Genomic DNA, 144,179 nt, shown 5'->3' on the forward strand with positions numbered 1-144,179 from the left:
AAATTCTTCCTCAGTCATTTCCTATATAATCACAACCAACAAACAATCTTTCTCCTCAGCAACATCAGTTTAGTTAAATAAACATTGCCTTGACAAAACTTTTCCACCACGTGAAAATATGTCCTAAATGCAACTATATGAAGCTAAAATGCCATGTTAATGGCTTTTATTCAATCAACAACTTAAGTAAAAAGACCTAAAATATAGTCTTTTTATGGAGTTATCACACCCCCAAACTTAAGCTATTGCTTGTCCTCAAGTAATGGATAACGAGCAATAGAAAAATAAAGTGTCAAGGCAAAGTATAAATTAGGACAATCAAGTGGTTTAAATTTTAGCACTCAACAACAAGTTTGGCCTCAATATGCTAGACTGAATGAGAAGTCAAGTACCTTTCCCTAGGTCAAAATCCTTTGCCAGTGTGTGTGCGTGATTGTATCTAGTCTATGCTTAACAAATTTGGAAAACTCCTAAGTTAGTTCTTTTGTTTTGCCAAGGCATCAAATAATTCATTAAGCACAGTTTCACCCATGTTCATTCAATATGTAACTTCATTTTTTAACACTGCTTCAAGGGGAGTCTGTTCATCACACCTACAATCCCACACTTTAGGTGAAAGGGAGCATACCTTCCACCCCTGAGCTAGTTAGGTAGAGTCATCATGTGACTGCTTTCATTCACTCATGTGCCAAGGCTACCATTTATTTAAAGGGGTTTCTAGGTAATGTCATAGCATAGAGGAGTTTCCCTCTACATTTATGCCGAGACATTTATTTGCAATTCAACAAAATTCAAAATACTAAGGAGTTCAACTTAATATTTTCAATCATTTTATGCCACGACACACAAAACTTCTATTCTAAGAATTTCATAAGTTCCTTAAGCATAGAAAACATGCAATCACGTTAACAAGATCATAAAGAATCAACTCCTAAGGTTGGTTCTATCCTTCTAAACAATCATGTATAATAATTATGTCATAGGAAATAAAAATTTTCTTTCATCATCGGGCATCCTTAATTCATTCCAAGCAACTATCCTAACCATAACACATGCCATGACAAAATATTTCTACTAAACATTGTCAATGCAATTAACTAAGTGTGAAACACAACACCTCCCACAAATTTGAGGGATGCATTGTCCTCAATGGATGAAAACTAAGGCAGGTCAAATTACTCTAAAATGTTATGCAAATGAAAATCTAAAGAAGTACCTTATTGTGGTGGGTAATTCTACTAGACGCTTGGGTTTGGCATCGCTTGAGAAGAGAGGGGCTGACAGATCCAATTTTATCTGAGGGTTGTGGTGATTGATCCGAAATAATAACATGACGAACTGAGCGTTTGATGCGACACCTGGTCCTAGGAGGACTATCTTGTAGTGGCATGTCCTCAGTGGGTCAGGTCTTAACAGGTGCCTTCAAGGGTTGGCTGGCTTGGGTATCGACAATTGGTTCGGTGGGAAAATTTGGTGACTAATTAGGGTAGGTTGTACAGTAACTGGTTTAATAACAACTTTGGTCGGGGTAAATTCTTCTTTGAATAATTTAGGGGTATCACTTGAGTGTGCTCCGAGGAGAAAGAAGAAGCTAAGCTGAGGGAATTGTCCCTCTAGCCCTGTCCATTGTTAGGAACCAAAGAGAATTGTGTGGAAAAAGGGTGACATCGAATGGGGAATCTTGTGACACATTTGGTATTGAGGCAGAGAATGTGCTACCACCTGTTGGTGCTGACTTGCACAAAATTTCATCAGTGAAGTGCGGTAGATCTTCATTGGTGACTGGTAATAGTTCCTTGAAGAATGAATTCAGTCGGGAATCCCTCTCCTGGATATAATGAAAGAAGGTTTGCATGTTACATTCAAATATTTCAAGAAACTCTCTTGTCTCTCGTGTGGCAGTCATAACAACAACCATCCTCGTCGAGTCAACAAATTTTGCACCACTCTCCAATTCTTCAACTGGGACATTATCATCGAAACTCATCAGCTCAGGCACTTTTTTCTTTGTGTTCTCTCCTTGGACTTTATGAATTCTTTCAATGGCTCCACGAGGACTTTTTTTCCTACATAGAGTAGTGATTAGATTTGGAAAAAGTAAATTACCTTTGGTCTGCTTAGCATACTCATGAACTTGTTCGAAGATGATTTCGCCAGTATCAATGGATTGCCCATAAATGATTGAATGAAGTAATAGTAATCGCCGTAGCAACATAGTTGTGTTGTGGGATGTGGGCATCAACTTGCTCTTAAAGAAGTGGTTCTATAGGTTAGTAATCAGCTTGAGGGCATGACGGTTGACTCACTTGCAATTCATGGCATTACCTTTAAAACTTTCCCTACCAAAGCATAAATCTTTAAGGCATCATAAGTTTCGAAACCCGCCTTGGCAAGGAACTTCTTATGTTGGTTTACAACCTTGCCCAACTTGAAATAACGATTGATGGCGGAAGGAGTGAACCATATGAATTTTCCGCGAACAAACACCGAGTGTTGGGAAGGACATCCCAAATGTGTGTAGAATTCCCTAACCAGCGCAGACGCCATAGCCTTTGGGTAACTAGAAAATTCTCCCACTTTTGTTTTTGGACAGTATCCATCACTTCAGGCCCGAAAGACTCCTTATCAACTTCAGGGAACATAATTCCATCTTCACGATAGACTTTACATATTTGCAATACTTTAAACTTTGTCTCAGCATCAACATTTTGAGAATGCTGGAAGTTTGTAGCCACAGCGGAGGAGGTTGAAGCGCCTGGGTTTGATTTTGAATGAACCATATTATCTTCGTTGAAGATTTTGAATGAACCATATTGTCTTGGTTGAAGATTTTGAATGGAGAAAGCAAACGTTTTGAACTTTGAGACGACAACTATAGAGGTTTTGGGGGAAGAGGAAAAGAAAAAGAGGAAGAGGAAGAGGAAGAGGAAAGAAAGAGAAACGGTGAAATAAAAGAATAAAACGGGTGGTTTTTTAGAAAAAAAGTGGGTAAGTGGGAGTTTTTCTAGGGGTTAATAAAGGAAAAGTAAAAAGTGAGATAGGATAATAAATGAAAAAGATTTTTTGATTGGATAAAAAAGAATAAAATATTAAGGGAAAATATTTTTCCCTCTCAAAAGTTCCGCCCAAATCATTTACTAGGGTTTTACTTCCTCCCATGTTTGAGTCTTAACCCTAGACTGCCATCTATCACAAGATTAGTAAAGAGAAAATGTTTAAGAATATAATAAATACAAATAACATGTTCATAATAAAATGAAAAAATAACCTCAGTGACCAAAAATGCCTTATAATATACGATTTTAACAAACTTTTTTTGGATTTGCCAAAATGACCAACAAATTCGCAACACGAACTCCAATTTCGCAATCTAGTTTCCAATTTCGTAACGCGAATATATAAATCGCATTGCGATTTTCCAAATTCGCAACTCGAATTTGTAAATTGCAACACATAAGTCAAATTCGCAACGAGATAGTCAAATTCGCAACACAAAAGTCAAATTCGCAACACGATAGTCAAATTCGCAACGCGAATCTATAAATCGCAACGCAAATTTGTAAATCGCAACACAGATGTCAAATTCGCAACGCGATAGTCAAATTCGCAACACAAAAGTCAAATTCGCAACGCGAAATTTCAAATTCGCAACTGAATTTCAAATTCGTAACTGAATTTTTGAATTCACAACACGAATTTAATTTCGCAACAGGTTTTAGTTTCGCATCACAAATGTTTTGGGTATATAATAACGCAGCAGCAGCAACTCATAACCTAAATCCCTAAATCGCAACTGATTCCATCTCCATTTATCACTCTCTCCGGCGACATCCATTTCTATATCCAATGACATCCTTCCCCATCTCTAATTTTTTTTACATAATTTTATTTCTATATAATTTTTCAATGATTTCTCTCCCAAATTATCAACTATCAACTTAATAAAGGTATGTTTTTCTCTAAGTTAGTGATGATATGTAGTTTATAGCTCGTTTGTTTAGTAAATTAATTTACAATTTATAGAATGAAATCATCTAATGTTGATCATGTTTGGATCAATTTGCGTTTTGGAGGGTCGTGGGAGAATGTTCATGGTGTTTTACAATATGTGCCTTTACTCATGAATCTTCAACTAAAACTATCATTAAAAAAGTTAACTTATGAAACTCTAATGTTACCTGTTGCAAAGAAATTGAATTTAGGGCCTCTAAGTGGATTTAGGCTATCTTATCAGAGAAAAGGTAAAGTTTATTTGTTAACCGACAATTAATATGTTGAACGATTCATTGCTTACATTAGTGTTTTGCAAGAAGATTATGTTACATTGTATGTTGTTGAACCTAGAAGTAGTGAAGTTGGGTCAGTAGCGAGTAGTAATCAACTAAGTTCTTCAACCCCAGTTTATGGTGCTCACAATGTACAACATTGTTATCAACCTTAAAATTTAATGGTTCCACCACAATTTCATCTCCACGAAAAAATTTGTTTCACCACATTTCCAATACCAAACACAATATCGAACACAATCTCAAAACCCACAACCTTTTCCTAATCCAAATCCGAATAAACTTTCAGCACCAAATTCCGGTTTTCGTATTGACCAGTTAGACGATTATGAGCCAACAGATAAAATTGTAAGTACTAGTCAGTATTCGAAATTTGATCTTGGTCAATACCCGAACTTTGATCTTGGTCAATACTCGGATTTTGATGATGTGATGGAAGAAGAAACAGACCCTGCATGTAATGATATTGATATTGGTCAATACCCGAATTTTGATGATGAAACAGCCGCTGCCGAGGAAGATGTTGTTGATGATAATGAGGAGGAAGTTACGACTGTGAATGAACATGTTGAACATCCATTATGTAATTCATATAACCCTGAAGAAGAAGAAGTCCCCGAAGAAAAGAAAAAGAAGAAAATAACACGAGACTATAACTGGAATATGCCAGAATTACTTCAGATACCGAAAGAAGAGTTGGTAAAGATAACAGTTGATTGTTACATAAAAGTTATTCGTATCAAGAAAGATGATTGTTTTGATACAAAGGAAGACTTGAAGATAGTTTTGAATACAAAATGTGTGGAAGATGGCTATCAACTAAAAGTTAACAAATCAAGCAAAGATTGTTTCGAAACAAAGTGTATGATTGACAAAAACTGTGTGTGGCGTATGATTGCAAAGAGGATAAAAGGTTACGAAATGTTTCAAGTTAGGAATTTTATTGATAAACATACATGTTCAAGAACCCAAGTTTTTCCTCACCATAGACAGGCAAACAAAAAGGTGTTGGGTGGTTTTCTGGCTGAGTTAATGTTTTTGAATGGAAGGGATATTGGGGACATGAAATTATAACTGACATGAATGCTCGGTTCAAGATTAGTATCTCATATTCTCAAGCTTGGAGAGCCAAATGTTATGCCTTGGAATTGTTGAGGGGATCGCCAGAAACATCGTTTACCAACTGTCGGCTTATTGTCATAATTTAAAGCTGAAAAATCCTGGGTCGGTAACTCATATAAAAACATATAGAGATGGACACTTTGAGTTGCTGTTTATCGCCATTGGTGCTGCGGTTAGTAAATAATTATAATTTTATTTACACATTTTTGTTAGTTGCATGTATTTCACATTTAAATGATTATATTTCTTGTGTATATGATTTTGTAGATTCGTTCATTTATTACTTGCATGCACCCATTTATTATAGTTGACGGAGCACATTTGAAAGGTCGATACCTTGGAGTAAACTTATTAGCAGTAGCCATGGATGGTAATAATGGGATACTGCCAATAGCTTACGGGGTTGGCAAATCTAAAACCTCTGATTCATGGACATGGTTTATGGGGCATCTTAGGGATTGCATAGATCCTATTAGCAATCTGACAATCATATCAGATAGGGCAAACTCAATTGACAACGTTGTTAGAAGGTGTTTCCCAGATGTTTTTCATGGACTTTGTGGTGTTCATTTGTACAGAAATCTAAAATCAATGTATGTTGGTATAAAAAATTACAAATGGACATACTGGAAGGCTGTAAAAGCTTATCAGGAAATGGATTTTAATAAGCATATAAATTGTTTAAGACGTGTTTTGCCTCAATGTGCTCAAACACTAGAAGATGTCGGGTTTGAAAGATGGTAAAGAGTAACTTGGAGCAAGATATGGTTTCATGACGTCTAATAGTACATAATCAATCAACGCTCTAAGTCGTCATTCCCGAAAATTACCCATTACTATGTTAATGGAGTTATTTCAAGCCTCTATTCAACAGTGGTACTACAAGAAAAGAAATCATACAAGTATTATTTCTTTAAATTCGTAACTTATCATATATTTTACTAAGTATTATTTATTTAAATTTATATGAACATTGGAACGTCGTGTTACACCATGGACTGAAAAAAAAGATAACGAAACGTGTTGTGAAGTTAACGTCATGGAGAGTTGAACCATGTTCAAACACTTTGTTTGTAGTATTGGATAATAACTTAAATGGGCTTGTCGATCTAACTGCAAAGATGTGTAGTTGTAAGAAATGGCAAATATCTGGTTATCCATGTGGCCATGTTATAAAAGTTGCTCTTCATCTAAACCAAGATGATTCAAGCGCATACGCTATGGATTGCTACACTACAGAAGTATATCGATAGACTTATGCCGAGATTGTCTACCCATGTCTACATCATTCTGAGTGGGACATACCAGATGACTTACAAACAATTTTACCACCAGTCATGGACAGCAGACTACCTGGCCGACCAAAAATCACAATCGTATACCGTCTAAGGGTGAAGAGAAGAGGATATCGACATGTAGTCGGTGCAAGGAAAGTGGTCATACAAGGTTGACCTGTGGATCACCAGTGCCATCACAATCATCTTTTCCTCTACCAAAAAATGGATCCTCATCAAAACCCAAAGCTCATATGGTGCCAAGTAAAAGGAAATCAAAATCAAAATCGCAATCAAAATCAAAATCAAAATCAAAATCCCAATCACAACTGGCTTCACTTTTTGGGACTTATTAACTTAGGTAATTTTTAAATGCAAACATTGTATTTTGTGTATTTTATGTGTGAATGCATACATTTTCAGTTAGACATTCATTAGTAACTTGAGTTTGAACATTGCTATTATCTGTTCAGTTGTTATCATGTTAGGATTTTCTCTTATGTTTGATTGCTTGGATAGTTGTTCTCTTGCTTCTTCAAGTGTCCTTAGCTTGTATTTATAGCTTGGAATGTGTTTGATGTTGTATGTTACGATCAATGCGAAAGTAAAATTCGCAACGCGAAATCGCAAACAGAAAATTGCAATGCGAATTTGGCTTTCGCGTTGCGAATTTGACTATCACGTTGCGAATTTGACTATCGCAACGCTTATTTCGTATTGCGAATTTGACTTTCGCGTTGCGAATTTAACTTTCACATTGCGAAATTTACATAATTGCAACGCAAATTTTACTTTCGCGTTGCGAATTTGTACCTTCAACTGGTCTTTTTTACCTTCAACATAATGCAGATTGAATTTAAAAAACCAAAGCAACTTTTACAAATCAATTAAACAAGCAAAAAAATAATTCTTATTTACACATCAAATTAAACAAACAACTTTTACAAATCAATTAAACAAGCAAAAAATAATTCTTATTTCCTCATCAATTAAACAAATCAACCTTCAATGTAAAATTCAATTAAACAAGCAAAAAAAGTGTACCCCAGACTGTTTTTTATGCACAAATAAATCAATTTCACTCAAATCACGTCAGGAATAACCTGTAGAAACCAAACATTTGCTCAAACAACACTTTCTACACATCTGAAACCAACAAATAGCAAATTATTGAATTCTAGGTGCTTAACCAAACATTTTCAAACCAACAAAGAGTATATATGTTAACAACACTTGCTCAAACTTACCAATTGTTTATGCAAACTTTCAGCACGCGGATGCAGGTAGGCAACGTCTTGCATATATCGCTCGATCCATAAAATACCGAAATCATAAGCCTAATGCACCTCTATCTCTATATGTAGGAGGTAGAAGGTTTTACTTCCTGCCGTCAAACGCTCCAAACACATGCATACAAGAGGACCACAATCCCCTCTGGCTCCCTCCATTTATTATGGCGCGGTATCGTCTCTGATCATTATAACTTTGAAATTTTTTGGCTTCTTGTTTCCAGAATTAGTCCAATAATCAATCGCGTCCAAATATTTCTCCAAATGAGTTCTCCATCCCTTACAAATAATATCTCTCAAATCAGACAATGGTATATAATTCAACATGCTGTCATATACCATTGTCTTCAGGGATGGGAGCTGAAGCTCGATGAGAAGCCAATGACGACGTTCCAAAACAGGGATAAACACCTGCAATCATAAATAATTGCACACATCAAATAAAATTTATGAAAACCTTTAAAATATTAAAAAAATAAATACTAACCTTATCGACCTCCCACCATGCACATCAAATAAATAATTGCGATTTTGGTGTTGCGATTTTCATTTTCATGTTGTGAATTTAAGTTTCAAAAACTATTCTTCTGCAAATTGAAACTTGAATGAATTGCATTTCTTCAACAAAAAGACAAAACAAAGACAAATACTAACTTCATAGGGTTAAAGACTAAACAGTTTAGCAGTATTGGCTGCAACCGATGAATTTACTATGCAATCTGAGTGAAATTGTTAATCTTTATATATATTGAAATTACCAGTAAATTTATCATCAATATAAGAAAAATCTAATAATAAAACAAAAATTTCAAAATAAAAATAAGAGATTAAAAAACTAACCCTTGGTGGTTGATTTTCCATTTCTGACCGTGAATGGTTATGAGGGTTGCTCTGAGAGATGGAGATAGACATATTTCACCGGAGATGGGGACAAATTTCGTCAGAGATGGGGACGGATGTCACCGTTGAGAGTGAGAGATGGAGATGGGACTGAGTTGTGATTTAGGGTTTTAGGTTATGCTTTACGATAATACTGTTTACATTTGTGTTGCAAAATTAATATTGTGTTTAGCGTTGTGAATTTGACTTTCACGTTGCGAATTTGACTTTCGCGTTGTGAATTTGACTTTTGTGTTACGAATTTGAAATTCAGTATTGCGAATTTAACTTTTATGTTGCAAATTTTACTATCGCGTTGCGAATTTGACTATCGCGCTGCGAATTTGACTTATGTGTTGGAATTTACAAATTCGCGTTGCGAATTTTGAAAATCGCAATGCGATTTACATATTCGCGTTGCGAAATTGGAGTTCGCGTTGTGAATTTAAGATCGCGTTGCGAATTTAAGATCGGGTTGCGAATTTGTTGGTCATTTTGGTAAATCCAAAAAAAGTTGGTTAAAATCGTATATTATAAGGCATTTTCGGTCACTAAGGTTATTTTCTCTAATAAAATAAAGCAAAATTATTTATGTATAGAGTGCAAAATTTTTTACCTAGGTAATAAAATTTATTCAGGGAATAGAAACAAGTAGAATTGGTGCTCCATTGTATGCCTTCAGTCTTTGACCATTCACCTTAAAAGTTGTCCTATCATAAAGGTTTGTGATTTCTATTGCGTCGTGGCTATGAACTTGATGCACCATGAAAGGCCTTGACCATCTAGACTTTAGCTTGCTTGGAAACAACTTGAGCCTTGAGTTGTAGAGCAGTATTTGTTGGCCTAAAAAATTTACCGTGGAAATTTTTTTATGTCATGCCATATTTTTGTCTTTTCCTTATAGAGATGAGTACTTTCATACGCTTGAGCTCTAAATTATTCAATCTCGTTCAACTCCAACAACCTCTTTTTTCCAGCAAGCTGCACATCCATATTAAGTTTCTTAAGAGCCCAAAATGCTTCGTGTTCTAGTTCCACGGGAAAATGGCATGCTTTTCCATAAACCAACTTGAATGGAGACATCCCTATTGGCATTTTAAATGTTGTACGATAGGCCCACATTGCCTCATTGAGCTTTGGCGACTAGTCTTTTCTTTTTGGGTTGACCACCTTCTCAAGTATTTGCTTGACCTCACGGTTGGAGACCTCATCCTGCCTATTGGTCGGGGGGTGGTATATTGTGGCAATTTTATGGTGCACACCGTATCTTTACAGTGCCTTGGCAATTAATTGATTATCAAAGTAAGTGTCTTCATCGCTGATAATTGCTCGTGGTGCTCCAAAACACATAAATATATATTTTGTACAAGAACTTCAACACGATCTTGGAGTCATTTCGAGGTGTTGTTAGAGCCTTGACCCATTTGGATATGTAGTCCACAACCAAGAGTACGTACAGATCACCAAAGGACAATGGGATGGGTTCCATAAAATCGATTCCCCATACATCAAAGAGTTGAACTTCCGAAATATTCTGCTATGGCATCTTATTTTTATTTGATATATGCCCGATGCATTGGAAATGATCACATGACTTTTATAAGTCTTGTGCATCCTTAAATAAGGTGGGCCAGTAGAAGCTAGATTGGAGGATCTTTGCATATGTCCTCATCCCACCAAAGTGTCCTCCACACGGGGATGTATGGCAATGAAATATTATCTCATTGTGTTCTTCCTCAGGGTCACACCTACATATTATTTGATCTCTACATTGCTTGAATAAGAACGGTTCAACCCAATAATAATGTCATACATCATGTCTAAATATTTTTCCGGTCCTGGCAATATAAAATTGGAGGCATAATACCACTAACAAGAAATTAATTATGTCAGCATACCACGACAATGCTGCGACAAATAAAATTTTCTTAGCAGGGAATTCCTCCTGAATTTATTTCATGTCATGGCAAATATTATTTGTTCTCTAGCCTAGACAAATGATTTGTTACTTGGTTCTCGGTACCCTTCCTATCTTTCACCTCTAAATCAAATTTTTACAACAAGAGTATCCATCTAATAAGCCTAGGCTTGGCATCCTTTTTATTCACTAGGTACTTAATCGAAGAGTGATTAGTATGCACAATGATGTTAGTTCCTATAAGGTATTCTCTAAACTTATCAAAAGAGAATACAAATACCATCAATTCTTTTTCTGTGGTGGTATAATTAAGTTGTGCATCATTTAGGGTACGACTAGCATAACAAATGACATGAAATATTTTACCTTTTCTTTGCCCGAGCACTGCCCCTACTATGTAGTCACTTGCGTCCACATCAGCTCGAAAGGGGCATCCCAGTCAGGTGGAACAACAATTGGTACAGAGGCAAGTTTTTTCTTTAGATTTATGAACGCGCTGAGACATTCATCATTGAACATGAAAGATTGATTTTGCTACAACAAAAGACATGAAGGCTTTGAAATCATTGAAAAATCCTTGATGAAATGCCTGTAGAATCCTGCATGCCCTAGGAAACTTTTTCTTCCCTTCATAGTGGTAGGTGGAGGCAGATTCTCAATCACTTCCACCTTGGCTTTATCAACCTCGATGTCATGACAAGAAATTGTGTCCCAACAGAATTCCTTCTATCACCATGAAGTGACATTTCTCTTAATTTAGCACAAGTTTTGACTCCTCACATCACCTCAACACTTTAGATAAATTGTCGAGGCATTGGTAAAAGTCATCACCTGAGATGGAGAAATCATCCATAAATATTTCCAAGAAGTCATCCACCATGTCTGAAAATGGCTATCATACACCTTTTGAAAGTCATCGGGGCATTGCATAATCCGAATGACATCCTCCTAAAGGCATAGGTGCCAAATGGGCAGGTGAAGGTGGTCTTCTCCTAATCTTCAGGTACTATGGAAATCTGATTATACCTAAAATATCCATTGAGAATACAATAAAATGCCTTGCCTGCCAAACGATTAAGCATTTAATCAATTAAAGTGAGGGAAAATGATTCTTCTTTGTTGCTTTGTTTAGTTTTCGATAGGCATTACAAATCCTCTACCTCGTGACGGTTCTCGTTGTCAAAAACTTATCATTCTCGTTCCTTACCACAGTCACGCCACCCATTTTCGACACGCAATGAACCAGTTTGACCCAAGAGCTATATGATATGGGATAGATCACCCCAACATCTAGCCACATGATTATTTCCTTTATCACAAATTTTTCATTACCAGGTTAAGTCTCTTTTGGGGTTTCATAGAATTGCTATGGTAATAATCTAACTGGATCTTATGCATGCATATTGTAGGGTTGATTCTCTTTATGCTTGTTATAGTCCATCCGAGAGTTCTTTTATGCTGTGACAAAACATTCAACAAACTACCATTTTGCTCGGGGGTTAGACTAGCATAAATTATAATTAGTAAGGTATCATCACTACCTAGATAAGCATATTTCAAATGTGATGGAAAAGGTTAAGTTCTAAGGTAGGTCCATGATGGAGCGAATGTTTTGGAGGAATAAATTCATCGAGGTTAAGAGGTTCAAATCTCATACCTGGTATAGCTTAAAGTAAGTTGGATTGTTCCACCTCCAATGAATAATCCTCAAATTCTGCATTTTCTTTATCTTTAGTAAACTTTTCAATTGACTCAATCAAAAAAATTTGCCTGGGCCAAAATTATTGTTTCCCTATGGCCATTAAATATCAGCGTGGATTTTTTTTTACAATCCTCCCTATGAAAAATATGATCTTGGCACAGAGTATCATATTCGTCCGGATAAAAAAATTTGCCTTGGCCAATTTTTTTTTCCAGCTTCCTAAATTGAATCAACATCTTCAATGAAATGACATTCTTCAAAATCATTAACATATCTAAGAGTGTTGAAGACATTGATTGTGACATTTTGATCAACCACCCTCATCGTGAACTCTCTATTCTCACAATCTATCAGAATGTGCCATGCAGCTAAGAAGGAACGCCGAAGAATAATATGTGCCTTTTCATCAGTCTCACAGTATAACATGAGGAAGTCTACTAGAAAGACAAACTTGTCTACTCTAACAATCACATCTTAAATTCTGGCCTCGGGAGGAACATGTGATCGGTCTGCCAATTGCAAAATCACAGTGGTTGGTTAAGCATTACCCATTCAAAGTTTAAAAACTATGGACTTGGGCATTAGGTTTACGCTTGATCCCAAGTCACAAAGGGCTCTCCCAACATATTTATCACCAATGGAACATGGTATAACAAAGTTTCTAGGATCTTTTTGCTTCGACAGAAGTTTACTCAATGTTGAACAATATTCTGTCATAGTGGCAACATTTTCTATTCTTTCCACATTTCTCTTTTTTGTGACAATGTCCTTCAAGAATTTGGCATAGGAAGGCATCTGATCAATAGCTTCGATCAATGGAACATTGATATACAACTTATCAAGGACATCAACAAACTTTTTGAAAGGAATCTTATTGTTATGTTTTTTTAACCATTGTGGGAAGGGTGGTGGGGACCTAACTTCATCTGCTGTAGGTGGGGGTAAACCTTTTACCTTGGTAATAAAATTTCCTCCATCGGTATGAAGACTTGTTGAACCCTCATCTATTTCATTCTCCTCAAGTAAATCTTCTTGTTCAACATGTTCAGCTTGATCTTTTGGTTCTTCTTCTGTAGTGCATTGGCGAGAAATTTCTTACTTCTTCCCCCCAAACATATCATTAAGATTAATTTGGGTATCACTCCTAAGCGTAAGAACAATGCATGAGTCATTTCCATGGGACTTAGTGACCTCAGTGTCACTAGGGAGGCTTATGTACGGGCGAGACTGTAATGCCGTGGTAATTTGGCCTACATGGTTCTCCAACACTCTCAAAGATAAGCTATGGCTTTGTAATAAGGATGCTTGGCTTTGCAACAGATTTCCGTGTCTCTTGATTGTTGACGAGTGTTAATGCATCGTGGCCTTTGTTGAAGCCATGAAATCTTTTGTCCAGGCCATAAATTCTTGCAGTGAGGCTTTAAGGGAATTAGCATTTGAAGAAGATGCAGAACCCTTGCATCTATAGATACTGAAAACTTGAATGTTCAGAAATATTTTATTATGGCATATTAAAATTACCTGCATGGTTGTCGTTGTTCCTTTGACCACCCCAAGAAAAAATTGGATGTTATCGCCATCCAGGATTTTATGTATTATAGTAGGGGTTGTTATTGGTTCTATTAAAATTACCCACGAAATTGATGAACTCTTGGTTTTTGGATATTCACTCTCATGATGGTTGCCGCGACAAGAATGCATGCTGAGCTAGCTACCTTGACTTCTTTCACCTCGCTGGAAAGCTGCAAATTTTTTAACAGATTTGTTATAGAAGAAAGTTAGGGAGAAACTAAATCCTTACCATCAAGTTTATATGCCCCAAACACTTTCTTGTTGATTCCAAGCCTTGCATATGAGAATTGATAATCATTATTGGCTATTCAATTGAGGATATCAAAGGCTTCCTTAGGTGATTTGTCAAGCAGAGTTCCATTCGCTGAGGCAACCAACATCTTGCGAGTAGGTGTGTTGACTCCATTATATAACATGATGGCTTGAGTCCTATAGTGGAATCCTTGGTTAGTGCATTTATGAAGCAAACTTTTATATCGGTCCCAACACTCATACATAGATTCATCTTTGGTGAAAACTTGTGAATTGCGGAGCTGGGTGTTCATATTAGGTGGGTTATATCGAAGAATAAATGTTTTGCATAAGTTAGGCAAAATGTTATTGAACCAGATGGGACTCCACTAAGCCAAGCTCTCGCTCGGTTGCGCAAAGAGTAAGGGAGTAATTTTATCTTTAGTACATCCTCATGCATACCTTGTTGCGTAAATGAGTCACACACTTCAAGGAAAGGATGTACATGTTATCTAGCATCTTCATTAGGCAAGATTGCAAATTGACCGATAGAGTTGAGCATGTTTAACATCATTGGTTTGAGTTCAAAGTGGGCTGCCTGTATTTCTGGTGCCATGATTCTAGGGTTGGGATCATCAAGAATATGATTTAAGTGATCTCGTATCGTTCGTGGTCTTGCACTATTTTAGGGAATATTATTCGATGCAACATTGGGATCTGCCTGATCCTCCATAGTGTTATCAGCCTAAAACTGCAGTCGATTTATATTGCCTCTGGTACGCAGAGCACGTTGCCTGTGTCTGAACAATCTCTCGATCTCAGGTTTGAATGGTACTAATGGTCCATTGACAGATCTCCTGGTTATGCAACGACAAAAACCTACAAAAGAAAATAAGAAAAAACGAACACGTAAAACTAACTAACTAAAAGAAAAAAATTTGACAAGAAAACAAAATTGCTATGTCAAAAATTATCAAAATTCCTCCAGTTGTCAATCCCTGACAACATCACCAAAAATCTAAACACGTGTAAATGTGTGTGTTGTGGCACACAAATCTATGTAAGTATACACAATTGATGAAAGTAATATAGTAATAAGTGACTTATTATATCCATAGGGATTGGTGGGAATTTTTTTTGATTGTTACATATAGAACTAGGTGTCACTAACGAGTCCTAAGATTTTTGTCTAATGATATTAACAAAAGAAAAACAAGTAGTATCAATTGATATGAACATATGGAAAAGTATTGGTGAGGCAAGAAAAATTGTAAAGTGAAGTGAGCAGAAAAGTTTGGTCGAGGTAACAAAAATATGCAAAGGTAAACAAATAAAAGTTTTAAAGACAAATAAAAATGTTTGAGTTCAATATATTCTGAAAAACATCACACAATCAGACTTCTAACAAAACACTTGGGTTTTATTTGCTATGGTAAGAAATTATTCTTTGTCTAGGATAATTTAGTATGCTATGCCTACGCTTCCCGACAGGATTTACTAGAGTGTTCCTAGAATTGTTGCTACGGCAATACTACCTAGTGTGAACTGAAACACTTGGTTTGTCAAACTGTTGCTGTGGCAATACCCCTCAGCGTAAACTGTAGCTCTAGCCTATCTACTCAAGCATTTACCATTCTTAGTCAAACGAAACCCTCTCATTATCTTTAAGGAAGATTAGAACCTCACCATCTTGGATTAGTCCCATTTTTCTCGTGGATCTAACCTAACTCTTTTTAATATTAAGTATCAACTCCTAGAAAAATGTCAATCTCTCGAAATGATTTGATCCTAACTAGCCCCAATTTTCTTTTTGATTTTATCAAATCATTGAAGTTCACCAAGTCTGATTCAAAGGGAGTTCTACCTTACTTCATCATATACTTGCTCATTTATGCACTATATTTTATCATTCATTTGTATGATTATGGTTGTGCATGAATTTGCATGAGAATTTAAAAGTTTGCATAACAATCATTTCTTTTAATAAGTGTGTTTTTTATTAAAGCATTCATTGTATTTAAAGATGTAGTTCATTTAGCCATGCACTTCATTTAACTAAGTAGTTCATTGATCAAACTAGTTCATTCGAGATTACAAGTTCATTGAACAAACTTAGTTCATTAATTAAACTAGTTCATTCATCAAACTAGTTAATTTATTAAACAAACTCTTAATTGTTTCATGCATGTTTTCAATTAAAGATTGAATAAAGTTCACCTTTATGTCTAGGTGCATGAGAGAAGTTGAACAGTTTCATTATATGCAAGAATGTCAGTCAGAATGTCTTCCAATTCTGGATGAGATATAGACGTTTTTAGTTCTAGAAATCAATTGGGAATTATTCCTCTATCTCTTATCTTTCCAACTCCTTTTGAATCATTTCAATATGATACTGGGAGCTTGAGATATGATTAATTATTGAAGACAGTGCAGGCTGGAATTTTGTTACGGGAATTTTATGCATGGATGAGTTTGAGCCAAGGGAGAGTCTTTTCAACTTCAACCAAGTGACAATCCATTGAAGGACACTTAATTCACCCATTCAAGGCATTCAAAGCTGATTGTTATCATCTAAATTCAAGGGTTGTCCATATTCTTCAAGGGTTCTCCATATTCTTCAAGGGAGCATGTAATGAAGGGTGATTTAATTCACTTATCAAGAAAATTTTCAGCATGGAATAGCAAGAGTATTCCACCCCTTGGACGAAATTAAGGCCAAATTCAACTTCAAATTTTCTAGACTCATCCCCAAAATGATCTAGAATATTCAACCAACCTCGAAGATAAGCAGACAAAGCATTAAAGTGCATTTTATTGCTAAATTAATGAGAATGTTTTCATCTTTTGAGTCTTTTCATATGCTTCTTAGAAAGTCTATAAATAGACATATTTGAGTTCATTGTAAACACACATTTGAATATATAAAACATCTTTAAGAGGTTTCTTTCATTCTTGTTCTCTTGTAGAACTTTATCGGCTTCAAGTTAGTCTTATAGTCTTCACCAATTTCCTTTTGTTATAGGGTTCGTTCTTAGCTCATCTATTGCTAGTGAGTCACGTTCTATCTCCTATCACTTCTACCTTTCCACCTTATTATATTGTTGGTTCTTAACTTATATATATTTACAGGGTCACAATCCATTCTTTGAATTACTATCATTCTTCACGCTAACCATAAACATCTTTTAACATTTTCGTTACATCCATCCAACCATTATCACCACCACACTTCTGTCATTTACAATCCACTTAAACTTCATTATATAATCTTCATTACTTTCATATACATATTTATATATTCATGTTTCACTTTTTGTATTGTTGTTTGTGCATTTTCTGTAACACCCATATTTCGTATACATTTCCGTACACGAAAAACATATGTCACACTACTTTATAAAAATGTTTGTCATTTGAAAACCGTTAAAAAATTGTTTCAAATTGATCAACTACAAAATATGATATTTCTAAAAGCAACATACTAAAACTATCACTTAATTACATTACAAAATATTTACCATATTTTAATTACATGTCAACTAAGTTCTCAAAATGAATAAGATTGTCATAATATTACTGATGAGTCAACCTTAATTGATGATATATGTTGCTACTGCTGCACTCCTTATTTGATTTTTCTCTTCTTACACCAACGCGTGGAAGCAACACACGTTATGTATTTACTTATTGAGGCACAATATTTTAAGAAGTCTTTATGTATACATAAGTATGTCATATTTATTTGATTCATACTAAATCGTATATACTTTAAGGATCCTATAATCCTCCTTAGTTAAACCTTATTTCATTCACAATTGCCTTAATGATTTCTAGTACGCCTAGCATACATATCTTTCTTTGTATTTTTCTTTTTCCATTTATCTTTTTAGTCATTATTCTTTATTTCCATTGAAAGCATCCATTCATGCTTATAATGCAACATTATGTATTTTCACTTATGGAAACCGTTCATGCCTTTTTATATACTATTATACATTTTCATTTATGGCATCCTTTCATGCTTTTTATACACCATTATATGTTGTTATACATATAGTATTTTACTCAAAGGCATTTAACCTTTCATCTAACTAGCATGATTGACACCTTTCTGTCAAATGCACAGCAAGGCTTCAAAGGCACTTAGTCTTTCATCTAACTCGCATAATTGACACCTTTCTTTCAAATGAACGGTTAGGCATCGAAGGCACTTAGCCTTTCACCTAACTGGCATAATTGACACCTTTCTATCGAATGCACAATTAGGCCTCAAAGGCACTTAGCGTTTCATCTAATTGTCATAATTGACACCTTTCTGTCAAATGCACAATTAGGCCTTAAAGGAACTTATCCTTTAATCTAATTGGAATAATTGACACCTTTCTGTCAAATGCACAGTGAGGCCTAAAAGGCACTTAGCCTTTCATCTAATTGGCATAATTGACACTTTTCTATAAAATGCACAGTTAGGTCTCAAATATTTTATTTTGGAATAGTTTCAACTCTAATACTTACTTTCAATATCAATTAACTCTCTTTTAATTTATTATAACCCTTATACATTTGCACCCTTAGTGCTCACATCGTAATTTACTAACTTCTTATTCATGTTCATTTATTAAGATGCACACGTAGTGCTTATACCGTCATTTCTGAACCATTTCTATACTCTGTGTGGTTTGCATACCCATTACAAATATAAAGATCCATTTCCTTATTATTTAGTTCTTATGTTTATACTCATATTTCCCATATGGAAATTCATACATTTAGTATGAATCTCTTAACAATTTTCACACAAAGTGTCCAATCCATAAATTCATACACTTAGTATGAATTTCTTAACATTTTAGCACACAAAGTGCTCAATACGGAAATTCATACACTTAGTACGAATTTCTTAACATTTTAGCACACAAAATGCCTAATACAAAAATTCATACACTTAGTATGAATTTCTTAACATTTTAGCACACAAAGAGCCCCATACGAAAATTCATACACTTAGTATAAATTTCTTAACATTTTAGCATACAAAGCGCCCCATATGGAAATTCATACACTTAGTATGATTTTCTTAACATTTTAGCACACAAAGTGCCCCGTATAGAAATTTATACACTTAGTATGAATTTTATAACATTCTAGCACACAAAGTGCCCCATACGGAAATTTATACACCTAGTATGAATTTCTTAACATTTTAGCACACAAAGTGCCTCATACAAAAATTCATAAACTTAATATGAATTTCTTAACATTTTTCACACTTAGTGCAATTTGGTATTCACCATACATACATTAATAATTTCTACAACTATGACTACTGTAGCATGTACGTACATAATTAAATGCACTTACCTGAATTTCCTCGCTATGTATTCAAAACTCAAAGTTGATCACTCCGATACTTTGCCTTTATCTTTAGTTTTGTTTGACTCGGGAGCTTGGTTCCGATCTACCCAAACACCCATTAAAACATGTAACATACCTAATGTTACTATATTTCCTAACCATTATACTTAAACCATACTCAAAAGAACATATCATTAACTTTCTATACCAATATCAGCCTATTTTTAACATTTCTGGCTCTATAGTATCGATACTACTACCCTGGTATCGATACTTCTATACTATGGTACCGATACCCCCTTCTGGTATCGATATCAATTTTAGGTTCAATGTTACCTGGTATCATTACTCTTACTATGGTATCAATACTACCATACTATGGTATCGATACTACCATACGATGGTACCGATACCCCCTTTCGGTATCGATCCTATTTTAGCTTTGATGATGCTTGGTATCGATACCCTTACTATGGTATCGATACTACCTCATCGGTATCGATACTGATTGATCAGTATCGATACTACTTAGCTAATTCATCCCATTTTATCCTATAATATCGGTACTATTCTATCAGTACCAATACCCTTGCCCAGATTTTCTAGTTTTCAACCCAATAATTACATAATTGGGGTCAAATTTAGTTATATTTGCACCATACAATACTATCAAACTCTTTTTTAACTATCCATACTAACATTCCTTCATTTTTATACTTAAAACATCTAGTATCCCTTAAGATTATTGGATTCTAAGAATCACACCAACATTTCTAACTTGTTTTTAAACTCATCCAATGCTTCTAATCTCTTATTTACTACTTTAACAAGTCAATTTTACCAATAAACATTAATAAGCACTCATATATCAATATATCATTTAAAACCCCATTTTCTTAAATCTCTAATATTTCCTCCATTTCATAGTTTTAATCATATATAACCTTTCCTTAAGCTTATATATCACTTAAGGTTACAAGAACTACCCATGATCAAAAGGAAAAATTGATTGATTAAAAATTTACCTTTGGAACTATGGAGGAGAGCAACCCACGGGAGAGAAGAATAAGAGAAAAAAAGAGCTATTTTTACTTACTTCCCCATTTTCTTAAATCCCTAGAATTTAAATGGGTTTTAATTTCGTTTCACTTAAAAAGATCAAAATGCCCTTTCATTAATCTATCTCTTACACATTGGTCTTGCTTAAGTCATTTATTATACTTTTCCCTTTTTTCAATTTAGTCCTCTAATTTTTAATTTCCTTTCAAATTAGTCATTGACCTACTATTTGGGGTATTACAATTCTCCCCTTAAGAAAATTCGTCCTCGAATTTAAAGATTTTATGTGTTTACCACAATATTTCAACTAGAGAAATCATTTTGTTACGTGGTTTCTGGATTTCTATAGTCCAAATCTGCATTGGTTCTTTTTCATAATTCAATTTTAATCAAATCTCTATTTACCAACGAAAGGACATGCAATGGAATTGATTGGTTGTTACTAAGCAATGACACATGAAAACATTATATGTATTGTCAATTTCGAGTGAAAAGCTAATTGATAAAATCTATTAAGGTTCAATAATTCTCAAACTCAGTCCAAACCACAATACTTTCTTTCAAAGTGATACTTTCAGAAAAACTTTATCACTTTCTTGCTACTTAACTACTTTTCTCTTTAAATCAGCATGAGACTTTTGTAATTACCACAAATATAGGATCGCCTATTATACAATTAATGACATCAAATCTTTTAAGATACTCGACTACGACGGACTCTAAATCATGCGTAGATAATTCCTATTGTGAGTCTTGAAATTTATTGAGACATATGACACAACCTTATCTTTGTGTATAAGCACATTTCCTAAATAGTTGATAAATGCATTAGTAAAAACCACATAATATTTACTAACTCAAGTTGTATAAACACTGGTATCTCTGTTACAATCCTCTTAAGTATTTCAAAACTCTCTTAAACCTTTTTCGTTCTACCACAAAGACATATATTTCCTTAAAACTCGGTTAGTAGGAAAGCTAACATCGAAAAGTTTTTCACTAATCTTCGATAGTAAACAACAAGCCCTAAAGAAATCCAAACTTCAGGATCATTCTTTGAGATTTTTCAATTTGCTACAACATGAGTTTTTCTTTATATCTACTCTTATATCTTATGTTGAAACAACATGGTTAAAGAAAACCATCTCTGCTAATCAAAGTTTAACATTCAAATACTTTGGCAAACAAGTTCTTCTCTCAAAGAGTCTTATTTAACTGTAAACATCTATGTATAACCACATATATTTATCTTTCTTTTCGCTAATAATACACATACTTCCCAAGATGAAATACTCGAGTTGATAAAACTTTGATCAATCAACTCTTATAATTGAGTCTCTAATTCTCTTGACTCGCTTAAGTCATTTAATACTAAATCATAGAAACATGTTCAATATATTAATAACTATTAACCTTGAATTCCACTTTTCGATATAAAGGTAACTCAATAAATTTACCTGAAAAGACATCTATAAATTCCCAATTTTTTGTGAAATTATCAAACACTTATGCTTTAATTATTTGAGTATATATCACATTAACCATAAAAGTTATATATATAAATCTTGCTGACATCATTTTCTTCACAATCATTATCGATATCACCTTGAGCGATGATTTTACCTTCTCACTAAAAACTATAATTTCCATACTCTCTGCATCTTTCTGAAATAATCGTCTCTAGAGACAAACAATGTATATTCAATATAATTTTAACTCGTCAAAGGATAATTTCATCAAGTTCACTGGGAACATAGCCCATGGGATCTATATCAATTGTTTACTATTTGTCCAACTCATCTTGACACTATGACCCACTAGGGTTTACTGCTATCATCTCACTCGAGATTAATTTAAATAGAATAATTTTAATCTAAAATCTTTCATTTCCTTCTCAAGAAAACCTGTGTAACTTTCCATATCGATTTAAAATATTCTCGAGCAATTGAAACATTTTATCTATTGACTATAAAAGTCTAATTATCCACATTATTAAATAATAAGACTTGAAACATTGTAGCAATAACCTCATAACAATTAATGCAAAACAAAATTACAATAATAACCAAATTTAATCTTAAACAAACTCATAATTATTTGATCTACTAATAATTCATCTTTCTATAGGCTTTTAGTTGTCAATATATTTACAAATTACTCATTTCATCTTACTCAAATTAACAACACTTTTGAAAATTTAATGTTTCACTTAAATATTTCTCAATTAATTAAGCTTACCTGAAGAGATTTCTGAATCATCACTACATTCAGAATCTCCTCTGGATCTTTATCTGATTCAACTTCTCTTGTAAACCATTCAAACTTTTTAATAGATTCCCCAAATGCAGGATCATCATTAAACACTAGGGTATTTCTTCCATATAATGGAGGAAAATCCCTAGCATCTTCTACTCTTTTTCGGTATGATACTAAAATCATGTCGAATTTCATTGGGTCAATTTTTATCTTAACCTTCTTTTCAATATCATCTACTTTCTTACTTTTGTCCTTAGTTTCCGAGATCTATTAGGACATGCATAACAATAACAATAAAGTTAATAAGGAGTGATATCAATCAGCCTCTAATTGACACCATATCAGTAACTTTGACAATCTTAATGGCATGTAATCCTTTTTACATTAACAGGCATTCGATTTCAGCCCAAAATTGGCTAAAATTGTAGCTATGATACCAATAAATGTAACACCCCTATCCCGTATACCTTTTCGTACACGAAATACAAATGTCACATCACTTTATAAAAATGTTTGTCATTTGAAAACCCATTAAAAATTTGTTTCAAATTGATCAACTACAAAATATGATATTTCTAAAAGCAACATACTAACACTATCACTTAATTACCTTACAAAATATTTACAATAGTTTAATTACATGGCAACTAAGTTCTCAAAATGAATAATATTGTCATAATATTACTGATGAGTCAATCTTAATTGATGATATCCGTTGCTACTACTGCACTCCTTATTTGATTTGTCTCTTCTTATACCTACGTGTGGAAGCAACACACGTTAATTATCTACTTAGTGAGGCACAATATTTTAAGAAATATTTATGTATACATAAGTATGTCATATTTATTTGGTTCATACTAAATTATATATACTTTAAGGATCCTATAATCCTCCTTAGTTAAACAGTAATTCATTCACAATTTCCTTAATGATTTCTAGTATGCCTAACATACATATCTTTCTTTATATTTTTCTTTTTCCATTTATCTTTTGAGTCATTATTCTTTATTTTCATTAAAAAATCCATTCATGCTTATAATGCACCATTATGCATTTTCACTTATGGCAACAGTTCATGCCTTTTTATATACTATTATACATGTCATTTATGGCATCCTTTCATGCCTTTTGTACACCATTATATGTTGTTATACATATAGTATTTTACTCAAAGGCATTTAACCTTTCATCTAACTGGCATGATTGACACTTTTCTGTCAAATGCACAACAAGGCGTCAAAGGAACTTAGCCTTTCATCTAAGTCATATAATTGACACCTTTGTATAAAATGCACAGTTAGGCATCAAAGGCACTTAGCCTTTCATCTAACTAGCATAATTGACACTTTCTATCAAATGCACAGCTAAGCCTCAAAGGCACTTAGCCTTTCATCTAACTGGCATAATTGACACTTTTCTGTCAAATGTACAGTTAGGCCTCAAAGGCTCTTAGCCTTTCATCTAACTGGAATAATTGACACATTTCTGTCAAATGCACAGTTAGGCCTCAAAGGCACTTATCCTTTCATCTAACTGGCATAATTGATACCCTTTCCATCAAATGTACAGTTAGGCCTCAAAGGCACTTAGCCTTTAATCTAACTGGCATAATTGACACCTTTTTGTCAAATACACAGGTAGGCCTCAAAGGCACTTAGCCTTTCATCTAACTGGCATTATTGACACCTTCATGTTCATTTATTAAGATGCATACGTAGTGCCTATACCACCATTTCTCAACCATTTCTCTAATCTATATGGTTTGCATACCCATTACCAATATAAAGATCCATTTCCTTATTATGTAGTTCTTATGTTTACACTCACATTTCCCATATGGAAATTCATACATTTAGTATGAATCTCTTAACAATTTTCACACAAAGTGCCCAATCCTGAAATTCATACACTTAGAATGAATTTCTTAACATTTTAGTACACAAAGTGCCTAATACGGAAATTCATACACTTAGTATGAATTTCTTAACATGTTAGCACACAAAGCGCCCAATACGGAAATTCATTCACTTGGTATGAATTTTTTAACATTTTGGCACACAAAGTGCCCCATACGAAAATTTATACAATTAGTACGAATTTCTTAACATTTTAGCACACAAAGTGCCCCATACGCAAATTCATACACTTAGTACGAATTTCTTAACATTTTAGCACACAAAGTGACCCATACAGAAATTCATACACTTAATATAAAATTCTTAACATTTTGCACACTTAGTGCAATTTGGTAATCACCATACATACATTAATAATTTCTACAACTATGACTATTGTATCATGTATGTACATAATTAAATGCACTCACTTGACTTTTCTCACTATGTATCCAAAACTAAAAGCTGACCACTCCGGTACTTTGCCTTTGTCTTTAGTTTTGCTTGACTCGGGAGCTTGGTTTCAATCTACCTAAGCACCCATTAAAACTTGTACCATACCCAATGTTAGTATATTTCCTAACCATTATACTTAAACTATACTTAAAAGAACATATCATTGACTTTCTATACCAATATCAGCTTATTTTGAACATTTATGGCTCTATTGTATCGATACTACTACCCTAATATCAATATTTATATACAATGGTACCAATACCCTCTTCAAGTATCGATGCCAATTTTAAATTCGATGTTCTCTGGTATCGATACCCTTATCATGGTATCGATACTACCATACTATAGTATCGATACCCCTTTCCAGTATCGATACCAATTTTAGCTTTGGTATCGATACCCTTACCATGGTGTAGACACCCATTTTCTTAAAAGATAAAGCTAGCAAGAGTTCCTCTCCTGAGAGGACTCTTCCACCACCATATCTTTTAAAGCAACAACCACACCAACAAACGTGCAACAACCAAGCAAGGAGTCTAGTTGCATTAGGTTCTATTGTTAGTTAGTTTTTTTTTACTATAAATACATGTAATCCTCCCCATTTGTAAGAGACGATATACGAAATAAACAACAAAAATTACTAGCAAATCGGAGCAAAAAACGTGATTCTCAAAGAGGAAAATAAGTAAAAAAGGTAAAAGCTTGTACCTTTATCGCTTTAAGTCTTTGCTTGTATGTTTCTCCATTATTTTTGCTCAAGTCAAACCCAAATAAAATCATTTTTGGCCGATGAATGGGAAGTTTTTTTAAATATCTATCTTGTAGATCTACCAATCCCGAGGCCCGATCTTAGAAAATTATTTGGATTTTCGAAAAATAGAGAAGAAAAGCTTAAAGTTAAAACATTCATTTTGCCCCCTATTGTGCAATATCAACGTTAATTGTCTTTCAAATTTAGGCCCCAATTTTAGCTTTTCGTTTATAATAGTCCTTTGTTGTTACATGCGTATTTTTTATTATTCTTATTATAATATATATATATATTAATTATCTTCATTTGGCTATTTTTTATATTTTTTAATATTTTCTATATTCTATCGTTATATATATATATATACTTTTAATTCTTTTTCATATATTATTATTATTTATATATATTTTTATTACTATAATTATATGTTATATATATATTTATTATTTTATATATTTCATTTTATCTTTTATTTTTTTATCTTTTATTTTTTTGTATTGTTATTGTTATTATCTTCTTTATTTTATGTATTTTATTTATATATATATTTTTATATTTGTTTATGTGCCTCTTTATTTTATTTTATTTATCTTGCTTACATCTTCTTTATCTGTTTTATTTTCTCTACTTTATTGCATTTATTTTTATTTCACCTTCTTTATTTTATTCATTTTTACTACATTTTTATCTAACATGTTTCTTGACTTCCTAAAGGGTACACTTTTAAAACTATCAAGGGTAAGTATTTGGAATCGTTATTTTACCTTTCAAGTTATACTTTCAATTTTCTTAATTAAAGACAATTGGAAATTACATAGTACCGAAAGGGCAGTTCAAGGGTGCTAACCATTCCTTGACTATAACCGACTCCCGAATCCGACACATCTTTGGTACGACGCAGATCAGGTAAGAAATAAATTATCCGATCAACCTATTTTTCATAAAATAAATGATCGGTGGAAACTCCCAACCCAAATATTTCAAGTCGAAGCCCAATTCGGGGCCCAACCGAAAAATGGTTACGACAGCTTGGCGACTCCGCGGGGGACATGTATGTGAGTCAGGCTAAGGTAATTTCCAGTTGTCTTTTTAACGAAAAGGGTAAGTTTAAATTTTAAGGTAACATTTCGATCCTTTTTTACTTACTTTTGATTATATTTTCGGGTAAATAGTTATACTAATCGTTTTCTCATGATTTCAGCCTTCAAATCTTTTTCATTTAAGGCTCTATACCCGAGTTCCAAACCCTATCTTAAGTGGGGGTGAAAGCGACACCTTCGTGTGAATTTATTAACCGTGTGGGCCTAGTAAGTAGCCTTCGGGATTCATATACCTTATGCCTTCGTGTGAATTTATTCACCGTGCGGGCATAAGGGAATGTGTCCTCTCGAGTTTAACTTAGTCCACACAAGCCTGTGATGGGTTTAGGACTAAGGGTCTGGCAAGCCCAAGGAGGCACCGGTAAGGAGAACTCGGGTACCATTTTTAGAACCTAAATCGGGAAACCATGGAGAATTAGAGCCTACCCTGAAACCACATTTCAAAACCTAGGATATTTTTACCCTAACCATTTTCTTTTTTGTGTTTTTTATTTCGTCATTTTTTTTTTGTTTTACTAATCCTTTTGCCTTTGTGTTTGTTTTCTAGCATTTTCATCATAACAAGAGGATATTGATCCTTAAAAAGCGTTTATTAGACATAAAATAAATCTGAATTAATGGACAAAGATATTGTAATACAAGAGATTAAAAATACCGAGGCACGACTATGGTCCGAGAAGACTTAGAAGGGAGACAGTCTTTAGGGAAATTATATGGCAGAGCTTGTTAGTTACGCATCTGTTAGCCTGAAATAGAACGATGTCCAAGAACTGCAAAATATTTGGGACAGTTGGGGGAATGACAAAAAGCAGAAGTTCAGCCAACGATATGGTGATATTGCCCTCTTACTCTATGTCAAGACTGATGAGCCCCTGCCCCGAGCATTAATTCAATTCTGGAACCCGAGATATAGTTGTTTCACCTTTAACCGATAGGACATGGTGCCCAAAATTGAAGAGTATACTACCCTACTGCACTACGAAAACATCAGACTAGAGAGGGCATATATCAAACACATCAAGAGTCAGCCTTTCAAGAACGGACTAGCTAAGATTGCAGGGGTTGATGAAAAATGGGTGACTGGTCGACTTCGACACAAAGGTAACGGGGAATGAATCGAGGGGATTCATATAAGGCAACTAATGAAGAACCACCCTGTTGAATGGAATACTATAAACCTTTTTTCACTAGGTATGTACGGTCTGGTTATCTTTCCGAAGACTTTGGGCTGCATCGACGCAGCCGTGGTAGAGCTATTCGAACAACTTGCAAGGCGAGTCAACCCAGCACCGGCCATCTTAGCTGAAACCTTTCGATCTCTCAACCATTGCAGAAGAACTGGTGGAGGAAGGTTCATTGGGTGTGTTCAGCTCCTTCAAGTATGGATTCACAACCACTTTTGGAAGACTAATGGGGTAGCCTATCACCGATTCAGCACTACCTATTCACCTTTGGGAGAGTTCATCACTAGGAAATTACATGAAGGTGCTTCAAAGGAAAAATGGATAAAAGTTTTTACATATCTTTAGGATCGGGATATTACCTGGAGAGCCCCCTGGTTATTCCTCGGTGACGTTCTTTTCCGGTATGGGGATTCTGATACTATGACCTTACTCGAACTTTGGGGTACAGTTGGGTATGCTCTGTTGTTAGCACTTAGACAGTATGGGGCACATCAGTTTGTCCCGGTAATATGCGGGCTAGCTAGATCAGGGTTTGTGTATAATGGTGACAGTTATAAGAAGAGGATCAAGGAAGCAGTTGATTCATGGAATAAAGTATACCGGATGGATTTTGTGGCTGCCAGATACATGCTTACTCTAGATTATGTGGAGTGGCGAAGACTAAGAAATAATGATAACATCCCGGTGCCATAATGTGAAGACACCCGGACCATGGAAGAACATCTCATGCATGTCCCTTTTGAACTTAAGATAGCTAAGGTGGAGTTTGAAGCTGTGAATAACGAGCTGAAACAGAAGGTTAAAGAACTAGAAGCTGAACGTTATCAATGGAAGCTAGATGCCGAATCTCAGAAAGATAGAGCAGACAAGATGGAAAGAGAACATAAAATAGTCCGTTTTGAGCTCGAGGATTTGAGAAAAGGGTATCAAGATAAAGTCAAGGATAATTCTAAGTTGAAAGTAACCTCTGAATACTGGAAAGACGAAGTTCATAGCTTAAAAAGAAAGTTCGAGGGGTCTGATGAAAGAGCTTGGAAAAAATAGTTGAAAACTGCTCAGAGGCGCTTAGCTGACAGTCAGCATCAAAATCAATGCTGAGAATCCAGATGGCTGACCTAGAAAAATAACATGATAGAGATGGAAAAACAATATCTGAGTTAGAAGTTGTTATGGATGGATTCAAGAAGCAAGTAGCCGAGCTTCAGATAGTACCCTTCGACGGAGGTCTGTAGTGGCGTTTCCGTTGGGAGCAAGCACAACAAAGGGTGAAAGCTAGAGACGCAGTCATCCGAGATTTCCTGGATCAAGTGCAAAAAGCATCCGTTATCTTTACAGCCTGGCAAGGTAAGCTGGAGTGGTTCGACAAGGCATTCAACCAATGACAGATGAAGGCATAAGACTTGTCAATCTATAGAAGTTGTTCGGGGTCTAGAGGATTTAGTGCGAACGTACCTTTGATTGTTTTTTATGTCTCTTACAAGATAAAACATTTATGTCTAAATAAGGATTATTTATAATAATATACAATTTTCTTGATCAATGCCTTTAAATTGCATACATTGTGCATTGCATACTTTGCATTTTATATTTCATGTTTATTTTTATATTTTCCATGTTTTTACATTCATATTAACTGACAGAACATGTTTCAGAAAGGGAAAGAGTAAACATAAAATTTACCACCGCAAGCATTAAATACGCATCATCCACATAATACTCGAGCAAAAAAGAGACAAATGGAGGCCAGAATGGAAAAACTCGAGGAGAACATGGCAAGACTATAAAAAGAACTAGAAGATAAGATGGCTCAAAATAATTAGAGCACCCTAGAGTCCATCAAGAAAAACCAGGAGTCCTTGGTCGACCAAATTGAAGCTAAGTTATCGGGATTAGAACAAGCTAGTGCAATAGGGGAAAGTACCTTCGAGGGGGTAACCATATCACCAACCCCACAAGTGTTTATTTCACCTGGGATCTTACCCAAACCACAAGAAAACTCCTCTGCTATCAAAGGAAAAGCATCATCTGATATAAAGGTGCAAACTTCCACAACTAATCCTGATAATCATCCGGATGATTACAATATCTCGGATTTAAATGAAGATGACAAAGCAAGAAATATAGAAGAGAAGATCAAGATGTTAGAAGATCGAATGAAGATGGTCCAAGGGGACCATGATTATTATGGAGTGGACGCAAGTGAGCTGAGCTTAGTTCCAGATTTGGTGCTTCCGCCAAAGTTTAAAGTTCATAAGTTTGAGAAGTTCGATGGGAACAGCTGCCCATCAGCCCATATCACTATGTTCTGTCGGAAGATGACAGGATATAAAGAGAATGACCAACTCTTGATCCACTGCTTTCAGGAGAATCTGCCCGGTTCAGCTATCTGGTGGTACAACCAACTCAGCCAAACTCATATCAAGACATGGAAAGACCTAGCCAAGTCTTTCCTGGAGCAATACAAACATATTAATGATATGAGACCAGATCGAGTTATGCTACAAGACCTGGAAAAGAAGCACAATGAGAGTTTCCGACAATACGCACAACGTTGCAGGTATTTGTCTGTGCAGGTTCATCCACCCTTGGATGAAAAGGAGACTAGAAAGTTGTTTGTACAAACCCTGAAGACAACTTACTTCGGGCACCTGGTGGAAATTACGTCGGGAGGTTTTTCAAACCTAGTCATGGCCGGTGAAATGATTGAGTTGGCTATTAAACAAGGAAAAATCGAGGGATGAGACTCTAGTAAAAAGCCTCCCACGAAGAAAAAAGACCGAGAGATCAACAATGTCAACACTTACAACGTCAACAAGGGTGTTACGATCTCAAGCTCAAAATACACTGCAGCTGTACCATCTGGTACTTCAAACCAAGCTCAAAAAGAACCAAGGAAAGAAAAGGAAAGGGAGCAGATCGATCCTATTCCCATGACATATAAAGAGCTATATCAACAACTCTCTGACACTCATGTAGTGTCGCCTTACCCAATGGATCCGATGAAGCCCCCGTACCCGAGATGGTATGACAAAAACGCTCACTCCGAATATCATGGCGATGTGAGGGACATTCAATCGAAGGTTGTCTCACATTCAAGATGCTTGTATAACTAATGTGGAACAAGAATTGGATCACTTTTGACTATGAAACACCGAACGTTGCCTAGAATCCTTGCCTAATCATCCGGAGATCGGAATTAATGCAATCACCACCTAAAATGGTAGGAGAATTAAAACCAGTGTTTCAGAAGTCAAAGCTCCTCTCGCTTGGGTATGGAGCCAAATGGTAAAAGAAGAGCTTCTTACACCACAGTAATGTGAAGCAAAGGGTGAAGGTGGTAACTATTGTTGTTATCGCAACGAAGATGGACATAAAGTGCAAGAATGCTCTGAATTCAGGACATTAGTCCAGCTCATGATGGACCAGAAAGAGTTGGAGTTTTACAGAGAAGTTCAGGATTCCCTGGAGGGAGATGTTAACGCTACCGGAGAATTATCAGACAAAAGACTCGGTAGCGGTAATCCTTTGGTTATTACTCCTAAACCAAAGATGATAACAGAAACTCCGCAAGCAAAGGTGGAGATCACGACACCTCGACCTTTTCAATACAAGGAGAGTCGGCAAGTGCCTTGTAAGTATGAATGCCAGGTAAGCGCTTCCAAAGAATGTGACAGCAAGGTGGGGCAAAGACCACTAGAGCCCTTCAAGGAAGATGCGCTGGCTATCAATGAACCTATAAAGGAGAAGGAAGCTAAAGAATTCCTCAAATTTTTAAAGCATAGCGAGTACAGTATTGAAGAACAACTCCACAGCTTGCCAACACGTACTTCAATGTTGGCACTTTTATTAAAATCTGAAGCACATCGAGAGACATTGTTGAAAGTCCTGAATCAAACGTTTATGCCACAAGACATACCAGTCAGCAAGATGGATCGACTGGTAAGTAATATTCAAGCTAATAATCTCATCTCATTCTCAGATGATGAGATTCCATCCGGAGAAAGAGGCCGAACTAAGGCATTACACATCACTACCTATTGTAAGGGGCATGCCTTACCGAGTGTGTTGATCGATAACGGCTTAGCCTTGAACATGATGCCTTTGGTGACGTTGAAGAGGCTACCAATAGATACCTCTCATATGAGAGGTTGTCAGAACGTGGTCCGAGCATTTGACGGGACCAAGAGATAGGTAATTGGCAAGATTGAGGTACCGCTAACGATCGGACCAGCCACCTACAACATTGAGTTTCTGGTGATGGATATTATGCCTTCTTACAACTGTCTTTTGGGAAGGCCATGGATTCATCAAGCTGGTGCAGTACCATCCACACTGCACCAAAAGGTTAAATTTCTTATTGACTGAGCCTTAGTAATTATCAATGCTGAGGAAGATATTGTGGCAAGTGTGACCATGGAGGCCCCATACATCGGAGTAGATGAATAAGCGGTGGAATGTTTATTCCGTTCCATGGAATTTGTGAATGCCACCTTTGTGGCAGAAGGAAGAACGATTTCTGGACCCCGACTTTCCAAGTGTACCAGGATGGATATCATGCAAACATTGGGATGAGGTGCCAAGACTAAAAAAGGGTTTGGGAAGTTTCTACAAGGGAGGATTAATCTAGTCCTTTCTATTTCAAAGCCAGACCGGTTTGGGCTCGGCTTTCAGCCCAGTTACCATGAGAAGAGAAAAGAAGTTCAGAATAACCAAGAGAGAATACTAGCCAGGTTGACTGGAAGTGAACTTCAATGGGAACACATGATATTCTCGCCTATTTGACACACATTCAAGTCAGGTGATTATGTATTTGAGACCACCTTATCAGACTTAGAAGCAGATTTGGAAGATCTGAGCATCAATGTCGTGACCACTGGAAATGCTGACAGCGAAGATGAATCTGGGATATGCCCTCTGCCATATAGGTTCGTGCCTAGCAGTTGGTTGGTCGAAGAACTACCTGTGGTTTACAAGAGTCTTTCAGAGTAATATTCGAACTATCCCTATTTTCCTATACCCAGGGCAATAGGTAATCTTTTGTAAGGGAGAATAAACATTTGGTTTAAGTTCAATAAAAGATGCATTTTTCTCTTCCCATGGAAAACAAATTTTCTTTTGTTTCCTTTTGAATTCATTGTCTATCTTCTTCATTTCTATACTTCATTTCCTTTCTCTCGAATTCAATTCTTGATTATTTCGTGTGGGATAGTTTCCTCTCACACATGCACATTTTCCCTTCTTTCAGATCCCCATATAACAATAATGTAGGCACTAATGATCCTGATCCGGAGGTGGATTTTGAATCAGCTATTTGTCTCGGGGAATTTGATTAATGTGACACTGAAGAGGAATGTAACTTGCTTACCGAATTATTGAGAATAGTAGAAAGAGAAGATAAACAAATACTGCCCCATAAAGAGACAATCGAAATCTTGAATCTGGGCATTGAGAAAGACCGAAATGAGGTTAAAATTGACACAACTCTATCGAAAGAAGCAAGACACAACCTAATAGTCTTACTTTAAGAGTACAAAGAGGTGTTTGCCAGGTCATATCAAGACATGCCGGGATTAGACATACAAATGGTAGTCCACAAATTGCCTATCAAACCAGAATATAAACTAGTATAGCAGAAACTGAGAAGGAGGTGACCAGAAATGCTCCTTAAGATCAAGGAAGAAGTCAAGAAACAATTTGATGCCGGTTTTCTTCAAGTGGCCAAATATCCGGAGTGGGTGGCCAACATAGTGCCTGTACTGAAGAAGGACGGGAAAGTACGCATGTGTTTCGATTATCAGTACCTTAACAAGGCAAGTCCCAAGGAAAACTTTCCTCTGCCACACATAGACACTATGGTGGACAATACAGCTGGGAACAACTACTTTTCATTCATGGATGGATTCTTGGGGTACAATCAGATCAAGATGCACCCCGAAGACATGGAGAAGACCACTTTCATCACAATGTGGGGAACTTTCTGTTACAAAGTGATGCCTTCAGATTAAATAACTATGGGGAAACATACCAGAGAGCCATAGTGACCCTGTTCCATGACATGATGCACCAAGAAATTGAGGTTTATGTCGACGACATGATTGTCAAAGCACAGATCAAAAATAAACATGTCGAGCATTTGAGAAAGCTCTTCCAGAGATTGAGGAAGTTCTAGCTATGACTAAACCCTAGCAAGTGTACTTTCAGGGTGATGTCCGAAAAATTGTTAGGCTTCGTGGTCAGTAGAAAAGGCATTGAGGTTGATCCCGACAAAGTTAAGGCTATCCAGAATCTATCTCCACCTCAAACACAAAAAGAGGTCTGAGGTTTTCTAGGCATATTGAATTACATAGCTCGGTTCATATCTCAATTAACTGATAAGTGTGATCCAATCTTTCGCCTTCTCCAAAAGAACAGCCCTGGAGCATGGGATGAAAACTGTCAGATTGCATTCGAGAAGGTAAAAGAGTACTTGTCTCATACTCCCATCATAATGTCCCCCATCCCAGGCAAACCTCTGTTCTTGTATATATCCATATTAGACAATTCAATGGGGTGTGTCTTGGGTCAACATGATGAATCTGGAAGAAAGGAAAGAGCCATATACTATTTAAGCAAAAAGTTCACTGATTGCGAGGTCAGGTATCCTCCTATTGAGAATGTTTGTTGTGCTTTAGTTTAGGCTACAAAAAGACTCCGACAATATATGTTGTATCATACCACTTGGCTAATTTCCAAGCTGGATTCACTAAAATACATGATGGGTGTGCCTGCTCTATCTGGAAGGTTAGACCGATGGAAAATGTTATTGTCTGAATTCGACATCGAATACGTGAGCCAGAAGGCCATAAAAAGAAGTGCCATATCAGATTTCTTGGCAAGCAGAACCGATGAGAATTATGAGCTGTTAGACTTTGATTTCCCAGATGAAAACTTGATGGCTTTATCCTTAGAAGAAACAAGTACTTCAACAGACAGTTCCTCAAGAATGTATTTCAATGGGGCGTTAAATGCATTAGGACATGGTATCGGGGCAATACTGATCTCTCCAGAAGGGAGTCACTACCCATTTACCAGCAGACTGAACTTCGATTGTACCAATAACATGGCTGAATATAAGGCCTGTGTCTTGGGAATTCGAGCTGCACTGGGGCACAATGTAAAGACCTTGCAGATATACAGAGATTCAGCATTATTAATCTATCGGCTCCGTGGAGAATGGGAAACCAAAGATACAAAACTGATGAAATACCGGAAGCTAATATGGATCTACTTGAAGAGTTCGATGAAGTCACTTTCAACTATGTGCCAAGAGAAGATAATCAAATGGCTGACGCTTTGGATACCTTGGCAGCCACATTCAAAGTTGGCGGGGAGTCTGAAATGATGCCAATTGACATGCAGTCGTATGAGTACCCAGCTCATTGCTACCAGTTTGAAGAAGTAAAAGACACTAAGCCTTGGTACTATGACATTTTGCAGTATATCAAGCATCGAAGTTATCCAGAGGAAGCCACTGAAATTGATAAAAGAACCATTAGAAGGATGTCAGCTGGATATGTTCTTGATGGGGAAGTCTTGTACAAGAAAAGCCATAATCAAGTTCTGTTAAGGTACGTCGATACTGAAAAAGTAAAAATGATAATGGAAGAAGTACATGACAGAGTTTGTGGAGCACATGCAAATGGACATATGATGTCGAGACAAATATTGAGATGCAGATATTTCTGGTCCACACTGGAAAGTGATTGCATCAAGTATGCTAGAAGATGTCATAAATGTCATATTTACGGAGATAAAATAAATGTTCCACCTCATCCACTTCATGTCATGACGTCACAATGGCCTTTCTCTATGTGGGGCATGGATGTTATTGGGAAAATCCATCCCAAGGCTTCGAACAGTCATTGTTTCATCCTTGTAGCCATCGATTATTTCACCAAGTGGGTAGAGGCTGCTTCCTATATCAGTATCACTTAATCCGTTATTTGCAAGTTTTTAAAAAAAGAGATCATATGCTAGTATGGTTTACCTGAAAGGATCATTATCGATAACGCTACAAACTTGAACAATAAAATGATGAAAGTTGCTTGTGAGCAATTCAATATAAAGCATCACAATTCTACTACCTACAGACCAAAGATGAATGGCGCACTAGAAGCAACAAACAAAAACATCAAAAAGATAGTGGAGAAAATGACCGAGACATACAAAGACTGGCATGAGAAGTTGCCTTTCGCTTTGTTCGCTTACCGAACCTCAACTGGGGCAACTCCATTTTTATTAGCTTATGGAATGGAAGCAGTACTGCCCATTGAAGTAGAAATTCCGTCATTACGGGTCTTGACAGAAGTTAAATTTGATGACACAGAATTGGTGCAATCCATATATGACCACCTTAATCTGATAGATGAAAAGAGACTAAAAGCCATTCACCATGGTCAAATCTATCAGAAACGAATGATTCGAGCACATGACAAGAAGGTACGCCAAATAATATTCCGTGAATGAGATCTGGTGCTAAATAGAATTTTGCCAGTCCAGAAAGATTTCCGAGGAAAAATGGACACCAAATTGGGAAGGACCTTATGTCGTGAAAAAGGCCTTCTCTAGAGGAGCCCTTGTCCTGGCTGAAATGGACGGACCCGAAATGCCACATCCCATCAATTTGGATCCAGTCAAGAAATACTTTGCTTAGGATGAAAACCCAAAAGGGCGTCTTAAGTAAAAAAACAAAAAAAAAACAAAAATGAAAAACGTTTAGGGTGAAAACCCGAAAGGGCGTCCTAAATTGAAAAAAGAGAAAAAAGAACAAAAAAGAGAAAGAACAAAATATAAGGTGACCTCAAGATGAAAACCCGCAAAGGGCGTCTTGCAACCAAGGATGGGTCCAAGTTGAAAACCCGAAAGGGCGATTTGGATAATTCAAGAAATCTAGAAGTTGAAACTTCCCGACATCTGAATTTTCCATAGACTCAACGAGTCAGAGAAAGGTTGCACTCTCCTTAATGTTGTCGCACTCTCAAAGATCCTTTGGCAAATGCTGTATTCATTGTCACCTAACGACTTTTCAGCTCAAAAGTGCCCACATTATTGAAATCTAAGATATTCCTTTACACCTTATCATGTCTTCATCTTCCAGAATATTTGCCATGCGTTATTTGTTCTTTTTTTCCTCATGAATAAAAGCCAATCTTTTTTTTTTCTCTAAACTAATTCCTTTTGAGCATCTTGGATTGAGCTTAAGCTTAATGATTTATTTACTTATGCAAAAGATATTTTCATATTATTATACAAAGATTCATTAAAAAGTACATGTACTTGGAAGCCGATCAAGGCTCATGCATATACTTGAGATGGTCGCGAAGCATTTCCCAGATCAAGGATAAAAAACTAACATCAGATTTGAATATTTGAAGAGTTCAAGATCAGGGATCGAAACTTCAAGATTCCAGAATCAAAATTCCAGGCATGTCTTAGCTAGAGTCAATGTCAACTTAACGGTGAAGGATATTGAACTCGAAGCGACACAATTGGTTCGAGAGTATATTTCAACCTCTCAACAGAGGATATCTAGCTCGAAGCCAAACTTCACAATAAAAGGGACATCCACGGTTTCAACCTCACGGCGAAGGGAATCGTGTCCACCCGTAACATACAATACTTGGATTTCAACTTCACGACGAAGGATATCCAAGGCAAGGCTCAACTTCACGACGAAGGGGTCATCCGCGATTTCATATCCACGACAGAGGATATCGTACCCACACATCCACGATTTCAACTCCACGACGGAGGATATCATGCCATTTGAGGCTCAACTTCACGACGAAGTGGCTTCCTAGTTTCATAGCCAATTTTAACTTCACAACGAGGGATATTGGACTCAAGATAACACAAACTCAACTTCACAACGAAGGGGTAACTGATTTTCAACAAACAACTTTTCAGTTTCATTCAGAGTCAATTTCAACTACACAGCGAAGGATATTGAACTCGAGACAACACAAGCTCAACTTCACAGCGAAGGGGCGGCTGACTGTTAACAAACAATTTCCAGAGCCAATTTCAACTTCACGACGGAGGATATTGGACTTGGAACAATACTACCTACTTGGATTTCAACTTCACGATGAAGGATATCCAATTACCAGGCTCAACTCCACGATGAAGGTGCCACTCGCAGTTTCGACTTCATGACGAAGGGAATCATGCACACAAGCAGCATCCATCTCTAGATTTGATTTCAACTTCATGATGAAGGATATCCAACTCAAAAATGGGTTATCTGTCAATAAAGACCTTCGAGTTCGACTACGTTCAGCTCCAAGGCACATCATTTACAGCATAGCTCAAGGCAAGAAGGGCTATCTATCAATAAAATTATCGAGTTCGATTCCATTCAGCTCGATAACACCTCAATCACACTATTGTCCGATTGCAATCGAGGTTTTCAAGCCAATAAGAATATATGGGTTAGCCGTGCCTTAGTAGCAAGAAGCCTTTTTTCCGTCAGCATAGCTTAAGTCAAGAAAAACTATCTATCAGCGAAGACTTTTCGAGTTTGATTTCATTCAGCTCTAGGGCATATATACCACATTGTGGAGTCAAGAGATTACTTTCCAGTTGAATTTTTAGCCAAGGTCTTTAAACCGAGAAGAAGACCAAAGTGAACTATAACGAAAAGCCACATTCTGATTCAAATCATTTCAAAATTGACTCGACTTCGCGACGGAGGAGCCATCCGCAACTCAATTCGACAGGGAATTATTCTTCAATTTGTGTCTTTTTATCTTTGTCCTATTTTTCGTTCCACGAAAAATGACAACGAAAAATGACAAAGAGGGGCAACTGTAGACACCCATTTTCTTAAAAGATAGAGCTAGCAAGAGTTCCTCTCCTAAGAGAACTCTTCCACCACCATATCTTTTAAAGCAACAACCACACCAACAAACGTGCAACAACCGAGCAAGAAGTCTAGTTGCATTAGGATTCTATTGTTAGTTAGTTTTTTTACTATAAATACATGTAATCCTCCCCATTTGTAAGAGACGATATACGAAATAAACAGCAAAAATTACTAGCAAATCGGAGCAAAAAGCTTGATTCTCAAAGAGAAAAATAAGTAGAAAAGGTAAAAGTTTGTACTTTTATCGCTTTAAGTCTTTGCATGTATGTTTCTCCATTATTTTTGCTCGAGTCAAACCCAAATAAAATCATTTTTGGCCAATGAACGGGAAGTTTTTTTAAAGATCTATCTTATAGATCTAGAAATCCCGAGGCCCGATCTTAGAAAATTATTTGGATTTTCGAAAAATAGAGAAGAAAAGCTTAAAGTTAAAACATTCATTTCACCCCCCTAATGCGCAATACCAACGTTAATTGTCCTTCAAATTTAGGCCCCAATTTTAGCTTTTCTTTTATAATAGTCCTTTGTTGTTACATGCATAATTTTTATTATTCTTATTATATATATATATATTATCTTCATTTGGCTATTTTTTTATATATTTTTCTATATTCTATTATATATATATATATATACTTTTAATTCTTTTTCATATATCATTATTATTAATATATATTTTTATTACTATAATTATATGTTATATATGTTTATTATTTTATATATTTCATTTTATCTTTTATTTTTTTTATCTTCTATTTTTATTTTGTATTGTTATTGTTATTATCTTCTTTATTTTATGTATTTTATTTATATATATTTTTTATATTTGTTTTTGTGCCTCTTTATTTTATTTTATTTTATTTATCTTCCTTACATCTTCTTTATCTGTTTTATTTTCTCTACTTTATTGCATTTATTTTTATTTCACATTCTTTATTTTATTCATTTTTACTACATTTTTATCTAACATGTTTCTTGACTTCCTAGAGGGTACACTTTTAAAACTATCAAGGGTAAGTTTTTGGGATCGTTATTTTACCTTTCAAGTTAAACTTTCATTTTTCTTAATTAAAGACAATTGGAAATTACATAGTACCGAAATGGCAGTTCAAGGGTGCTAACCCTTCCTTGACTGTAACCGACTCCCGAATCCGACACATCTTTGGTACGACGCAGATCAGGTAAAAAATAAGGTATCTGATCAACCCATTTTTCATAAAATAAATGATCGGTGGTGACTCCCAACCCAATTATTTCAAGTCGAAGCCCAATTCGGGGCCCAACCAAAAAACGGTTACGACACATGGTATCGATACTACCTCTTCAGTATCAATACTGATTTAATCAATATCTATACTACCTTGCCCAGATTTTCCAGTTTTCAACCCGATTATTACATAAACGTGGTCAAATTTAGTTATATTTACACCATACAATACTATCAAACTCTTCTTTAACTATACAAACTAACATTCATCCATTTTAATACTTAAAACATCTAGTACCCCTCAAGATTATTGGATTCTAAGAATCACACCAACATTTCTAACTTATTTTTAAACTCATCCAATGCTTCTAATCTCTTATTTACTTTGCCCTTTTTTTAATTTAGTCCTCCAATTTTTAATTTCCTTTCAAATTAGTCACTGACCTATTATTTGAGGTATTACATTTCTAGTCTTCATCAAAGCACTGCGAAGTTCTTACTAGAATCACGATCGGACACACTCATATATGACTCGAAACACATAATCGAGATCATATCATGAAAGCTCTTACAAAGACTATGATTGTTTTGTCGTGGCACCAGGAAATCTCTCAACAACTCTTAAAGTGTCATGGTAAAAGATTAAAACAATGAACAAAACAATATTCAACAAAAATATACTTAATCACCATTTAACATCAAATAACGTATCATCCAAACATTTCCAACACCAAATAAAACAAATTATGGTGTGGTAAATTGTTGGGACCGTCGGTGCACCCCACAACGAAGTGGAAACAAAACTCAACGGTCTCACCAGCGAACCAAGAACGTAAAACCAAAATCGGGAGGAAAGGATGCGAATACTTATAATGGATTCCTTGAAAAACATGAAAGACAGCAGCGGGAAGTGGTGATAACGAACAATTCGAATCGTAAGCCTCCACGAAAACATGTCTAGGCCTCTACTTAGTTCACCCGATTGAGAGCAAAATTGTATTTGCCCAAAACGGTTTTGAGAAAAGAAACTGAAGTAAAAAGGGCTGCTGGACCTTACCTCCTTTAAATATATCAATTACCCTAACATCTTAAGGTTTTTAAAGTTGTTTCAAATTAAAAAAATAAAATATTATTTAATTAATTCAAATTAAAAATACATTAAAGACTTATAATCTGAATTACAATCATTAATGTTTATTTAAAACTCATTTAATTATTCCGAATTATATATATCAATTAAAAGAGTTGTAATCTAAATTACATTCTTTTAATGCTTACTTACTATATTCGGGATAATTAAAATCATATGTATATCAAATATACATATCTTAACTCTAGATATATTTTAGTAACGTACAACAAATTGTACATCTTTTGCTCATTTCAATCCTAGTGTGTGACCCTGTATGTTCTTGTAACGTTAGTAGTAATTATTATAACAATTATAATATTACATACAATTATATACAATGAGAGATATCTAGCAATATATCATTGTCACCTAAGTTACAAGAAATTATGATTCGACAAGTCAACTTTGTGATTAACTCTTTTATGTATTACATCCTTTTGTCATTTATATCTAGAATAGGCACAAGTCTTAGAATAATCACACTTGTATAGCCCATCTATTGTTTCTTGATATCTAGAGTAGACTATAATTAATGAGTAATTTGTGATATCACATATCAACTTATTTGAGCATGGCAATGCATTTCTAGTCTCACTCAATCAAGTTGCCTGTGATATATTTCCTATTATGTAGGCAGGACAAATCTTATCTTAACCATATACACCCCACTACATATATCAAGATATATTCAGTAACAGTCTTAGTAGTGCAACCAGTTATAGAGCATGTTTAACTGTATCAAAACATACAACAATATATGTTGGGATGACATTGATCTCAAGTCTGAGGATTATACATATAGTCATCACCATGAGCAATGTTATGACTGTTACATAATAATCCAAAACATATGCTCATGATGGGTCAATCTAATATATTGCTCTATAACAATATAATCACGTGTCAATTCTGACATCTCTATGTCAATGACAACTCCTTGTCATCAATGAATAACATGTTAGTCTTAAGCATATTATTATTACGTATTATTATTATTCATGCCCATAATAATACTTGACTATGGATCTTTTAATAATGTTATTATATGGACTTTATTATCTTTCAGTTTATGTTAAACATGTACATATAACTGAAAATAATACTGGAAATGCCTTTATTCAATAAAATCGACAAATAAATGTATTATTGCAATCATCATATGATTGGTCTTTGGGCATACTCTAACAATCTCCCACTAGTACTAAGACTAATCACTCACATATCTAATACCAAGTGACTCAGTGTGACGATCATGCCTCTGCTGTATAAGAGGCTTCGCCAAGGGATCAACAATGTTGTCATCTGTGTGTACTCTGCATATTTCCACATCTCCTCGATCTATGATCTCTTGAATGAGATGAAAGCGCCTAAGAATATGTTTGAATCATTGATGAGATCTGGCTTATTTTTCTTATGCAATGGCTCTATTGTTGTCACAACAGAGTTCTACAACATCTGATATGCTGGGAACAACCTCTAATTCCAATATGAACTTCTTGATCCAAATAACTTGTTTTGCTACTTCACTGGCTACAATGTATTCAACCTCTATTGTAGAATCAGCTATTGTGTCTTGCTTCGAACTTTTCCAGATCACAACACCTCAATTAAGACAAAACACAAAACCCGATTACGATCGTGAGTCATCCTTGTCATTTGGAAGTTGGCATCAGTGTAACCTTTTACACTAAGCTCTTCCTCCCTTCCATGGACAAGAAATTTATCCTTAGTTCTTCTTAAGTACTTAAGGATATTTTTAACTGTAACCCAATGATTTTCACTAGGGTTTTCTTGATACCGACTCGACATGCTTAAAGCATACGATACATCTAGTCGATTACATATCATGGCATACATGATAGAACCAATAGCTGAAGCATATTGAATCTTATTCATCCTTTCTCTTTCTTGTGGAGTTGAAGAAAACATTTCCTTCGAAAGAGAAATTCCATGTCTCATAGGCAAAAATCCTTTCTTGGATTCTTCCATAATGAACCTGTTCAACACTTTGTCTATATATGTACTTTGACTCAGACCTATAATTATTCTTGATCTATCTCTATTGATCTTAACTCCTAAGATATATGTTGCATCACCCAAATCTTTCATAGAAAAATAACTACCTAACCAAGTCTTAACAGACTGTAAAGTAGGTATATCATTTCCTATGATGAGTATGTCGTCTACATTCAAGATTAGGAAATAAACAATGCTCCCACTAGCCTTCTTATAAACAAAAGGCCCTTCTTCATTTCTGATAAAACCAAACTCTTTGATTGCATCATTGAAATGAAGATTCTAGCTTCTAAAAGCTTGTTTTATTCCATAAATAGACCTATGTATCTTACAAACCTTTCCAGCATTTCCTGGAATGACAAAACCTTCTGGTTGTGTCACATACACATCCTCTTCAAGTTTTCCATTAAGGAAAATAGTTTTGATGTCCATTTTTCAGATTTCATAATCATGGAATACAGCTATTGCGAGCAAGATCCAGATGGACTTAAACATAGCTACAGGGGAGAATGTTTCGTCATAGTCTACACCATGAACTTGTCGAAAACCTTTAGAGACTAATTGCCCTTTTTATGTTTGTACATTACCATCTATGTCGTTTTTCTTCTTGAAAACTCATTTACACCCTATAGGTTTGACCCCTTCATGTGGTTCAACCAAAGTCCATACTTGGTTTACTGAGATGGATTCAATCTTGGATCTCATGGCTTCAAGCCATTTCTCAGAGTCTGGGCTAGACACTGCCTCTTGATAAGTCACGGGCTAATCTTAATCGATAAGAAGAACATCTCTATGTGCAGTAACAAGAAATCCAAATCTCTGAGGTGCACGACGTTTTCTTGTGGATCTACTAAGTTGTTTTGTTTCTAAGTCTGTTGAATGCTCCTCAACAACTTATGAAACATGTTCAACTTCAAGTTCATTGATTTGTTGTTCTTGAACTTCTATAAGTTCAATATTTCTACCCTTCCCTTTCTTTGAGAGAAATTACCTTTCGAGAAAAACTCATGTTTGAGCAACAAACACTTTGTTCCCGTTAGGGTTGAAGAAATAATACCCCTTAGTTTCTTTAGGATATCCAACAAATATACACTTATGATATTTAGGTTTGAGCTTTGTATATATCTGATGTTTTACATAAGGTTCACAGCCCCAAATCTTCATAAAAGACATACTAGGACGCTTCCCAGTCCATATCCCGTATGGTGTCTTTTGAACCGATTTAGATGGAACACAATTTAGTGTGAAAGCGGTTTTTTCAAGTGCATGTCCCCAAACAGAAGTCGAATGATCACTATAACTCATCATCGATCGAACCATGTCTAACAGTGTTCGATATCTTCTTTCAGAAACTCTATTCCACTGTGGTGTACCAGATGGTGTAAGCAATGAGACAATCCCAGATTCTTTTAGGAGTTCATCAAACTATATGATTAATAATTCTCCACCTCAATCTGATTGAAGTGCCTTAATACTTTTGTCTAGATGATTTTGTACTTCATTTTTAAATTCCTTAAAACTTTTTAAGGGCTTCATATTTATGGTGCATAAGATAAATATACCTATACTGACTGAAGTCATCAGTGAAAGCAATGAAGTAATGGAATCCACCTTTTGCATGTGTATTCATCAGTCTACATACATAACTATGTATTAACCCTAACAAATCACTTGCTCGCTCCCCTTTACTGTTAAAAGGAGCTTTAGTCATTTTTCCCAACAAGCAAGATTCACATACATCATATTGTTTGAAAACAAATGAATCTAAGAATCCATCTTTATGGAGTTTTAATATGTGTTTCACTTATATGGCCTAAATGGCAATGCCAAAGATAAGTTTGATTCGTGGCATTTGTTTTTGATCTTTTAGCATTTATGTTATAAATGGTGTTTTCTTGATCCAAAAAATAGAGACCATTAACCAATTGTGTCAGACCATAAAAAACATTATCGAGATAAAAAGAACAACAATTATTCTTAATAATAATTTCAAAATCAAACTTGTCCAAATAAGAAATATAAATAATGTTCGTAGTTAAACTAGGAGCAGAATAACAATCTTCTAAATTTAAATCAAGTCCAGTAGGCAAAGATAAAACATATGTCCCCATAGCTAATGCAACAACTCTTGCTCCATTTCCCACTCGTAGGTCTATGTCACCTTTAGTCAAATTCCTTCTCTTTTGCAGTCCCTGTACGAAAGTACAAATATGAGAACCACAACCAGTATCTAATACCTAAGAAGTATATGTTGACAAATTAACATAAATACATGAAACAAACGTTCCGTTTACTTTTTCCTTATTGACCTCTTCAAGGTAAACAAGGCAGTTTCTCTTCCAGTGTCTGGTCTTATCGCAATGGAAACATTGTCCTTCCTTACTAACTCCCCCTTTGGGTTTCAATGCATTTTTCCCTTTCAGTTTGGCCTTACTATTTCCCTTAAACTTTGCATCTACCTTTTTCTTTCTCTTTCCTTTCTCATTGTGTACCATCAGAATGAGCTTAGGTCCAACCTTTTTCATGTTACTTTCAGCAGTTCGTAACATGCCAAGTAATTGTGACAAAGTCATGTTAATTTCATTCATGTAGAAATTAAGGACAAATTGGCTAAAGCTATCTGGCAACAATTACAAGATAACATCGGTAGATAATTCATATTTGAGAGGAAATCCCAACTTTTCCAACGTTTGGATGTAACCCATCATCTTGATGACATGAGCTCTTACAGGAGTTCCCTCTGCCATTTTGCATTGAAAAAGAGCTTTAGAGGTATCATATCATATGCAACCATGTCCTCATGTTGCTTCTGAAGCTAAGGAGTCATGGTGGCAAACATTAGACATCCAACATCTAACATCTAACATATCATCCATATGTTTCTTGAATTTGTCTTTGTCAGCTCTTGAAGCATTAGTTGTCGGTTCATTAGTAATAGGTTCTTCAATGACATATTTCTTCCTTTCCTATTTGAGAACAATTCTCAAATTACGAAACTAGTCAAGGAAGTTTATGCCATTAAGTCTATCCTTCTCAAGGATTGATCACAGTGATAAAGTGTTATTTACCATTAAATAAACAACAATGGAAATATTAAAGTAAGTAAATTTACCGAATTAAAATTTATAAATAGGTCTTTATTTAAAAATTACTCCCTTTATTTTATTCAAAATTAAAAACCCTCTCTGTTTTAATTTCAGAAAAATTCAACGAAAATTTTTATAGTGGGTGAGGATTCATAATACATCAATTTCCTAAATCAGCTTTGGCTTTTCTTTTAGGATAGTTATTATTTAGGCAAGTAATATTTTACTAGTTACATCTCATGTAACTTCTCTTTTTGGGAAACAACTCTTGCTCAAGTCAACTCATGACTTATCCAAATATTTAACCTCTAGGTTTCTAATCCTATTAGAATAACCTAGCTAAGTTATTACCAATACCTCAACCACTGAATATCAATTGCTTATTCTTCGCGTTTAACCAATATATATTTATGTGCCAATGCTTTGGCAAAGCCCATACAATATCGATTAAAGCCTTAACGAGGGTAAATATTGGATGGTTAAGTTAACTTAGATTATAAAGAGGGATTTGTGTAATTATCTCATCATTTTTCGTTTTAATAATAGGCCCTTATTGATCTCATCAATATTTAATCTTATTTTATCATTTGATGCATTTCATGCATAACAAATATAGAAATAAATAAAATGCAATGGCTATAGCCCAAAACAATGACTAACGTGCACATCCCAAGCCAATGGGAGAACCAAAAATCCCTAAAGCCTAAGACTGCTCTCTAGGTATCTTCTCGCCATTCTTATGCTCCTTGTGAATCTTCATAGGTTTACAATTTAAAAAAATCTCGTTTTACATACGAGGGAGTAAGATGAGAAAAGAAATACAACAGAGATATTGAAAGGCACGACTCGCAGACTGTATTTCAAATTAAACCATTGTAAATTGAACAAGCGCTATAAACATGCATGTCAAACACCGTGCAAAACAAACACATCATATAATATACATGTTGTTACGCCTTTGTTAAAAAATATTAATATGACGGCCGGTGAGATTTTTTTGAAAAACAGTACTTTTGTTTCTATGTAAAAACTTTACGATTTGATAACACTTATCAATAGAATCGTGCTTTTGGGATTTTCAATCCTGAAGGTTTTTTGCATCGGAACAACCATTGTTCCACTGACAAACACTATCTGCTATCGCACTCCCACGGATCATCATGTCAATAATTGACATATATATTTCGTAAAATCCTTGCAGCAACAAATCGATTGAAAAACAAATTAACATATTAATCATTGTGCTTATCTATTCGAACAATGATATCATGCATATTTGCCAAAAATGATAAAACTAGAACATGCATCTCATACATATCGCATCAACCAAGAATTTAACCCGAATTCGGATCGTATAAGTAGCTCTTATACCATTGTTGGGACCGTCGGTGCACCCCACGGTGCAGCGGAAAAAAAACTGGACGGTTTTACCAGCGATCCAAGTACGTAAAACCAAAATCGGGAGGAAATGATGTGAATACTTATAATGGGTTCCTTGAAAAACTGCGAAGACAGCAGTGGGAAGTGGTGATTACAAACGGTTTGAATCGTAAGCCTCAACAAAAACACGTCTCAGCCTGTACTTAGTTCACCCGATTGAGAGCAAAATTTTATTTTCCCAAACCGGTTTTGAGAAAAGCAGCTAGAGTAAAAACGGCTGTTAGACCTTACCTCCTTTAAATATATCAATTACCCTAACATCTTAGGGTTTTTAAAATTATTTTGAATTAAAAATTAAAATATTACTTAATTAATTCAAATTAAATATACATTAAAGACTTATATTCCAAATTACAATCTTTAATTTTTATTTAAAAACTCATTTAATTATTTCGAATTATATATATCAACTAAAAGAGTTGTAATCTAAATTACATTATTTTAATGTTTACTTACTATATTCGAGATAATTAAAATAATATGTAAATCAAATATACATATCTTAATTCTAGATATATTTTAGTAACATACAACAAATTGTACATCTTTTGCTCATTTCAATCCTAGGGTGTGACCTTATAGGTTCTTGTAACGTTAGTAGTAATTATTAGAAAAATTCTAATATTACATACAATGAGTGACATCTAGAAATATATCATTGTCCCCTATGTTACAAGAAATTATGATTCAATATATCATCTTCGTGATTAACTCTTTTATGTATTAGATCCTTTTGTCCTTTATATCTAGAATAGGCACAAGTCTTAGTATAGTCATACTTGTATAGCCCATCTATTGTTTCTTGATATCTAGAGTACACTATAATTAACGAATAATTTGTGATATCACATATCAACTTATTCGAGCATGGCCATGCATTTCTAGTCTCACTCAATTAAGTGGTCTGTGATATATTTCCTATTTTGTAGGCAGGACAAATCATATCTTCACCATATACACCCCACTACATATATCGAGATATATTCAATAACAGTTTTTGTAGTGTAACCAGTTATGGAGCATGTTTAACTGTATCAAAGCATACAACAATTTATGTTGGGATGATATTGATCTCAAGTATGAGGATCATACATATAGTCATCACCATGAGCAATGTTATGACCGTTACATAATAATCCAAGACATATACTCATGATGGGTCAATCTAATATATTGTTCTCTAACAATATAATCATGTATCAATTCTGACATCTCTATGTCAATAACAACTCCTTGTCATCAATCAATAACATGTTAGTCTTAAGTGTATTATTATTACCCATGCCCATAATAATACTTGACTATGGATCTTTTAATAATGTTATTATATGGACATTATTATCTTTTATTTTATGTTAAACACTAACATATAACTGAAAATAATATTGCAATGCCTTTATTCAATAAAATCGATAAATAAATGTATTATTACAATCATAATATGTTTGGTCTTTGGGCATACTCTAACATAAACATCATCCCAAAAATAATCTTTAAGTACAAGACCTTAAATATTATGGAATAAAAAAAACAAGAGGAAGAAAAACTCCCAAATATAGCTATGACGTGATATCAGAACACCACTATGACTACTCTAGTGGCCAGCCTCTCTCGAGGGTATAACTACTGCTTCAGTGAAGGTTGGCTATGGAGGGCATAAATGACGATCTAGTGGGAGATGGTGGAAAAGGAATGTGATGCAATTTTCTTTCTCCAAGCCTCCTTTTCAGGGTATATTGTCTCTATCTCTTCCACCTATTCTTCTTGAAAAGATATAATGGGATATTTATAGTGGGAATATCTAGGGTTTACTTCTCTTGGAAATTCCCTAAATACCCTTGGTTTTATACCCATTGTGTGAATAAAATGGTAGCTGATAGTGGTCCCAAATTCTTAGCAGGGGCAGGAATTCACGTGAGGTGAATTGAACAGCAACCATGTGACGTCAGAAATTTTGTCTCGTATTGTGTCAGACTGGTGAGATCAAACTCGCCTTAGCAAGAAAATTTGTTCCTCACTATCGTCGTCTTCTGTTCCACTTACCCTAGAAAATTAATTTATTTTGGCAAATAAATGCTTCCTCAGTCTTTTCCTGCATCATCACAACCAACAAACAACCATTCTCTTCAGCATCATCAATTAAGTCAAATAAACTTTCACTCAGCAAAACTTATCCACCACATGCAAATATATCCTAAATGAAACTATATGGAGCTAAAATGCTATGTCAATGGCTTTTTTAATCAATATTTTAAGTAAAAAAATCTAAAATATAGTATTTTTTACAGAGTTATCAATTAACAATGAAGATAGTCTAGATGATCAACAAGAGGATGAAAATGAAATAAAGGCAAGAAGGAGTAAACGAGCAAGGGTGGAACAATCCTTTGTACTAGGCTTCATAACCTTTATGTTGGAGGCTAAACCTCAAATGTATAGTGATGATATATGATCCTCTAAAGACACCTTATGAAATGAAGCTATTAAGAGCGAAATAGATTCCATAATGTCGAATCATGCGTGAGAATTAGTCGATCTTCCTTCGGGGATTAAAACACTAAATTCTAAATATATTTTCAAATGGAAGATGAAAATATATGGAACAATTGATAAGTATAAGGCTAGATTGGTAATAAAAGGAAACCGACAAAAGGAATGCATTAACTACTTTGATACATACTATCATGTATCAAGAATAATATCCATGAGAATGATACTCACAATTGTTACTTTGGAAAATATAGAAGTACATCAAATGGATGTTAAAGCAACTTTCCTAAATGGAGACCTTGATGAAAAAATATACATGGAACAACCTGAGGGTCATGCAGTTCTAGGTCAAGAAAGGAAAGTCTATAGGTTGGTGAAGTCTTTATATGGACTTAAATAAGCACAAAAAATGGTTTGAGAAGTTTGATGGTGTCATGATGATAAATGAATTAATGATAAATGAGTGTGACAAGTGTGTATATGTGAAAACTAAAAACATATGTTATTATATGTTTGTATGTTGACGACATACTCATTGTCGAAAGTAACAATGAAAAGGTAAAACGTACCAAAGACATGATAAATTTAAGGTTTGACATAAAAGATATGAGATTAAGCGATATGATTCTAGGCATCCAAATTAAAAGGTTATCTGAAGGCCTCATACTAACTCAGTCACATTATGTGGACAAGATTCTTGAGAAATTTAATAAAGATGATTATGTTATAACCATAACTCCAATAGACTTGTTCAACCTAATGTATCTCATAAGTTGTATGAGACCAGGTATTGCTTTTATTATGAGTAGTCTAAGCAGATTCTTGAGTAATTCATGTGAAAACCATTAGAAAACAATAAAAAGGATGCCAAGGATATCATATATATATTTAGGATTACAGGTTGCATTATTCTAGATATCTTATTGTCTTAGAAGGATACTCCAATGCTGTTGGATATCTGATATTTAAGATATTAAAGGTACAAGTGTATATGTATTCACTTTACGAGAATGAATTTTGTATTGGAAATCCTTAAGACAAACGATTATAACTAGATTCATAATGGAATTTGAGTTTGTAGCTCTAGAAAAATATAGATAAGAAGAATAATGGCTTCGTATCATTCTTGAGGATATTCCAAAATGGCCAAAACCTATGCCCACAATATCCATATGCTGTCAAAACCAAGGAATAATTGCTATAACACAAAATTTCAAGTATAATGGTAAATTAAGACATATGCGTCGTCGACATAATATCATTAGACAACTGATCTAAAATTGAGTTATCCCTATTGATTTTGTAAGATTAAAGGATAACATTGTGGATCCACTAACCAAAGGTTAAATCAATATCAAGTTGAGAAAACATCTAAATGAATGGGATTAAAGCCTATGAAATTTAAAGGTGTTATGTGAAGGAAAACCCTACCTTGATGACTAGAGATCATAAGATCTAAGTTCAAAGGGTAAATATAATTGCATAAACCATGTACGACCATTGTGGGGTTTTCTTATTCCAATTCCATTCTTATGATGTAAATAGTGATCAAATGTTATAGGCTAAGCAAAGCTTTTAATGAGCGTTGCATGCTTCGATGAGATGAGCAACATAAATCACCTATGTGAGAGTGAAGTGGAGCCACTTCAAGGAGATTATTGGGCATAGTTCTTTCAAATTCTTACAGAACCAGGTGATGTCCATGGCTTTAAAGAAATAACCATTAGAAGTAATTATTTTTAAAGGGGCAATTGTGTGAAGTATGTCGTCATTTACACAAACAATAGAACAGTTGAAAGATATTGCGTCTACTATTTAGCCAGTAAAGTAAATATATTATCAGAAGGGAATGTTAAAAGGGGGACACCTACTTATTCTATGCAACTATCAAACGTAGATTCAATCACCACATCGAGTCAAAATGTTTTGATAAAATCATTAATTTCATTCATTTGTGGGATTGTTGAAAAAATGAAGTGAATTCATTGATGAAATACTCTAAATTAAAAGATATTTATTATCTATTTACATTTGAATATTAATAATATAATTATGTCCTTTTAAATATCTCGAAGTAAAAGATGTTTACTATCTTTTAGATTTGACTATTAAAAAATATTAAAAGGATATCAATATATTTTAGAATATTTAAATTAAATTATTTTATTATCTTTTTAAATTTAAAGATTAAAATGTTATCAATATATTTTTAAATATTTCAAATTAAAATATATTATCTATTAAGATATTATCTTCTAAGAGTTTGAATATTAATGAATAACACCATTTTTAGTAAATTTTTCTTTGAGAATCCCCTATAAATAAGGTGTTAACCTTATGGGTTAAACACATCTAAGAATTCAAGAACTTCTAATTTCTTGAAAAATATTTTATCTCATTCTCTAATTTTCCGGTGATAGACAAAGGCAAGAAATAGCTCGTGATCTTGAAAGTTTGTGCTACTTTTCGCTGATCATCAAGTTGTTGTATCTTGGGAGACAAAATACCAAAAGATCTCAAGCACCTAAGGAGTGGTCGAAAATCTATCTTAAGGAAACTGTGTAGCAACATGCCTCAACTATTTTCTATCTAAAAATCAAAGTAAAAAAGTCATTTTTCTTTCCATTTAATTTTTATTTATTTTTATGATGTTTAACTTTTTTTATTTTATTTTCTAGGTTCGATTTTTCTCTGATTGTTATTTGAATAACATCAACAATGTGAGAATATCTTTTATACTCACTACCATGTCAATAGAAATGTATTCTTTATTATAGTTGATGGTGGTAGTTGCACTAATGTCGCGAGCACTTTGATGGTAGATAAATTCGATCTAGAAACAACAAAGCATCCACGTCCTTACAATCTATAATGGCTTAACGATGGAGGTGAAATCAAGGTTGCAAAGCAAGTTCTCATACCTTTTTCCATTGAGAAGTATATAGATGAGGTGCTATGTGATAACGTATCAATGCATGCCAACCATCTTTTGCTAGGAAGACCTTGACAGTTTGATAGACGTGTGATACAAGATGGTTATACCAACCAATATAACCTCACTCATAAAAGAAAAAAAATCACCCTAGCCCCGCTCTCACCTAAACAAGTCCATAAAAACCAAATTCGTTTGAGAGAAAGTTTTGAAAGAGCCAAAGAGAAAGCAATAAAATCTAAAGGAAAAGCAAAATAGAGCGACAAAGAATAGGGGAAATTTTAGCATCTTTGAGAGAGAAAGAAAAGATGACGAAGTGTTTGTTGTTAGAAAATTTGGTAATGTACTTATGTATAAGAAAAATTTATTAAATACTAATGAACTTAATCCTGATTTTCCATATTTTGGTGTCTCACTATTGCATGAATTTGAAGACTCATTATAGAAAGAGATTACGAGTGTGCTTCATCATATTCAAGGGATTGATTACCAAAACAAATTCATTTTGGAGCTATCATTTCAAACTGACCAGCTTACCAAAGCAACACTGAGGAAAGTAAGGAGATATAAAAACATGTTTTTGAACTAATAGAAAAAGGCTAGAGAAAGTATTAGTCCTTGAACAGTGTCAGTTCTACTTGTTCCTAAGAAAGTTGTAATATGGCATATGTGTGTTGACTTTCATGAGGTGAACAAAATCACGATAAAATATCATCATCGTATTCCTTTACTAGATGATATGTTAGATAAACTTAGTGTATCTAACATCTTTTCTAAGATTGATCTTAAAAATGGGTATCGTCAAATAAGAATGTGATAAGGTGATGAGTGGAATACCTCATTCAAAACAATTCACAATCTACATGAATGATTACTATGCATTTTGGCTTAACTAATGCACGAAGCACTTTCATGAGGTTAATAAATCATATCCTTATACCATTCCTAGGCAAGTTTTACGTAGTGTATTTTGATTATATAGTTATCAATAGTAAGACTTTGGATGAACATGTTCAGTATCATAGGTCAATTTTAAATGTTTTAAGGAAAGATAAGATCTACACTAATTTGAGTAAGTGCATGCTCTGCACTAAAAAAGTTGTTTTCTTAGGTTTCATTATGAGTTCTTATGGATTGGAGGTTGATCAAAAAAAGATTATGACAATTGAAGAATGGTTGCGACCCATGAACATTAATGAAGTAAGGATTTTCCATGGAATTTCTAGTTTCTACCATTGGTTTGTTCCTAATTTTAGCACTATAACTGCCCATTTGACGTGGTTCATCAAGAGGAATGTTAACTTGTTTTAAGGAGAAGATCAAGAGAAATCCTTCAATTTGATCAAGGTATGTTTAACCATTGTTAACCTTACTTAATTTTGATAAAATTATTAAGTTTGAATGTGATGCATAAGGATTAGGGATTGAGTAGTCTTGTCACAAGAAAGATGCCCAATAACATATTTTAGCGAGAAGTTGTATGGAGCTACACTTAGTTATCCAACTTATAACAAGGAAATGTATACTCTCATTTGGGCTTTGGAAACTTGACAACATTAGCTATGGCCTAAAGAGTTTATAATCTATACAGACCATGAGGAGTTAAAGCATATCAAATGACAACATAAGCTAAAAAAAAGGCACGTCAGTGGGTAGAGTTCCTTGAAACTGCTCCATGTGTGATTAAGTTTAAAAAGAGTAAGGAGAACACTATTGTCAATGCACTGTCACAAAGGTATACTCTTCTTAACACTTTAGACTCCAAGTTATTGGGTCTTTCTTTTATCAAAGAACTTTATGAATCTGATCATGGATTTGAGGTTATATATAAAGCTTGTGAGAATAGAGCACATGATGATTTTTGTAGGAATAACGGATACCACTTCATGGAGGAGGAAACTTTACATTCCTAAAGGTTCCATTCGTGAGTTTCTCATTAAGGAAGCCTATGGCGGAGGACTAATTAGAGACTTTGGAATAGCCAAGACATTAGGCATACTCCAAGAGAAATTATATTGGCTAAAACTGAATCGAGATATGGAATGACTTAAAAAATGCATTACTTGCAGAAAGGAAAAATTCAAAGTCATGCCACCGGGACTATAAACTCCGTTACCTATTTTGAATGCACAATGGGTGGAAATTTCTATGGACTTTGTAGTAGGACTTACTTTATGGATCTGAAGAGAACTTTGAGACACGTAGTGAGTGTAATCCCTAGGGCTCCAACTATACCGCCAACATGTCTATAGTATCAACCCCTTCGATAGTAGCACCTTAAGAGTCCCTAGTTGAGAGACTCCAATGATACAAGATGATTAAATTCCTTGTTCCAGAGATAAAGACCATATCACTGTGGATTAGTGGCTTATAGAGACCTTCTGCACGCTCTAAAAGTTGCATTTAACCCCCAAGGGTAATATGGATTGCATCATCTCCTTGTTAAATTGTGACGCCATAGACTTGTATGAGACCATCGAGTTATTCACAGAGCCCGAATGACCAACATGGGAGCACTTCTTGGTAGAGTTTCAATACAAATACATTGGGGAGGCTAACACTGATGATTTGAGAGACTAGTTCCTTTATTTGAACTAGGAATATCAATCAGTGTTTGAGTACGAGAGAGGTTTTTTTATTCAGTTGGTATGCGTCCAAGTTTGTGGAATCTGAGTACTATTTCTACTGGAGGTTTAAGGAAGGCATGAATCTTGACATTCTCACTCATCTGCTATCGACCCGCCTAGATCTTTATTGAATTGACCATCAAGTGAAGGCGATCTGGAGGGTTTTGGGGATAAGGTCTAGAACATCCATATTTGCATAAGTGAAAAGTTAGAGGATGGTAGTCTTTGAGACCCACCTAGGCACTGACCATGAGGGCCAGAAATACTTAGGGTTCATGGATGATCCATATAGGATAATTTAAGAGATTGACCCAGAGCGTAGGTTGTAGGGGTAGACCAGGGCCTTGTAGGAGACCCTTAGTTACATCTTCAGTGGTGAACGCCAGAGGATGTGTAAGGACACCTTTCCCAGCGTATTTGATAAATAGGAAGAGGCACCTTGGAGTGTGTTATTTTAGGACTAGAGGATGTTTTAGATGTGGTTCACTAGATCATTTTATCTAGAATTTCCCCAAGGCATAGAGTTTGGCCCCAACACTGACTTAGAGATTAAATCAGACATTTCAGAGAGGTTGAAGACCCTTGAGAGGTGGGATTTCTATTTTTGGATAGTATAGTATAGGCATTACTACATATTTGATCGATTCATATACTAAAGTTACCTCTAGTTAGTATGTTTTTCAAACCCATAAGGAGTGTGACGCGACTGATGTGATCTCAGGTACTTTTACCGTGTTTTCTATTCCAGTTACAACATTGGTAGATAAGGGGTCTACACTCTCTTACATATGTCATGAATTAGTCAGAGAAAGAAACCTTCTAGTTGAGGATTTAAAAATATAAGTCATGTTGTCTAACCCTATTGGGTTAGATATTCTTGTTGATAAGGTCCACCTCAGATGTCCAATCAAAATCCAAGGTTAAATTTTCCCAATGGATCTAATAGAGTTGTTGTTTAGAGAGTTCAACATGATCTTAGGCATGGATTTTCTCTTAGAGCATGATGCTACTTTGAGGTATAAGGATAGATAACTCAAGCTCAAGAAAGATGATAAAACCAAAATTGTGATGTTTGGCGCATAATTGAATCGTTTTAGTAGTAAAGGTGCAAAGGGTGATCGACCATGGCTGCAAATCCTTTTTAGCTTATGTGATTGATGCCTAAATATTTATCCCCACACTTAATGATAATTGAACCGTTTAAGATTTCCCTAACATATTTCTTGATGAATTACAGGATTGCCACCAAACCAAGAGTTAGAATTTGACATTGCTTGGGTTCCACTCCAATATCAATTGCTTCATATCACATGGCACCAACAGAGCTCAAGGAGTTAAAATTCCAACTCCAAGAGTAGAAAAGGGCTTCATCTGACTAAGCCTTTCTCATTAGGGAGCGTTGGTATTTTTTATTAAGAAGAATGGATCGTTCAGGATATGTATCGACCATTGTTAGTTGAACAAGTTGACTATTAAGAACTGTTATCATCTCTCTATGATTGATGACCTTTTCGACTAGCTTAAGGGAGCTTGTGTGTTCTCCAAGATAGATTTGAGATGAGGGTATTACCATTTGAAGGTCAAGGATGTTGATATAGGAAAGTTGACGTTTAGAATAAGGTATGGTCACTATGAGTTCCTTGTGATGCCATTTGAACTTACGAACACCCCAAAGGCTTTCACAGACTTAATGAATCAACTTTTCCACCCATACTTAAACTAGTTCGTAATGGTATTCATAGATGAAATCCATGTGTACTCACGATTACAGGAAGAGCATGATCGACATCTCTGCATCGTTATACAGACCCTTTGAGACCGTCAGTTGTTTGTTAAGTTTTGGAAGTGTGAGTTATGGTTATCTGAGGTTTTAATTTTGGGTCTTGTCGGGTACTATCGTCGGTTTATAAAGGGACTCTCGATGATTGCTACCAAAATGACTAAACTACTTCATAAGGGAGTTCCATTCATGTGGGATGAAAAACAAAAGAAATATTTGATCAGTTTAAAGTCATCTTAAATTAAGCCTCAATTTTAACCTAATTAAAATCAGGAAAATGTTTCACATTGCTTAAAACCCCCTTGCTGAATGACCTTGAGTGTGTCCTTATTCAAAAAAGGAGATGTTGTAGCTTATGCATCCAATTAAATCAATCCACATGAGCTTAATTACCCACCCATGATTTAGAGCTTACAACAATAGTTTTTGTGCTTATGATTTGGAGGCACTACTTGTTTGGTGATAAGTGACATATCTTTACCGAGCACAAGAACCTTAAGTACCTACTCATGCATAAGGAGTTGAATTTGAGACAGTGTAGATAGGTCAAGTTACTAAAGGACTACGATTGTGTGATTGACTACCACCCCAGAAAACCAAACATTGTTGATGGTGCATTGACCAAGAAATTGATGTCTGAGTTGTGAGCTTTGTTATCACACTTGGTTTTGTCTAATGAGTGTGGGTTATTGGCTAAACTTTGAATAGAATATGTTTTAGTAAAAGAATTTAAGAGGTTTCAAAGTTCAGAAATAACCTAAGGGATCGGATGGAGCGAGTCCAATGAGGCGAAGCCCCAAGTTTCTAACTGTGTGATAAACATACTTTTCTTTAGAGGTCATTGCGTGTACCCACAGACGAGCAGTTGCGTAGTAAAATCCTTCATGAAGCACATTTTAGTCCCCTCATAGTTTATTCGGGTAGTAAGAAGATGTATCAAGAGCTATGACTATTGTATTAATGGTCGGGCATGAAAATGGAAGCGTTTGAGATCATTACGAAGTGCTAAGTGTGCCAGCAAGTTAAGGCAAAATATCAGGTTCCTTTGGGTTACTTCAACCAACTGAGATACTGCAGTAGAAGTGGGATAGAGTGACTACAAACTTCATGATTGGGTTACCGGTGACTAGACAGAGGCACATGAGGTATGGGTTACAGTAGACCAATTGACCAAAAGAACTCATTTCCTCTAAGTTCGAATAGATTACATATAAGAGAGGTTAATACAATTATATATATGTGATATAGTGAGGTTACATGGAGTTTTGACCTCAACCATATATGATAAAGACCCTCGTTTCACTTTATAGTTTTAGAAATCTCTCCATGAATCCATAGGCACCAAGTTACACTCTAGCACCGCTTTCCACCCTCAGACAGATGGCCAGTCCAAGTGTCTTATTCAGAACCAATAGTAGAGTTTGTTTATAACAATAGTTACCAATCTAGTATCCAAATGGTTCCGTATGAGGCTTTGTATAGATGCAACTGTAGGACTCCATTTTGTTGGAGGGAACTTAGTTAAGGAAATATGGTGGGCTAAGACTTGATCAGAGAAATAGAAGAGAAGGTTTGATTTATTCATGGTCGACTGATGGAAGCTTCTGACAAGCAGAGTTTGTATGCAGACTTGAAATGCAAGGATATCGAGTTTTCCTTGAGAGAGAAATTATTCCTCAAAGTGTATCCATGGAAGAAGGTTCTTCATTTTGGAAACAAAGGAAAGTTAACCCCGTGCTTCATAGGACCTTATGAGATACTTGAAAGGATTGGACCCTTCACATATCTATTAGCCTTACCCCAAAAGTTGGAGCATATCCATAATGTGTTCTCATCGCATGTAAATATATAGTGTTATGGAACACAAACCTGTGTAAGTATACGCAATCGATTCAAGTAATATAATAGTGAGTGAGTATTGTCTCTACAAGGATCGAAGGGCTTTTAAAAGATTTCTACAACTATAAATATGTGTCACTAACTAATCCTTAGTATCTAAGTCTAATGATATAAACAAGGAAAATATTCAGTGGTAAATGGTACGAATAGATGGAAAAAGTTTGCCGCGGCAAGAAAAGTGTGAGGTAAAGTAAGCAGATAAATTTTTTCGTAACAAGAAAAAAATATGCAATAGTAAACAAACAAAAGTTGCTAAGGGTAAAATTGTAGAACTCTGGAAATATACTAGTGGCCTCACACAATCAGACTTCTAAAGGAGCACTTGGGTTGGATTTGCTACGGCGAGAAATTATTCTATGGTTAGGATGATCAAATTACACTATGCCTATGTTTCCCGATAGGATTTACTTAAGTGTTCCAAGAGTATCTCTAGCACAGAACCTGATAAACTATTTCTATGAAAATACTACTCAGCGTGAACTACATTCATTGGTTTGTCAAACTGTTGATACGACAATTCCCCTCACTGTAAATTATAGCGTTAGCCTATCTACTCAAGCATTTATCTTTTTTTATTTGCATGAAATCCTCTCCTTATCTCTAAGGCAGATTAGAACCTTACCATCCCGAATTAGTTCCCTTGTTCACGTAGATCTAACCTAACTTTCTCGATATTAGGTATCAACTCCTATAAAAACAGTAATCTTTCAAAAGCTCTTACAGAGATTAGGAATGTTTTCCCAAGGCACCTGGCAATCTTTCAAAAGCTCTTACTCTAAGACAAAAGATTAAAACAGTGAACAAAAACATACTTAATCATCTACTAACCGTAAAATAAAATATCATACTAACATTTCCAACGCCAAATAAATAGTTTATGGTGTGGCTAACATCATCCAAAAAAATATTCGTTAAGTACAAGCCCTTAAAAAAGAAATAAGAAATCAAGAACAAGGGGAAGAAAACTACCATAACAGAGCTCTACCATGACGTCATACCACAACCAAGACTGCTCTAGCGTGTTAGCCTCTCTCATGGCCCTAGTCGCTACTCCAATAAAGTCTGGCTATAGAGAGCACCAAGGACGAACGAGAGGAGGAATAGTAGAAAAGAGGTGCTGCAATCGCCTTTCTCTATGCCTTTCTTTTAGGGTAGGTGGTATAGACTGTCTTAAATGGTGGGCATGATATCTTATTAATAGTGGGAATTTTTTAGGGTTTAGTTCCCTTGAAATTCCGTAAATTGCCATTGAATTCATGCCCAATTCATGAAAACAAGACATCTAGTAGTAGCAGTAGGGGCAGGGGTTCACGTGAGGTGTATTATATAGATGGCTACACGACGTAAACAATTTTGTCTCGTACTGCATCAGGTTTGTAAGATAAAAATTGTAGTGATAAAGGGTATTCCTCACGGTCATATTTTTCAATTCCATTGGCCCTGACATAGAATTTGTCTCGGCAACATCATCACAGCCAACTCACAACCCTTCTCATCAGCAGTATTAGTTTAGTCAAATAAACTTTGTTGGGCCAAAACTTATCCACCATATGCAAAAATGTCCTATATGCAACTATGTGCAACTAAAATATTGTGTTAATGGCTTTTAGACAATCAATAACTTGAGTAAAAAGATCTAAAATATAGTCTTTTTATGGAGTTATCACACCCCAAACTTAAGCTATTACTTGTCCTCAAAAAATGGGTAATGGGCAATAGAAAAATGAAATGATATGGTAAAGTCTAAATCAGAACAATCAAGTGGTTTAAAATTTCTTCCCTCAGCAGCAAGTTTAGCCTCAACATGATAAACTAAATGAGAAGTCAAAAACCTTTCACTAGGCCAAGATCTTTTGTCAGCTTGTGTGCATGGTTGTATGTAGTCCATGCTTAATGATTTAGAAAGCTCCTAATTAAGTTCTTTTGTTTTCCCAATGCATAAAATTATTCAATAACCATAGTGTCACTCCTATTTATTACACACTTAATTTCAGAGATTTTTTATTCTTCTTTTTTTAACACTTCTACAAGGGCTTTCAGCCCATCACACCTACTATCTCATACTCTAGGTCAAAGGGAGTATACCTCCATCCCTAAGAAAATCTGTAAGAGTCATATTGTGACTACTTTCATTCACTCATATGCTAAGGATACAATTTATTCAAGGGGTTTCAGGTAATGCCGTCACACAGAGGGGCGTCCCTCTACAGTTATACCGATACATTTATTCACAAGTCACCACAATTCAAAACATTAAGGAGTTTAACTTAGCCTTTCAAACATTGATATAACAGTTTAATTCATTACCAAAATTTTATTCCACGGCACGCAAAAGTTTTTTCATAAAATTTGTCTAAGTTCCTCAAGCATAGAAAACATACAATCGTGTTTAAAGAGTCATAAAGAATCAAGTCCTAGGGTTGGTTATATCCTCCTCAATAGTCATGTACAATAATTTCTAGGCATGACAAATTTTTGTTATCATCATTAGGCATAATCAACTTATTCCAAGTAAATAACCTGATCCTAACTAAAGCCATAACAAAAAAAATAAATTTCTACAAAACATTATCAATGCAAATTACTAAGTATGAACAATACCCCCTCATACTTGAGGGATGTGTTGTCCTCGATGTATGAAGACTAAACTAAAGATAAAATGTAATGCAAGGTACCTTGACTAACATCCATTTTCATGGTGATGGGGTTGTTCTGCTTAGATTCCTCAGGTGTAGAGGTCCAAACGTGATTGGTTGTCCTCTTCAGGCGATGCTTGGCTAGAAGTGTTGCAATTTACCGTGGCATTTTTGCAGATGGGTGGACATCATTAACAATGTTATCGTTTGTGCCAACACCAATTGAGTATTCTTTTTAAGTGGGTGCAACATCCATAGGGGCTTTACCCTTGTCCACATGTTTGGGAGCCTATTCTTCTAAAAAAAATAATATTAAAAGTAAATAAAGAAATAAAGCAAAGAAAAACAAACACACATCAACAAAAAAATTAAAGAGGGTTAAAGGGATACAAACTCCAAACATCCTGAATTGATATGGGAGTTTTGTCGTGTTCGATCAGGGCACCAGTATAGACCAAAATGTCCCACACATATAACAGTTTCACCTTCAAAATATTTTGCCTTGGCATTTCGTGTCTTTCACATTTGAATTATAGGAAATTTTCAATAGTCCTCTCTTCTTCAAAGTGTTATTCACATGAAGCTGAATCGTAATGGAATGACATCTCTTTTTGCTCCTCTTTGATTTGGAAACTTTTAATCATTTGGGTAGAAAATTCTTTGAAGAGGTATGGGTCATCCCAATAACAGTAGCCACCATCGTGTATGACCTTGTTCTTTCCCTAGCTATTCAAGTAAGGAATCAAAACACCACTAACGAAAAAATTGATAAAGTCAGCATACCACAAAATTTCTGCAACAAATAATAATTTCTCATTAGGGAATTTTTCCTTAATATCCATTTTATTCCTTAATTACTTTAGAATTTCTAGCCTATACAGATGGGCAGTTACTTGGGGATTTAGGATGAGTAAATTTAATTAAATCCCAAGGTTTAAATTTTATACTTGTCTAGATATGAGTAAGCTAGATTGACTTCTCTCTTTTTGAATATCCTCGAGCACCTCTTGGTCTTATTCATCGAGCTTCAAGTGATTATCAGTGCATAAAAATTTGTTGCGGTAAAATTCTACAGCGTTCTATTGGTTATCAACTCCTTCTGATGGGGGTTTTTCTTTTTTCATGGTAAAATTTTTATTATCTTCATTGGTTGCACTCTTCCAACCCTCATCCTTGTTTGCCATCGAATGTATAATCTTCTTGCATCTCTGGACCTTCGTGCATAATCTCATGTCTGGGCTCTCCGAGTGTCTCCCCCCCAAACTTAACATCTTTTTATATTTTGATATTATTCCTTAAGGTGAATACACCACAATATTCCCTGTCTTGAGCCTTAGTGACTTCAGTATCACTAGGTAGATTGCCCTGTGGGCGAGAATGTAATGTTGTGGCAATTTCGCCCACTTGGTTCTCTAACGCTCTCAAAGATGAGCTATGACTTTGTAATAAAGTTGATTGCCTTTGCAATAGAGTTCCTTGGTTCTTGATTGTTGATGAGTGCTCATGATGTAGGGATTTTCAGAAGCCATGAAATCTTTTGTTGAGGCCATAAATTCTTATAGTGAAGCTTCGAGGGAGTTAAAATTTAAGAAAGACGTTGAACCCTTGTTAATATTTTGCCAGGGCATATATTAATGCTAAAATTTAGAGGTTCATAAATAATTTGATGTGGTCTATTAAGGTTGTTTGCATTGTTATTGTTGGTCCCTTGATTACCTCAAGAAAAATGTGGATGCTGACGTCATCCAAGGTTGTAGGTATTAGAGTAGGGGCTCTTGTTGCTTATATTGAAATTTCCCACGAAATTGATAGACTCCTGATTTTCTGGGCATTCAATTTCATGATGGTTGTCATGGAAAAAAATGCATGTTGAGTTGGTTACCTTGACTTCCTTCACCTCCTTTGAACACTGTAAATTTCTCAACAAATTTGTTATGGCAGAAAGTTGGACTGACACTGAATCCTTGGCATCAAGTTAAAATGCCCCAGACACTTTACTTTCAATTCCAAGCCCTATAGACGGGAATTGATATCGGTTGTTGGCTATCATATCAAGGATATCAATGGCTTCTTCGAGTGATTTGTCACGAAGAGTACCATTCGCTGAGGCATCCAACATCATGTGAGTGGGTACGTTGGCTCCATTGCAGAACATCACAACTTGAGTCCAGTTGTGGAATCCATGATTGGTGCACTTGTGAAGTAAACTTTTGTATCGGTCTCAGCACTCATACATAGACTCTTCATTGTCTTGGAAAAAAGATGTTATGGTGTTCCTAAGAAGGTTGTTCATATTGGGTGGATTATGCCGTAGCAAAATTTTTTACAAGTCCACCCAAGACCTTATCAAGCCGAAAGGTACTCCATTAAGCTTTTACCTTACATGAACTTTAAAAGAATATGGAAATAACTTCAATTTCAACACATCTTCATGCACACGTTGTTGTCGAAATGAGTCACACACCTCAAAAAATGCTCAAACATGTTGCCCTATATCCTCATGAGGATCCTCATGAGGAGCATCACCAAACTGTCCAATCAAGTCCAACATGTCGTACATAACCTGTGTGATCTCAAAATCGGTTGTCTGAATCTTGGGAGCTACAATAGCAGGTTTTAGGTCATCCAAGGTGGGAGATAAATGATCTCTAATAGTTCGTGGTCTTGTAATATTTTTTGCATTCGTATTTGACCTAGAATTTAATTCTTAAGGTTCCTTGAACAAAAATTTTTCAATCTTAGGTTCAAAATAGTAAAAGAATAACACCTGAAAAGGATAAACAAAATAAAAAATAAATCCATAAAGAAAAAATAATAAAGAAAGAAAAAAAAGCTATAACAAAACTTTTAAAAACACCAATTGTCAATCCCCGACAATGGCGCCAAAAAACTTGATCACATGTAAATATATAGTGATGTGGTACACAAACTTATGCAAATATACACAATTGACGCAAGTATTATTATAATGATTGAGTATCGTCTCCACCGGGATTAGAGGGCTTTTAAAAGATTGCTACATCTAGGAATAATGTTACTAGCTAATCCTAAGTATATAAGTCTAATGATATAAAAAAGGAAAATATGCGGTGACAAATGCTATGAACATATGAAAAATATGCAGTGAAAAATGTGAAGTGAAGTAAGAAGATAAATTTTGTCGTCCCAAGAAAAATATATAATAGTAAATAAACAAAAGTTGTTAAGGCTAAAATTGCCAAAACTTTGGAAATAGACTCGCAACCTCACACAATCAGACTTCTAATGGAGCACTTGGGTTGGATTTTCTACGACAAAAAATATTCTATGGCTATGATGATCTAAGTACACTATGCTTATGTTGCCCGACAGGATTTACTAAAGTGTTCGAAGAGTATCTCTAGCATGGAACCTTGTAAACTATTTTTATGACAATACTACTCTGCACGAATTGCAGTCCTTTGTTTCTCAAACTGTTACTGCAGCAATGCCCCTCAGCGTAAACTGTAGCGCTAGCCTATCTACTCAAGCATTTATCATTCTTAGTCACTTGAAATCCTCTCCTTATATCTAAGGTGGATTAGAACCTCACCATCCCATATTAGTTCCCTTGTTCACATATATCTAACCTAACTCTCTCGATATTAGGTATCAAATCCTAGAAAAATGACAATCTTTCAAAAGCTCTTACAATGCTAAAGCAAAAGATTAAAATAGTGAACAAAATAACATTTAACAAAAACATACTTAATCATCCATTACCCGTAAAATAAAATATCATCAAAGAATTTCCAACACCAAATAAAATAGTTTATGGTTTGGCTAACATCATCCCAAAAAATATTCGTCAAGTACAAGCCCTTAAAAAATAAATAAGAAATGAAGAACAAGGGGAAAAATAACTCCCAGAACAAAGCTCTACCGTGACATCAGACTACCACCAAGATCGCTCTAGCGTTCTAGCCTCTCTTGAGGGACTAGCCGTTACTCCGGTGAAGTCTAGCTATTGAGGGCATCAAGGATGGATGAGAGAAAGAACGATAGAAAAGAGGTGTTGTAGTCGCTTTTCTCCAAGCCTTTCTTTTAGGGTAGGTGGTACAGAGTGTCTTAAATGGTGGCCATCATGTCCTATTTATAGTGGGGAATTTTTAGGGTTTAGTACCCTTGAAATATCTTAAATTTCCCTTGAATTCATGCCCAATTCATGAAAACAAGATAACTAGCAGTGGTCCCAAATTAGCAACAGGATCAGGGGCTACATGACGTTAGCAATTTTTTCTCGTACTGTGTCAGGCTTGCAAGATAAAAATTACCACGACAAAAGTTATTCTTCACGATCATCGTCTTCAGTTCCTTTGGCCTTGGAACAAAATTTGTCTCGGTAAATAAATTATTCCTTGGTTGTTTCCTATCACCTGTATCATCACAGCCAACACATAACCCTTCTCATCAACAGTATCAGTTTAATCAAATAAACTTTTCCGAAGAAAAACTTATTCACCACATGCAAAAATGCCCTAAATGCAACTATATGCAACTAAAATGTTATGTCAATGTCTTTTACACAATAAATAACTTGAGTAAAAATACCTAAAATATAGTCTTTTACAGAGTTATCATGTTCCACGTATCCAATATTAGGAGAAATCAATCTATCTCTTCTCACATTATACCATTAGAGCAAATCTAGATGAGTCGAGACATGACATATGAGGAATAACCGATAAGGATACTGGCAAAATATGTGAAGTAACAAAGGAACAATAATATTCTCTTAGTAAACTTTCTATGTATGAATCATGGTATCAAGGAAGAAATGTGAAAAACCAAAGAGGATATGCAACTTCGGTATTTATATCTCTTCTATCCAAGTAAATTTTGAGGACAAAATTTCTTATTATGTGGGAGCGTTGTAACACCCCAAATATTAGGTTAGTTATTTTGGGCTAACCCAAGAAGATTTAAATAATCCCACTAGACTTGTAGAAAAGCTATGACTAATTAAGGATGCATTTGGGCTTGGGTTATGCTCAAATGGTAGAAAAATGGGGCATTTTTAATAGTTGAGTGGAAGAGGAAGAACCAAAGACACTATTATACCATTTTTATTTCAAAGGCTGATTTTTCTTAATATGGATGATGTAATATGTTGAGCCACTCTCTCTCTTTCCCTCATTTTTATCATTTTTGTGTCCCCTACCTTCTCTTTTATCTCCATCTTTTTCTCCTTCTTGAAAACTTAGCAAAGGTGAAATCTTGGTGACCTACAAGCTTAGTACAAAATTTCCAAGATAAGAATCATAATCTCCTCACCCCATTATTTTATTCAAGCTCTCAATCATAGGGTTTGGCCATAGATGGGGGTTTAGTGAGGGTTTAGGAAACTAGAGATCTATAGTTCATTTTAGGTAAGTTTGAGTTTATGAAAGTGTTCTTAGTTTTATTTTGGTCTCTTAATTGAGTTAGTAACTCATTTTTCCCGTGTGATATTAGTAAGAGAGATTGGAGAAGGTTCCAAAGCAAAGGGAAAAAAGAAGTTAGTTCTTGGTTGATTTGGAGATGTATTCAACAACTAAACATGAAGGTATCCCATTTCTAACCTGTATATACAATTTTTGGATTATTAAATGTCATGTCTTAGCTTGCATTATTTTAAATAAAATATGAGTATGTTCATGGTAAATCACATATTACGATGCCTTAAAGCATGAAAATGACTTCTTATGACCCCTATCAATTTACATAAGACTTAAACATCCCTTGGTGAACTTAGGGGGTGAATGAGTAGTGTTAGATTGAATTTTTGTGCCAAAAACATAGCAATTCTAGGCTTGAGTACCGATACTGGATGAACAGTACTAATATTGTTATTCATGTAGTTAAAATTAATAAGGTATCTTGGCCGAGAGTATCGACATTATTCATAGGGTATCGATACTCAAAGTTTATTATTGATACCATTCTTATATTTTGAATTCCAATAGCCAATTTTAGTACCGATAATCAAGGGAGTATCAATACCATGGTGAGAATATCGATACCCTAAGTAATGGAATTGATACTCAACGAATTTTCAAGCATCGAAACCAAATTTGTGTCAATACGAAGGGTAGTATCATTACCCGAGTAAGCCAGTATTGATACTACAATTAAGGGTATCAATACTGCTAGAACTTATTGAATTCTAATAGCCTATATTGGTATCAATAACTCAGATTAGTACTGATACTCAGGGATCGATATCGTTATTGATAGGCCTAGTATCAATACCCTCATCTTGATTTGGGTAAGGAACCCATCTTAACTCAAGTATTCTGGTTAGAGGATCAAATGTCATAAAAACTCTATAAATAAGACTACAAGTGAGAACAACTGTAAGGTTTATAATTACAACAAGAAACGACATAAATTAGGAAGACATCAAGTTAGCCTTTGTATGACTCTTGGAAAACGATCAGGACACCCGAGGTACTCTAGTAGTAAGATGGTCTTTTTGTATGTTAGAATGTCAATACATTTCTTAGTTAGTGCGTAAGGCATTTCAATGTTGGTCTGTTGTAGATGCCTCAAGTACTCGTAATGAATAGATTGGATGGGTGAATAGTTTCGATGGTATAAATTTTGGATCTCACCCTAGGTAGGCTAGAGGGGTGTGTGTCTTTGAGATGTAGCGAAACCCTCCAACCATACCATAATGCCTACCTTTATATGTATGTTTAGCTTAGCATCCTCGTATGCTAACATGTATGTTAGCATGATCATGTAATGGATGCATGTAGTATAGTTTGGTTATTAATGTTGCATTGAGCTTGTGAACTCAACGCTCATAATTTATTTTCGTGTGCAGGTTCTTAGGAGAAGCGTTTGAGAAACTTATCGAGTATTCTGTATTCCAAACTGATATGAGCATCAAAGTACGTCTTGAGTATTTATTAGAGGTCATGTGCTATATATGGAGCTTCATGTGTTCGAGTCGTAATTGTATTTTGAAATACTCATTTAAACTATTTATTTTTATGATGGATGACTTTCAATCGATATTTTAATTATTTTAAAAAGAAAATTTTTAGGTTACCCACCTGGTGGTCCCATGTAATATCTTAGTCTATTGATCTCTGGGTCGGATTAGGAAGTTATACTAATGAACAATAATGGAACGTGGTTGACAATGACCCTACCATTATAACAGATCTTGAACTACGTCGTAAAGATAAAAGTCGTCTGAAGTCAACTAGAATTCACAATGACATGGATATTAGAAAAATACCAGATAACAAAAATAATATGGTCATTTTTGAAATTTGGGACAAACCAAAATGACATGCTTTATTCTATTGGCATCTCTCAATTAGTAATCATAATATTTTTTTCTTTGTAATTTGTTTGTTTAGATGTGTGGCATAATTTTCTCCTATTTACTTTTATTTAGTTTGATTTTTAATGAAATCACTTTGTTTTATCATATATTTTCATACAATATGTTAGCTCTTATGAACAACTGAAATATGCTAAGATAGGGTGAATTGGCTTTTTAAAAATTTTGTGGGAGTAAGTGAAAAATAGAATGATTTGCAAAATGATTGAGTGGCTCGACTTCTTAACCAAGTATACATTCACTACCTAAGCATCCACACTAAGGATTTCCAAAATCCACTAGATTTTCTAACGTTTGAGGACAAGGAGTAACCTTACAACAACACAAAAGGTTTATACCTCAAAACCTTGCTTACACTCTCTTCACAAGAGAAATTACAAAATAAAGTAAACAATTGATAAAACCTCAAAAGGAAAATATGTTTGCAAAAATTAAGCACTTGCCCAAATCACACTTGAGCAAAATAAACAATATAGCTCACAAGTGTGTTACAATGAAAAAGACTGAAAAAATAAAGCACAAAGCACTTCTTTGATGTTGGTATATTTATTCGATATGGTTCATGTTTTCCTTAGGATGTTTTGACCTTCAATATAAACATTCTTCATCAATTATAGTCATTTAGAGCCGTTAGGGATCATTACAGTTCGTTACCTACAACCAAAAGTAGCATTTAATGCACATGGATTGATCCTTGGGATCGATCCTTTCTAAAATAAATATGATAATTGCAAGAAAATGATCGATCCTTTAGAGGAATAGATTGGTCCTTTTCCTCGAGGGATCGATCCTTTAGAGGAATAGATTGATCAAAAACTTACTGGAATTTGAGGGATTGATCCTTTTGCTAAGGGATCAATCCTTTGAGCAAAAAATTCTTGGAAACTCAACTTTAAAGAGCGAAAATGCCTAGTATGTTTTTGAAAATATTCGACTAAGTTGAAAAAACTTTAAAACATAATTTTCAATTTATTTTGGGCTTTGAATTATTTTTGATAAATTCGATTAAGTCCAAAATCAATTTTACAAATTATTGTTATATCAAAATCTTAATTCAACAATTTTCCCCTTTTTGATATAACAAAACTCTTCGAAAATTTGTTTTTGAAAAATGCTACCTATTTGAATAATAATAGAATAATTTATGAAGAAATTTAAGCTCCAATTTTAATTTTGAAAAATTATTTTTCATTTTATACATACTTCTCCACTTTTTGTTAAGTAAAAAACAACTCAACAATGTTAGTATCATATAAAAAATGAGATAAAGTAGTAAAAATAAATCTAGGATAAAATAAACACATATGGAGAATTAATATATGAAGCATCAAAGGTACTTCAACATAAATAGATAAATCCATACAAAATATAGAGTACCAAAGTCTTAAATATCCAAATAACCAAATAAAAACATTCAAGTACTAAATAAAAATAAAACATCAAAGGACCAAATGTTATAAATGTAACAAAATCTAATAACATTAAAATGATATGCACCAATGAACAATGAGAGAAGTAAAATCTGTCAAGCTGACACTGGATCACTCGAACCTCCTTAATCATTTGAGCCTCAAAAGCATCCTAACAATTTGCAAGATCATCACAAACATGCATCAACATAAGCTCGGAGAGAACCAATAGACTGAACCATCCTCTCCTAAAAGCCTCATAAAAAATCTGCTAGAGGTGATACGTCTACATGAGCCACTCTCTCGGGCTCTTCACCATCAAAAGCATCACCCTAATGCTCGTCTTCATCATGGTTATCATCCTCATGTTCACTTTGGCGACAAAGAATCCAACACATGGATCCCTCGAGCTTCTCTATGTGGTCAATTTTTAACATGGTAGAACAAATGGTGAACCTATCATCAGTAGAGAACATGTCAGACTCATAAGAAGTGTCGATACTGAGAAGCTTCAAAAAGTAAAAAAGGTGCATCCTGTACACAAGGTTTGGTTGAGCTTTAGACTTGATCACACTAACAATATCGTCGAAGATCAAGCTAGCTAGGTGAAGCTTGTGACCTTGTTAAATGCAATACATCCACCAATAGTTACTCTTGAGGACGGTAGAAAATTATGTTCCTTGAGCTCGGATGCAATGGGTGACGATAAGATGAAGCAAGTTGTTGTTGAGGGATAAAAGGGTGGCTCCATTGTTTCTAAGATGCATATCAGGAGGAAAATGACCTTTTTCATTGTCATCACCAATAAGAGGAAGGTCAAAAGATTGGGCGATGAAGTTGACGGTAATGGTGATAGTATAACCCATAGGATATGAAACAATGGTCCTATAAGTGGTTTCATCATGAGTAACGGATGACACACGAGCATTCAAGCAAAAAGCTCCAGCTAAAGAGGGATAGATAGGGCATGAAAATTTAGGAAATTAAACAATTCCATATCCTCTAATTTTTTTGGGAAACCCCAATAAGTTTAAAAATTCAAATTCGATCTTTTGAGTATCCTTAATTTGATAATAAGTAAAAAAAATGAGTCACATCACTCTTGAGCTTTGGAGATTCTAAAACATTAGTCAATCCAAGAAGTAACTCAAGGGCTGCTTCTGGATTACCCCTTTGAAGTCATGGTTTTTCTTCATAGCATTTTTGAAAAATTAAAAGAAAATTTGTTTTTGAATCGAATAAGATGTTTAAAGGATTTTCAAAAAAAATTAGGAAGAATTAAAAACTAATTTTGGTCGTTAAAAGGGTTATGGCCTAATGGGTTAAGGGTGGTTTTTTATTGGGGACTTTTATCGAACACCTTGTGGGTGTAAGATAAAGGTTTTTTTTTGATGAAAATTGGTTATGGGTAATGCTACCTGCAATAAAAAAACATTTGCAATAAATAATTGTTCTTTAACCACCTAATTCAACTCCTTTTTAATTTAAAAGATTAGAAAGTTAGGGTTTTTATGAATCTTACCAAAATATGATGATTACTAAAAAATATGTTAAGAATCGTTGAAAGGAAATTTGAAGGAATTATTTGGCACAAAAACACCTTGAAAATGATTTTTTTTAAAGAATATTGATGAAATTCGGAGTTTGGGAGTGTTTGGGATTATTTTGCTTCGAAGTGAAGGCTTGATAAAGAGATATGTGCAAATTTTCCCTAAAGGGATCTATTCATCGCAAAAAGGGATCGATCCTTTTAGAAAAAAAATCGATCCTTTTTCTAGAAAATCCAAGGGATCAATTCTTTACCCAATGGGATAATTTTTGTTAGTGACTAAAATGCAAAATTTTGAAAGTTTGGTGGCTAAAGTAGAAAATTGGGAAAAGTTTAGGTACCAAATTGGTAATTTTACCAAAAAGAATTTTTCTTCCATAAATGGATAGTTTAATCTTGAGAGGGGCTTTATTGGAATCAGATTCTTGATATGGAAATTGTGTTAAAAACTAGAAAGTGTTAAAGTCTGGTAAAAATTCGATAGATCGGATCGAATAGAAATTTTGAGAAAATTTGAAGGATGATAAATTAAGCTTTATTTCCACATTTTAAAATGATGGAAAATAATATGGATCGTTGTATTTGAAGATTTATTTTCATGTTTAATTTGGATCGTTGGATCAAACTGGCAAGATTGTAAATTTTGGAAAGTTGCTTGGTAAAATTGGATTAGGGTAAACTATTTGATCATCTTTAACTTTGGAAAGATGATAAGGTTATGTGGTTTGGTATTATTGTAAATATCAAGTTTCATAAATGGAAAAATGGACATTTCTCATTAAATGAATATTTTAATCATTTAAGCTTAAATAAAGGTTAAATTAGCATGAAATTCCTTAGAAATTTCATGAAAAGTTATCCATTTTCAAGCAACGTTTCGTTCTCCCCATGAACAAGGTAAGAGAATATTTATTTTTCATTTTTGAGCAATTTCTTTTGGATTTTGGAACATGTCGTGAAACAGAAAATTGTCCGATTCGAAAAAAACACTATCATTTAGTACCATTATTGTTTGCTAATTTGGTTTTTGTTAAATGATCCTTAGGTATTATGTTCACATTAGGGTTTATGGAATTGTTGAAGGATTTTGATGTTATTGGGGCTATAGAATCCTTTCCAAGCATGATTGATAATTAAAATCACTTGTACATGATCATATGACATATTAAGTTTTGGCCTAACCCTAATCTTGGGAGAAAGATGTGTTTTGATGAAATTAAGTTAGGGTTTTAACTTTTTAGATTTTATGAGGTTGAATAGAAGTTGATTTCACGCTTGAATCGAATCAAAATCGAGTAAAATCATGAAAACCCTAATCTTGAACATACAAAGCATTCGACCTTGACTATAGAGGATGATAAAAATTATGGAAAAATTATGTAGGGGCTGGAAATTATGTAGGAAGTAATCTACAAGCCTTATAAAAATTTAGAACCATTTTATAATTTATGAAAGTTGGGGGACCTAATAGACAATTTGGAACAGTTATGGATTGTTGTGTAATTGTTCAATAGTTTACTTACTACGCTGAAAATAATTGTTTGAGTGTTGCAATTGAAGTTAGGATGTGAAATTGGGATTATTTTGGAATGCTTGTAAAAGTTAAGTTTAAATCACAATTATGGAATGGTTGGGAGCTTAAGTGAAAATATTATGTGAAGATGGGATAAAAAGGAACTTCAATGTTCAATTTGAAGTATTAAGGTCAACATTTATGTTGTGACATGGAAATTGTAACGAATAATAATCAAAAAGTTTATTAGGAATTTATTTTCCAAAGTATGCCTATGTTAGTAAAATTCTAACGTTTGGTTTGAATTTGTGTATGCTTGGTAATGATGTTCGTCTAGAGATTGAGTGCTTGAAATCAGGATCAAATATTATTAAAGCTAAGGAGTGAAATGCATGCATAACATTATACATGGATGTTTTATACATCAATGGGCAGGACTTGCGATAAGTCTACCTTATGTCATATATCATATATCATACATTTGACATGTTCTAAATATGTCAAAGGTTGAATATAAATGCATAGATCACTGATAATTACATATGATGTGTATCATGAACATATATGATATTTAATATGAATGATACTTCAGGTATGAACTGTCCAACGTTAAATTATGATAATATATTTTGCAATGGATGGATCAAATAAAATAGACTGTATGCCCAAGTAAGTCATTGAAGGATAGGGTGTAATTGGCATGCCATAGAGCCTAGCAGTTGCCTAATCAGATTACCACTATTGTGTAAGGATATTTAGTGCATCACTATAGTGTGTAAGGGCACTGAGTGCATATCGTGGGCACGACCTTATGTGTATTATGGTGGGCACGACCTTATGTGTATTATGGTGGGCACAACCTTATGTGTATTAGCACTTCGATGCATATTTGACTCGAATACCCAGGGTCTTCATAGATTTACATTTGGACTATGGCTTGTTGGTTAATAAATAATAAACAGGCAAATAAGCTTACAAGTTTATGGGATAAATGTCAAGTATATTGGTAAGAAACTTTATATCCGGTTATATCATGTTAATTTATGGTAACATGGTTGGAATGCAGGTAAAGTGATCACATTGCATTGAATATTATTCCTCATTTATATTTATATGTTGCATTGCATTTAATATTTATATGATTGCCTCACTAAGTGTATACTTGGCGTGTAATGATTTTCATGCGTAGGAAAAAGGAAGAAAATGAGTAAGGAGCTGAGCTTGGCATCAATCACCAAGGAAATATTTACAGGTAACAATGATGACATCATATTGTGTTCTAAAAGTTATAGTTGGTATGTATACGAGAATGAAATGTTTGCAATTTCTTAATATAGTTAGTATTAAATATAATTAATAGTATTAATAAATATTATGATATTAAAATATGGTTAAATAAAATTAATTTGGGTTTTAAATCAAACGTTATGGACAGTCGTGTTTATTTAATGAAACATAACAAAATTGTTTATCACTGCTTGAAACTGATTTTGAATTGGTAACCAACAATATTATATTACGATTTTCTATGAATAATTATTTTATAATAATTTTTCAAGTTATGAAACTTGAGATGTTTGAATGAAACCAAATTTTACTTGGTTCACATAAAGAAATGTTTTTAAATTTCTGATTTGACATCTGTAACTCGTATTGGTTCGCATATACGGGTTATGAGTGTTACTTACAAAGCCTAGAGAACATGATTTCACAACAACAATTAACATTGCAAATTTAAGACAGAAAAATCAACATTAACATATTAAGCCATAAATACGCAACTCATGCAAAAAAAAAATCCCCTAACTAATTACAATTAAGCACTATGTGGGGGACACTCAATCATGCATATAAACATATAAAATCCTATAAAATTGCATGAAATTAAAACTTGTTATCACTTGAATTAAGGTTGATTTCTTAGGTCTCCCTTTCTTAAAGTATCATTTCTTAGTGTGTTTTAGAGCTCCCAAATAGCTTGACTTTGCTCATCATTGCTCCATCACACTTACAAGAGACAACTACATGATTTTCAGTACCCAAATTGCTTCGAGTCTTTGATTGTTAGTTTAATCCCTCTAGTTCTCTTAGAAACACATACTTGTCTTATTTTAAAAATATTATTTTCTTTATAGGACAAGTATTAGAATTATGACAATGATAATTCTAATGTTAACATTTTTCCATTATTGACTTTGATGAATTGTTAGAAATAAGTTCTTTTTTCTTTTATTAATCTATCAAGCTTAATTTTCAAATCAAAATTTTATTTTTCAAAATTTTATTTTTCAATTTAGAAACTCCAAATCACTTTTCAAAATTTTATTTTTACTTTCTAAATCCAATTTATTTTTCAGAAGATAATCATTTTCATTTTTAAATTTAGAAATTATTTTATTATATTTGGAATTCATGGTCTCAAATTCCAAAATCAATTCATCATAAATATCTTGTAACTCTTCAAAAGAGTATGAATTTAATTTATTTGAGTTAGAAGATACCTTTGAATCTTCTTGGATGACCATAAGGTGAAGGTTGGCTATTTTATCCTCTTCATCATCGGTGATGTTCTCATCACTCCAAATAGCAACAAAAGTATTATTATTTGGCTTACTTGGTCACTTCTTCTTTAATTAGGGACAATCATAATTGACATGTCCTAATTTTTTTACAATTGTAGCAAATGATAAGATCTTTTTCCTTTTTTGTTTCAACTTTACAAAATTCTTTTTTGATGACATGAATCGCTAGAATTCATGAAATGCTTGGACATCTCTTTATATTCATCCACATATTCACTAAAATCTTCTTCATCTTCATTGGTGAACTTGAAAGTGATGTCAGCATCATTTTTCTTATGCTATTTCTTTCCCTCATATTTTTCTTTTTTCCTTTGAAGTCTCATCTCACGATTGAGAAAGAAACTAATAAGTTCATCAAAAGTAAGAACTTCAAGATCTTTGGATAGTCAACCTTTTGGATTCTCATGACATGGAAAAACTATTAAGAGAATTTCTCACAATTTCCTCGTTTTGAGTAGAATTTCCCAAAACCCTTTAGCTCGTTAATGATAGTGGTAAATCTATTGGACATGGCATTGATAACTTCATCAAGCTTCATTTTAAAATTCTCATGATTATGTATGGGGCTATCAATCTTTGTTTTATTCACTTGATTTATACCTTCATGAGTGACTTCAAGATTATCCAAATTTCCTTAGCATTAGAGCATGAGGACACTCTAATATACTCATCGGGGCCAAATGCATAAGAAAGGATGTGCATGGATTTGGCCTTGAGTTAGTCTAACTTCCTATTTTCATTGTTATATTCTGATTTATTTCTTCGAGGAGTAGTGAACCATCAATGATGACATCCCAAACCGAATAACTGGTAGCTTGAACGAACAACATCATTATATTCTTCTAATATGAGTAGTTTGCATCATTGAAGTATGGAGGTCTTGGAATGGATTGGGAATCTTCAACATTGTCAGTGCTGAAAGCTGAAGCCATCTTTATCGGTTAATTGTAGAAGTTTATAGATCTCTTAATGGACCTTTTCAAGGTTGTTAAACCATCGATAAAGAACTACTCTGATACCAATTTTTATCTCTTACGGACAATCCAAATATGCAGAAACGGGTGGATTGGCCTTTTAAAAATTTTATGGAAGCAACCGAAAAATAGAAAGATTTTCTCAATGATTTAGAGTGGTTCAACTTCTAAACCAAGTCTACATCCACTACCTTAGCATACACATTAAGGATTTCTTAAACCCACTAGATTTGATAACTTTTGAGGAAAAGATGTAATCTTACAACAACACACAAGTTTTATACCCCAAAACCTTACTCACATTCTCTACACAAGAGGAATTACAAAAAGAACAAACAATTGAGAAAACCTTACAAGGCAAATATGTTTGCACAAATTAATCACTCACTCAAATAGAACTTGAGCAAAATAAACAATTTAGCTCAAAAGTGTGTTACAATGAAAAGATTGAAAAATAAAGCACAAAACAGTTCTTTGATGTTGGTATATTTGTTCAATTTTGTTCTTGTTAACCTTGGGATACTTTAACCTTCAATTTATACATTCTCCATAAATTCTAACCATTAGGGATCATTATAGTCGTTACCTATAACCAAAAATAACATTTAATGCACAAGAGTTTCATTCTTTTATGAAAGGGAATGATCTTTTTTCAAATAATTCGACCGTTACAAGAAATAGATCGATCCTATTAATCAAGGGATCCATCATTTTGGTGAAGGGATCGTGTTGAGTTAATCGATTGACTGAATCGACCAAGAGGGGGGTGAATTGGCAATAAAAATTTTGGTGGAAGATTTTGCAGAAAATTGAAAGAAATTGCACAGCGATTTAGAGTGGTTCGACTTTATCAACCAAAGTCTACGTCCACTACCTTAGCTATCCACACTAAGGATTTTCCAACAAATTCACTAATTTGTTCTTTCTTTTGAGGCCAAAGAGATAACCTTACAACTCCCTCAAGAATATACCCCAATTCTTGAGAACACTCTTTTCTCAAAGAGAAATACAAATTTGCAAACTTACAAGAAAAACCTCACAAGGCAAATATGTTTGCACAATTCTAGAAAAAAAAGAACACTCAAGAATAAATACAATTGAGCACAATAAGTGTTCTTGAAAGCAAATTGAATATTGAATGAAAAATAGGCTTGAAATGCTCAAACTTGAGGTTTGATGCTTTCTCTTTGATTCTCTCTTGATTTTAATTGCTTGATGTTTCTTGTTATTGATCAATGGCTTCTAAGTTTGCTTAAATACACCTTGAATCACTTCTGAACGTTGGGGATGATTAGAGAAAATAATATAGCCGTTTTAGTGTGAAAACAATTAATAAAACAGTTTGGAGCGTGGGGGGAATCATTACCCCCTATGGGGAATCGGATCCCTAAGTGTAAAATTTAAATATTTTGACCATTATACAAGGGGAGAATCGGTACCCCCTGGGGGGGAATCGGTCCCTCCGAGCATACTGGAATTCTCAGAGCTAAACCATTCAGGGGGAATCGGTACCCCCTTGGGGAGGAATCGGTTCCCTCTGAGCAATCTGGAATTTTTGCCTTTGAAATGGTTCGAAATACTTTGTAAAATTATTTTGAAATTGTTTTAAGTTTAAATCTTAATTTTACACTTTGAGTAAGGATTAAAAATGATCTTTGAAAGATTTGGAGTAATGTTTTGATATTCGAAATAATTATATCGAATATACTTAGAAAAATTATTTGGAAAATCTTAAAATCCATTTAACTTAATTTGTTATATCGAAATATCAAAATGTTTTCAACAATCTCCCCCTTTTTGATATAACAAAATATTTTATTAATTTTAAGATTTTGAAATCAAGTTTTGAAATTACTCCCCCTTACTTTAACACTTCTATCATTTATCATTTAAAAACACTTTAACACTTCTCCCCCTTTCTGTTAAATCAAAAAGACATTTTAAAGAATTTAAACAAGGTTTTGAAATCAGTTAGCCAATTGATTATATATAATATAAGCTGCTAAGATCACAAGCAAGAGAAACGTTAGCCATTAGTTTCATAATCAATATTCATAATTAATGTGAAATGGCAAAATCGGTCATATATCTAATCGTGAAGTAAATGATGCAATAATGAATAAATTTAATCACACCAAATAGATAATTTCTAACCATTCATAAATCCAAACAAATTCAAAGTCAATCAATCCAAAAATTCAAATATTCCAAAATATTCAAAATGTTAAAACAACAAGTTTGGAGTTCAAAGCAAAACATTGAATCACATATCCGGATCAGGAGGAGGAAAACGAGCTCGCATAGCGGCCATTTCGTTAGTGAGGTCATTAATACGTGCGTTGGTTGCTTCATTATTTGCACGCATTTCCCGAAGAATTTCTAATTGTTGAGCTCCCATTGTGGATAAATGGGACTCTATAGAAGTAAAGCGCGAATCCATAGTAGCATATCGAAAATCGAATGTCTCCATAAAGGATTGGAAATATGGAGGCATTGGATGCGTTTGTTGTGCTTGCTCTTTGGGCTGCTCCTCGGGCTGCTCAGGTTCATCTTCGGATTCATCGATGTCTCGTATTAATTGCTCAAGCTCGAGATCTTCGTCAGCTTCGGGTGGAGCTTGTGAAGAACTAGCTCCCGGAGTATTTGCAGAAGATCGAACCCATTCACCAGTTTTCTTATCCTTAATCCACCCCGCTCTCGTTAAGGAAAGAAGGTTAATTTGTTTCTTAAGGGAAAAAACGACATCTAGACTGACTCTAAGCCCAGCTTTGGAAAACAGATTACTCAAAATGCAACCGTAAACAAGAGATTAACAGAGTTTTTTGTTAGGAACAAGATTTACGGTTTCAACAATTTCAGCAAAAATAATCTGAGGTAGGTTGATTTTAATATTGTTTTCGAAACAATGTAACCACCAAATATCTAAGTCTCTAAGAGTAGAATAACGACCTCCGGATGGTCGAAACCACCAAGAAATCATTAGATGAAGAAAACGTTCATGAAGGTCTAGGACACTTGCATTATCCCTTCTTTTATAACGAGATCCTAAAACCTGTTTTTCATTTGAAATCCCATCATTATCTAATCCAAATATATTGGCTATGTAAGCCGAGTCAATATATAAGAATTGTCCTAGAAGGTAGGAACAAATTCCTATGGTTTCGGTTTCAGTTTGGTTTTTAACACAAACGGCATTAGAATAGAAAATACGAACAAGTTGATGGTAAACGATGGGTTCAAGGTCAAAGAGTTTATCAAATTTCCACTCTTGTAAAAGAGAAAGATATTTAAAATTGATAGCTAACATAGCTTGACGGGAAGGAATACGTTCTTCCCGGATTTTGTAAGAGTCAAAATATTGATAATACCAAAAAGGATGATTTCTAGGACCAGGATGATTGAAACACAAATTTTGGATGGTCAAGTTAGGATCAATGGGATTAGGATTAGAAATTGGAATAGGAGGAGGATTTGGAGGTGGATTTGGTTGACGGTGTGAACGACTAGATGATGACCTAGCACGTTTAGGATTGGACATGGTTTAGGAAATTAGAATAGAATTGATAACCTGCAATTTAGAAAACACATGTATGCAATTCAATCAATCCCAAAACTCAATTGAGTCCTCAATATTTCAAGGTTCTCTAAATCAATCCTAATGGGCAAAGTTTTTGAAAAACTTTTGAAAAATATGGTTTTGAGAAACAATATATGTATAGTTTTCATAATAACAACATAATTTAATCAAAACACAATAATTTAATTTTTTTTAATTTCAAAAATTTAGAAAATTTTGGAAAAATCTTGTGTTTTTGATTAAATTAGTTGTAATATCTAGTTTCTAATCACTAAATAATCAATGCCCGATCAAAAATTCAACCTAGAACTAATTAAAACTAGTTCTATGTTCATAAATTAATAAAAAGAAGTTTTGGAAAAATACCTTGAATGATTTCGGATTTGAGTGAGATTAGATGAAGTTTGCACGTTTTTGATGATTCCAACAGGTTTAGAGGATGATATTTGAGGTGAATTCCGATTAAAAACGTTGATTTGAGGGAAAGTGGAGATATGGAGAGCGTAGAGAGGAGAAACGACGTAAGAGAAGAGAAGAGAGTTTTGGGCCAAAACCAAGGGTTCTGCCCGATAAAACCAGAACCCCAGGAGGGTATCGATTCCCCTATGGGGGGAATCGGTTCCCCTTCAAAGGGGGAATCGGTTCCCTCAAGGGGGGATCGATTCCCTCTGCACCAAAATGCTAAAATTCGATTTTAAACACCCAAAATGCTAAATTAATTTGCTCTAGTGGTATTGGCAACTCATATATTGAAAATTAATCATGTTCAAACAATTCAATTAATCTTTAAACGATATTTGAACATAAAATTAATTTTTTTTTTATTTTTTTATCAAGAATCATAAACCCCCCCTAACTAATAGCAATGAATGCAATCAAAAATTACTATTATAAGCATTTTTCATTTATTATTACAAGTGCTAACATTATTTTAAACACTTAGTGAAGATAGATTGGTCAAACCTAATTCTCTCCTAAGTGTCCAAAATCGTTCCTTGTCTAAAGGTTTTGTAAAGATATCCGCTAATTGGTGCAAAGTATCAAAAAATTCTAGAACTACATCTTCCTTAGTGACATGGTCTCTAATGAAGTGATGTCTTATTTGAATGTGCTTAGTTCTAGAGTGTTGGATGGGATTTTTAGTGAGACATATAGCACTAGTATTGTCACACTTGATAGGAATGGTACCTACTTCAATTCCATAATCAAAAAGTTGTTGTTTCATCCATAAAACTTGTGCACAACAACTACCAGCTGAAATGTATTTCGCTTCAGTCGTAGATAATGCAACACAATTTTATTTCTTTGAAACCCAAGAAATTAGCATATTTCCAAGGAATTGGCAAGTACCGGAGGTGCTTTTCCTATCTAATTTGCATCCTCCATAATCCGCATCAGAAAAAGCATGCAAGCTAAAGCTAGAGTCTCTAGGATACCAACGTCCTAAACTAGGAGTGTCCTTAAGGTATCTAAAGATTCTCTTAACAGCTAGTAAATGTGAATCCTTAGGGCATGATTGAAATCTAGCACATAAGCAAACACTAAACATAATGTCCGGTCTACTTGCAGTTAGATAAAGTATAGATCCAATCATTAACCTATATAATTTAACATCTACACATTTACCTCCTTCATCTAAGTCAAGCTTTGTTGAAGAGCTCATTGGAGTGTCATGAGGTTTCCCATTTTCCTGTCCAAACTTCTTGAGCATATCTTTGACGTACTTATCTTGATTGATGAAGATGCCATCTTTTTTTGCTTGATTTGGAGTCCCAAGAAAAATGAGAGCTCCCCCATCATGCTCATCTCAAACTCACTTTGCATTAGCTTAGAAAATTCTTGGCAAAGAACATCATTAGTAGAACCAAATATTATATCATCAACATAAATTTGAACTACTAATAAATCTTTACCTTTATGCTTCAAAAACAATGTAGTGTCAACTTTCCCTTTTGAAAAACCTTTTTCAATTAAAAAATTTGACAATCTTTCATACCAAGCTCTAGGATCTTGCTTTAAACCATAAAGAGCTTTTGTCAATTTTAAAACATGATCCGGAAAATTTGAATCTTCAAAACCTGGAGGTTGTTCCACATACACTTCTTCTTTTATAAAACCATTTAAAAATGCACTTTTAACATCCATTTGATATAATTTAAATTCATTGAAACATGCAAATGCTAATAACATTCTAATTGCTTCCATCCTAGCTATGGGAGCGTATGTTTCATCATAGTCTATGCCCTCTTCTTGAGTATACCCTTGAGCAATAAGTCTAGCCTTGTTTCTCACTATATTACCACTCTCATCAAGCTTATTCCTAAATACCCATCTAGTACCTAAAGTAGATTTATTACTAGGCCTTTCAACTAATGTCCATACTTTACTTCTCTCAAATTGATTTAACTCTTCTTGCATAGCCATAATCCAATGTTCATCATTTAATGCTTCTTTAATATTCTTAGGCTCTATGCATGAGATAAATGCAACATAATTACAAATATTTCTAAGAGAAGACCCCCTTTTGATGGATCACCTATAATTTCACCATCCTTGACATAGTTGTACTCTCTTGGATAAGATACTTCCCTTTCTTCAATGGTTGGATTCTCAAGAGGATCATGAGTTTCCTCATTTTTCGTTTCTTCCTTTGATGATGGTTCTCCAACGTCATGTCTAACACCATTTGTATTTATAACACCTACATCATCATTCACACAAGAATCTTTCCTCGGAAGGGGATTTATCATCGAAAACAACATGTATAGACTCTTCTACAACTAAAGTTCATTTATTAAATACACAATAGGCTTTAGAATTTAAGGAATAACCCAGAAAAATTCCTTCATCAATTTTAGCATCAAATTTGCCAAGGTTTTCTTTACCGTTGTTTAAAACAAAACATTTACATCCAAAAGGATGAAAATAACTAATGTTAGGCTTTTTATTTTTGAAAATTTCAGATGGAGTTTTCTTTAAAATTGGCCTAATCATTACTCGATTTACAACATAACAAGCGGTATTTGTGGCTTCCGCCCAAAAATATTTTGGCAAATTATTTTCACAAAGCATGGTTCTAGCCATTTCTTCTAAAGTTCGATTTTTCCTCTCAACAACTCCATTTTGTTGAGGGGTTCTAGGTGCTGAAAAATTATGGCTAATACCGTTAGAGTTACAAAATTCAGTAAATCCAAGATTTTCAAATTCAGTTCCATGATCACTCCTAACACTAGTTATAGAGTAACCTTTTTCATTTTGGATTACTTTTGAAAACGTGATGAATTGTTCTAATGCTTCATCTTTAGTACTTAAAAATAGAACCCAAGTATATCTAGAATAGTCATCTACCAAGACAGATGCATATTGTTTTCCACCCAAGCTAGTAGTTCTAGTTGACCCAAAAAGATCTAAATAGATCAATTGTAAAACTCTACTAGTTGATACATCATTAATGGATTTAAAAGAAACTCTCTTTTGTTTTCCTTTAGCACAAGCATCACAGATTTTATCATTATCAAATTTAAGCTTAGGCAACCCTCTTACTAGGTCTCCTTGAATTAACCGTTGCGAAACACTCATACTAGCATGTCCTAGTCTCCTATGCCATAACCAACTATCATGTTCATCCTTAGCAACTAGGAATAAATTAGTCATATCAAAAGAATCTAAATGCACCATGTATATGTTTCCTATTCTATGACCAACAAGCATAATCCGATTAGATGCAATGTCAATGACTTTACAACCATTAATTTCAAATAAGACATTGAATCCTTTATCGCATAATTGACTAATACTCAATAGATTATGCTTTAATCCATTCACATATAAAACATTTTTACTTTGTATGGAAGAGGTATTACCTATTGTACCAATACCTTCAATGTGACCTTTTGAATTATCTCCAAAAGTCACTTCTCCTCCATTTTTGGCGTTAAGCTCAATGAACAGGCTTTTGTCTCCGGTCATGTGTCTTGAGCATCCACTATCAAGGTACCATGAATTTGAATTTGTTTCCCGTGCCTTGTAGCAATGCTCCTTTCCCTACAAACATAGATTAATTTTTGATTTTTGGTACCCAAATTCTTTTGGGTCCATATTCATTAGTTTCCAAAATCCTAGTCCCCTTAGGTATCCATTTGTGTAGGATATTTTTATCTTTTGTAGTAATGAGTTCTTTAGGAACCCACATACTTCTAATGATTTTTCCATTAGAGGTTCTTTGGGGACCTCTATGATTGTAGTTTCTAAAACTTTTTCTAACAAAGTTGGATTTTGAATTTCAACCTTTTTCAAAATGTTTTGTTCCAACTTTATCAAAAGAAGTTTTAAGATCATCAATTTTGTTTTGATGATCATCATTAATCTTTGAAAGTAAATTTTGCAAATCTAAATTTTTCTTTTCAAACTCTTCTAGTTTGATTTTCAATTCTTTGATTTTACTTTCAAGATCGTTGTTGGTTTTGGATATGAGTTTGTTTTCATTTTTCAATTTTGAAACATCATTTTTATATTTTAAAAATAATTTCTCATAATCCGAATACAACCCATTATATTCCTCTAAAAACTCATCATAGGATAAATCATCAAAATCGGATGAGTTAGAGGTTACCTTAGAATCTTCCTCAAATGCCATCAAGCACAAGTTAGCTACTTCTTGTTCCTCTTCATCGGAACTTTCTTCATCGCTCCATGTAGCCACAGGAGCCCTGTGCTTATTCTTTGATTGACCCTTTTTCTTCAATTGTGGGCAATCATATTTGACATGCCCTGGCTTTTTGCATTCGTAGCAAATGATTGGGTCCTTCTCTTTCGGTTCATTTTTGAGGCCTTCATTTCGTTTGAATTTTCTTCCTCGATAAGGTCTCATCATTTTTCTGAACCGTTTGGCAAACAATGCCATTTCCTCATCATCGTCATCGTCATTCAAATCACTCTCATCTTTTGTGGATTTGAGAGCAACTCCAATGTTTTTCTTCTTGTCCTTCTCCTTTGGTGTCTCGTCAATCTTGTCGAGGTCCACCTCATCTTTGAGCATCATTTCATGAGTGAGGAGTGACCCAATTAGCTCTTCAAGAGTTAAGGACGTTAAGTCCTTAGACTCGATGATTGTCGTCTTCTTTGATTGCCACGATTTTGGGAGGGAGTAGACTAACTTCCTCATAAGCTTTTCATTTGAAATGATCTCTCCATATGATTTGAGACCATTGACAATCGTTGAAAATCTATCTGTCATAGCTTTGATATCTTCATTTGGTTTCATCCTGAAATTTTCATAGCTATGCGTTAGAATACTAATTTTAGATTTCTTTACCTCATCGGTACCTTCATGAGTGACTTGAAGTTTGTGCCATATTTCTTTGGCGGTTGTACACGATGAAACTCTTCCGTATTCATCTGGTCCAAGAGCACAAAAAATGATATGGATGGCTTTGGAGTTGAGCTGGAACATTCTTGTCTCTCCTTCACTCCACAACCTTGGATGAGTGAGAGGTTTGATGTATCCTTCTTCTACAGCATTCCATGCTCCCATGTCACTTGCTTGAATGCAGTACATCATTCTATTCTTCCAATAGGCATAGTTAGCTCCATTGAAGAAAGGAGGCTTGTTGACGGGCATCGAATCGAGACCGGAGTCGAAGTTTGAAGCGGAGGCCATTGATGACTTTGATTATCGATATAACTCTTCCCGAATCGACTCAAGAGGCGATTAAACCTTCAAATGAGTTAGGCTCTGATTCTAATTGTTGAGTTAATCGATTGACTGAATCGGCCAAGAGGGGGGTGAATTGGCAATAAAAATTTTGGTGGAAGCTTTTGTAGAAAATTGAAAGAAATTGCACAGCGATTTAGAGTGGTTCGACTTTATCAACCAAAGTCTACGTCCACTACCTTAGATATCCACACTAAGGATTTTCCAACAAATTCACCAATTTGTTCTTTCTTTTGAGGCCAAAGAGATAACCTTACAACTCCCTCAAGAATATACCCCAATTCTTGAGAACACTCTTTTCTCAAAGAGAAATACAAATTTGCAAACTTACAAGAAAAACCTCATAAGGCAAATATGTTTGCATAATTCTAGAACAAAGAAAGAACACTCAAGAATAAATACAATTGAGCACAATAAGTATTCTTGAAAGCAAAATGAATATTGAATGAAAAATAGGCTTGAAATGCTCAAACTTGAGATTTGATGCTTTCTCTTTGATTATCTCTTGATTCTAATTGTTGATGTTTCTTGTTATTGATCAATGGCTTCTAAGATTACTTAAATACACCTTGAATCACTTCTAAAGTTAGGGATGATTAGAGAAAATAATATAGTCGTTTTAGTGTGAAAACAATTAATAAAACAGTTTGGAGCGTGGGGGGAATCGGTTCCCTAAGTGTAAAATTTAAATATTTCGATCGTTATACAAGGGGGATTTCGGTACCCCCTGGGGGGAATCGGTTCCATCCGAGCATACTAGAATTCTCGGAGCCAAACCATTCAGGGGGAATCGGTACCCCTTGGGGGGGAATCGGTTCCCTCTGAGTAATCTGGAATTTTTGGCTTTGAAATGGTTCGAAATACTTTGTAAAATTATTTTGAAATTGTTTTAAGTTTAAAACTTAATTTTACACTTTGAGTAAGGATTGAAAATGATCTTTGAAAGATTTGGAGTAATGTTTTGATATTCGAAATAATTCTATCGAATATACTTAGAAAAATTATTTGGAAAATCTTAAAATTCATTTAACTTAATTTGTTATATCGAAATATCAAAATGTTTTCAACAGATCGATACTTTTGTAGAAGAGATATATCCAAAACTTACCAAAATCTAAGTGATCGATCCTTTAGTCAAAGGGATTGATCCTTCTGCTAAGAGATTTGATCATTTGAGCAAAAAATTATTGGAAATTGAACTTTAAAGTGTGAAAACAATTGAGTATATTTTTGAAAATGTTCGACTAAGTTGGAAATCATTTAAAACATATTTTTCAAGTTAATTTGGACTTTTAATTATTTTTTATATTTTTTACGAATTTGATTAAATTCAAAATCGAATTTTATAAACTATTATTATATCAAAATCTTAATTCAACATAATATGTTTACATACAAAATGCAATAAACACTTATAACACTGAAACATAAAATCACAAACATTAAGACTAACTAAATTATATATTAACATATCATATTATATATTATACATGAAATGTTATCAAATTTCTAACCACAATTAAATAAATTTACTTACATAATATTTTTAATTTTATATTTTTAAATATTTAATTTTATATTATAATTAAACATAATTTAATTTTTAATTGTTTAACATTGCACATATATTAGTTTTGGGAAAAGATATTTGACGCCCTCAAACTTTTAAAAAATAATAATGTGGCTTTCAAAGTTAAAAATATACCCAATGTAGCCCTTTGACCAACGATTTCCTTAGTTAAGTATTACGGTGTTGATGTGACACTTCACGGTGTTGACGTGATAATCCACTGTGACAGGTGATGTGGTTGAGGATATGGCATATGGGCTAAACTGTTTTTTTTTATTGAGCTTGAGGGTCAAATTGTTTTTTTTAAATTTAATGATTTATTTAATTTTTTCAAAAAAATATTTTAAATTTTAAATGTAACTATAAAAATATATAAAAAACATATAGATAAATTAAAAATTATTTTTAAAAAAAATATATATTAATAAGTGTGATTAAAAATGTTATTGCTAAATGATTTACACAATTTAGAGATGAATTCTAATGTGGAATTTATTTTACTTAGCAATATAATTTTAATTTTATGTTCATACATGTGAATTTTATTTTTATTTTATATAGACTAATTTTCTATTCTTTTAAAAATTAAAACAATAAATATTAGGGATAATAAAAAAATCTCAAATATGTGTATTCCATATTTATTGGATTTTATTTTTCTCTGTCATATTATATTCACTAAAATGCTCTTTTTAATTGTATAACTATTTTTATAATATATTTTTCAATTATATATAAATTTTATTTTATAACATTTAAATTTTATTTTTATACAAATTTATAATAATTATTTAGTTCAATTTTAATAAAAAAATAGTGAAATTGAATGAGAAAGAAATTTAGGGTTTAAGAAAATTAGGAGTAAATGTGTAAAACAAATTTGTAAAGGATGAAAAAGTTCATGTTTATATAATTAAAAAGCATGTTAACTTCGAGGTAAAATATAATAATAATTTTTTTACTTTTAGTAATTTAATTTTAAATTTTGTTATTTTATATTTAGTATTTTGTATAATTTTGTATTTTAAATTAGAAATATTTTTATTTTTCTAAAAAATCAAATAACTTATAAAATTTAGGAAAAAATAATTTGACACCAAATTCAACAAAAAAACAATTTAGCCAAGATGCCACAACATCAGCCATGTCACCAACCACTGTGGCGATAACATTGTGAAGTGTCACGTCGACACTGTAACGGTCAACGATGGAAGCCATTGGTCAAAGGTCCACATTGGATATGTTTTCTATTTATTTAGTGTAGCATGCCCTTGTTATTGGGATGTTGGGTTGCCCTTTGGTTGTAGGATATAGAAAGGCAAGTAAGTGTACCTGGAAAGTGAGATTGACTTGTAAAATAAAGGGTATGGGTGGTAGATGTAAAGGTAAGCGATAGGCTTCAAAATGAATAAGAAAGAAGAATGAAATATGAAGACAGCTGGGTAAGCCCGAAGGTGGTGCTTCTGGTCGTAGAGGACTTGAAGCAAAGGAAAAAGGTCCTCAGTCACATACAACAACTATGGGAGCTAGCAAATCAGTTCAGTCCCGTGGACAGTACCCATTATGTCAACGGTGTGGAAAGTATCATCTTGGTGAATGTAAAGCAGGATCCAGAGCTTGTTTTCGTTGTGGAGTCACTGGTCAATATGAGAGACTGTTCAATCTCATGATAGAGATCTATTCAAACAGAGCAATTAGTGGAAATATCTTAGAAATGTGGTCGATGAAGAGGTAGAGGGAGGGGATATTCGGAGATAGCCTATTAGTCTGATATATGCGCTCCAGCCAGAATCTACAATATCAAGACTAATGAGGACCATGATTATCAATAAATCATAGTAGGTACTTTCTATCTTTATGATGAACATGTATTTGTTTCAGTTGATCCCGGCTATACGAATTTCTATGATAGTTTAGAATTGGTTAGAAAGATAAATATTCTGTTAGAACCCATCAACATTGATATGATAGTTATTAATCCACATGGCTATTGTACTAGAGTTACGCGGATCAATAGAAATTTCTCGGTAAAGATTAAATGGGTTGTATTTCTGGCGAATCTCTCGGAGTTGTCATTTGATGAGTTAGAGATCATATTGGGAATGGATTGGTTATCTTGGTATTATGGTTGGGTAGATTGTTGCATAAAACAATTATTTATAAAAGATGCAGAGGGTACCGAGATAATAGTAATTAGAGAAAAAGCTTTATTATCATATTTGATTGACACTAAGACGTTTGAAGTTTGACTGGAGGATATACAAACAATATAGGAATTTCCAGTTGTTTTTTTCTGATGAATTACCAGGACTATCTCCTGATCGTGAGGTGGAATTTAAGATTGATATTTTTTAGAATACAACGCCTATCTCGATGGCTCTGTACAAGATGGCTCCAACTGAACTCAAAGAGTTAAAGGCGTAATTAAATGAGCTACTTGATCAAGGTTTTATCAAACTAAGTGTATCTCCATGGGGCGCATCGGTACTTTTTGTTAAAAAGAATGATAGATTGATTTGTTTATGTATATATTACCGTCAGCTGAATAAAGTGATGGAGAAGAATAAATATCCACTTCCAAGGATCGATGATCTATTTGATCAACTAAAGAGTGCTTCAGTATTTTCAAAGATTGATATTTTATCAGGGTATCATCAGTTGAAGATTAATGAAGAAGATATTTCGATTATGTCTTTCAGGACCCAATATGATCACTAATATTTCATAGTCATGCCATTTGGATTGACTAATGCTCTAACAACATTTATGAATTTGATGAATCGGGTGTTTTAGTCGTATCTGGATCAGTTCATAGTCAAGTTCATTGATGATATTTTGGTATATTCTAAAACTCAAGAAGAACATGATGCACATATTTGCATTGTACTTCAGGTGTTGCGGGATAAAAGGTTGTATGATAAGTTATCAAAATAGGAATTCCGGCTATTAGAATTTGCTTTTCTTAGCCATGTGATCTCAACAGAAGGAATCAGAGTAGATCTCAAGAAAGTGCAAGCAATAGTAGAGTGGAAAACTCCAAAGAATGTTTTTAAGGTTTGAAGTCTTTTGAGATTAGTCAGCTATTATCGGAGATTTATGAAGAATTTCTCAATGATTGTTTCTCCACTTACTAAGCTACACAGGAATGATGTTATATTTGTCTGGAATGAGAAGTGCTAAAAAAGCTTTGATACGCTTAAAAAGATTTTGACATAGGCGCCAGTTTTTAGTACAACCAAAGTCAGGATTGGGATGTGTTTTAATGCATAAAGGTAAAGTGGTAGCCTATGCTTCAAGAAAACTAAAGACGCACGAATGGAATTCTCCGATGCGTGATTTAGAGCTAGAAATTGTAGTCTTCGCCTTGAATATTTGGTGTCACTACTTTTAAGGGGAGCGATGATATATTTATACATATCATTAGATTTTGAAGTATCTGCTCACTCAGAAGGAATTGAATCTAAGGAAAAGGAGATGGATCGACCTTTAAAAGACTATAATCTGATTACTGACTATCATCCTGGGAAGGCTAATCCGGTAACCGACGCACTTAGTCGAAAAACATTTGTTGCTTTGAGAGCGTTGGATGCATGATTATCAGTGAAACCAGATAGTGCACTGGTTTCAGAATTGATGTAACCCCCTCAGACCGATGCAGTAACCCGATCTGATCTAGGGTGTCACATTAGGGCCACCAGAGCGACCTACTATAAAAATAGAGAAAATTTAAAACTTTTTATCAAAACATGTAACTTAAAAAAAGATTTATCAGTATGAAGAAATAAAACAGATTTTCAGACTCGTATATAAATCAAAATACAATCACATGCCCCCTAATCACATGTACCATACTCTGCAACAACGCCGGAAGAACTCCCTTAGTGATGTTGATAGCTGCACCGGTACAACTCTTTTAACCTGCACTATTGAGTAATAGATTGAGCTTCAGAAAGCTCAGTAATACAGAACTACCAGATGATGCTGAAGAACTTACAGATACAAATAAACATACATTTCCTTATTGGTTCAGATATCTACAGATTTTTAGGCTGAGCTGAGGTCCTTTGATATCGCAGGTAGTAACAAATAATATTAATTTCAGATGGAAATATTTCGGATGCTTAGCTTCAGGAGATCAGAATAGGTTTTCTAGTGTGTTCCAGAAAAACCAGTAAAAAGATACAGATCTTTTAAAATATATATATATATACCCCAATCCGTTCACATCATAAATGTGTAGGTTCCCCAGAACCATACACCCAACCGCACATGCCATTTAGACCTTGAGCACAAAGCCGAGGAGTCTGCAGATAATCTTCCTCCAACAATAAACCCCCAGATAAAACATTTCTCCGTCGGTAAACGGAGATATCAGAAATCAAACCACAATTTAGATCAGATATCATAACAGAATCCAGGTTAGGAATCAGAACATATTTTAGATCAGATGTCAAAACAGAATTTAAATAAAAAATCAGATAAAATATTCATATAAGTAGGGAACACACTAGAGTTTCCAGATATTATTTAGAGATACAAGATAATCTTATCGGGAAGAGAAACACAAATCTTCAGTTTACTGATAGAATGCCAGAAATTAGAATCACTATTAGAAGAGTTTGTTAACTGACAAAATCATCAGTTACTCATATGAGTTACTTATGTTTTCATACATGATCAGAGTGATTTGAGCTGATAAGGAATAACGAAGATTCAGGACCTTTATAATATCAGATTATCGAACAATTCAAGATGAATAGCTCCCAGAACTAATACTTTTCAACATATCAAATTCATTAACCTTCTAGGGTATTTACTCTTTAATACCAAATATTCTTATCCATAGATCACCTTCTGAGTCATCACTGAACAGAACTTAAGGAGACGAACAGATATTTGAATGGTCTTTATTTCATTTTCATGTTTCAACTATATCAGGAAATTCTGACGTACTTGATTTATGGTTCATAATCCATAGGGATAATACATCACGTAAGTTCATCCGAGATTTCAGGCTTATTCCAATCTCTTACTTAATCCTCCGTCCTTGAGGTTATCCAGTTCATTTAGCAGTCAAGTCTATTCCAACTACTTCAAAATTTTCCAGAGTAATTCCAGATGTTTCTGAATTTTGGATACATATTGCACTTCCTTTCAGTTCAGTTCGGTCTTCGTGGTTGATTTGTCGAACAAATATAAAATCCTTAGTACTGAATGCGATCTAAAGTTGCTGAGCTGAATATTTCCAAAATTATCATCGAACCAAACATGAGAAGACGAACGCGCGTTCAAATAATATCTATGTCGTTCAGGGACTGACATATCATTAAGGTTGATCGGCTCACTTAAGTTGTGTTCCATAACTTTTAAGGGTAGTGCTAGACCCATATTTACTTGGATTCCTTAATTAATTCAAAACATCTACTTAGTCTAGGCCATAAGGGTATTTTGGTAATTCTGGTGCTCCGTTTTATTCCATTTGTTTCAGAGCTCGAAGCTATTCAATCTTTTTATTACATATGATCTTATTATTTAATTCAAACGTATCATCTTTTCCAGACCTTTCGAACAATTTTGACAGAAAACACCCTCGATAATTTATTCTTAACTCGGAGATTTTCAGGTCAATTGTCTTCTCAGAAGTTACCAACAGGTTATCAGGATTTTTCTCTATAAATACAAGATCTTAACAATTAAATCCGTAATTTATTGAGTTAAGTACGAATCCTCAAAGTACTTTCTCAATAAGGGTAAACTCGGACTATTTTACCTCTAAAGGACATTTTCATAATTTCTTAACCAGATAATTTTGGTATTAACTCTTAACAAAAATAATTATAAATTAGGGATCTTATGATTAATTGCTTTCCTGAACATTCTCTGATCTTTAAATGATTCCCTTAACAAACATCTAGCTTATTGCTCAAACCCTCTTGAGGTTAAAAATTGGTTATCCACATTTCCTAACAAAACTAGCATTTCTTATGCACATCAATAATTTTTACCAGATCAATATGTCTTTTCAGAGTTATTAAGCAACTTCCAGGGATAATTTTTGTCATCTTACAACATAAGGGTATTTTCATAATTTTACCCAACTATAATATTCTCATAATTTCTCATCTGAGTATCTTTCGTATTTAACCTTTGTTGATATAAAATATAAGTTACAAATCCAAGGATGATTCCTTTATCACTAATCACAAAACTTGTAATTTAATTTTAACAATATCTCAATCTCTTATAAAAGTCATCTGAACCATACTCAATTACTAAACCTTTTTACCATTTTCAGATCGAGTGTAGAAATTAATCAACTCTACAAAAGTGACCAACATTATTTTATTCATGCATTTACCAATATTCACATGTTCCATAAAGCATAAAGAGGTAGTAAATTATTACCTCGATTTTCGTGAAATACTAATCGACCATTAAATTCCATTTGAACGCCCTCGATCTTGAAATCCTCTTCCAATATTTCCTCGGATCCATATCAATAGAAATTACACAAAAAATGGAGCTTAATTCTGAAAAACGGATCGAATCGGATGATAAATCAGTGAAAAATAGCTTACTGGTTCGAATTTAGTGAAACAGGCTTCGGATTCGGATTCAGGACGTCGAAAACATAAAATATGACTTTTCAAAAATTTGTAATTTTTGGCAAAATGAAAGTCAACGGGTTTGACTAAAAATTTCGACGCCTTTGGGTCTGAATTTTGAAAAACAGACTGCGGAATCAGATTCAGAACGTCGCAAAATGTTAGGATAGGTATACTCGGTCAAAGTCAAAGGTCGTTTAATGCCGGGTCAACGCCGGTCAAAGTTCTGGTCAACTGTGGTAAACGCAGTTCAACAGTCAACAATCTACCATTTTACACAAATGTCACCCTAACAGAAATTAATTACAAAATTAGCCATCTTCTGCAAATATTTACGAAACTAACACTCAAATTTTACACAAATAGAACCCAAACAGAAATTAATTACAACCAGACGATTCCCACTCTCGGGGGTGGAGCGTGCGACGCGTGAACAGTGATATGGTGTCAGAAAATTCCCAGAAAATTCCTAAAAATTATTTTAAGGGATTTTGAGGCACTTAAAAATATCAGTTCATAATTTTGAATGGCAGAGAGCTCGATTCTGAAATGTTAGAAACTTTGACGGTCTCACCCCTCCACACGTCGACGACGATGGAGAAACGGAGAACACTGGTGGACTCGGAACGATGCAAGGAACACGATGGTGTGAGAGGTGTTGAAAATTGATCATCGGATCGTCGTGAATCGACGAAAAACCAACTGAAATTGAGTTATTACCGAAGAGACTTCCGACTGAAATTAACGACGAATGACCACGATTCACATCGAAAGGTTTGAGGGGTTTTGTTCCTCGGTCGACAATGAACACGATGGTGGTTTTGGTTGGTCGATCAGAGATCAGATGGCGAGTAGATCAGAGTTGAAAGGAGGGTTGTTGGAGAGGGAAATATGAGAAAATTCTACTGAAGCTGCGCACGGGGAGAGTTTATATTTCTCTCCAAAATAAAAATGGTTAAATCATGGGTTTAGTCACTAAATTTCCTGCACTTCTTAAAATGTTTGCCAACTTTACAATTTTATAATTTAATCCTCAATTTTCTTCCAAAATACCAAATAAATCCAATACTTTATAATTTCTATAATTTAGCCCTTAAATTGGGGTGTTACAATTCTCCCCTCCTTAAAAGAATTTCATCCTCGAAATTCATTCATGTCACAGAATTGCAGAAATGAAATTCTTTCATATCTTCAAGTAGCTTTTACATAAATATGAGTTCTTTACTAATCTTTAACTAGCTGAGCATATATTCTTATCAGACTTCTCCTTTTTTCAAATAAATAATCAAAACAACTTTATCCTTGTGAAATCAATTCAGCCTTGGTTACGAGAATAGGCTCATAGAGCAGTAACATATCCCAATTTCATTTCCAGAGTCGGGTCAGAATTTCTCATATAAATAACTCTCACATGGCTCGTAAGGTACTTTACAGAATTAAAATAGACGTTATTGGTATTCCTTTATAAAACGACAGAGTCCTAACGGATAAAAACACATATTTGTTCATTACAGATAGGGACTCAACCTTGGAGTTCTGGTTCAGAGAGGTACGATTGCAGTCTAGGGGCATGTACTGATCAGAAATATTTTGACATTCAACCGACCGGTCTATCATGAAATTTTTCACTCAAACCATAGCTCTGATACCACTAAATATAGCCCCCTCAAACCGATGCGGTAACCCGATCCGATCTGGAGTGTCACATTAGGGCCACCGGAGTGACCCACTATAAAAATAGAGAAAATTTAAAACTTTTTATCAAAACATGTAACTTACAAAATGATTTATCAGTATGCAGAAATAAAACAAATTTTCATACTCGTATATAAATCAAAATACAATTACATACCCCTAATCACATGTACCATACTCTGCAACAACGCTGGAAGAACTCCCTTACCGATGTCGATAGTTGCACTGGTACAATTCTTTTAACCTGCAATATTGAGTTATAGAGTGAGCTTTGGAAAGCTCAGTAATACAGAACTACAAGATAATGCTGAAGAACTTGCAGATACAGATAAACATACATTTCCTTATTGGTTCAGATATCTACAGATTTTTAGGCTGAGCTGAGGTCCATTGATATCGCAGGTAGTAACAGATAATATTCATTTCAGATTGAAATATTTTGGATGTCTAGGTTTAAGAGATCAGAATAGGTTTTATAATGTGTTCCAGAAAAACCAGTAAAAAGATACAGATCTTTTAAAACATATATATATATACCCCCATCTGTTCACATCATAAATGTGTAGGTTCACCAGAACCATACACTCAACCACACATGCCATTTAGACCCTTAGCACAAAGCCGAGGAGTCTGCAGATAATCTTCATCCAACAATAAACCCCCAGATAAAATATTTCTCTGTCGGTAAACAGAGATATCATAAATCAAAACATAATTCAGATCAGATATTAGAACAGAATCCAGGTTAGGAATCAGAACATATTTTAGACCATATGTCAAAACATAAATTCAAATAAAAATCAGATAAAATATTCATATAAGTAGGGAACACACTAGAGTTTCCAGATATTATTTAGAGATACAAGATAATCTTATCAGGCAGAGAAACACAAATCTTCAGTTTACCGATAGAATGCCGGAAATTAGAATCACTATTAGAAGAGTTTGTTAACTAACAAAATCATCAGTTATTCATAATATGCTTATCATGATCATCTTATTTGGACATTTATCGGAAGCTCTACATAATCAGAAGGGTATTCAAAATCCTTTACATATGAGTTACTTATGTTTTCATACATGACCAGAGTGATTTGAGCTGATAAGGAATAACGAAGATTCAGGACCTTTATAATATATGTCGATTTATCAGATTATCGAACAACTCCATATGAATAGCTCCCAGAACTGATACTTTTCAACTTATCAAATTCATTAACCTTCCAGGGTATTTACTCTTTAATACCAAATATTCTTATCCATAGATCACATTCTTAGTCATCACTGAACAGAACTTAAGGAGACGAACAAATATTCTAATGGTCTTTATTTCATTTCCATGTTTCAACTATATCAGGAAATACCGACGTACTTGATTTATGGTTCATAATCCATAGGGATGATACATCACATAAGTGCATCCGAGTTTTCATGCTTATTCCAATCTCTTACTTAATCCTCAGTCCTTGAGGTTACCCAGGTCATTTAGCAGTCAAGTCTATTCCAACTACTTCGGAATTTTCCAGAGTAATTCCGGACGTTTCTGAATTTCAGATACATATTGTACTTTCTTTCAGTTCAGTTCGGTCTTCGTGATTTATTTTCGAACAAATAAAAAATTCTTAGTACTAAATGCGATCTAGAGTTGTTGAGCTGAATATTTCCAAAATTATCATCGAACCAAACTTAAGAATATGAACACGCGTTAAAATAATATATATTTCGTTCATGTACTGACATATCATTAAGGTTGATTGGCTCACTTAAGTTGTGTTCCATGACTTTTAAGGGTAGTACTAGACCCATATTTACTTGGATTCCTTAATTAATAAAAAACATCTACTTAGTCTAGGCCAAAAGGGTATTTTGGTAATTCTGGTGCTCCATTTTATTCCATTCATTTCAGAGCTCGAAGATATCCAATCATTTCCTTCTATATGATCTTATTATTTAATTCAAACGTATCATCTTTTCCAGACCTTTCGAACAATTTTGACAAAAGAACACCCTCGATAATTTATTCTTAACTCGGAGATTTTCAGGTCAATTGTCTTCTCAGAAGTTACCAACAGGTTATCAGGATTTTTCTATATAAATACAAGATCTTAACAATTAAATCTGTAATTTATTGAGTTAAGTATGAATCCTCAAAGTACTTTCTCAATAAGGGTAAACTCAGACTATTTTACCTCTAAAGGACATTTTCATAATTTCTTAACCAGATAATTTCGGTATAAACGCTTAACGAAAATAATGATAAATTAGAGATCCTATAATTAATGGCTTTCCCGAACATTCTCTGATCCTGAAATGATTCCCTCAGCAAACTTCTAGCTTCTTGCTTAAACCCTCTTGAGGTTAAAAATCGGTTATCCGCATTTCCTAAAATAACTAGCATTTCTTATACACATCAATAATTTTTACCGGATTAATATGTCTTTTCAGAGTTATTAAGCAACTTCCAGGGACAATTTTTGTCATCTTACAACATAAGGGTATTTTTGTAATTTTACCTAACTAGAGTATTCTCATAATTTCTCATCTGAGTATCTTTCGTATTTAACCTTTGTTGATATAAAATATAAGTTACAAATCCAAGGATGATTCCTTTATCACTAATCACAAAACTTGTAATTTAATTCTAACAATCTCTCAATCTCTTATAAAAGTCCTCTGAACCATAATCAATTATTGAACCTTTTTACCATATTCAGATCGAGTGTAGAAATTAATCAACTCTACAAAAGTGACCAACATTATTGTATTCATGCATTTACCAATATTCACATGTTCCATAAAGCATAAAGTGGTAGTAAAGTATTACCTCCATTTTCATGCAATACTAATCGACCATTAAATTCCATTCGAACGCCCTCGATCTTTAAATCCTCTTCCAATATTTCCTCGGATCCATATCAATAGAAATTACAACAAAAATGGAGCTTAATTTTGAAAAACGAATCGAATCGGATGATAAATCAGTGAAAAATAGCTTACCAGGTTCGAATTTGGCGAAACGGACTTAGGATTCGGATTTAGGATGTCGAAAACTTAAAATATGACTTTTCAAAAATTTGGAATTTTTGGTCAAAATGAAAATCAACGGGTTTGACTTGCAATTTCGAGGCCTTCAGGTCTGAATTTCAAAAAACGGACTGCGAAATCATATTCGAAACGTCGAAAAACGTAAGGATAGGTATACTTGGTCAAAGTCAAAGATCGTTTAATGCCCGTTCAACGCCGATCAAAGTTCTGGTCAACTGTGGTCAACGGTTAACGTAGGTCAACAATCAATAGTCGACCATTTTACACAAATATCACCCTAACAGAAATTAATTACAAAAGTAGCCACCTTCTGCAAATATTTACTAAACTAACACACGAATTTTACACAAATAACACCCAAACAGAAATTAATTATAACCAGACGATGCCCACTCTCTTGGGTGGCTCGTGCGGCGTGTGAACATGACACGGTGTCAGAAAATTCCTGGAAAATTCCTAAAAATTATTTTAAGGCATTTTGAGGCACTTACAAATCTTAGTTCACAATTTTGAACGGCGAAGAGCTCGATTTCGAAACGTCGGATACTTTGACGGTCTCACCCCTCTACACGTCGATGACAACAGAGAAACGGAGAACACCGGTGGACTCGGAACGATACAAGGAACACGATGGTGCGGGACATGTCAAAAATTGATCATCGGATCGTTGTGAATCGATGAAAAACCAACTGAAATCGAGTTATTACCGACGATACTTCCGACTGAAATTAACGACGAACAACGACGATTCTCCGGTCGATAACAAACACGATAGTGGTTTCGGTTTGTCGATCGAAGGTCGGACGGCGAGTAGATCGGAGTTGAAAGGAGGATTATTGGAGAAGGAAAACTGAGAAAATTCTGCTGAAGCTGCGTACGGGGAGAGTTTATATTTCTCTCCAAAATAAAAATGGTTATATCATGGGTTTAGTCACTGAATTTCCTGTACTTCTTAAAATGGTTTGCCAACTTTATGATTTTACAATTTAATCCTCAATTGTCTTCCAAAATACCAATTAAATCCAATACTTTATAATTTCTAAAATTTAGCCCCTAATTTGGGGTATTACAATTGATTTTAAAACCTTTCATATTAGATCGAATCAAAGATCTACAAAGAAAAGATAAAAAGTGTTTAGAAAGAATGAAACAAGTGAAGAAAAGGGAAACAAAAGATTTTCAAATCAAGTCTGATGGATGTTTGTATTATCAGGGTTGAGATTGTATACCTGATGATAAAGAACTGAAGGAATATATTCTTTATGAGGCTCATTCGACTTCTTTGACTATGCTTCTTGGAGGAAATAAAATATATCAATATTTGAAGAGTCGGTATTGTGGGGCATGTATTAAGAGAGCGAAAATTGAGTTTGTTTCTAAGTGTTTGACATGTCAGCATGTAAAAGCAGAGCATCAGGTACCATCTGGCTTGTTGCAAGCTATTTCCATTCCTCAGTGAAAATAGGAAAGGGTTACCATAGATTTTGTGACATATTTACCTTTGACACTTAGTAAGAAAGTCTCGATTTGGGTGATTATAGATAGATTAACTAAGGTAACACACTTTATTCCAATTCGAGAGAATTACTTGATAAACAAGTATGTGTAGTTGTATATTAAAGAAATAGTATGACTTCATGGAGTACCTATCTCGATATTTTCTTATAGATATCCGAGGCTTACTTCTAAATTTTGGAAGTCCTTTCATGAAGCTTTGGGAACTCGACAAATTTTTAGCACAACTTATCATCTGCAGACAGATGGTCAATTTGAGTGAACCATTCAAACACTTGTAGATATGCTAAGGGAGTGTGTTATTGATTTTAAGTGATTATGGGAAAAGTATTTACCTTTAGTAGAGTTTGCTTATAACAACAGTTATTAGTCGAGTATCAAGATAGCTCATTTTGAAGCATTGTATGGAAGAAAATGTTGAACACCATTGTACTGGTATGAATTAAAAGATCGAGATATAATTGGTCCAGATTTGATCAAAGAAGTGGAAGTAAAAGTAATGATTTTCCATGATAATATCAAAATATTTACTGATAGATAGAAATCCTATGTTGATTTGAAAAGAAAAAAGATCCAATTTCAAGTACGTGATAAAGTATTTCCTAAAGTATCACTGTGGAAAAAGGTTTTGAGATTCAGACGCAAAGGAAAGTTGAGTCCAAGATTTTTATTAGTCCGTACGAGATTTTTAAGAGAGTTGCTCCGGTAGTTTATCAGTTAGCATTGCCTTCAGATATGGATAAGATTCATAATGTATTTCATGTATCAATTCTTCGAAAATATCTATCGGATCCTTCGCATGTCATTACTCTGTATAAAATTGAGATTCAGTTGGATTTATCGTAGGAAGAGGAACCAGTAACGATCTTAGCTCATGGAGTAAAAGAATTGATAAATAAGACGATTCCACTGGTGAAAGTTATTTGGCTGAACCATAAAGTTAAAGAAGTGACTTGGGAACAAGAAAAAAATATGAAGAAAGAGTTTCCTTATCTATTTACGTTAGGTATGTAAATATGTATGGAAAATTCGAGGACAAATTTTCTTTAAGGGGGAGGAATTATAATACCCTAAAATTTTATCTAGTGTCTAAAATGTATATTTTGATGTTTTAGTTGCTAAAGTATAAACTTTGTATAAGTTTAGGGACTAAAAATGCAATTTTGAAATGTTATATATTTTAGACCGTAAATAAACAGTTTGACCTAAAACAAGGATTTTAGTGGGAATCAGATTTTCAGTACAGGATGTGTTAAAAGCTATAATGCGATAAAGTTTGGTATTGAAATCGAATAACCGGATCGAATCGAAATTTTACGACATTTTAAAGGATGTTTGATAATGGTTGGAAATATTATTTCCACATTTTAGATAAGAGAAATTCAGCACAAAATAGTGTAATTTTTTAGTTTGGGTTGAATAGTGGAATTTTAGTGACTAAATAAAATACAATTTTCAAAAATGCATGTCAAAATTAGAAAGTCAAAACTAAGTTGATTCATCTTTGACCAAGGAATATTTTAATTGAAAATAATGCATTGACATTTGGTAATTTCCAAGTTTCATAAATGGCATTTTTGGAAAATCTCATTAATTGAATTTTAAATTCAATTATATTAGTTTAATGCCAAGTGTATTAGTTATTAAATACTAGAATAATCAAGATAAATCAACAAATTTTCAGCCATTTTTCTCCTTGAGGCCGAAACCACCAATCGTACCAAGGTAAAACTTTATTTTTGATTTTTTGAAGTCATACGCTTGATTTTTAGATTAATCTATTAGGTAGAGAATTAACCTACATAAAATTATCTATCATTTGATTATAAATACTACATGGTGATTGTGTATTGAGATTGTAAGTTAAGGTTTATGTAGGTTTTTTGGTTTTGAAGAATTGATTAAAGATTTTTTATGTTATGATGTTGGAGATTAATTTTCAAGCTTGTGTGTTGTATAAAATCAATTGTATAGTGATTTAAAGTATTCGGTCATACCAAGGGTTTGTGAGAATGTTTGAATTTTGATTTAATTTTATGTTGTGAGGATAAGAATAACATGAATTTGATCATATGAGGTTGAATTCATGCTTGAAATGGAACAAAATGTTCATCTTAGATTACTTAAAATATTTGGCTATAGGAAAGATGTTGGGGAGATTTCCTGAAAACTTTCCTATGGTTTAGAAATGATATTAAATTGTTCTATGTGAGGGTTAGTTTGCAAGTTTTGAGAGTTGTGGGACATTATTGCAAGAATGTGATATTTCGAGGTTTAATGCTGATTTTTAATATTTGAAATGCTGGAAATTTAATTTACAAAGTTATTTTGAACCAAAATGCAAATTTGGAAGAATTTAGGGTGAAATTCTAACGGTCCTAAAAATATAGGCTCTTGATTGCAATTTTTTTACATGTGAAAGTATCATTTGGGAAAATTAGAACAATTATGGAAATTTTAGAAGCTTGCTGATTTTTTTAAGTTTAAGTTGGGATTAAATTGCAAGTTTAAAAGGTTAATGGTTGAATTCAAAAGGCCTAAGAAAGTTTTGGATGAAATTTTAAGCTTTTGAATGTTTAAGTGTTTATTTGAATATTTTGAAAATGTGTTGGAAGTTTTATGTAACTAATGTGAAATGATCATAGTAATGAAGGGCTATTATGAATTTATTGGAAAAGTTAAAGTGAATTCTAAAAAGAATTCAAATATAGTGGCTTGATTGTGTAATTGGCAAAAGCTAAAGGATTAAAATTGGAAACAAATATTGTGTGGAGTTAAAGAGTATTTTGAGACGTTTGAAATTGTGATAAAAGTATGACTTAGTTTACTATAGACGAAGTATCAATTTTTATTTTATAGACTTTTATATTTTACAATTTAAATTGTGTTAGTTCGAAAACTAACATATAGCTTGAATATGCAATGTCATGATGTCATATTTTCATACTACAATAACCCTAGTAATCCAAATGACTCGAAAGGAAAGGACAAAACATGTGAGTAGAAATATAATGTATAAAGTTTCGGTAGTGAGACAAATGTGAGTATAGTCTATTTATTTAATTGTTTTGATCGAGGACGACTTGCAATAAGTCAACCTCATTTTATTTTTCAAGCATGTTTCTACTCTTATTATGGATTATTTCCATAATGATTATATAAAGGTTTTATGAATAATTTAGGGTATGCATTACCCAAATATGAGTCTAAGAAAACGAATATTAAATATTTATGATTTTCAAAAGTTGATTAATAAATTATTATGATGAATTAAATTCCCATTGTATGTTGCATTGAGAGTCATAGGTACATTTGGCATGCCATTACATTGAGTATTTTTCAGTTAACATTTCAACCATGGTACATTTGTATACCCTATTATCATCATCGTTAATGCACAGGTTATGATTGCACTAAAGTGCATCATATCTCAGTTTCAGTTATGAGTGACATCGTGATGTGCCTAGTACGCACCTTACTCACGTACCTTGTGTTCTCTTAAATATGCATTGGGCTGTGAAAATGAATATGAAAGTTTTATACAGCTTTAAGTCGACAGAAAGAATGTTATGATTATCTTATTGGATATTGTTTATCAAAATTTCATGAGTCCATGAAATAAGATGAATTTCAGGTTACAGTGAAGAAATGAACTTGGATAAGTCGTTTTGTCAGTTTAATATTTTATTTCAATTATTTTATTTATATTTATGATATTTTTCATGTTTTATATCACCTTAGCTTATTACTGTCTCACTAAGTTATACATAGCGTGTGATGATTTTCATGCATAGGTTCTCATAGAAATAAGAACGAGCAGTGAAAAACTCCTCGAGCATTTTTTTTTGGAAGTCACATCTATTATCAGTATCAGTAAGATATCTTCGATGTTATTTTTGACTAGTAGTGGCATGTATATTTATATTATAGGTTTGCTTTATCAGTTTTATCATTTTTATATTTTTGACTAGTTTAGATTTATCAGTATTTTGCATGAATATAATACATATATTTTATATATTTTAAAATGGTTTAGAAACTCAGGCAGTTTTAAATAGTTTTCGGTAACATTCTAAACTGTCTAATTATTGAATGAAAATAGATTTATTTTCTACAACAAAATATTATTTTATAATTTCATGTTAATGAGAAAATATTTTTAAAGTCGAAATAGGAATTTTTTAGTGAAACAAAATTTTAAGCATTTAAGTTCAAGGAAAATCGGTTAAGTTGATGTGACATCCATGGCTCATATTTCAAGACATATATGGGTTATGGGTACTATATTTATTGGTATCAAAGTGGCAGGTTTAGTCGATTCTCAACCTAAACCGAGCTTATCTTATGTCGAAAATATGTACATGTGACTGGGATGTCGAAATTACTGATCTGGTATGGTTTGATGATTTTATTTATGAGGTTGCTCCTTATTAATGTAATGTTATGTGATTGTTGTTTAGATGTCAAATTCAGAGGGCTCTAGATAAACTACCGAACAAGAGGTTCTTGAGGGAATTGATAGCGAAAGTAGTAATGAGATCGATTACGCACCTCAGCAGCAGGGAGCGTAGGCACATCCGAGGGTGCCCACTCAAGATCAGAGGACATTCTTACATGCATTAGAAGTTATCTTGGTGAAATATCAACTATAAGCAACACCTCCCCCTCCTCCACCTCCTCCTCCAACACCGAGAATATTAGTTCCGAATGAATTAAAGAGTTTGGGAGTCGTTGAATTTAAAGCTAAACCAAAATAGGGCCCAATAGTGGCCGATATATGGTTAAACGATGTTAATATTATGTTAGACAGTTTTCACAGCTCAGATGAGGAAAAACTAGAGGGTGTAGTTTAACTGTTGCGAGGTCAGGCTCGTATATGGTGGATGAATGTGACTACGCATATTTTGGTTTATTAGATTACTTGGCAGTTCTTCCTAGAGACTTTTCAGAATAAATACATTGGGGAGCAGTTTATTATGAAACAATAATTTTTAAACTTAATCCAGGGAAACAGATTGGTGTATGAGTATGGGTGTGAGTTTAATAAGCTCATCTGATATGCTTCAGAGATGGTTCCCAGTATGTCATTGGTGTGGAAACTATCATCCTGGTGAATGTAAAGAAGGATCAGGAGCTTCTTTTCATTATGGAGACATTGGTCATTATAGGAGAGATTTTTCGATTGTAGGATAGGGATCTATTCAGACAGAGCGATCAGTGGCAGTATCTCAGAAAGGTGGTTGAGGCAGAGGTAGAGGGAGGGGATATTCAGATATAGTCTCTTTGTTTGATATATGCGATCCATCCAGAATCTACAATATCAAGACTAATGAGAACCATGATGATCCAGATATAATAGCAAGTACTTTCTATCTTTATGATGAACTTGTATTTGTTTTAGTTGATCCGGGTTCTACGCATTCTTATGTTATTTTATAATTGGTCAGAAAGATAAATACTCCGTTAGAACCCATCGACTGTGATATGATTGCTACTAATCTGCTAGGTCATAGTGCTAGAGTTACGTATAACAGTAGAAATTATCGGGTAAAAATTCAAGGGGTTGTATTCCCAGTGAATCTCTTGGAGTTGGCATTTGACTAGGTTGGGATTATATTGGGCATGGATTGATTATCTAGGAATTATGGTTTGGTAGATTTTTGCATGAAGTGATTATTTATAAATTTGTAGAGGGTACCGAGATAATAGTAATTAGAGAAAAAGTGAGATCTTTGTCCAATGTGATATCAGCAGTGATGGAAACGAAACTGATGAAAAAAGGTTGTACAACTTTCTTAGCAAATGTGATTAACACTCGGACATCTGAAGTTTGACTGGAGGATATACCAGCAGTTCGGGAATTTCCAGACGTTTTCCCTTATGAATTACCCGGACTACCTCCTGATCATGAGGTAGAATTTAAGATTAATATTTTTTTTCTGGTTACAATGCCTATCTCAATGGATTTGTATAGGATGGCTCCAAGTGAACTCAGAGAATTAAAGACACAATTACAGGAGCTACTTGATCGAGATTTTATCAAACCGAGTGTATCTTCGTGGGGCGTACCGGTACTTTTTATTATAAATAAGGATGGATCGATGCGACTATGTATAGATTACCGTCAACAAAATAAAGTGACGGTGAAGAACAAATATCTTCTTCTAAGGATCAATGATTTGTTTGATTCACTAAAGGGAGCTTCATTATTTTCAATGATTGATCTTCGATTTGTGTATCATCAGTTGAAGATTAAATAAGAATATATTATGAAGACGGTTTTTAGGACCAAATATGGTCACTATGAATTCATAGTCTTTTTATTTGGATTGACTAATGCTCCAGAAGCATTTATAGACTTGATGAATCAGGTATTTCAGTCGTATATGGATCAGTTCGTAGTAGTGTTCATTGATGATTTTTTGGTATATTCTAAAACTCAAGAAAAACATGATGCACATATTCGCACTGTAATTCAAGTGTTGCAGGATAAATGGTTGTATGCTAAGTTATCAAAATGTGAATTATGGCTGTCAGAAGTCACTTTTCTTGGCAATGTGATCTCAACAGAAGGAATCGAAGTAGATCCCGAGAAAGTCAAGCAACAGTAGAATGGAAAACTCTAAAGAATGTTTATGAGGTTCGAATCTTTTTGAGATTAGTCAGCTATTATCGAAGATTTGTGAAGAATTTCTCAATGATTTCTTGTCCACTTACTAAGATGTGCCATTTTTCTGGAATGAGAAGTGCCAAGAAAGCTTCGATACGCTTAAAAAGATTTTGATAGAGGAACTAGTTTTAGTATAGCCATAGTCAGGTAGATATTATGTAATCTACAGTGATGCATCCCATAATAAATTGGGATGTATTTTAATGCAAGAAGGTAAAGTGGTAGCCTATGCTTTAAGGAAGCTAAATACACACGAACAAAATTATCAACGCATGATTTGGACCTAGCAACTGTAGTGTTTACCTTGAAGATTTGGCATCACTACTTGTATGGGGAGTGATGTTATATTTATATAGATCATAAGAGTTTGATGTATCTGCACACTCAGAAGAAATTGAATCTAAGGAAAAGGAGATGGATCGAGCTTTTAAAAGACTATGATGTGATTATTGACTATCGTCCTTGGAAGACTAATGTGGTCACCGACACACTTAGTCAAAAAACCTTTGCTGCTTTGAGAGTGTTGGATGCACGATTATCAATGAAACCAGATGGTGCACTGGTTGTGGAATTAAGTTTAAAAATTGTCATATTAGATTTAATCAAAGATCTACAACGATAGAACATATGAAGAAAAGGAAAACAAAAGATTTTAAAATCAAGTCTGATGGATGTTTGTATTATTGGGGTCTAGTTTATATACCTGATGATAAAGAACTAAAGAAATATATTCTTTCTGAGGATCATTATAGTCATTCGACTATACATCCCGGAGGAAATAAAATGTATCAAGATTTGAAGAGTCCGTATTATTGTGCATGTATGAAGTGAGCTATAACGAGTTTATTTCTAAGTGCTTGATAAGTTAGTAGGTAAAAGTAGAGCATCAGGTACCATCTGGGTTGTTGCAACCTATTTTTATTCCTCTTTGGAAATGGGAAAGGGTTACTATGGATTTTGTGACAGGTTTACCTTTGATACCCAGTAAAAAAAGACTTGATTTGGGTGATTATGGATAGATTGACTAAGGCATCACACTTTTTTCCAATTTGAGAGGATTACGCGATGACATATATGCGGAGTTTTATATTAAAGAAATAGTATGACTTAATGGAGTACCTGTCTCGATAGTTCCTGATAGAGATGTGAGCTTTACTTCCAGATTTTGGAAGTCCTTGCATGAAGCTTTAGGAACTTAACTAAATTTCAGCACAACTTATCATCCGCATACAGATGGTTAATCTGAGAGAACCATTCAGATACTTGAAGATATTCTAAGGGCGTGTGTTATTAATTTTAAAGGATCGTGGGAAAAGTATTTGTCTTTAGCATAGTTTGCTTATAACAAAAATTATCAGTCAAGTATCAAGATGGCTCCTTTTGAAGCATTGTATGGAAGAAAATGTCAGACACCATTGAACTGGTATGAATTAAAAGACCAAGATATAATTGGTCTAGATTTGATCAAAGAAATAGAAGTAAAAGTCAAGATTATCCAAGATAATCTCAAAATTGCATCTGACAAACATAAATCCTATGTTGATATGAAAATAAAAGAGATCGAATTTCTAGAAGGTAATAAAGTATTTTTAAAGTATCACCGTGGAAAAAGGTTATGGGATTCGGACACAAAGGAAAGTGGAGTCCATGATTTATTAGCTCGTACGAGATTATTAAGAGAGTTGGTTTGGTAGCTTATCAGTTAGAATTACCTCTAGAGATGGATAAGATTCATAATGTATTTCATGTATCAATCTTTAAAAATATCGATTGAATCTTTCGCATGGAGGAAATTGAGATTTAATCAGACTTATCGTACGTAGAGGAACCATTGAAGATCTTATCTCGTGGAGTCAAAGAACTGAGGAATAAGAGAATTCCACTGGTGAAAGTTCTTTGGCGGAAACATAAAGTTAAGGAAACGACTTTGGAACGATAAGAAGATATGAAGAAAGAGTTTCCTAGTCTGTTTACGTCAAGTATGTAAATATGTATGGAAAATTTGAGGATGAATTTTTTTTAAGGGGGAGGAATTGTAACTGTTTTCTAGAAACTGTGTAAAAGCTTAGGGACCAAAAATATAATTTTGAAAAAATATATATTTTAGCTCGTAAATAAACAGTTTGGCCTAAAACAAGGATTTTAGTGTGAATCAGATTTTCAGTAGGGGATTTGTGTTAAAACCTATAAGGCGATAAAGTTCGTTATGAAAAATCGGATAATCGGATCGAACCAAAATTTTACAAAAATTTGAAGGATTTTAGATAATGGTTTGAAATATTATAACCATATTTAAATCAAAGAAATTCATTACATGATAGTGTAATTTTTTAGTTTTGGTTGAACAGTGGAATTTTAGTGACTAAAATGCAATTTTTGAAAATTATTTGGCCAAATTATAAATTCAAAGCCAAATTGATTCATCTTTGACCAAAGAATATTTTAATGGAAAATAATGCAACGAAATTTGGTAATATCCAAGTTTCATTAATGGTATTTTTGGAAATTTTCATTAATTGAATTTTAAATTCAATTATATTAGTTTAATGCCAAGTGTAGTAGTTATTAAATACTATAATAATAAAGATAAATCAACAAATTTTCAGTCATTTTTCTCCTTGAGGTCGAAACCACCAAGCTTACCAAGGTATGATTTTAGTTTTGATTTTTGAAGAAATACACTTCATTTTTAGATTAAGCTATTAGGTACAGAATTAACCTATAAGAAATTCTCTTTCGTTTGGTATAAATATTGCACAGTGTAGATGCTTGTGTATTGAAATTGGAAGTTAGTATGTAGGTTTTTATGGTTTTGAAGAATTAATTAAATATTTTTTATGTTTTGATGTTGGAGATTAATTTTCAAGCTTTTGTGATGTTTAAAATCAATTGTATAGTGATTTAAAGTATTCAGCCATACATAGAGTTTGTGAGAATGTTTGAATTTTGATTTAATTTGATGTTATGATTATTGGAATAGCATTAATTTGATAATAGGAGGTTGAATTCATGCTTGAAATTGAACAAAAAGTTAATCTTAGATAACTTAAAATATTCAGCCATAGGGAAGAAGTTGGGGCAAATTTCTTGAAAATTTTCCTATGGTTTAGAAATGATATTAGAAGAGTTTTATATGAGGGTTAGTTTACAAGTTTTGATAATTGTGGGACATTATTGCAAGAATTTGATATTTAGAGGTTTGATGTTGATTTTTAATATTTGAAATGCTGGAATTTAAGTTGCAAAGTTGTTTGGGACCAAATTGCAAATTTGGAATAATTTAGGGGTTGAATTCGAAAGGTCCTAAAACTATAAGTACTTGATTGCAAGTTTTTTAAATGTGAAAGTATCATTTTAGTAAACTAGAACAATTTCATATATTTTTATAAGCTTGCTGATTTTTTTTAAGTTTAAGTTGGGATTAAATTGCAAGTTTATAAGGTTAATGGTTGAATTCGAAAAGCCTACAAAACTTTAGGATGAAATTGCAAGCTTTTGAATGTTTAAGTGTTGATTTAAATATTTTGTTAAGGTGCTGGAGATATTATGTAACTAATGTGAAATGATCATAATAATTAAGGGCTATTATGAATTTAACGGAAAAGTTAAGTTGAATTCTAGAAAGAATTCAAACATAGTGGCTTGATTGTGTAATTGGCAAAAACTAAGGGATTAAAGTTGGAAACAAATATTGTTGGGAATTAAAGGGTATTTTGAGAAGTTTGAAATTTTGATGAAGGTATGACTTAGTTTACTATCGATTTTTATTTTGTAGACTTTTATATTTTTCACTTTAAATTATGTAAGTTCAACTAACATATAGTTTGAATATGTTATGTTATAATGTCATCTTGTCATACCACGATAAACCTAGCAATCCAAATAACCCGAAAAGAAAGGACAAAGCACGTGAGTAAAAATATCGTATATAAAGGTTCGGTAGTGAGGCAAAGGTGAGTATAGTTTTTTTATTTAATTGTTTTGATCGAGGACAACTTGCGATAAGTCAACCTCATTATTTTTAAGCATGTTTCTACTTTAATTATGGATTATTTCCATAATTATTATATAAATATTTTATAAATAATTTAGGGTATGAATTGCACCAGTATGATTTTTATGAAAATGAATATTAAATGTTTATAATTATGAGACGTTGATTAATAAATGATTATATTATGAATTAAAAGCCCATTATATGTTGCATTGAGAGTCGTAGGTACATTTGGCATGCCATTAAGTTGAGTACTTCTCATTTAATAGTTAGCTATGGTACATCTGTGTACCCTATGATCAGTACCGTTGGTGCACATGTTATGATTGCACTGAAGTGCATCATATCTCAGTTTCAATTATGAGTGGCACCGTGATGTGCCTAGTGCGCACCTTACTCATGTACATTGTGTTCTCATAAATATGCATTGGGCTATTGAAATGAATATGAAAGTTTTATATAACTTTAAGTTGACAGAAAGCATGTTATGATTATCTTATCAGATATTGTTTATCAAAATTTCTTGAGTTCATGAAATAAGATGAGTTTTAGGTTACAGTGAATAAATTGACTTGGATAAGTCGGTTTGTATGTTTAATTTTTTTATTTAAATTATTTTATTTATATTTATGATGTTTTCATGTTTTATATCACCTTATCTTATTATTGTCTCACTAAGTTATACTTAACGCATGATGATTTTCATGCGTAGGTTATGATAAAAATAAGAACGAGTAGTGAGGAGCCCCCGAGCATCTTTTTGGAAGTCACATCTATTATCAGTATCAATAATAAATATTTGATGTTATTTTTTACTAGTAGCATCATGTATATTTATATTATATGTTTGCTTTATCTATTTTATTTAACTGGTCTGTAATAGTAAACTAGTATTGTTTTCTATTGACTAGTTTAGTTTTATCAATATTTTGCATGAGTAGAATACATATATTTTATATATTTTAAAATGATTTGAAAACTCTGGTAGTTTTAAATAGTTTTCGGTAGCATACTAAATTGTTTAATTATTGAATGAAAATATATTTATTTTCTACAAAATATAAATTTATAATTTCATGTTAATAAGAAAATAGTTTTGAAGTTAATGTAGGAATGTTTTTTTAAATGAAACAAAATATTAAGCAATTCAATTCAGGGAAAATCTGTTAAGTTGATGTGACATCCATGGGTCGTATTTCAAGACGTGTACAAGTTATGGGTGTTACAAAGGTATTGGTTATTTATATTTTTTCAAAGGGTTTGTCCGAATGGTTATAGTGATTTAGCTAGGATAGGTGCCCCTTTGAAGTTACATGATTATAAGAATAAAAACAAATATGTTTTCCTCTTAGGCCGAATGGTAAGGTGATGGTTCAGCTAGATAGGTGTCTCCTTGAATGCATAAGAGTTGGTTGAATGGATAGGTGGTGGTTCACCTTTATAGGCACCGAGATGAAGTCACATTTTGTTTGGTGAAGGCACATGATGCTTGGTGAGAAGATAGGTCCTTAGGATGAAGCTTTTTGTCCTTATAGCTCTTGAGCTTGAGCTCCCTCAGTAGCTATATTTACTCCACTATTCAGCTACCTAGTCTTTTGCTCCCTTATAGTTGATTTTAGCTTCTATGCTTAGCTTTGAGCTACATAGTAGTAGGTTTAGCTTCCTTACTTCATATTTGAGATCCTTTTTAGTTGATTAAGCTTTCATCCTTCATCATTAAGTTGCTTTAGCTTTCAATCCTTTATCCACTGCACATATATAAGGACATAAACAAACTAGTTAGCTTAAATGAAGCTAAAAAACATAACATAGTCATGATGCATGCCTAAGGATGAATGGAAATGCAAATTAAAACATATGAATGAGATGTATAACCGAAGGTGTGCATACTAAACATAAAAATATGTTAAAATAAACATATGGACTATAGGTTATGCATGAATATAATATAATATCAAAATAATCGAATATAATGATTGAAAACATATGATATGATAATTCAAGTATATACTAATATGTAAATGCATAATTATATCAATATGTAATGCATAAATAAGATAATATATGATGAATTAACGAATAACTCCCTTAAAATTGATCATGGAACTTCTAAATGGTGCGAAAAAGCTATGGAGAAAGTTGGTGATGATTAGGATCACACCATCCCCCTTTTTTAAGTGATTTCCCTAAATTGACACTTTCTACAAAAAGAAACAATTTTGATTTCCTTTGGACATGGAAATTCTTCACTCTTTTTATGCACCAAAACCTTCTCTAGGGTCGAAATCTTCTCGCTTGTGAACTTTTTTTTTCATGTTGCTTGATTGATGAAATAATCATATTATGATACTTGTTGGTCTCATGCTCACATCGTTCAAAACTTTTTGAAATCTCAAACTCATGTGGCATTTCATCTTCCTTTTCCTTTATACTACTTTGAATGATTGTCTTTGAGTAGGTGGATAGTCCTGGTTTCATGTATCTGAATTGAATAGTTGTTTGTGGGCAATGTACGATAGGAAACAACCTCGAATTGAATTTTATACATAAGGTTTTCCAATAATGTGCTAGAAACAAAACAACGTAATATTATTTGACTAACTTAAAGATTGCATGTCTCCTTTCATTTTATACAATCACAACTAGATTAGTAGAAAAGAAAATAAGATTTAAAAGTGTAGAGAAAACAAACCCGTTAATGTTTATGGCCAGTGGTTGATGTTTGATGTTCTTTATGGAATACTTCATTGGTTCATCAAAACATGGATGATGCTTAATTATCTTCACGATTGGAAATGCACTCAAAATGTTTCTTGAATCCATCTTTTCATCATCTTGTAACAAGGAAAAATCAAGAATAGGAGGAAAAGAATTATTAGTGTAGGATAAAAGTTGCTTCTCTTTCTCATTTTCTTATCCACTCTTTTTTTACTCTCAACTTTTGTTTGAATTTCAACTTTTTCAACTGTAATCCCACTCTCAAACTTTTTATTTTCAACTTTATCTGCTTTACCCTTCTCAAAATATTTTTATTCTTTCATTTCACTCTCTTTGATTTGCTCATTTTCCTTTATGGCTTTAATGTTTTTCTTCGAAAAGATTTGATCATCATGCACTTAACTTGGTGTTAAAGGTGTCAAAATGACCTTTTTGCCTTCATACGAGAAAGAGTATTGGTTGGTGAATCAATCATGTGTTGCTTTCTTATCATATTTCAAAGGTCATCCCAACAACAAATGGTTTACATTCATTGGAACCACATTACATAAGACTTCATCCTTGTACTTTCCAATGGAGAATGGAATAAGTACTTGCTTGATGATCTATAAGTCTCCTCCATCCTTCAACCATTGTAACTTGTATGATTGGATTGTTTGGTTGTCTTCAAGCCTAATATCTCCACCATTGAAGTGTTACAATGTTTGTGCAACTTCCTCCATCAATGGTCATGAAGAACATCTTCTAGTTCACACGACATTTTTTTTAATATGTTCTCTTATTGTTACTCATCTTCTATGGATCGAATGTTCAAGTTCCTTTTAATAATAAGAACATTTCCTGGAGTACATGGAAGAAAGTCTTATGACATTGTTAGTGAAAAATTAAAGCCTTACCAGTGCAAACACAAAGCCTCACAAAGATCACTCCAAAGAAAGAGTAAGAGGATACTCCGCTCTTCACTCGTGTTTCACTCTTTGGAATTATATGTCTTTTTGATACATGCACTAGAGTCCATAATGATAATACATGCTTCTTTGGACTAATGTTTCTACTCGAACCTATTAGAAGAACAAAGTCTCGAAGATTCAAAGCAAATCTATTCGGTAAGCATAATGTGAATGAATCATTAAATGACTATAATGTTGCTCCCTTTAATGTTTTAGATTCTAGGTTGAATCTTTTTGAAGAAAGGGAGGATGATACATGCATCACAAGGCTCACATCAAAGGAATAAGTAATAACTCTTCCAAATGACCCACTCGCCGAAGCCTTGGTAAAAAAGACCACAACAGCAGTAGACTTGCGATGACTTTTTGAATGGGATCCAAATCTTATTCGGTCAATATGTCTTATAGAGATACGATCTTCTGTCTCTTATATTTCCAATAGTTCCTTATTTGTATCAATTCGATATTAGAAACTCAAGATATGTCCATTTTAGTGATTACACTACATGCAGAAAATCCTATGCGGGATTAATACAGGATTTTGTAAAGATTGCGAATTTTCAATATTTTTTTTATTATTTGTAATATAATTTAATATAGATTGAGGTATTATCTTTTAGGATTAAATTTATTATTTTATTAGGAATTAAGGTTGGGTTAAAACATTATTCTTAGTTTATTATTATTTTATTAGGAAATAGAGTTAAGACATGTTTAGTTTGTTATTATTTTATTCATTAGTTATCTGGACCTTTAGAACTCATACCCTATATAAAAGAGGCTTCATTCAACTTTGTAAAATAGATTTCTTTGATTAACAATGCAACGAGAGTTTTTACAAGTGTTGATTACTTTGTGCCTTCGAAGCTTCTTCTCCCAGAGTTCTTTCAAGTTCTTCTGAGGGAGATTAATCTTCACACTCCAATTTGTCTTTTCTTCGTGACTATGAGGGTTGGTTAGAGACATATTATCGAGTTTTCCTTTTCATTGTGACTAAGAGGGTTCGATAGGACACTTATCCATCTATTTTCCACAAATTCGTCCTCACCATCATCATCTTTACCGTTCACCTTCGTAAAGGATATCTTTTGATTTCTTGGTTATCATACTTTATTCTCAATTTCTTTATCTTTTGTTTATCTTGTTCTAATATTTTTTTACCTTGTTTCCAGCACTTAAAATAAACTCTAGAAGACCCTAGCTGTTGCTGCCACCTTCCCGTATCCTTCCCCCTTTGTTCTTCATCAAGTCTAGAGCTTTCTAGGTTTGATTCTTCAACAAGAGCAATTTTCATTAACACACCACCACTTCCCTATCAATTGGTATCAGATATAGGTTAATTCTTGGAAAGAATCAAACAATCTTTCTTGTTCTTGCGCAGAAAATCGCTAAGGTATCCCAACGGACCTATTTCACAAAAAATTCTTTGTTTCAGGTTCTTTTTTGTTTAATTTTAATTTAGATTCAAATTATTCTTGTTAGTTTGCTATTTTACATAAAAAACAGAAAAAAAGCAAAAAAAAAATTAAAAATTGAAAATGAAAGAATTTAGGGCGTGTTTTATCCAAATCACATATTCATCCTAAGAGTAATCTCCAGTCAAAAATTCACTTCAATCGGAGTTCATTACAGCTTCAAATACATCGTTCAAGTTTCACCGGTAGATTTGGTCTAGAATCTTGTTGAATTTCTTGAAAATTCTCCAGGAGGAATTTCGTGGTGAAATTTTCCATATTCAAACTACATCTATTGAAGATCATTCACAAAAAAATTAGAATTTTTTAGATCAATAACACCTTCTAACAAAGCGGTCAAGAAAAATTAACTATTTAAAGACTCACCGTTCAACAGAGTCTACTGGATACTACTGAAGTTATTTGTTCTGAAACTTTATAGATGGTTTCTACACATATCGAATGACATTCAATAATATTTCTAGAATTGTTGGACACCAGTAACCCCTAAAAAACATTGCTCAAGTTGACCCAATGTTTTGTAGGTTTCTGGTTTTTTTTTTCTCTGACTCTTAGTGCTTTAGGTTCTTTTTTTTCCCTTTTATTGTTCTTTTACATTATCTTCCTTGTGTTAGTATGACTAAAGAGTTTGCATACTTCTTCCTTTTTTGTATTCTTGTTCTCTTGGAGTCTAACCCTTGTTTGGCCTCTTAGAGCTTTTAGGTTTTCTTACCACCTTTGCTAGTAATCAAACTCCGATATGAACTGTGGAAGAATAATTGGTAAAGTGAGTTTTAATGAGTACAAGATTGGCTTACTTACCTCTCGTTGTGTTACTTTCTTGGAGTGACTTGTGAGGTTTCTTGATTTTTTGAATTTTCTTTCTTTTATGTTTATTTTACTTTAAATGTTTCGTTGAGTGTTGTGATTTTCATAATGTTTGAACCAGGACAATTTTTCAGACCTAATTATATGGTTATATGTCAGTCTTTAAGCACTGAAGATACATAAGAAGCTAATATTCAAAGAACAAACTTATTCCATTCCCGATGTTTGATATAAGGTAAACCTTACTCCATAATCATTGATAATAGAAGTTGTGCAAACATGAAGAGTATCTACTTGGTAGAGGTGCTCAACCTACCTTTTCAACAACATTCAAAACCATAATGTCAGTAATAGATTAATAAAGAGTTCGAGATTAAAGTCACCAAACAATGCCTAGTCAAACTACATATGGGAAAGTATTATAACGAAATTTGGTTTGACTTGATTCCAATGCAAGCTTCTCACATCTTTCTGGGAAGATCGTGGCAATACGAAAATGATGTTACTTACTATGGTAAGGCAAAAAAATACACTTTGAACCAAGACGGTAAGCCTTACACTCTCAGGCCAATGTCATCAAAAGAAATCTTAAAAGATCAAATGATAATTTGTGAGGAGGTAGGGAAAGTCAAAAAAGAAAAAACTAAGAAAGAGGCAAAAGTAAAAGAGGTCACTAGTTACAAAAGCCAAAAGAATATTAATCATGGAAGGTGAGTGAACCTAATTGTGAGAAGAAAAGAGTGACTCAAAATCTAAGTGTGAGCACAAAAAAATTGAGAGAGAATCTTCTTTACAAACAAACTTGCATCCTTGTTCTCTTTAGGGAATCAATTGTTTTGACAAGGATTTGCCTAGTGTGTTTTCATCTTTTTTACAAGATTTTTGAGAAGTGTTAGGTGATCCACATGACTGATTACCACCGGAAAGAGGAAAAAAACACCAAAATAATCTAATTCAAGGTTCCATCATACCTCGTCAAACATACAATCTCGAAGAAACCAAAGAGTTAGATTTGTTTCAAAATGGCAACATCCAGGATAGATTTAGTCGTGACGCCATCTTAATGACGAAACATGATTTGAACAAGTCCACAGGTAAGTATGTTATTATCTATTTTGATGATATTCTTATCTTCTCTTCTTCTCTTAATTCTCATATCATTCACGTTCTCTTTTCTCTTAAAGTTCTCCACCGAGAACACTTATATGCTAACATGGACAAGTGTGTGTTTTGTAGTTATAAGCTTATGTTTTTAGGCTTTATATAGTTCGTGCACAGGAAATCCATGTAAATGATGAAAACTTGAAAGCAACACGGGACTGGCCTACACCATCTTCTATCAACAAGAGTTGTTGAACGGTGCTAGGTGTCCCTCCTGACGAGTTACCACCTGAAATCCCTAATCATTATATCATATCAATAAAGAATCACGATTTATGAGAGTCCAAAGGTAAGAATTTTATTACTCATTTTAATGATATTGTAACGTACTTCTTCTCCTTTTTACGAGGCAAGATTCTTGAAGTTTTCATCCATACTAAACATAACTCCTTTAAGTGCGTAAAAGATCGAGGTAAGCAAAACATAGTAGACGGTGCACTACTACGAAGGTTTTGTAGTCCCCAAATCTCATCCCAAAAATTCTTAATTTATGAACCACATTTAGAAGACTTATGGGATTACTTTAAAAAACCAGTTGACATGGTTTTTCAACACTCATTCTCGCCACACACAAATAAAACCATGGAGAAATTATCTAAAGCAATCATACAGAAAGCCAACGGTGCCGACGCCATTTTGAATTTCAACCTAAATATCATATTACAAGAATTGTAAGAAAAAGAGGATTTCAAGACTACAATAAATCAGTTTCTACAAAGAATAAAACTCTACTAAAACACATAAAGACACATCACATTGATCTTGGTAAATGTTTCACAAGTTTTCCTTTCAACGCATCTAATTCTCTTTCTCTTGGATTTTCATATTTGAGGATGAATTCTTTCGTGGAATGGGGGAATGATACATGAATCAGAGTCCATAATGATAATATATGCTTCTTTGGACTAATTTTTATACTCGAACCTATTAGAAGAACAAAGTCTCGAAGATTCAAAGCATATATATTCGGTAAGCATAATGTGAATGAATCATTAAACGATTCTAATGTTGCTACCTTTAATGTTTCAGAATTGAGGTCGAATATTTATGAATAAAGGGAGGATTATGCGTGCATCATAAGGCTCACATCAAAGGAAGAAGTAATAACTCTTCCAAATGACCCACTCGTCCAAGCCATGGAAAAGATGACCAGGACAGAAGCAGACTTACGATGACTTTTTGAATGGGATCCTGATCATATTTGGCCAACATGTCTTCTGGAGATACAACTGGATATCTCTTATATTTCCAATGGTTCTTGAATTGCATCAATCCGATATCGAAAACTCAAGATATGGACATTTTAGTGAAGACAAGGCATGCAGAAAATCCTTTACGGGATTAATACGGGATTTTGTAAATATTATGAATTTTCAATGTTTTTTTATTATTTGTAATATAATTTAATATAGGATGATGAATTATCTTTATGATTAGAATTATTATTTTTTTAGGAATTAAGGTTGGGTTAAAACATTATTCTTAGTTTAATATTATTTTATTAGGAATTAGAGTTAAGACATGTTTAGTTTGTTATTATTTAATTCATTAGCTATTTAGGATCTTTATAACTCATCCCCTATATAAAGGATGCTTCATTCAACTTTTTAAAACATATTTATTTGATTAATAATACAACGAAAGTTCACTTTTGTAAGTGTAGATTGCCTTGTGCCTTCGAAGCTTCTTCTCATAGAGTTCTTTCAAGTTCTTGTAAGGGAGATTAATCTTTACACTCTAATTTGTCTTTTCATCGCGACTAGGAGGGTTGGTTAGAGTCATATTATCGAGTTTTTCATTTTATTGTGACCAGGAGGGTTCGATAGGACACTTATCCATCTATTTTCCACAAATTCATCCTCACGATCATCGTCTTTACAGTTCACCTTCATAAGGGATATCTTTTGATTTCTTGGTTATCATACTTTATACTCAATTTCTTTATCTTTTTTTATCTTGTTCTAATATTGTTTCTTACCTTGTTTCTAGCACTTAAAAGAAACTCTAAAAGACCCTATATGTTGTCGCCACCTTCCCCTATTCTTTCCCCATTATTCTTCATCGAGTCTAGAGCTTTCTAGGTTTGATTCTTCAACAAGGGAAGCATTCATTAACCTTCCACCGCTTTCCTATCAATTGGTATCAGATTTGGGTCGATTCTTGGAAAGAATCAAGTAATCTTACGTGTTTTTACGCAAAAAAAAACCACCACGGTACCCCAACAGAGCTAGTTCGCAAAAGATTAATCGTTTCATGTTCTTTTCTGTTTAATTTACATTTAGATTTAAATCGTTCTGGTTAGTTTGCTATTTTTCATAAAAAAAACTTTAAATAAAAAAGCCAAAAAAATAAAAAAAATTGCAAAAGAAAGATTTTATGGCTTATTTTCTCCATATCTCATATTCATTCCAAGAGTAATATCCAGTCCAAATTTCACCCCAATCGGAGTTCATTAGAGCCTTGAAATACATCGTTCATGTTTCATGGACATATTAGGTACAGATTCTTGTCAAATTTCTTGAAACTTCTACAGGAGTAATTTCGTGGTGAAAACTTCCAGATTGAAACTACATCTATTGAACATCATTCACAAAAAAAAAATCATAATTGTTTAGATCAATAACACCTTCTAACCAAGCAATCAAGAAAAAATCTATTTGAGGACTCACCGTTCAACAGAGTATACTAGATACTACTAAAGTTATTGGGGTTTGAAAATTTACAGGTGGTTTTTACACACATCTAGCAACATTTAAGAATTTTTCCAGAATTTTTGGACACTGGTAACCCCCTCAAAAATGGTTCTCAAGTTGAGCCAGTGTTTTCTAGGTTTCTGGTTTTGTTCTTTTTTTCTTCTTTGACTCTTATTGCTTTAGGTTTTTTTGTTTTCCCTTTTATTGTCCTTTTACATTATCTATCACATTATCTTACTTGTGTTAGTAGGACTAAAGAGTTTTCATACTTCTTCCTTCTTGACATTATCATTCTCTTGGAGTTTAACCCTTGTTTGGCCTCTTAGAGCTTTTAGGTTGTCTTACCGCCTTTGCTAGTTATCAAACTTCGCTACGAACTATGGAAGAATACTTGGCAAAGTTATTTTTACTGAGTACAATATCGACTTACTTGCCTCTCACTAAGTTACTTTGTTGGAGTGACTTGTGAGGTTTCTTGGTTTGTTGAATTTTCTTTCTTTTATGTTTATTTTACTTTAAATGTTTCGTTAAGTGTTGTGATTTTCAGGATGTTTGAACCAAGAAAAATTTTAGACCTAATTGAATGGTTATACGTCGGTCTTTAAGATACAGAATAAGCTGATACTCAAAGAATAAACTTATTCCATTCCAGATGTTTGTTACAAGGAAAACCTTAATCTTTGATAATGGAAGTTGTGAAAACATGGTGACAAGCTACTTGGTAGAGGTACTCAACCTACCTTGTCAAAAACATCGAAAACCATATAGTCCGCAATGGATTAATAAAGAGTCCGAGATGAAAGTCACCAAACAATGCTTAGTCAAACTGTAGATGGGCAAGTATTGTGATGAAATTTGTGTGACGTGATTCCAATGCAAGCTTCTCACATCCTTCTGGGAAGACCATGGTAATACGACAATGATGTTACCTATTATGGTAAGGAAAACAAATACACTTTGAACCTAGATGGTAAGCCTTACACTCTTAGGTCAGTTTCGTCCTGAAAGATCAAATGAGAATTTGTGAAGAGGTAGGGAAAGCAAAAAAAGAAAAAACTGAGAAATATGCAAAAACAAAAGAGTTCACTAGTTACCAAAAGAATAATGACCCATGGGAGGTGAGTTAACCTAATTTTGAGTAGAAAAGAGTTACTCAAAATCTATGTGTGATCACAAAAGAATTGAGAGAGAACCTTCTTTATAAACAGCCTTGCATCCTTGTTCGCTTTTGGGAATCAATTGTTTTGACAAGGATTTGCCTAGTGTTTTAATCTTTTTTACAAGATTTTTTAGAAGTGTTAGGTGATCCACCTGACGAATTACCACCGCAAAGAGGAAAATAACACTAAACCAATCTAATTCAAGGTTCTACAACATACAATCTCGAAGAAACCAAAGAGTTAGATTTGTTACAAAAAGATTACATCCAGGAAAGCCTTAGTCGTGATGCCATCTTAATGAAAAAACATGATTTGAACAAGTCCAATGGTAAGTATGTTATTATCTATCTTGATTCTTCAACAAGAGCAACGTTCATTAACCTGCCACCGCTTCCCTATCACTTTTGCTTTCCCCTTCTGATCTCACATTCTCAATTCATTTTCCTCTCATTCTCTCTTTTATAGTTCTTGGAAAAACTAACTTCATACTTTGTCAAGTTAAGTTCCTTGAGTGTCAGCTGAAATAAAAGTTAGGATAGGGGAAAATAATGCAAAGGTAGGTATAGAATAAATAAGAATAGAAAGAAAGGGGTACTTACTAAACAAGACACTTTCAACTTTCCTTAGAAAACAATCAAAGTCTTGAATGGCTTCAGGCTTGGTTGTTGTTGACTCGTGCACTTTCACCCTTTGCTTTGTACTTGAATCTTTCTTTTTGTTTTCTTTTTTAAACTTTTCTTGAATTCCTCCTTTGATGTTGTTGGATTCCTTTTGTTTTTTGCTTTGATTTGCTTTTATTTTTCTCTTTTCTTCTTTTTCTTTTTTTTTCTTTTTTTTTTTTTCTTTTTCCTTTTTTTTTCTTTTCTTTTGCACTTAAATTGGTGCTTCAATGTAGGAACTTCCTTGCTTCCACCAAGGCTTTTATTACCATATAATGCATTGTAGCATACCCTTTTTGGAATGTTAGGCTACCCTTTGATTTTAGGATTTAGGAAGGCAAGTAAGTGTACCTACAAAGTAAGATAAACTTGAAAAATAAAGAGGTAATGATGGTGAATATAAAGGTAAAGGATAGACTTAGAAATGAATAAGAAGGAAGAATGAGATATGAAGAAAGGTGAGATGTTTTTGGTGAAGGATATAGCTAGAGGATAGTTATGGTGAAGAAAGAAGGTAATCGTTATGAATGAATATGGTAAGAACAATGAACAATGAATACATTATGCTATATAAAGCTTAAACCCAACCCTTATAGGTTCAAGGTTCGATTGGAAATAATGACTTGACACTTTAGTTATAAAACAACTAAGAACCACAAGTATCAAGATGGGGGAGTGATGCCATAAGTACAAGTCCTTGGTAAGGTGATGGTTGGACTAGGTGGCTCCTTGAATGCTCATTTCTTTTACCGAATGATTAAGTGATGGTTCGACTAGATAGGTGTCTCCTTGAATGCACATGACTTTGTTTAATGGATAGGTAATGGTTTGGCTTGATAGGCCCAAAGATGTAGTCACATGTTGTTTTATAAAGCCACATGACGCTTGGTGATAAGTTAGGTCCTTAGGATGAAGCTTTGTGTCCATCCAGCTCCTTAGTTGAGCATGATCTCCTTTGGTAGCTAGCTTTACCCACTAGTCAGCTCACTGGCTTTTAACTCCCTTGTAGTTGGTTTTAGCTCTCATGCCTAGCTTTGAGCTACCTAGGAGCTGGTTCAACTTCCTTGCTTCAGATTTGAGCTCCATTTTTAACTGATTGAACTTCCATCCTTTATTAATGATCTGTTTTAGCTTTCAATACTTTAACCATTACACCTAAATAAGTAAGTAAACAAACCAGTAATGAAGCTGATAACATAAAAGAATCATGATGCATGCCTAATGATGAATGCAAATGTAACCTAAAATATATAAATGAGATGTATGACCTAAGGTATGCATGCTAAACATAAACATATGCTTAACATGAACATGAACATGTTGACTATAGGTTATGCATGAATATCATATAATATGCAAATTGTAGGCTATAATGAATGAAAACATATAATATGATAATTCAAGTATATTTTAAGATGTAAATGCATGCTTATATCACTATATAATTCATAAATAAGATAATATAAAATGAAGCGCTACAGTGGAATAGGTCTATAGTGACATTTTTTAGTCTAAAACACTCACGGAACAAAAAATGATGCAAGTGTTAATGGTGTTTCTAAGGATAAAACACCGTAAAATTATAGATCTTTAGCGGCATTTTTTATTCAAACGCCGCAAAATGTAAGGTTCTTTAGTGGTGTTTTGAATCTTAAAACGTCACTAATCACAATTAAAATATTTTTCCTACTTTGTATCACCCAAATTTAACATGTAACAATCTCCAATAAAAACCTAAATGCATTTAACCAAATGTATTTACGATTCCAATCAAGTAAAAATACATAAAAATAAGAATAAAACAAAGTTTACAAACATCCAACTGAAATGTAATGCAGATCACTATTGTTCACTAGTAAAAACAAAGCATTAACCTAAGATATCACCTAAGATGAAAAATTCTTCGCTTGATAGCTTCAAGTTGTTTTTGAAGCTCTTTATTTTTTTTTTTGATATTCTGCTTCTCTCGCTTCTCTCTCTGCTTCTTTTACTTCAACTTCAACTTTTCATTTAAGAAAATTTTTCATCCACATCAGTCAACTGTAATTTCCTACAATGTAGAATATAAATACTTAGAAAAAAATAATAAATAACAGAAAAATACTTGTTACTATGTGCTACCAATTCCTCATCATGAGCTATACAATCAAAGCTCTTTGATCCAATTGTGTGAGTAAACTTTTTTTATTGTCTGCTAACAATACCAACGTGCTCGAGGTCCTGCAATTTTAAATTTACATGACTTATAAAGTTAATATTATAGTGACATAATATTATTTTTAAAGTGCATCATATCTCTCCTTTCTTTGAACTCTAAAACCTAATTGCATCTTCCCATTGATACCTAAGCATTCCAGGTGGGACATTTTGCAACGTTTGTTCTAGGTTGAGATTATTCTTTAAAATATTCCTTTTTTTTAAGGAACTCTTGTGGTCTCTCCATTTCTTTCTTAATGCTTGCTTCAGATAATTATTTGAGACCTTTAGAGAAAATTTATCCTACAAATAACACAAGTCCTAAAATTATATATAAATTACTAATAAATTGTACTTAATTATCTATTACAATGAGATTATTATATTAATACAATTAACAGTCTGGTTTTTGTTACTGTTCGATATCTCATGCCATGACTCAAAATTGATCGGTAGAAGATTAACATTGTGTGCAATCACGCCTAAGTAACTAGCCAAAACATGTGCTTCTGTCCCAATAAGTTGGTCGATATCATTACTTAAAACTTTGACACGTTCCCCAGGAGAAAGTTCGTATAATTCCTTCATTATCGTGCGACCTCTAGTCTTGCGCCTTTGTCCATTTTCAGCTAAATAAGAAATAATTTAGTGTAAGTTTTCAAAATCAATCAATAAAAAATGAACCACCATTTAAATAAAGTATCAACATTATCTTCAATTTCTACAGTTTCTTCAAATGTATCCGGAACTTCCGAAGATCCACCAGCAATCGATTTTTCATTATTTGTTTCATCCTCCTCTTGAGGAGCTTGAACAGTCTGCAGATTGTTTAATTTCCTCTGATGCATAATATCTGCAATAAACAAATAACAATTCAATTAGTAACTAGTTATAAGAATATTATTAATAAATATATTATAAATTAATCAATTAAGATATAAAATCTTACTACATTGTTTTGTCATGTCAGTTTTGATTATTTCAATACTAATAATCCTAAATACCCATTTTTTCCTAATTAATGGGAATTTTTTTTAATAAACATGACAAATGATCAGTTTTTCAAAAGTTAAATGCTGCAAGTAAATATCTCCTTTTACGCCAGTAATTCCAAGCTAATTATTCATACGTGTTTGTTCTACGCCAAGATTAAATCAAGGGTTTTCATACAAATTCATTAATGAGAGAAAATTTGTAAACTAGTAATGTCGTAACCAGTTTTCGCCCGGGCACGAAATTTTTACTTGGCGGGAAAAATGATGTGAATAAATAGTTTTTTAAATGTTTTGGGAGTCATCATCGGCCTTTTGGGTCAGGTAGGTCGAATACCTAAAAATTATCTTTTAAAAGAGTTTTTAAGTAAACATCAATTAAAAGATAAATTGATCTGTGCTTTAACCAAAAATTCGTTTTTTTAATAATAAAAGAGATTCGTGGTCGATTACGTTTGGGGAAGGATTAGCACTCCCACAACGGCCAAAATTGGTACTCATTAATTATAAATTGTCTCTATTATTAGAAATTTCAAAATTCAAAGATATATTTAATTTATAATCCTATTTATTTCAAATTTATTACTATAATTTTAAGAAAATTTATTAATTTATATATATATATATATATATATATATAAGATATTTATTTATTTAAAAATATCAGAAAATGACTTCTAGGTGCTTTAAGATAACTCTTTCCTTAATATTAAAAATAAATAAATATTAATAAAACATTTATCTAAAAATAATTAAAAAATATATTAATATATATAATTTATAAAAGTAAAATATTTATTTATTTAAAAATATCAGAAAATGGACATCCAGTTGCTTTAAGACTGCCCTTTCTTAATATTGAAAAATAAATATATTAAAATACGTTTATTTATAAAATTAAATTTATAAATAGGATTTTAATAGAAAACAAATAAAATAAATAAATATTATTTATTATATATATTTATTTATATGACTAAATAATAATAATAATAGTAATAAATTTGAAATAAATAGGATTATAAATTAAATATATCTTTGAATTTTGAAATTTCTGATAATAGAGATAATTTATAATTAATGAGTACCAATTTTGGGCATTGTGGGGGTGATAATCCTTCCCGAAACGTAATCGACCACGAATCCCTTTTATTATTAAAAAGAACGAATTTTTGGTTAAAACGCAGACTAGTTTATCTTTTAACTGATGTTTTATTAAACTCTTTTAAAAGATAATTTTTAGGTATTCGACCTACCTAACCCAAAAGGCCGATGGCGACTCCCAAAACATTTTAAAAAAACCATTTATTCACATCACTTATCCCGCAAAGTAAAAATTTCGTGCCCGGGCGAAAACCGGTTACGATAGCTTGGCGACTCTGCTAGGGATCAGTCAAGCTTTGAAATTAAGTATAAATTGTCTCTATCAATTAGAAATTAAAAATTCATATTTATTTAATTTATAATTCTTCTCTTTCAAAATTTTTATTACTTATAATATTTATTATATTTTTTTATTTTTTTATTATTTTATTTTTAGATATTAAATTTCATTTTTATTTGTTTGTCAAAGGTTTGAATATTTCTCCTCACACACAACACTTGCATTGCATAACAAAAGTTTTATAATCAAGCTTGTCACCTTTAATTGGGAGTAAAAGCGACGTCTTTGTGAGAATTTATTCTCTGTTTCAGACCTAGCAAGTAGCTTTCGGGGTTTATATACTCTATATTCATGAGAATTTATTCTCCGTGTCAGACATAGAGAAATGTGTCCCATCGAATTGAACTCGATCCATTTAAGTCTATAGTGGACTAGGATTGAGGGTTGGCAGCCTAAGGGGGCACCAACAAGGACAATTCGAGTACCTTTTACTCCTAGAACTAAAACCTTGCATATAATAAAACCCTAGAAATTCTCATGATCTAAGACTGTATTGAACCTCTGTCAGTAGGTATACACAAAAGAGAAGTAAGCTCTAGCTTTTAATTTATTTTATTTTTTTCTTTTTCCTGAATAAATGCATGCGAACTAGAAATCATGCAGTTAGGTTAATTTTTCCAAACAAAGCATGGAACTAGAAAGCATGAGGTTAGGATATATTATAGATAGATTTTTTTTTCTTTCAATTAGTTGGTACTAATCATTTTATTTTTTTTTTCTTATTTTTTCCATGCATGTTATTTTGCTCTAACTTGTTTATATTGATTTCTTTTGTTTGCATTGCATGATCATGGCATAACCAAAAGGTGTTAACTTGAAAGATCATTCATCAAATTGGAAAGAATTCATAAATGGACTAAAAGTTTTATGATCAAACAAAATATGACGCAGCCAAGGAAAGACATCCTGAGGAAACTCCGAGGATAGAAGCGAGCTATGCACACAAATATCCTGTTATATTAATACCAAAAGTATTCTACAAAGATCCTGTTAGATTGATACCAAAAGCATTCTATGGTAAGAGTATCAGTCAGGGCATTCAGAATAAAGGAGGTTTTTATGAAGCTCAAGCATGTTATTTGAAGGATCAAAACAAGAAATTGAACACAGAAATGGAAACCATGCATGAAGATTTTCAAAAGATCAGTCAAGCCTTTCAAAATGCTAGCATAGGAAATACCCCATAAGAGTGGATAACAGGGGTCACCAAGCTGAAAAAGAACTGCAACATATACGAAGACCTTGTCCAAGAGCATATTGAACACAAAGGCTCTCTTACAAGGGAAAATGAGCAACTCCGAGAATTGACATAGAAGATGAAGGAAAAACAGAATGGCATGGAAGAAGCCACAGTCCCGACAAACAATATGGTCGATAAGTTGATAGACTTAGCTAACATTACAAGGAATTGAAGCAGACTAATAACTCAACTTTTGATCATGAATGGAAACTAACTTGGCTTTAGAGAAGTTAGGAGGGAAAGTTATCCCCTATATGTAAAGTTTTGTTGAAGTTAGGACTGAAAGATGTCCCCTACATGTAAAAGTTTTATTTGATGCACGAAAACTTTTGTGTTCAATGAAATCTGTTCTAAGATGATCACTCTTGAGTAACACCTTTTCATACATACATTTGCATTTTGCATCTTTGTATTTTCATTTATACTTTTATGTTTGCTTTTTTATTACACAATTTGCATTCTTATTGTTACATTCACATATTCACATTTGCATTTGCATTTTTGTATTTTTACGTTTGTATTTAAATTTTCATTTTTGTATTTACATCTTTGCATAATTACATTTTATTTCGAACTATTTTACATGCATTTAATCATGACAACGTGGAATAATTAGTGGAGAATTCATGATAGAATTTTTGAAATTAAAGTGGAGCTAACTTGGTCTTCCTAAAGAGGGATAATAGCCATGAATGAGATTTTATCAAGGGTTGGTAGAATTGAGAAACTGCAAGATCAACTTATCAAGACTCAACAAGAGATGATTGATCAAGTAAAAAAGTTCCAGGGTGATTCAAATGAACAGATGGATCAAGCAAAAAAATTCCAAGATGATTCAAAAGAGCAAATGACAAAAAACTAATGGACCTGATGAATATTGTGATCCATGGAGAGAAACCCTTAGAGGATCCTATTATGAAAGATTTGAATGGGATTATGAATGATGTAGCCAATGCAATGGAAATAAATGACCAAAAACTTGTCAAGAGATGTGGAAATCCAATAAGGTTCCCAGAAAAAGCGACAGAGATCAAGTTGAAGCGAAGCATAGAAGAGGTTCAAAGGCCATTGAAGAAAGCTAGGAAAAGAAAAAAGAAAATGATACCTCTCATTCTAATTCTAATCTCATATTCAGATTTATTACCATTACTTTTTGAAAATGACCTCATAACATCAATTCCTCCAAGGCCTAATACTTATTTGCGTCCAGATTGGCAGGGTGTCAAGCATTCATGCAATTATCATTCTGGAGAGTTTAGCCACTCTACGGAGAATTGTAAGGTTGTGAATTTAAAGGTCCAAAAACTCATTGCAAAAGGGTTGTTATGTTTTGAAAATGAGAAACCTAAGCTTCTGAAAAGCTCAAAACTGGTCGAGAAAGAGAAATTTTCGAATTATTGTCTATCCCATGATGTTCAAGAGACAAATATTCAAAACAAACATTCTGGTCATCATTCACATGGTCTTCAAGAAAGCAAAGGAAATAATTGTAAACAGACAGTGATGTCAAAGGAGAATCTACCTCGTTTTCCTTCAGTTTCATGTACCAAGGTATATTACAAGTTGCTCCAAGCCCAGATTATTACTCCATATCGAGCTAAGCCTTTGTTGCTTCCTTAACCGAGTTGGTATAATGAGAAACTCTCTTGTGATTATCATGCTGGAGCCCGAGGACACTCCATTGAGAATTATGGTAACTTCAAACGAGTGGTTCAAGACCTTTTTATTCAGGGAATCATAGAAGTGGATGATCAATCTGTTTTGTCAAACAATTGGGAATCAAACCCCAAAATGGAGTTGGTAGTATCAAAATAAATGAAGTACGTGCTGCTGAGGAAGAGGAAAACAAAGTACTTAAGCCAAAGATAAAACGTTAAATTTTCAATACCTCCCTAATTATAAATGATAAAGAAGTAAAAGGAGAGGTAATTCGAGACTGGCCCATAGGTTTAAGAATGAATGAGAAAGATGCAACTTTGAACAAACCTCAAATGCCTATATCAGATTTTCTGAGGACCAGTGAAAAGAGTTTGGATACAAAGAGTCTGGTGAATATTACTCCAATTACAGCCGCAATATGTGTTCAGAATCAGGACAAGGTTATCATCCTTAGTCAAAGTTGTTCTGAATCTAAAAATGAACTCAATTTCCAACCAGAGAAGAAAAAGATGATGATGGAGACTACTTAGGAGGAAGAAGAGTTTTATCTGAAAGTTTATCCAAAGGACTTGACACAAGAAATGATCAAGAAATGGGGGGAAAATAAAGATGAAAACCATGGGCCAAGTATACACCCAACATTAGAGGAATGATATAGCAAGTTAAACAAAACAAGAGGAAGTTGTTATTTACCATTGTAGTACCTTTCTATTTTCAGCATCCTGTTTAAACTTGTTTTTTTTTTTTTGTTCCTTTTTCTGCCTTTTGTGCAATAAATAAATTTGTGTTACTTTTAAGGTTATGAGCATTGAGTCAATTTTGCAATATTGTAGTTCTTTGAATATCAATTGGATTAAAAAAACTTTAAATGAATAGAGTTATAATCTTTTGATTCTTTTGATATTCTTTGAATTCATGCTTATGATTTGATTCTATTGTGAATCTGTGATAGGCAATATTTTACAAAATTCTTTCATTCTTTGATAAAGAAAGGAGAAAAATCATTTTCAAACAGGACAGTCTCAAATGATGAAGGTCCTTGAAGCAATTTGTTGTCTATTCTACCTTTATTGAAGAAAAAGAATAAACGAGACCATAATGATAAAGCATTTCACTTTCTTGAAAGTAAGTGATCCAAGAAGCCAGAAAGTTTAGAGAATTGAACTTATGATGCTCTTCTGTGACATTATTAGCAATTTATCAAGAACAATTATCACTCATCTCATGATGAGGGCGATAAGCATCACCAGACAAACTATTTTCCCCAGCCATCATTCCTTGTCCCCTAAAAGATTACAACACAGAGTTATAAGTCCCACTAAGGTTTATTATGGGAATGAACAAGTTCACTATCTGCACTCTGGTTATACCATGATACTGGCTCAAGTCTTGCTACATCATTGCTACCTCTTCCATGTCGATTATTTTCCTTGTCAGGATTATATCCATTATATCCTTCAGAAGATTGATGAATTTGATATTGAGAACTTATGGCACAAAATAAGACATTGGAATAGATTGTACACTTGTATGCCTTTCATATTGGGTAACATTGGTTACAGGATTCCAAAAGTAAAGATAACCATTTTTACTATCAACTAAACATTTCCATGGTTCGGGAAGAGTGGCATATGTAGGTGGGTATCTTGAAGCAGCAGAAGAGGCATTCATTGTAGCAGTCATTGCAAGAAAATGCACCCAAAAAATCTTCTAGTTCATCCTGATGATGTTTATTTCTTCCGGTAAGGTTGTTACACTGGATGCCACCGACAACAATGTCTAATTTATTGCTTCAACCGATCACAATTCAGTTCTTGCGCATCTGTTTTCAAAGGTATGCCAAGACATTAGAAGGAAACCTTTGTATCACTTATCTCAGAGAAAAGAGACATGACATTGGTACCACAAGAGAACATGTCCCTAGTAGATCCTCCTCCTCATGTATGGTTTTTAGAGAAACCTAAAAGCATTTCCACCTCATCAGGTTCAAGTGGAACAACTTTATTCCTTCCAACCCCATACCAGATTCCATTTTTGGCACTCGTCAAGAACATACTTCTGGATACTCGAAGGTGGCTCATCGTCATTAGCTTCAAGAGCCTTATGGATCCTTTCTGTCAATTTGGCACTTCATGTACATGTTTGTAAATAGTTCAACTTTGTTCTTGGATCCTAGGAAGGCCACCATTTTTTTGTCAGTGAAAAAGCATCATGTATGGTGCGTGGAGGAAGTGGAATAAAAGAAAATTTGTTCTCAATTGACAGGTTATGAATATAGCCCCTTTTCCGTACAGCAACACAAAAATACTTTGAATCTACAAATTCTGGCTCTACATCATATAAGTACCATGACATTTTGGTCCAAACACAAACTGGAGCAAGTGCCACGTTCTCGTAGTAAAAATAAGAATGCCCAATAGCATCTTCTATAAGTGTTCTTTGAGTTATTTGATCTAGTTCGGTAGGAACCCCAAAACTAATCATTGGATTTAAAAGATGAATTCAATGATCGTCGTCATTAAGAAGCTTCTTTTCAAGCTTCCTCTGCTTCTTCCATTTCCAAAAATCATAGCCCGAGTTTCGTCTTTTCTTATAATTGGGGTCATTTCATAATGGCTTCCTATTTTCTACTAGAAGAAGTGCGTCAGTAGCCTTATCCATTTGAGCAGTACATATAAAATATGTCAACTCTGCAATTGATGAATCTAGACCATATCTCTACATGGCTATTGAAGCCTCAGCCTCTTAGTACCCCATTTTCGTAAAGTACAACAGTTTATTCTCCTCATCAGAATCAGAATTCAGGATTTCCTCAGTATCAGAAGAACTATCAATATCTGTGAAATCATCCTGAAAGATTGCTTCATAATCAGATGAGTAGTTATCAGAATCAACATGTTGCATGGGTGCGGATTTTTCAAGAGCCTGTACCACTGTATATGTAGTCTTGCTATTACATCAGATTATTGTTCACATAAATTGGTTTCTCTCCCACAGAAAAGTATATTCCAGAAATAGCCTTCACTGAAAACAAGGTTCACTGTGTCAGCCTGGAATGAATTACCAAGTGATTTATACCACTCTGTCCGACTAAATCCCTCCAGATCCAAAAATGGGCACCTCGTTCAGAATAGGCACATATCTTAGACATTTTCGTCAAAATGATTGATTACTTCTTAAGTTTGTGACAACATGAAGAGAATTCCTCAAGTTACTTAACAACTGTTGTTTAGTTACATCAGAATGAGAGTATTCAAGATAAACAAATTTGAGACACGGATAAAGCTATAAGTACCCACAATAGTACATTGTCAAAATTGGACCTCGTGGGAATCATGATATTGAAATCAAACAAACATTAGATGGTTGGGGGCATTTTGAAGGCCTAATTCAGATAGATTCATGCGGGATATCTTGAAAGACCATTTCAACCAGAAATAGAATGGTGGGGCATTTTGAAGGCTCATAGTAATATGAACATTTGGGCATTCTTGGAGGCTCATCTCAGTAAGAAGTAATGTTGAGAACACTTTTAACATCTGTATCAACAAATGTTGGGGCATTTTAAAGGTTACTTCAGACAGATCCATGTGGGAATTTTGAAGGCTCATATTAACAATAAGAAAATGATGGAGCATGCTGAAAGCCCATTTCAAACATAATTAGGAATATTGACACATTTTGAACGTTTTTATTAGCTAATGTTGGGGCATGCTGAAAGCCCCTTTCAATCAAGAATGTTGGTGCATTTTGAATGTTTGTATCAGCAAATGTCGGGGAACGCTGAAGGCTCATATCATCTTATTGAAAGATCATTGCTTTGAGCAAATATTTCCAATAAGATAGAAAGACATGAAGAATGAAAATGGTGAAACAGTGACAATAGAGCTGACTATACATAATTATTTCGTTCATCAGGCATATACATTAGGATCAGGTTGTTGAACAAATATTTACTCAGCAAGTATGGTTTTAAATACCTAATCTTCTTAACCATGTGTCACATGACAACGTGTTCTTTGTTAAGCTACATCATGGTTGCATGGATAAAGATGGTCACCACACAGACCATTTAATCCAGGGTTCAGTTCCTCAAGATCTCGTTTTTGAATTTGGACTTTTATGTGTCAATGACGATTAGAAATATTTTTTTGAGGTTCCTGGCGGTTAGTTTTAATCATACTGTTGGGTTGTTTTTCACAATAATTTTTGCCTACTTGATGACATTAAAGAGAAAGGCTCAGCTTACGTACAGTACCCTTATTCCCATTGCTACTGGGGTTATCATTGCCAGCCAGGGTGAATTGAGTTTTCATTTATTTGGTTTATCATATGTGTTTCATCTACAGCAACAAGAATTCTATGGACCTCTTTCTGTTCATGGCTCCTATAGCGGATGTGTTTCTACTTCCTACAACACTCATTATGGAAGAAAACATGCATCTCACTTGTATTCCCACTGAATTTTGCTCAAGTGGTCTTGTAACATCATACAAAAGCTTTGAATACTATGCAAAGAGCTTCATTGATGAAAAATCTGGGCAAAAGCCACAGGAAAGGATGAACGTGTTGTCAAATGTTTTATGAACCATTGATTATGGTGCTGAACCAATGTTGTAATCATATGGTATTTCCATTTATTAACCCAAAATGAAGTTTTTATTCTTCAACCCCAAGGTTAGAAATGAGATATGATGAAGATTTCTTTCCACAGAATGGGAGCTGAAATTTTAAACAACAAGAAACTAGTGGAGCCAACTAAGATTGAACAATAGGTTGTTGTTAAGCATCTCGACATGATATGGTCTAAATGGCTTTGTCCGAGATCCAATTAGATATGGAAACATGAAAGGAATTAGGATAAATCCTCCTTATGATGTGTTTCAAGAGTCAAATCAGAACAGACGTTGATCTCCTAATTACTCTGCTGAGTTTAACATATCTACATCTATATTCTTCAAAGATGATAAATTCTCTTTTCAAAGATGAAAGCTTTATTGGATTTCTACACAAATTCAGATGAAGAAAACCAATTTTATCCACGAAAAAATGGGGCATCAAGGTCATAATTCTGATTACGGCAAGAGTTTCATAAATGAAACAAAGAAGACACAAAGATGCAAGTGGATCAGATGGTTCATGAGAAATGCCGCTTGAAATGACATTTTGACTAACTTAATGAAGACCAAGTTTGCCACTTTGAAGTCGAATGAAGATTGCATCAACATTTTTCCATTCATAAAAACATCATTTGTATAATAGAAATGCATTACATTGATACATTTGATTGCATTCAAATATGAAGTTTTACAGATCTTCGTATGAACAAAAAAGATTCATGATAGAAAATACCTTACAAAAGGATGGAAGAATTCAAATCACTTCAGGAGAAGTAAACATTTAAAGATCAGATGGTCTCAATCCACAAAAGAATTATTATTTTGAAGTGGGCCACGTTACCCAACTAACAAGTTATTTCAAAAAATGAGAAAACAATTTCCAAAGTTTTTCATTTAATCTTTTCTGAAAATGAAATTGTTGAATAGTAAGAAAACGATTTCCAAAGTTTCTTACTTAGTAAATTATTTCCCAAATTTATAAGTCCTACAGGCCATCCCTAAGACCTTCAATATAGGATATTTTCAAATAACAATTTATCTCACTTGAGATTGTTTTTCTTAAAACAAACTGCGTCTCGCTTGAGACAGTTTCACTTGAAACAACAATTTATCTCACTTGAGATTGTTTTTCTTAAAACAAAATTTGTCTCACTTGAGACAGTGTCACTCGAAACAACAATTTATCTCACTTGAGATTGTTTTTCTTAAAACAAGATTAGTCTCGCTTGAGACAGTTTCATTAGAAACAGAAATTTCCATCACTCGATGGATCAACATTTCCAGAGGAAGTTCATAATGAGAAGAACTCATCTGAAGAGGAAGGAGAAGTTCATAATGAGAAGAACTTGTTCAACCTTTTGCTTGATTCTATCATAGAAGGAGATAGATCAGCATCAACATTTCCAGAGGAAGTTCATAATGAGAAGAACTCATCTGAAGAGGAAGAAAAAGTTCATAATAAGAACTTGTTCAGCTTTTGCTCGATTCTATCACAGAAGGAGATAGATCAGCATCAACGTTTCCACAAGAAGTTTACGATGAGAAGAACTCATCTGAAGAGGAAGAAGAAGTTCATAATGAGAAGAACTTGTTCGACCTTAGCTTGATTTATCATCTATGGAGTTGAATGAAAGAAGCATCTCCCTGGAGGATCAACATTTTCAGAGGGTTCATAATGAGAATAACTCATCTGAAGAGGAAGAAGAAGTTCATAATGAGAAGAACTTGTTCAACCTTGCCTTAATTCATCACATATGAAGTTGAATTAACGACACCTCTTTTGAGGATCAGCATTTCCAGAAGAAGTTCACAATGAGAATAACTCATTTGAAGAGGAAGAAGAAGTTCATAATCTGAAGAACTTATTCTGCCTTTTACTCGACTCATCGCAAACGAAAATAGATCAATATCAACATTGTTCAACCTTTTGTCAAATCAATCACAAAAGGAGATAGATCATCATTCATAGTGGAAGAGTTCATAATGAGAAGAACTCGTCTGAAGTGAGAAAAAAGTTCATAATGAGAAAAATTTATAGCTCAGAAGTTCGAACATTTCAAGCTAAAAATGGTTCTTTATGTCTTTTCTCCATTCTTGTTCCACAGCAACGAGCAAAGAGGGGCAGCTGTAATCACCATTTTTACCTTGATCCAGGTGGTTCCCTGCTCCAATTAGCATCTGTAAGTAGCTTCACATTCCAGTAGCTTCTAACAACAAATAACAACACTCCAGCAGTCTCTACAACAGCAGTAGGAATAGCTACCCCCTCCACCACTGCAATATACCGGTAGCTTCCACGAACAATAGTTGGTTCTCTGCTCCACACAGTAGCTGCAAGCAGCCTAGCTCCACCAGCTGTCCCTCCACGTCCCAATTACAGCTCACAAGTAAAACAAACAACAATCATCATTTTTGTTTTAAACATGTAAATGAGTTAATATATAACTCATACAAATCTCATTGTAAAAAAAGCAGGGGGACATAGCCTTTCAAAATAAATAAAAAATACAGTTGATACAAAAGAGAGGATTGAAAATAAAAGCAAAAGGTTCATTTCCATTTTGTTTTTCGTTTATTTTCCAGTTTTATTTTTCATTGCATTTTATTTTCGAAATCAAACAGTAGGTTAAATAAAAAAATAGAAAAGTGTTTGAACGTTTACCTTAGCCCAAGTTGTATCTTTGTCGGAGTAGGTTCCGTTTTTGAGTTTAGAGTTGAAGGGGAGAAAGTTTGAGGGTATAGGGGTTCGTATTGGTAGTCCGACCATCGGTGATGGTGGTCAGAGAGTGTTTACTACTGATTTGTGGCTTTTGTGGGGGTTGAATGTTCTCGGTCGAGAGAAATAGAAAAAAAAAGGAAGAAGCTTTTGGTCTCTTAGACATTTGCTTGATATTCCTCGGTCACTAGGGTCGCCGGTCGGGGCGTAAGGGCCACCAAATCGATGGCCAGCGAGGGTGGGCTATTTTGGTTGAGTGTCGTCGAAGTGAGGGGATAAAAAGAGAGAAAAGAGATGAGCGGGGAAGAGGACGAAGAAGGTTTTTTTTAGGTTTTAATTTTAGCTTTTTAGATAAATATATTAGGTTATATTTAATTTTGGAAAAATTCGTCTCATGACCCTGAACATTTAGCTCATGTTTACATTTTAGCCACTATTTTTATGGTTAAATCGCTTATAATTCCCCATATGTTTGTTGCGTTTTGCGTTTTGGTCATTAGGGGTTTAATTTAGTTTTAGGGGTAAATCACACTCAGGCCACTGGACTTTTAGCATTTTTTTTACGTTAAAATCACTAATTAGTGGCTTAATCACCCATAAACCATTCTAGTTTAGGCGTGTTTTTTGTTTTGGTTACCAATATTATTTCCTTATTTTATTTCGATTTTTGCATGTTAATTCCTATTTTATTCCATTTTAGTCATTAATTAATTATGTTATTATTTTATTTTTGAATATGAGGTTATAGTTTTAATTTCTTTTATTTTGATCACTGTTTAATTTTATTTTATTATTACCTTTTATGTTTCAATATTTTAAATTTAATCCTTTAAGTTATTGCTCTCTATTTTTATTCATTCCATTTTGGTCGCTGAAATCAATTCCTATACGTTTTAATTCTGTCTTTTAATTTTATTTTATTATAATTTAGTCACAGCATATACTTATAAATATTTAGGATAAATAATCTATTTAGCCCCTATTAATTTTAATAAATTTTATTTATATCCCGAAATTAATTAACATAGGTCAAATTACACTGTTAATACTTAGTTTTCATAATATTTTGAACTAGAGCCTTTAATTTTAAATTGTTATAATTTAGTCAATCATTTTAATAACTTTCATTTTTTACCCTAAGTTTTGTTATTTTTTATTTTAATCCTATTATTTAAATTTTATTTGTTCTAGTCATTTTTTAGTTATATTTTAATTTTATATGTTTATTTTTAATATATTTAACTATTATTATTATTATTATTATTATTATTATTATTATTATTATTATTATTTAGTCATATAAATATATATATATATATTATAAATAATATTTATTTATTTATTTTATTTGTTTTCTATTAAAATCCTATTTATAAATTTAATTTTATAAATAAACATATTTTAATATATTTATTTTTCAATATTAGGAAAGGACAGTCTTAAAGCAATTGGATGTCCATTTTCTGATATTTTTAAATAAATAAATATTTTACTTTTATAAATTATATATATTATATATTTTTTAATTATTTTAGATAAATTTTTTATTAATATTTATTTATTTTTAATATTAAGAAAGAGTTGTCTTAAAGCACCTAGAAGTTCTTTTATGATATTTCTAAATAAATAAATATCTTTTATATATATATATATATATATATATATATATATATATATATATTAATAAACTCTCTTAAAATTATAGTAATAAATTTGAAATAAATAGGATTCTAAATTAAATATATCTTTGAATTTTGAAATTTCTAATAATAGAGACAATTTATAATTAATGAGTACCAATTTTGGGCGTTGTGGGGTGCTAATCCTTCCCCAAACGTAATCGACCACGAATCCCTTTTATTATTAAAAAGAACGAATTTTTGGTTAAAACACAGACCAGTTTATCTTTTAACTGATGTTTTCTTACAAACTCTTTTAAAAGATAATTTTTAAATATTCGACCTACCTGACCCAAAAGGCCGATGGCGGCTCCCAAAACATTTTAAAAAAATCATTTATTCACATCACTTTTCCCGCCAAATAATAATTTTGTGCCCGGACGAAAACTAGTTACGACAAGTAATATTCAAACATGAAGTAGGTTCTCTTATATATGGAAGAAAAATACAATCATTTCATTTCACATGTATAGGGCAGATTAATATGTTGGGACGAGGCAAAAGTGGCAACCAGATCACAGCTACTTTTTTCTCCCCATTGTATTCTAGTTCAACTTCCAAAGCAGTATGAAAGAAGCATTGTGGTAATTATAAGGGCGAATCAAAATTCAAGAATATATACGGTTGGGATAGCTGATACGCCACTATCACAATATTATATTACATGTAGAATCAATCAAGTAAAACAAAAAAAAACAACAAATTCATTAACAATCCTATATAACATGCAAATTTGATTTACTAGATGCAGAGATATACAAAGAAAGTAAAAGTATGGAAACGAAATGATTGTAAATTAACATTAAATAGTTTAAGTTAAAACTCATTAGTGTTTATTAAAACTCATTAGTTGACATGATTGTAAATAAAGTTGACAGTTTATTGTGCATATGTATCAGTTTTGATTTTAAGTGTCAATTTTATCACTAGTTTATGCATAATCAGACACAATCTGATTTTAAGTTGACAGATAGTTTATCACTAGTTTTGATTTTAAGTGCCTAATTGGAAAGAAGCATCATGAAATATGAATAAACGAAAAGAGGAAAAAAAAAAGGAGGAAGAAACATTGCACACTCTGGAAAATCCGATTATAGAGAAGATATATTTTTGTGAAACATTAACAATTCAATTCATCCTAAATAATCAGATTCAAAACAGCGAAACATCAATAGATGGAATATCAATCAGAAACAAACAGCAGTAAATGGATTGAATTTTTAATAAAATAAAGCAAACAAAGATGAAATCTATAAAAAATTTATGTTCAAAAGAGATGAAGTATAAGGTTTTGGATCACAAAAATGGCAGAGTGCGAAGGTGAAGAGCGACATACCTATTGACGACCGGAAACTGGTGACAGCGGCATTACTGTGATGGCTGGGCGTTGGTAGAAAAATTACGAAAATGCTAATGAAACAAATAAGGATTGGTTAAAGGATTATACATTCGTGGTTTTTTTATACAAACGCCATTAAGGTACATGACTATTGCAGCATTTATTACACAAACCCACTAAAGTACGCGTCGGTAGTGACATTTCCCAACAAACACTGTCTTATAAGAGTCAATAGCAGCGTTTGTTAAATAAAAATGCCATTATAGGTAGGTATTATTGCGGCGCTACAACATAAATGCCGCTAATGTCTTTGATTTGTGGTGTTCTACCTGTAAACGCCGATTTATGTTCAAATATAATGATGTTATATTTAAAAACGACGTTAAAAACCTATTTTCGATAGTGAATGAAGGAATAACTCCCTCAAAATTGATCATGGAACTTCTAAATGGTGTGACCAAGGTATGGAAAAAGTTGGTGATGTTTAGGATCATATCATCTAAGTTTGAGGGTTACATTAGGTGTAAAAAATACAAGGCACGTTGATTTTTTTAAAATATGAGGGCCTCATATCTATTTACCATTATTTTTTATTACATGACACTATGTTATATAAAAGAAATTATTTTAATCATTAACACATTTTAGGACTAAACACACAATAATTTAAATGATAGGTAATATATTTTGATTCAATTATTAAAAAGGAATAAATATTAATTTCTATTTTTAGTAACCCTAAATTAATCTTAAACCCTAAAATAGATATCCTGATGAAAGGTGAATCTACACACTTCATGAAGAATGGAATAGATAGCCTTATTGTGTTCCCGATCTAGGAGAGACAGCAAATGATGCCCTTGAATCCTAAGTATGGTTACAACAAAGGAAAGTTAATAAAATATTAGAAATGAAATGAACTAAAAACTTAAGTAAATGAAATGGAAATGAATTAATGAAAGAGTTGGTAGCGGAAAGAAATATGATGATGATGATGGTCTTCAATGGTGTTGATGAAGAGATGATAGATGATGTTGATGATGATGGATGGCTATGGTGATGAAAAGTATCTCAAACTTGCCGAAGAAGAAACAATGCTAAGTAGAAAAGCCCCGTTCTTTATAAACTTGCTTGAGGGATGGTAGAAGTGTCTTAAACCCAATAGATATTGAATCTATGAATTATAAGAATCAAAGTGAATAGAATGACACCACAAGTATAGAAATACACTTGCTTAATCGATATAGTTCTTAAAGAACTTGAAATACAGATTTAACTCATAATAGTTTTGATTAGAAAATGAGATGATTACAAATGAAATGACAAAGCCTATTTATAGGCTAGCAAAGGTTTGGTCGAATAATTAGATGTTATTTTAGCAAGGTACATGATTCATTTGAAGATACATAACTAATCGAATGAATGAACAAGTCCTTTGGCATGGAGATGGTTTGGCTAACTCTTCCAAGGAGGCATGATGATTTGGCTAAGGAATTTTGGGCGTTGTGGGGTGCTAATCCTTCCCCAAACGTAATCGACCACGAATCCCTTTTATTATTAAAAAGAACGAATTTTTGGTTAAAACACAGACCAGTTTATCTTTTAACTGATGTTTTCTTACAAACTCTTTTAAAAGATAATTTTTAAATATTCGACCTACCTGACCCAAAAGGCCGATGGCGGCTCCCAAAACATTTTAAAAAAATCATTTATTCACATCACTTTTCCCGCCAAGTAATAATTTTGTGTCCGGACGAAAACCAGTTACGACAAGTAATATTCAAACATGAAGTAGGTTCTCTTATATATGGAAGAAAAATACAATCATTTCATTTCACATGTATAGGGCAGATTAATATGTTGGGACGAGGCAAAAGTGGCAACCAGATCACAGCTACTTTTTTCTCCCCATTGTATTCTAGTTCAACTTCCAAAGCAGTATGAAAGAAGCATTGTGGTAATTATAAGGGCGAATCAAAATTCAAGAATATATACGGTTGGGATAGCTGATACGCCACTATCACAATATTATTACATGTAGAATCAATCAAGTAAAACAAAAAAAAAAACAACAAATTCATTAACAATCCTATATAACATGCAAATTTGATTTACTAGATGCAGAGATATACAAAGAAAGTAAAAGTATGGAAACGAAATGATTGTAAATTAACATTAAATAGTTTAAGTTAAAACTCATTAGTGTTTATTAAAACTCATTAGTTGACATGATTGTAAATAAAGTTGACAGTTTATTGTGCATATGTATCAGTTTTGATTTTAAGTGTCAATTTTATCACTAGTTTATGCATAATCAGACACAATCTGATTTTAAGTTGACAGATAGTTTATCACTAGTTTTGATTTTAAGTGCCTAATTGGAAAGAAGCATCATGAAATATGAATAAACGAAAAGAGGAAAAA

Source organism: Hibiscus syriacus, unplaced genomic scaffold (genome assembly GCF_006381635.1).
Source record: "Hibiscus syriacus cultivar Baekdansim isolate YM2019G1 unplaced genomic scaffold, ASM638163v2 tig00002511_pilon, whole genome shotgun sequence".
NCBI classification, from domain to species: Eukaryota; Viridiplantae; Streptophyta; class Magnoliopsida; order Malvales; family Malvaceae; genus Hibiscus; species Hibiscus syriacus.